The sequence below is a fragment of the Microtus pennsylvanicus genome, chromosome 4 (assembly GCF_037038515.1).
Source record: "Microtus pennsylvanicus isolate mMicPen1 chromosome 4, mMicPen1.hap1, whole genome shotgun sequence".
NCBI classification, from domain to species: domain Eukaryota; kingdom Metazoa; phylum Chordata; class Mammalia; order Rodentia; family Cricetidae; genus Microtus; species Microtus pennsylvanicus.
In genome coordinates, this window is record NC_134582.1 from 37,629,107 (window position 1) to 37,773,285 (window position 144,179).

The following is a 144,179-nucleotide window of genomic DNA, read 5'->3' on the forward strand; positions in this document are numbered from 1 at the left end:
GTTGCACAAGTTTGCATTCCCACCAGCAATGGGTGAGTGTCCCCCTTTCTCCACAACCTCTCCAGCAAAGGCTATCATTGGTGTTTTTTATTTTAGCCATTCTGACAGGTGTAAGATGGTATCTTAAAGTTGTCTTGATTTGCATTTCCCTGATCGCTAGGGAAGTTGAGCATGACCTTAAGTGTCTTTTGGCCATTTGAAGTTCTTCTGTTGAGAATTCTCTGTTCAACTCAGTACCCCATTTTATAATTGGATTGATTAGCCTTTTACGGTCTAGTTTCTTGATTTCTTTATATATTTTGGAGACCAGACCTTTGTCAGTTGCGGGGTTGGTGAAAATCTTCTCCCAGTAAGTGGGTTGCCTTTTTGTCTTAGTGACAGTGTCCGTTGCTTTACAGAAGCTTCTCAGCCTCAGGAGGTCCCATTTATTCAATGATGCCCTTAGTGTCTGTGCTGCTGGGGTTATACACAGGAAGTGGTCTCCTGTGCCCATGTGTTGTAGAGTACTTCCCACTTCCTCTTCTATCAGGTTCAGTGTGTTCGGACTGATATTGAGGTCTTTAATCCATTTGGACTTGAGTTTTGTGCATGGTGATAGATATGGATCTATTTTCATTCTTTTACAGATTGACATCCAGTTTTGCCAGCACAATTTGTTGAAAATGCTGTCTTTTTTCCATTGTATACTTTTAGCTCCTTTATCGAAAATCAGGTGCTCATAGGTTTGTGGGTTAAAGTCAGGGTCTTCTATTCGATTCCATTGGTCGACTTCTCTGTTTTTATGCCAATACCATGCTGTTTTCAATACTGTAGCTCTATAATAGAGTTTGAAGTCAGGGATGGTAATGCCTCCAGACAATCCTTTATTGTATAAGATTGTTCTGGCTATCCTGGGTTTTTTGTTCCTCCATATAAAGTTGATTATTGTCTTCTCCAGATCTGTGAAGAATTTTGATGGGATTTTGATGGGGATTGCATTGAATCTATAGATTGCTTTTGGTAGAATTGCCATTTTTACTATGTTGATCCTTCCAATCCAAGAGCAAGGGAGGTCCTTCCATTTTCTGGTGTCTTCTTCAATTTCTTTCTTCAAAGACTTATAGTTCTTGTCGAATAGGTCTTTCACTTCCTTGGTCAGGGTTACCCCTAGATATTTTATGCTATTTGTGGCTATTGTGAAAGGTGATGCTTCTCTTATTTCCCTCTCTGTTTCCTTATCCTTAGTGTAAAGGAAGGCAACTGATTTTTTGGAGTTGATCTTGTATCCTGACACATTACTAAAGGTGTTTATCAGCTGTAGGAGTTCTTTGGTAGAATTTTTGGGGTCACTTATGTATACTATCATATCATCTGCAAATAATGAAAGCTTAACTTCTTCCTTTCCAATACAAATCCCCTTGATCTCCTTATGTTGTCTTATTGCTATTGCTAGAACTTCAAGCACTATATTGAAGAGGTATGGAGAGAGTGGACATCCTTGTCGTGTTCCTGATTTTAGTGGGATGGCTTTGAGTTTTTCTCCGTTCAATTTAATGTTAGCTGTTGGCTTGCTGTAAATAGCTTTTATTATATTTAGGTAGGATCCTTGTATCCCTATTCTCTCCAAGACCTTTATCATGAAGGGGTGTTGAACTTTGTCGAATGCTTTTTCAGCATCTAATGAAATGATCATATGATTTTTTTCTTTCAGTTTATTTATATGGTGGATTACATTGATAGATTTTCGTATGTTGAACCAGCCCTGCATCTCTGGGATGAAGCCTACTTGATCATAATGGATAATTTTTCTAATGTGTTGTTGGATTCGGTTTGCCAGTATTTTGTTGAGGATTTTTGCGTCGATGTTCATGAGTGAGATTGGCCTGTAATTCTCCTTCCTGGTTGAGTCTTTGTGTGGTTTTGGTATCAAAGTAACTGTAGCTTCATAGAAGGAGTTTGGTAATGACCCTTCTGTTTCTATATTGTGGAATACATTAAGGAGTATAGGTATTAACTCTTCTTGGAAGTTCTGGTAGAATTCCGCATTGAAACCATCTGGTCCTGGGCTTTTTTTGGTAGGGAGGTTTTTGATAACCTCTTCTAATTCTTCGCGACTAACAGGACTGTTTAGATTGTTCACCTGGTCCTGGTTTAACTTTGGTATATGGTATTTATCTAAAAAAGTGTCCATTTCTTTTATATTTTCCAGTTTTGTGTTATACAGGCTTTTGTAGTAAGATCTAATGATTCTCTGAATTTCCTCTGTGTCTGTGGTTATGTCCCCCTTTTCATTTCTGATCTTATTTATTTGTGTGTTCTCTCTCTGTCGTTTAATTAGTTTGGATAGGGGTTTGTCGATCTTGTTGACTTTCTCCAAGAACCAGCTTTTTGTTTCATTGATTCTTTGGACTGTTTTCTGTGTTTCTATTTTGTTGATTTCGGCCCTCAGTTTTATTATTTCCAATCTTCTACTTCTCCTGGGCGCGTCTGCTTCTTTTTTTTCTAGAGCTTTCAGGTGTGTTGTTAAGTCCCCAATGTATGCATTTTCCGTTTTCTTTAAGTGGGCACTTAGTGCTATGAACTTTCCTCTTAGCACTGCTTTCATTGTGTCCCATAGGTTTGAGTATGTTGTCTCTTTATTTTCATTAAATTCAAGGAAGACTTTAATTTCTTTCTTAATTTCTTCCTTGACCCAGGTGTGGTTCAGTAGTTGACAGTTCAGTTTCCATGAGTTTGTCGGCTTTCTGTGGGTAGCATTGTTGTTGCCTTCTAACTTTAATCCATGGTGATCAGATAGGACACAGGTGGACACTGATATTTTTTTGTATCTGTGGAGGTTTCCTTTGTTTCCAAGTATGTGGTCAATTTTTGAGAAGGTTCCATGAGCTGCAGAGAAGAAGGTATATTCTTTCCTATTTGGGTGTAATGTTCTATAGATGTCTGTTAAGTCCATTTGCTTCATTACCTCCAATAATTCTCTTAATTCTCTATTAGGTTTCTGTCTGATTGACCTGTCCCTTGTAGAGAGAGGTGTGTTGAAGTCTCCTACTACTAGTGTGTGTGGTTTGATGTCTGCTTTGAGTTCTAGTAATATTTCTTTTACATAAGTGGGTGCTTTTATATTGGGGGCGTAGATATTCAGAATTGAGACTTCATCCTGACAAATTGTTCCTGTTATGAGTATAAAGTGACCATCTCGGTCTCTTCTGATTGATTTTAGTTTGAAGTCAGTTTTGTTAGAAATTAATATGGCCACACCTGCTTTTTTCTTAGGACCATTTGCTTGAAACACCTTTTCCCAACCCTTTACTCTGAGTAGGTGCCTGTCTTTGTGGTTGAGATGTGTTTCTTGCAAACAGCAGAATGTTGGATCCTGTTTTCGTATCCAATCTTTTAGCCTGTGCCTTTTTATAGGTGAATTGAGCCCATTAATATTAAGTGATATTAATGACCAGTGGTTGTTTACTCCGGTTATTCTTATTGCTTTTGGTTGTAGAGATTGTGTGTCTCCCTTCTTTGAGATGTGCTGGTGAAGGGTCACTAGATGCCCGGGTTATTGTAGGCAGTGTTGGCAGTGTTGAATTCCTTGGGTTGTGATTTTCCTTCTATTACTTTCTGTAGGGCTGGATTTGTGGCTACGTATTGTTTAAATTTATTCTTATCCTGGAATGTCTTGATTTCTCCATTTATAGTGAACGAAAGCTTGGCTGGGTATAGTAGTCTGGGCTTGCATCCATGGTCTCTTAGCTTCTGCAGAACATCTATCCAGGACCTTCTGGCTTTCATAGTTTCCATAGAGAAGTCAGGTGTAAGTCTGATCGGTTTACCTTTATAAGTTACTTGCCCTTTTTCCTTTGCAGCTCTTAATATTCTTTCTTTAACCTGTATATTTTGTGTTTTGATTATTATATGGCGAGGAGATGTTTTTCTTTGATCCAGTCTGTTTGGTGTTCTGTATGCTTCTTGAATATTTAAGTGAATATCTTTCTTTAAGTTGGGAAAGTTTTCTTCCATAATTTTGTTGAATATATTTTCTGGGCCTTTGAGCTGTGACTCTTCTCCTTCATCTATACCTATTATTCTTAAGTTTGGTTTTTTTATTGTGTCCCATATTTCCTGAATGTTTTGTGTTGAGAATTTGTTGGTTTTGCTGTTTTCTTTGATCTGTTCGTTTATTTTCTCTATGGTGTCTTCAGCATCTGAGATTCTTTCTTCTATCTCTTGTATTCTATTGATTATGCTTGTTTCTGTAGACTCTGCTCGTTGACCTAGATTTTCCATATCCGGCTGGTCCTCAGTTTGTATTTTCTTCCTTGCCTTCATTTCAGTTTTCAATTCTTGAACTGTTTCCATTACCTGTTTGATCATTTTATCTTGGTTTCCCAGGGTATCATGTACATATTTACTCATTTCTTCAAACTTTTTGTTATACTTCTCATCCATTTCTATAAGGGCATTTTTTACATGTTGTTTAAGGGACTCTATTGCGTTCATAAAGTCAATTTTTTCCACTTCTTCTGTGTTAGATTGTTCAAATACCTCTGTTGTAAGATCCTTGGGTTCTGGTGTTTTCATGTTGTTTTTCAGATTATTGGGTGAGTTCTTGCCTTGGCGTCTGCCCATCTCCTCCTATTAATCCTATCTAATAGGTCTTTTAAAAACCGGATCAGGTTTCCCTGCTGGCCCAGGGCTCCGCTTACAGAATGCCCTCGCTCTGTTTCCTGGTTTCTGCCACAGGCCAAGAACCCTCTCACCCCTCCGAAGGGTCTTCCGGACAGGACCAGGCTCCCCATTTGCCAGTGACCTGGCCAAACAAAGGCCTACCTCTTTGATTTGATTGTAGTAGGGCGATCTGTTCTCCTTATTGCCCGCCTGACTCTGCTGCTTGCGTCTGCTGCCGCGCTGGTCTCCCAAAGCCTCGTCCTGAATGCAGTGTCGCTCCGCGGCGTCTGGCCGCCGGCGCTCCGCCGCGTCTGGCCGCCGGCGCTCCGCCTCTCTACCTGGTTCTTTTGAGTTTGCATCTCCTTAATAACTGGCAAGGGAGCACCCTTTCTAGTACATGTATTTGCCACTTGATCTATAATTTCAAATACCATTTTATATAAGTTGAAGGAAAATTGAGTTTATTGAACATTAAATAGGGAAGGAGGGAGAGGAGAAGTAAGGAAATGGTATAGAAGAGAGAGAGAGAGAGACAGAGAGACAGAGCGCTTGTGTTCTAACAATAGCCATTGGCAGCTTGTGACCTTGTTCAGATATGAGCCCATCTTACAAAACCTGTCCCAATTTAAAATTAGATTAACATAGGGCCAGTCCAAATGCATAGGCTGTAGGAACCAAAGCCTTCTGTTTAGCTCTGCTCTGCTCCTTTGTTGTGAATGTGTTTAATGTTACCATATGTTCTCCTCCCTTTGAGATGGGCACCTTGCCATGTGTATAGCGCTTTGAGACTATTAATTACCCTGTATGAAGTAAGCTTTTGTATGGTAAGTCTCTTCTCAGAGGGCTCCAGTTCTCCACAAGAACTGGGTTCTAGTTTTGTGAGGGTTTAAAGGGGCTGCTTCTTATTTTGAGGCATGCAGTGGCAGTACACATAACTTCAGTGAGATTTTATGATAACTCGGCTCTCTACAGGGGCTGGAGAATTTGAAGAAGGCATTAGTCATTGGTGATCCTGTTGGAAAACTTAAAACTACTACCTGACTCCAGCTCTACTTGGGTAGGTTTAGTATCTCTAGCATTTGTTGTTGTTTTGTTTTTGGCGTTGATTGCTAATGAAGATCCACAGGCTAGAAGATTGGAGCAGAGTATACCCTGCTCTAAGTAGGACAGTCAGCGGGTGGCTTTGTTCAGTCACTCACTTCTTCAATCATTCATTAGTTCATGCATGACTCCAGCTCATGTTTATGGAAAAACCGATGGTGCCGGGCACCCTGCTAAGAGCTCAGGTTCAGGACAGTTGCACTAAGGAAATGCAACCATTCCCTGCCTGGTTTCCTGCTGCTGAGTCTTTGAAGTCTATCAAACAGCCTCTTCCAAAGGAAGCAAACTTTCCTTAACAAACTAACTGATTAATCCAATGCCCTACCTTTCCCCTTTCCTGGGCACACACAAGCTGATAAGATTCTTGAGAAAGGGAAAGAGTTGGAGAAACACAAATGGCCTCAAGATAGGCACTTGAGGATCTGGAGCAGAAAGCAGAAGACACAGAACCAGTACTAGCCAAAAGTCAGGCCCGTTAGAGCCCTTATTGGCTTGAGACGTCTGGAGGCAGATGATGGCCGTGATTGGAGACACAGTGGATCTGGTGGTAATGGAGAAGGCAGATTCATTAGAACTCTAACTTCATATATCCAAAGATGTATTCCTTCAATCTTCTTCAGGTAATGACTTCTGCCACTGTCTCTAGGTGGCAGTGTTTCCCCTTTAACAATGTCTGGAAATTTCGACCACATAGCTCTAATACCATGAGGTAAATCTGAAAATTGGACATAAATCTTCAAAATAGGAGGCTAGCCAAAAGAAGTCCTACCACACACACTAAGTAACGTAGCTGTTTATCTTCTAATTTATGGCCTTGGCTTGCTACCTGCAACCTAAAAACCCAGTTGACCCTGTCCAGTTGCCCCATGTCAAAGAGCCTGTGAGCCTGTGTGTTGCTAACCCAAAGAACCAGAGACCAGAATACGTCCCTCTTGGAGAGTAGCAGAGAAGACAAGCTTAGGTTGAAGGAGTCAGAGGATCCTGTTTAGTAGGTTGGTCATGCAAACATAATAAAGCCAAGTTATTCTTCAAAGTACAAAACCTTAAATGATTAAAGATAGAGGTTCTTGTAAGAGAAACAAAAAGAGTTGGAAGCCAAAGGATGTGGCTGAGAACATGGGGCAGTGTGACTGAGGACATGGACAGTGACTGTGAGGACATGGACAGTGACTGTGAGGACATGGACAGTGACTGTGAGGACACGGACAGTGACTGAGGACACGGACAATGACTGAGGACATGGACAGTGACTGAGGACATGGACAGTGACTGAGGACATGGACAGTGACTGTGAGGACATGGACAGTGACTGTGAGGACATGGACGGTGACTGAGGACACGGACAGTGACTGAGGACATGGACAGTGACTGTGAGGACATGGACAGTGACTGAGGACATGGACAGTGACTGAGGACATGGACAGTGACTGTGAGGACATGGACAGTGACTGTGAGGACATGGACAGTGACTGAGGACATGGACAGTGACTGTGAGGACATGGACAGTGACTGAGGACATGGGCAGTGACTGAGGACATGGACAGTGACTGTGAGGACACGGACAGTGACTGAGGACATGGACAGTGACTGTGAGGACACGGACAGTGACTGAGGACATGGACAGTGACTGTGAGGACATGGACAGTGACTGAGGACATGGACAGTGACTGTGAGGACATGGACAGTGACTGAGGACATGGGCAGTGACTGTGAGGACATGGACAGTGACTGAGGACATCGACAGTGACTGAGGACATGGACAGTGACTGTGAGGACATGGACAGTGACTGAGGACATGGACAGTGACTGAGGACATGGACAGTGACTGAGGACATGGACAGTGTCTGAGGACATGGACAGTGTCTGAGGACATGGACAGTGACTGAGGACATGGACAGTGACTGTGAGGACATGGACAGTGACTGAGGACATGGGCAGTGACTGTGAGGACATGGACAGTGACTGTGAGGACATCGACAGTGACTGAGGACATGGACAGTGACTGTGAGGACATGGACAGTGACTGAGGACATCGACAGTGACTGAGGACATGGACAGTGACTGTGAGGACATGGACAGTGACTGTGAGGACATGGACAGTGACTGAGGACATGGACAGTGACTGAGGACACGGACAGTGACTGAGGACACGGACAGTGACTGAGGACATGGACAGTGTCTGAGGACATGGACAGTGTCTGAGGACATGGACAGTGACTGAGGACATGGACAGTGACTGTGAGGACATGGACAATGACTGAGGACATGGACAGTGACTGAGGACATGGACAGTGTCTGAGGACATCGACAGTGACTGAGGACATGGACAGTGACTGAGGACATGGACAGTGACTGTGAGGACGTGGACAGTGACTGAGGACACGGACAGTGACTGAGGACATGGACAGTGACTGTGAGGACATGGACAGTGACTGTGAGGACATGGACAATGACTGAGGACATGGACAGTGACTGTGAGGACATGGACAGTGACTGTGAGGACATGGACAGTGACTGAGGACATGGACAGTGACTGAGGACATGGACAGTGTCTGAGGACATGGACAGTGACTGTGAGGACATGGACAGTGACTGTGAGGACATGGACAGTGACTGAGGACATCGACAGTGACTGAGGACATGGACAGTGACTGTGAGGACACGGACAGTGACTGAGGACATGGACAGTGACTGAGGACATGGACAGTGACTGTGAGGAAATGGACAGTGACTGAGGACACGGACAGTGACTGAGGACATGGACAGTGACTGAGGACACGGACAGTGACTGAGGACATGGACAGTGACTGAGGACATGGACAGTGACTGAGGACACGGACAGTGACTGAGGACATGGACAGTGACTGTGAGGACATGGACAGTGACTGAGGACATGGACAGTGACTGTGAGGACATGGACAGTGACTGTGAGGACATGGACAGTGACTGAGGACATGGATAGTGACTGTGAGGACATGGACAGTGACTGAGGACATGGACAGTGACTGTGAGGACATGGACAGTGACTGAGGACATGGACAGTGACTGAGGACATGGACAGTGACTGAGGACATGGACAGTGACTGAGGACATGGACAGTGACTGAGGACATGGACAGTGACTGAGGACATGGATAGTGACTGTGAGGACATGGACAGTGACTGAGGACATGGACAGTGACTGAGGACATAGACATTGACTGTGAGGACATGGACAGTGACTGTGAGGACATGGACAGTGACTGAGGACATGGACAGTGACTGTGAGGACATGGACAGTGACTGTGAGGACATGGACAGTGACTGTGAGGACATGGACAGTGACTCAGGACACGGACAGTGACTGAGGACATGGACAGTGACTGAGGACACGGACAGTGACTGAGGACATGGACAGTGACTGAGGACATGGACAGTGACTGTGAGGACATGGACAGTGACTGTGAGGACATGGACAGTGACTGAGGACATGGACAGTGACTGAGGACATGGACAGTGACTGTGAGGAAATGGACAGTGACTGAGGACATGGACAGTGACTGAGGACACGGACAGTGACTGTGAGGACATGGACTGTGACTGAGGACATGGACAGTGACTGAGGACATGGACAGTGACTGAGGACATGGACAGTGACTGAGGACATGGACAGTGACTGAGGACATGGACAGTGACTGAGGACATGGATAGTGACTGTGAGGACATGGACAGTGACTGAGGACACGGACAGTGACTGAGGACATGGACAGTGACTGAGGACATGGACAGTGACTGAGGACATGGACAGTGACTGAGGACATGGACAGTGACTGTGAGGACATGGACAGTGACTGTGAGGACATGGACAGTGACTGTGAGGACATGGACAGTGACTGAGGACATGGACAGTGACTGAGGACATGGACAATGACTGAGGACATGGACAGTGACTGTGAGGACATGGACAGTGACTGTGAGGACATGGACAGTGACTGAGGACATGGACAGTGACTGTGAGGACATGGACAGTGTCTGAGGACACGGACAGTGACTGAGGACATGGACAGTGACTGAGGACATGGACAGTGACTGTGAGGACATGGACAGTGACTGAGGACATGGACAGTGACTGTGAGGACATGGACAGTGACTGTGAGGACATGGACAGTGACTGAGGACACGGACAGTGACTGAGGACATGGATAGTGACTGTGAGGACATGGACAGTGACTGAGGACATGGACAGTGACTGTGAGGACATGGACAGTGACTGTGAGGACATGGACAGTGACTGAGGACATGGACAGTGACTGAGGACATGGACAGTGACTGAGGACATGGACAGTGACTGAGGACATGGACAGTGACTGAGGACATGGACAGTGACTGTGAGGACATGGACAGTGACTGAGGACATAGACAGTGACTGTGAGGACATGGACAGTGACTGTGAGGACATGGACAGTGACTGAGGACATGGACAGTGACTGTGAGGACATGGACAGTGACTGTGAGGACATGGACAGTGACTGTGAGGACATGGACAGTGACTCAGGACATGGACAGTGACTGAGGACATGGACAGTGACTGAGGACATGGACAGTGACTGAGGACATGGACAGTGACTGAGGACATGGACAGTGACTGAGGACATGGACAGTGACTGAGGACACGGACAGTGACTGAGGACACGGACAGTGACTGAGGACATGGACAGTGACTGTGAGGACATGGACAGTGACTGTGAGGACATGGACAGTGACTGAGGACATGGACAGTGACTGAGGACATGGACAGTGACTGAGGACATGGATAGTGACTGAGGACATGGATAGTGACTGTGAGGACATGGACAGTGACTGAGGACACGGACAGTGACTGAGGACATGGACAGTGACTGAGGACATGGACAGTGACTGAGGACATGGACAGTGACTGAGGACATGGACAGTGACTGAGGACATGGACAGTGACTGAGGACATGGACAATGACTGAGGACATGGACAGTGACTGTGAGGACATGGACAGTGACTGAGGACATGGACAGTGACTGAGGACATGGACAGTGACTGAGGACATGGACAGTGACTGAGGACATGGATAGTGACTGTGAGGACATGGACAGTGACTGAGGACACGGACAGTGACTGAGGACATGGACAGTGACTGAGGACATGGACAGTGACTGAGGACATGGACAGTGACTGAGGACATGGACAGTGACTGAGGACATGGACAATGACTGAGGACATGGACAGTGACTGTGAGGACATGGACAGTGACTGTGAGGACATGGACAGTGACTGTGAGGACATGGACAGTGACTGAGGACATGGACAGTGACTGAGGACACGGACAGTGACTGTGAGGACACGGACAGTGACTGAGGACATGGACAGTGACTGAGGACATGGACAGGAGAGGATATGAAAACAGAGAGCCAGGGTCATCTAACTCCAACTGTAAAGGATTATGACTGAGAACAGTTAAGCATGGATTCTGATTTTGAGAAGAAACATACATAGAAGGAGACAGAGGGTGGGCAGAAGTTACCGTCGCTATGGCAGGGGAAGACCTTTGCCACAAGCACCCCGTTTGCTGAGCCATTGAAGCTGTATTCTGGGAACCGTGAAAACTGGGGAAATCTGGTTCTGAAGACCATGTAGACAATTAATGTGGTATTTGGCAAGAAGGCAAGGAGAAACATGGCGGTGACAATCAGCTCTCAGATACTATCCCGATATTCATATGCCTTATTCCACTTTCCTCCTCAATATAACCCACAAGTCAATTCAGTCTCTGCTGCAAGCTCTCATGGAAGACAGTGGTATGCGTATGGTTTTTTTCCCTTTCTCTTCTTTCTCTTTTTCTTTTAAAGCAGGAAAATGATTCTTTAAACCAAAAAAGGAATTTTGGTAAACATCCTTCCTTGGATGCTTGCTCCCTGAGGAAACTAACACAGGCCCAGAGGGCTCAGAGACAGAACAGGGAGCAACAGAACACCGGCCTCAGGCAGCACCTCCAGACAGTGCTGAATAAACAACCTCCAGAGGAGAGCAGTGCCTCCATGATGCATGCTGGGCATGACAAACCCAAGACAGTGGCAGAGACCTGGGGTCATGAAGAGATTTCCTAGGAAAAATTGCCACTTTTCCTAGGAGGTTGTAGGCAGATTAGAAGAGGGACTGTCCCTTCAGATCTGGAAACTCTATACAGAAAAAGTCTGAAGACTATAATTAGGACCCATAACTGACTTTTTATTAAAGAAAGACATGGAAATTTTCAACTGCTCCTAAAAACAGACACCAGTAGACCCATAACTCAGTTTCAAAGATGATGTGGCCAATTTTATTTCCTGTGCATCCCCCATTTCCCTTCAGCATTTTTGAAGTCCATCCTTGTTGTACTGCGTTTCTCTACAAAATACTTCAAAATCTATCTACCGAGTATCTAGTAATCATTCAACCTTCTAATTGTCTCATAAATGTCACTTATTCTTCCTTTTTAAAAAACTGAATTTAAATCAGATATACCCACTATGATTGTTTTCCATGTATTTAAACCTGCGGGTTTTCCCATCTTTTTCTTTTTCTTTTTATTTCCTTCAGTGAATTTGTGGAAGAAAAATAAAGGATATAAGGACCTCTCTGCAGCAGATTCATAGAGATCTTCAAATCTGTTTAATAAGCACACAACTACGTTGCCTTTTCGCCTTCACTGTAGTTTGATATAACCAGGGTACTGGCCTTTGGCATGGAGTATAAGAAGAAACACACATGCCTGCCCATAGAGACCCCCAGGAACCACCACCATTGCTTTTCTTTCCTAGTTGAATGCCGGAAGCATTTCTTTAACAAAAAAACTTTTATATAAATCTCATTGGTTAGCAGCGATGTTCAATTCTGGATATATGTTAGAAACCTCATGAAAGCTTTTAAAATAGATGGATGCCTGAATCCCACCCTGGGTCAATTTATTTTGTTTTATTGTTTTTAACTTTCTATTTTTTCTATCTATCTATCTATCTATCTATCTATCTATCTATCTATCTATCTATCTATCTATCTAACAATCTTTTCTTATTCTAAATACCAATCCCAGTTCCCACTCCTCCCCTCTCATGCTCCTCACCCCACCTTCTCCCCACCCTACCCCCATCCACTTCTCAGAGAGGATATGGTTTCCAATGGGGAGTCAACAAAGTCTGGCACATCACTTTGAGGCAGGACCAAGGCCCTGCCCCCTATATATAGACTGAACAAGGTATTCCTTCATAGGGAATGGGCTCCAGAAAGCCAATTCATGCACTAGGGATAAATCCTGGTCCTGCTTCTAGTGGTCCCACAGACAGCCCAAGCCTTACAACTGTCCTCCACATTCAGAGAGCCTAGTTTGGTCCTATGCAGGCTCCCCTGCTGTCAGTCAGGAGTCAGTGAGCTCCCACTAGCTGTGTCTGTGGGTATCCCCATCATGGTCTTGTTCATATTATCACTCCTCCCTTTCTTCAACTGGACTCTGGGAGTTTGGCCCAGTGCTTAGCTGTGGATCTCTGTATCTGCTTCCATCAGTTGATGGATAAAGAAGGTTCTATGAGAACAATTAAGGTAGTCATCAATCTGATTATAGGGGAAAGTCAGTTCAGGCACCCTCTCTTCAGTTGCTTAGGATCTTAGCTGGAGTCATCCTTATAGATTCCTGGGAATTTCTCTAGAGCCAGCCCCCCCCCCCCAACCTCAAGAGCCAGGTTTCTTGCTAGGCCCATAATGGCTCCTTCAATCAAGATATCTCTTTCCTTGCTCTCATCTCTGTCCTTTCTCCCACATCTCAGCTATCCCGTTTCATCATGTTCTCCTCTTCCCTCCCACTCTCCCCTTCCCCTCCTCTTTCACTCTGTCTCCCTCCCTCCTCCCACATTCCCAATTTTCTCAGGAGATCTTGTCTATTTCTCCTTCCCAGGGAGGTCCATGTATGTCTCTCTTAGGGTCGTCTTTGATACCTAGCTTCTCTGGGGTTATAATCTATAGGCTGGTTATCCTTTGCTTTATATCTGATTTTCACTTATGAGTGAGTACACACCATGTTTGTCTTTCTGGGTCTGGGTCACCTCACTCAGAATGTTTTTATTTTTTCTAGTTTCATCTGTTTTTCTGAAAATTTCAAGATGTCATTGTTAGAAATCTTATGAGAGCTTTTAAAATAGACGGATGCCTGGATCCCACCCTGTGCCAATCTAATCTGAACCACTGGAAGGGGGTTCAGAGCATTTAAAGCACAGAATTTTTTGAAAAACACGACATGTGATTCTAATCCATTAGCAGAGTCATGGTTAATTGTGGGGTCTATGAGGTTCAGTTTCCTCAGAGGAAGCCTTCCTGAGGTGCTGAGCTGAAAAGTCCCTGTAGGTGTTTTATTTTGCTGAACAAGGATGCCAAGCAGTAGAAGAGTATCTATCTGATTGGCCATCAGGGTTCTTGGAGATAGTGTCACAAAGTATGGTGCATGATCTTTTACCCTCCAGTTGCCTTTACAATACCGCTTTGGTGGCGCTTGTTGCCTGGTGTGCGGTCTTAAAGCCCTTCATTGTAATCTTCTCAGTACAAGAGTGGTTCTGCCCAGAATGGAGGGCATTCGAAAGGAGCACTCTGTGTCCCACTGACAGAACGGCAGACACACTGTGGTTTTCACTAAGTGTTTTTGATGAACGAGCAAGTAATGGAGCACAGCGGAAGATTATGGAAGTCGCTGTGCAGAGCAATTCTTTTAGGTAAGAGAATAAAGTGTAAAGAGAAATGAAATGAGGAACCAGCTACCTCAGAGGAAGCCAATGTGAGAGGGCTTCTTGTAGACTGGGCCTGGAGAGGAGGACTATCCAGGGGACAGCCAGGCCCACAGTTTTGTCAGAATCATAAATTACATGTAGTGTCCAATATTAAACAATTGCCCAAGTCCTACACGAATAGAGTAGGATGACCCAACTTGTGATCTAGTCCAGAAATTTTCAGGGTCATCTGTGAGTCCCTGGCAATCCCTAAGAAGTCCCCAGGAACTCTCCTACCATGTATTATCCGCCTTTTCCTTGTATTGATTGACATTTGCATTAGTGACACGAAGAATGATGGAGGACTTTGGCGCTTCAGTAGTTGACACCAAAGTAAACCAGGAGCTACCGTGCTCTTCTTGGCTGTCTTCAATCATTGTTCTATTGCAGCAAATAGACATCATTACCACGGCAACTCTTATAAAAGAAAACATTTCACTGGGGCTTGCTTATACTTTTAGAGCCCATTATTATCATGGTGGGAGCCTGGCAGCGTGCAGGCAAGCATGATGCTGGGAAGCAGGAAGTCGCAGAAGAAACACTGGGTCAGGCTTGAACTTTGGAGACCTAAAAGCCCACCCCCAGTGACACACTTTCCGCAACAAGGCCACACACACCTCTTGATCCTTCTAAGTAGTGCCACTCCTTGATGGCTAAGCGTTTAAATATATGGACCTATGGGGGCCATTTTTATCCAAACCACCACACTGGTCATATGCTTACAGCATTTTAAAAAATGACATTTTGTAACATTTTCTGGTATCTTCTTCAATTTCGTATTTAAAGATTTAAAGTTCTTATCATACAGGTCATTCACTTGTTTGGTTAGAGTTTCTCCAACATATTATTTCTTTCTTGGCCTACTTATCATTTGTATATAGGAGGGCTACTGGCTTTTTTTTTTGACTTAATCTTGTATCCCGCCACATTACTGGAGGTGTTTATCAGCTGTAGGAGTTCCCTGGTAGAATTATTGGGATCACTTATGTATACTATTTTATCATCTGGAAATAATGAAAGTTTGACTTCTTCCTTTCCACCTCATATCCCGTTGTTCTCCTTCTGTTATCCTAGTGCCTATGCTAGAACTTCAAGTACTTTATTGATTAGATATGGAGAGAGTGAACAGCCTTGCCTTGTTTCTGATTTTAGTGGAATCGCTTTGAGTTTCTCTACATTTAGTTTGATTTTGGCTATTGGCTTGCTGTAAATTATATTTATTATGTTTAGGTAGCTTGGTTTGTTTGAGGGGCCCCTGGCAGTGGGACTGGGATCTATCCCTGGTGCTTGAGCTGGGTTTTTGGAACCCATTTGCTATGGTGGGATGCCTTGCTCAGCCTTGATGCAGGGAGGAGGGGCTTGGTCCTCCTTAACTTAATGTACCAGGCTTTGTTGAGTCCCCTTGGGAGGCCTTATCCTTTCTGAGGAGTAGATGGGGTTGGGGTTGGGGAGAGGTAGGGGTGGAGCAGGAGGAGGGTTGAGAGGGGGAACTGTGGTTGGTATGTAATATGAATAAAAAATAAAATAAAACAATAGCAAATAACAAGTAAACACACACACACACACACACACAAAAGAAAGAAGAAAATAAAACAATACCCTGAGAAATTCTGACTGTCAATGACCAAAGTTGAACTTTCAAACACAGGTTAGAATCTTGGAAATCATGTATCCTTATTGTTTTGATGGATGCAGCCCACATAAATAAAAGGATTTGGGTTCTTTAATAATACTAATAGTGCAGAAGAGGTCGTGTGATCAAACAAGGGATTAAAGGCCATCGCCCCATCCCATTATCTCATTGTTCAGATGGAAGAAACTGAGGCAGAGAGGCCAGGCATTAAAATTACTGAAATAAGTTATTAATATTAGAAGTGAGACTACTTTATTTTTTCCCAGAAGAAAGCACATTTTGACAAACCCAGTAAGTCTTTCTTAGAAATGTTTCTGTTGGGTGTTCTCATGATTGTCAATGTAGCTGTTGTCAGTGAAATTCTAAGCTTGAATAATGTATAGCTTGGTACAACTTCCAGAAACAGGTGATGTACCTTGGGATGTCTAAACTCTAAAATCTTCAGATTGGTCTTAAGAATACATCAGTTTGGAAAAGTAAAGAAGAAAATACCATCTAGAAGGGGGGTGATAGCAACTGAAAAACTTAAAACTTCTGCTAGTTAGAGCTTGTTAGTGTCTAAGAAGCGATAAGAAGTCAGAATCCCAACTTTCAGCCTAGGTGAGTACAGAAAATAGTTTAGAAATGAAGTCTTTTTCATGATAAGCTGAAATGGGTGAGTACTGGGGTAGGGAGCTAGGTGCGTGGAGAGGATACATCACAGCCTGGGCTGACCAATGTAATACTGTGGGATGAATGATGCTGAGCTCAAGCCATGCAAAACTGGTAGGTCCTGGCAAAGAGAAACAGAAAGCTAAGTGCTTGAGGGAATGGCGAAAGAAGGGTGATGTAGGTTTCAAGTCAGTATTGCTGATGTGCGCCTACAGTGTATCGTTACCCAGACTCATCAATCATCTAAAATGACAGTGACCTAGATTTTCCTGATAGATCCTGAATAGAGGGTCCTGCACCCTATAGGTTCCCATTCTAGCCCACACTAGCCATGTTTCCTCCATTCACAGCTGAGGTCTTTGGGACTCCTGTCTACTTTAGGTCGCCCTCTATGTAGGGGTCCCCAGATTTCTCTATACAAACAACCTCCATTTTGTATCTAGTCCAGGTTTGTCCCCCTGAGAGTATATGGGCAGCAGTGTGACTTCTGAGCGTGAGACAGCTGCTAGGGGTTGGCTCCCTGAAGAGAGTGTGTATAGAGCTTGGCACATTGTCTGTACACTCAAGCACAGGAGGCTCCCTCACGGCATAGATGGGCCGAGGGTCATGAACTGGCTAACCACACACTGTCTTATCCCTCCAAAACTCTCAGAGGAGTCTGGGTTCTATGTATACATTTGACCTTCTCCCGTTTATTGCCTCATTCTGGTCAGGGCGAGAAGACAGAAGAACATAGCCATCTGGCAGCAGGATGACATGTGTACTCTTGTCTGGAGTTCTACGATGTTAAGGCAAAAGCTGTCCCAAACTCTTGACAGACATTGTGGCTAACCTCTAACACTGCCCTATTCAACATGAACCATGGCCTCTGTCCCCAGTCACTTCTTATCTAGGAAATGAAATTACAGGGGCATAACCTGGTTTTGCCTTGTGAACTCTTAGAGAAATAAACATGTTTGTATCTAGGCATTACATTAAAGAAATCTGTGAGCCATTAAAGTAGTCAAAGGGGTCAATTAGCTTCTCCCTGTTGGGGAAAGAGCTGGACTTCGAGCACAGCTTGTGAACTGTGCTAGGAGCCACTGGGCACAGAGTGGATATCCTCTTCGTATTCAGGGTGACTGCATGCTGCTGTGGTTGGAATTGCTCCTCTCCTTCACTCTGAAGACAGGCTACCCCAGGGGATAGCCTCTGACTCATCTGCAATTTCCAGGGAGGCAACCCCTGCTATATCAGTTTCAGATGCAGAGGAATAACCCAGAAAAGCTGAGTTCTTCAACCAGCATGCTGGGCGCACTCCATACATTGGAGACAAGCCTGCTGACTCACTCTCCTAAAGGCAGATGGCCCGATTAACAGTCAGAACAGTAGCTGCTGCTGGGAGCACGGAGATGGCCTTCTAAATCCCTGCAAGTTACTCACAAAGATGGCTGCCATTGTGCTTCTACGGTGTCTCTAAGTACTTGTCATTATTTGCTCCCTGAGACGTAAATGTAGACAGTGCTGCTCTGAGCCAATACTGCTCTAAGTACTTTAACCTGCTAGTGCATATAATCATCATGTAAACCTGTATCATAAGCAAAATAATAAATTCTCTTTTATAGCCAAGGAATCCAGGCCATGCAGTACTTAGGAAGATGCTTAAGTGTATACAACTGGATTGTAGCGACCTGGGGACGTGAGCTTGGACCATTGGCCTCTAGGTTTCAGATCCTGTCTGACTTGCTCTTTTTGAAAGCTGGTTAGTGCAGACTTTGCTGTCCCATTTCATTGATGAGGAACGTGGAGTCAAGGCTTCCAGGTTTGCCAGCTTTCCAAGGTGAGCATGTTGGCTCAGGCATGCAACTGGTGAGAGCGAGGAATCACTTTACTAAATGGATTGCACTGCTGAGTAGCTCTGGATCCTTTTCTGAAAATTCCAAATGCACAGGAGTTTGTCAAGCATTGAAAGGATCGACACCGGAAAGGCCAGGCTTGCCCTTGACATTTCCTTCCTAAGGTCCGACTAGACGGAAAAAGTTGAGATCATTTCTCAAATGTTTTGAGTCCTGTGACCAGGCAGGATGGAGATTTGCAAGGAACGGTATTACCCCTGTTCCCTGCTGATCTTGGGGACTTTGGGGAACAGGGTTAACAAAGCCCCAGACAAAGCAAGGCTACATGAGATAAAGAATTTATTGCAGAGTGGAAAGATCACAGGATTTAGACTGGCATCCCTGACTTAGGCCACCTCCATCATTTACTTCACCACGGAGTCTCCATTTCTTCTGTGCCGGTGGGGGGTTCACAGTGAAGGTGGACACAGAGCAAGATACCCCAATGCATCCTAGGTCCCTTTGTGTTTCTTGTCTAGAGTCTGATGTGAGTTTTGGAGAGACCTTCCAAAATCTCCCTCTGCAGGTATTTGGCTAGTAGAGAGGGTGCCCTGCCAGCTCTCCATCCCCTGGTCTCCGGAAAGCAAAGACCTCCCTGGCAAAGCCCGCTGAGCCTACTGACGCAATGGCTCTGGATGAAGGCCCAGCTCTGCCTGGCCCTTAGCCTGGGTTGCTTTAAGCCAAAACACAGGAGCCAAGAGCTTGCCTGGGGATGTCCAGAGGCTTGTGGTCACCTCTCTTCTTCAGAGCGTTCTTCTCCACACTCCAGGGGACACTGAGACATTTACAGATGCAAAATGGGACAATTTATGCCACGTTTCTCCTCCCTTTTTCTCAATGGTTTAATAATGTGTTATGATGTAAAAAAAACCAAAAAGGATAAACAACCGTTCCTGAGTAGCATCAGACTGGGCAACTGGTCCCTTGGGTTAGGGTTGCACAGGGCTAGGGAGTTAGAACTTCTCAGGTGTTTTGTTTATTCTTTAGAGGGGAAATAGGGGCTCTGGGGTCTAATACTTCCAAAGCATCTTTGTTGGCTTCCTGGCTCAGAGGTTCTGGAGGGACCTGGAGCATATGCTCCGTATTGATTCACATTTACATACTTTTCTGTATCCATTTTCTCACCTCATTAGGGCTTGGAAGGAGAAGTGGACCTGAGTGTGTCAACAGCATGTGCTTTCCTGAGCCCTGTGGAGAATTGTCCCACACGGTAAATGAAACAGTTGCGAGGGCTGGCCAGGAACCTGCAGGGGCGCGGGCGTCTCCGGGCCGAGGCCCAGCAATGCCTGGCCGTTTTCAGAGGGTCCAGCTGTGCCAAGTCACATGTCTCCTCCTTAAGGGAGCATCCCAGGCCAGGCGGCTCTGTGATTGATGAGCCTGCCCGAACTCCAAGCGCCTCACAGGGCTTTGGCTCCCCACATGCCTGCCCTCCTTGAGACAAGAAGCAAATGGTTAAAGTAAATCATATCCTTCCTTCTTTGTTGGGGGGAAAGGCTAAAATTGGCTATCCTTTGAAAGAGGGCATGGTCAGTAAACTATCATTTATTTCTTAATGAAAACAACACAGGGGGACCTCTATGGTCAAGGCTGATCAAGAAGTGTCTGGCGTGGTGTGGTGAGGGGTGAGTGAGACCCGACTCGCTCGGGAGTCACCTTCAGGCAGGTCTCAGATCTATGCGTATGCTAATATGCTGGATTACTATTGTGTGGATCGGAAAGTGGCCCAGGTTTCACTCCATATCAACCGGCAGCCCCGAGGACTGTCTCAAACATCTGTAGCCAACGGATCCTCAGGGGCCTCTTTCTCATTTCTCCCCTGAGATGTCTTTTCACCTCCTTAGTGGACTTGACCCTGTCACTCATGCGTCCAGATGACTCCTCTGAGGCTCAGTTTCTTCATCTGTTAAGAAGGTGGTATCCTGCTGATCGGGTTGAGACACGAGGGTACTGGACAGCAAGATGACCCAATATTAACTGCCATGTACCTTATGTTGATAGAGTGTCGCGTGAAGTAGAATGGTGTAATTTCAACACAACTAAAGCTATTTTTTTTCCTTGACTCTAAAAAGCTTATCTTTTTTCTTTGAGTCTTTTTTTTTTTAGATATAATCTTTTCTCATTCCACACAGCTATCCCGATTCTTACTCCCTTCTTCCCCCCTCCCCAGCGCATCCACTATCCACTCCCCAGAAAAAGCAAAATCCTCCATGGGGAGTCTGGTACATCACTTTGAGATAGGAACAAGGTCCTCTTTCCCATATCTAGGCTGAGCGAGGTATCCCTCCAAAGAGAATGTGCTCCAAGACACCCTATCAAGCACTAGGGATTATTGATTACCCATTGATTTGGTAATCTGATAGTTCTGGGCTGGCTGTGGACAAGGTATGTTGAGACCAAATGTCCTATGGAACAAGAGAGAAATGGTTGGTGTTTTCTTTCCGAGCATGTCCGAAGTATAGGAATTAAGCAAATTCAGTAATTACTGGGGAAGGCCATGAAACAAGCATCTCTTACCAACCTGCCTCTCTGGGTGTAAAGAGAGCAGAGGGAAATTCCAGGCAGGATGTAAGGGAGCCACAGAGAAAATTCGCGGTGAGAGGTTAGATCATCCAACCACGGTGCTGTGGCATGACTCAGGACGTGGGAACATCACTTTATCGGTTCGAAGTTGCCAGGACCTTCCCCCCAGCGTTCTGAGAAAGGCTTCTCAGGGTTTGTGTTCATCAGCTCTGAATTAAGTGGCTCACAGTGCTATTTGCTTTAGGGAAACTTGAAAAGGGCTCATTAGGCCCTGGAACATGCAGTACAGAGAGGGGAGTGGATTAGAAAGTGAAATCAGGCATCAGGACCACAGTTCACCCTCATGGAAAGGAGCCTCCTGCCAACCATTCACAGGCGCTCTCCTTTCAAACATCCCCTCATTACCATTTGAAAACATGTGCTTGTTCAGCTGCTCTTGGAGTCTGCAGCTTGGCAGAGCAAATGGATAGGATTAGCCCTATGTCCTAGTTCGAGGGCAAGGCATGTTGGGTCGTTGACAACTCAGAACCTGGGAGTGTTGACATGGGTAGGGAATCTGGAAGCTCTTAACACAAGGCCTTCAATGAGAAAGGGGTTTGGCAAGGAGGGTGCCAGGTGATGGCTGAGAATCAGGACCAGCCTGGTCGTGGCAGCTGTTCCCTGACAGAAGGATCATTCTGCCATCGTTCTAAAAGAAGACTGTGGAAGGCGACTTAGATGCAGAGCACCCAAACCCAGATATACAGTCTGTGTTCGGAGTTGTACTCAAGTACCAGACAGGGCAGCTGGCTGAACAAAAGGCACTTGGGCCTGCAGCCTGCTGAAATCTGAAGGCCGCAGAAGCCCTTAGTTCAGAGCCATGTAGGAGCCTGGCCTTTGACTCATTATACACGAAGTAGAGGAAGGGTTGTAGCACACTGAAGGGCTGGTTCAGTTGGGCCATACTGGGAGGCTGCTAGTTACAGTTCAAATCCCTCCAGGCTAGTCCTAGCAATTTAGTGATGACATCAGGAATTGGGAATGCCTGTACTGTAAGGATGGAGATTTCAGTATATGACATTAACAAAAACTTGGAAGATAGAGACCAAGATTTTGGGGATAATATGGTCCCATTGACTATTTGATGACAATCAGTGATAGACAGACAAAGCAGAGGAGGTATCACCTTTAAAGTGGGTTTCTGTACTTTGAACACTCTTTAGCTAAAATAAGATACATAAGGCTCCAAAGACCAAGCTTTCCTTATTCCAACCTTGGTCATTTCCCTGTGTTTACTAGCAGGAGGCTACATTTTAAAGTCACAAGTACATACAACACAACTGGTGGGTTCAAAAGGGATTTAACTAAGGCATCAGTGACATGCTTCTAATGGATAGGATGTGGTTTTCTCAAGTGCCATTGCTTCGAGGAGGTAGAATCAGTGTGCGCGGTATCCAAAGACGGCTATCGCTGGGGAAGAGGTGAGGCAGGAGCTGAGCTGGGTATAGCACATAGGTGACAGAAACAAAATGAATTTTTAGGAGATAACAGGGAACCCAGAGCCAGTGGACAAGTGAATCTTGTTTAAGAAGTTTTGGAGTTCTTAACAGCATCTTATACATGAAAATAACAAGCACCCCAGATCAATTCCCTGAATGAGACCCACACCAACACTTGAACAGTATATGTAGTCTTTGGTACTTGCTGCCAGTAACTAACATGATCTATGAGTAATATTGAACTCCCAGTGATTTTAATAATCCCTGAGGAATTCTCTGGACCAAAGGTAGCATGTCATTCTCCTGTCAAGAACACGGGTTCCTGTTAGGTTGCTATGCTAGTCTTTGGATTATATTCAAGGCACAACATTTAGTGGTACACTTCTCTTTATAATTAGCTAGGTGATTAGTGAAATTGCTTGGTGATTTTGTTCCTTCAATTTAATACACATTCACAGGGAGTCTGAAGGTGACACACTGCTTAGTGAGCGGAGGCGCATTTGCAGTTGGGTCATAACATTTTCACAAAATGAAGAGAAATGGAAATATTCTCCAGAGATCATCATCAATTATGGCTGTATAAATATGCCACAAAATTACAATGGCTGGTCTATTTATGCGGAGGGATGTTTGTGACAACAGCGGCTCTTTGAAAGTGCAGTGATCTGGAGAAGGGTCGGTGCCTCCCATTTCTAAACATTGCTCTAAAATAAGATTCTAGAGAACAAAAGAAGATTTGAGTGACACCATTTTATATAGTTGACTTTTCAAAGGGGCATATGTGTGTGTGTGTGTGCATCAATATATGTATCTATATATGTTCTCATACATATATATACACACATATATGTATATGTGTGCATCAATACATGCATATATATATATGTTCTTTATTATTACAAGTTACCTGTATCCTTCTCTTCAAGCACACATCCATATATGAAGCTGTTTGCTTAGTAAATGCCAGCCAGACTGTAGCTGATCGTCTAAGTCAAAGCTCTGACTGGGGCTGGGAGTGTAGTGGAGTGGGAGAATGTCCTCTACATGCTCAAAGTGGAGAAGGCTTGGTCCCCAGAAGTAGGCACTATTTTGTGAGGTGGTTAAAATGAGGAGCCCCCAGGCACTGAAGGACAAATTTAGTCCTCTGCTCCTTGGTCTCCTTTGCTGCTTTCTGGCCTCTGTGAGGTAAGCAGCTTTGCTTCTCCACACCGCTCTGTATGGTGAGTGGGAGGTGGCCCTATGTTAGCACTCCCTGCCCTAGCCTTCAGCTCTCTCTGCAGCAAAGGCAGGAGAAATGCAGAAGCTTCTGAGCTCCATTTATGAGTCAGTCTTTGGCATCTCACAAGCAGGAGAACCCTGGAAGTTTTTCTTCTAGTCTGGTAGTTCCTGGTTTTAGCATGCAGGCCCCTCAGGTTGTTGCATCTGCATTAATAGCCTCTAAACAGCAAGGGACACAATGCAAAGGACAGAACTGTGTAAAGTGTGAGATGGTATTTGTAAACCATGTATCTAATGAGTGATTAACATAAAAGATACATTGCCTTAGTTTGATTTCCATTGCTGAGATAAAGACCATGACCAAAAGTAACTTGGGAAGGAAAGGTCTTACTTCAACCTGGCCTTGACATATCTGTGGGGCATTTTCTTAGCTGAGATTGCCTCTTCTTAATGAATTCATCTTGTATCAAGTTGACAAAAGAGCAACTAACACATATGTTAATAATGCAAGATAATGCAATAGCAAGGAAAGCAGAGGACCTGATTTATAAAGATATAAAGTACTTGAACAGTCACTTCATAAAGAATACATTCCAAAGTGTATGCAAAAACCTGCTATCATGAATCATAAAACAATGAAAACTGAAACCTCAGTGTGGCATTGATTCGTAAGTTACTTCTACTGTTCACGGGACTAAATACTTATTGGGGATAACAACGGAAGAAGGGTCATTCTCACTCACGAATTAAGAAGGTCCAGAATGGTGGGAAATAGATGGTAGCAGAGCTTGTTATCTTGATGGTCAGGGAATCGAGAGAGATTGGCCAGAAAGTGGCCACTGTTAGTGTCCCATATCATCTAGCTAAGCCCTACATCCCAGAGGTTCCATGACCTTCCAGGACAGTACCAAATCACCTTTAGGTTCAGCTGTAAAGCACAAGCCTATAGGGAATGTTGCACACTTAAACCCATCAGAGAAGTTGTTATTAAACAGAGTAAGAACAGCCGCTATTCTATTGTGAACCGTTGGTAGGAAGAATGTAAGTAGCATCATTATGGAAACCAATTGGAGGGCCCTCAAAAGAGCAAGGCTAGAATCATTGTAGGATTCACAAGTCCACTTCTTAATGTATTTCCAGAGCATGACATTGTCTCAGGACATATTTTCACTCCCTTGTTTATTGTGGAATTACCTACAATAGCTTAGATATGAAATCAAATGAAGTGTCCATAGGTTGCATTGCATTGGTTTTCTATTACATATACATACTACACATATGAGATATATATATATATATATATTCTATTATATATCTGTGTGGCTATAGTTCATAGTGCATTATATATTTAAACTTTACCAATAGATTAGATTTCAAGTAGTCTCATCACCATGCCTAAAGCAATAACTGTGCAAAGTAGTAGATATATTAACTATCCTGATAGCAGTGATTAATTGAGCATATATATCAAAATATCACAGTGTACACTTTATTTACTATTTGTCAATTATATCTCAATTACATGGGGAAAATACCGCAATGACATTGTGGCTGAAGGCCAGAGTTCCAGTTACTGAAGAGTGGTTCCTCCATTAGATGTTGTATTTCAAGTGCTTCTTGAAGTTCACCGTGTGATGTGCCATGCAGCGGTTCAGCTGACAAGAAGCTTGAAAGACACTGGTTTTGTCAAGTCTGATTTCTATGTGCATGTGTGCAGTGACTCCCCAAGCTGGTGGCTTTAGTTGGAAGACATATTTGTGAATTCCTTAGGCCATCTCCTCCTAATGTTAGAAATAGTACTTCAGTTTGAAGGAGTTACCTGCGCTGATGGATCCAAAGGTTCTTGTGAGGTTATGGTTGCTGGCACCATGATGATTCAAGGTCAGGAGCACGGCACTGTAGGCAGAAGCAGCAGGAGACTTCCCAGCTCAGTGTTCTCCGTTACACGGTTGCGGCCGTTCTTCATTTGTTATTCACAGATCTTACCTTCCTGTGGTGCAACTACAGCAGTCTAAGAAAAGCCATTTATGTTAAAGGTGACATTGCTCTCTCTCTCGGAGCATGCACTTGCCAAGGAATTCATTAGCCAGACAGGTGTTGATGTCACTGTCAAATCGCAATTGCTAATTTTTTTTGTTTCTACTTATGGGAATAACAAGCTATTAGACATTAATAAGCAGCAAGGAACTTTCTATGACCCCTCTCTAAATATAGGTGACCTGAAAGAAACAGCAGCCATTATTACAAGGGCAACGTACTAGCATGACATCCTTACCACAAATTTCAAATGACACAAGTTCATAAGTAACCTGGGATTCATATGCTGAGGAGATTAGTTGAAAACACTTTACTGAATGTATAAAATCAGTTCAGGAGGCATCTGGGGTCGCTCGTGATAAGAAAAACCATCAAATAACACATGAAGGATTTCAATGTTGCTTTCCCACCACATACAGATGGTTCAGAAGGCAATAAAAAATGCGGGGGGGGGGGGGCAAGAGGGTTAAATTAGCATAGAAGCCTGAGTTTATCTGTAGAGGGGTAAGTTTCAGGGCTGCTGTTCAGAGATGCTTGGCTTTGCTGGGCTAGTTATGCAGGCAAGACAAAACAAAACAATAAATCAAAGATATTTCCGTGCTTAAGACAAACTGGAGGTGACAGCCACTGTGGGGGAGACATAAGAGGTATAATTTGGAAGGAAAACTGTTTGTAACTTTAAATGGTACAAAAACTCTGAATGAGAAAAATGGTCAGAAACGAAGGGAGACAGCTCACGGTGGAGGGAAGGAGGTCTGAGTACAACACTCCATACGTGGGTGAGTCACAGGCCCTCCTGGGATGGCTGTCCATGTTTCCCGGATTGGATTTTATTCCCAGCTGTCTTGTCCATGCCCCACAGAAAATACATTAAAACAGGAAGGAGAGCTCCACGTTTCAGGCCAAGCTAGAACTCGTGATTGCCATTTAAAACATAGAGACAGGACATTTGAGGTTGAAGCAGGGTCAGGACAATACTCCTTAAGAGTTAGATTGGAAGGCTAGAAGACACAGGGAAAGGATATTTAGGAAGAACAGCTCACCCTGATTCCATCAGGGTGTTGTGCAGCTGCAGGGTCCTGAGGGTATGGATGATCCTAGGGAGATCCAGCTAGAGTCCCAGGTTAGACGTAAGGGATCTCAGCAGTATGTTACAGTGTTATGGTGGATGCCTCATTTCCCTTGGTCACTGTAGGTAGAGATTTGGAAATTAGCTTGGCAGTATAAAGAGTTCCCATCAAAACTTCACGTAGTACTAGAGAAAAATCCGAGGGCTCAGTTCTGTGTTCTGGTTAGATGCCAAGCCTGGCTGTTTGGAAGGCCTCTTAGGGAAAAGGAGGGAGGATTCCTTACAATAGACGATGATTCCAAACATTGACCTGACTCTTCAGAGATGATTGGACAGTTGGAGTTGCAGAGCATCCCCCAGGGCTTCAGATAGCTCTTTCTCTGTGAGTCAGGGCTGAGAACAGCTTCTGGTTTTGCTTAGTACTCTGAGCGAATTCCCGGAGTTGGATCTCCATACTTCAGTTGGCAGCTGGAGCAATCAAAAGTGTTCTGCAAGTACACTCCATAGTTACGTAAAGGCTCAAGGAATTAAAATCAATGTCAGAAAACCTGTTTAAGATGGCATTTCAGTGGCCAGATGCCCAGTGGCTGAATGCATTCATGCTTCATTTGGATACCTCCTACCTCTATGATCATGGGCATGGAGTGATTTTGTGACCCTCAATGTCTTAGTTTCTCCATCTGTAGAGGCTCATGTTGCTGGATTCTGGAGCTGGTTAAATGAGCTTGTGCTTATGAGATGCTAAACATTGTGCAGAACTCATTGTGCAGAACTGAATCGGCGAGGCTGTTGTGACTTCTGATGAGTGATAGGGCTGGGTTGTCTCTGATGATTCCCTTGAGGCTCTCAGCCTTGGGGTGCAGTGACTCATCAGCCAGTAGCCTAGGCTTTTGAAATATGGGAAGACAATATTCCCAGAACCAAAAGAAGCCAGCAGACTGAAATCCTCAGAAGGAATAAAGAACCTGGAAGAAAAAAGGTGGGTGTGGCCACATCTCTATGGTAATGGGATCTTCAAGCATCTGTGCGGCTCTGAACATTGGAATTAAAGCCCCCAGTACTGTAATAATATAAGTACCAGGGTGATGATCTTGGAAAACAAAATATGGCAATATTTAGGAACAGCCCAGGGCTTGGTTGTCGGGGCAGTGTTCCCAGAGACTCCTGCTGTAGGCATTCTCATCTTGCTTCCTCTTTATCTCACTGGTGACTCATCCTTTGCCTTTTCCTCTTCCCAGAATTCTCCTTGTCTGGTCACTTCGTCTATACTTACTGCCTGGCTACTGACCAATCAGTGTTTTATTAAACTAATACAAGTGATAAATCTTTACAGTGTACAAAAGTATTATCCCACATCACAATGGTGCTGGACGATAGCCTAGGAGTAAAGTGCTTACTTAATGTATATGATGGCCTTAATGTACATGATGCAACTCCCAGCATTGAAAACCAAAGCAAAACTCAAAATCTGTCTGTAATAGCATACCAATAAAAATTTCTGAAAATTATAAACTGGAATTTTAATATATAACTCCTTTCATTTCTGGATATGAAACAGTTCTTTGGTTACTTTGCTATTTAAAAAAATCAAATGACAAGTAAAAACTTTAAAAAGCAAAATTTTAAGCTTCTTCTTTATTTAGACCCATTTGTTGTAGTATCCTTTTTATTAGACACCTATGTGACAATTTCAGTGGTGTCAGATTGAATGGCTTTTAGCATGAATGATTACTGAATACAAGAGCTTGCCTTGAGTCTCAGAAGAGACTTTGGACTTTTAAGCAGTGTTAAGGCTATGAAAGACTATAGGGATATTTGAAGTTGGACTATACTTATTTTGCATTATAATATGACTACAAGCCTATGGGGGCCAGATAGTGAAATAAGGTAATCTGCATGAGAATGGCCCCATAGGCTTATATGTAAGAACACTTGGTCTTCAGTTGGTGGAACTGTTTGGGAAGGATTAGAAGCTGTGTGCCTTGGTGGAGTTGGGTTTTGAGGCTTCAAAAGGCTCATATAATTTCCAATGTCTCTCTTATTGCCTTTTGGTTATAGATCAAGTTGTGAACTCTTCGCCATTCTTTTGCCTCACCATCACGGACTACAACCCTCTGAAATTGTAAGTCCAAATTAAAATAAGTCAAAATTAAGTTGCCTTGGTCATGTTGTTTTGGCATTGCAGTAAAAAAGTAGCTAAGGCAGTATCTCCCCTATTGAGTGGCCATTGGTGTTGGTTGTCATCTGGGAGGCTAAATGAGGACTGTCAGTGAAAACATTTAAGTAGGACCTCTTTACATGGACTGGCCATCATTTCAACATGGTTGCATTATTTTAGGACAGCTGTTCTGAGACAGAAACTACATGGTTATTAGGTTCTAGCCTCAGAAGTTTATATAGCTCCAATTCTGTCATAGTCAGAATAGTTGGGACAGTCACTCTCACCCCAATTCAAGTGCAAAATAATTTATAGATCCCAACTCATCTTTTTCTGTATTCTTTCTATCTTTAGTTTTTTTTTTAGATGTGTTTTTCTGTGTAGTCCTGGATGTCCAGGGACTTGCTTTGTAGAGCAGGCTGACCTCAACCACATAAGATTTACCTGTCTCTGCCTCCCTAAGTTATGGGATGAAAATCATGTGCCACTACTCCCAGCAAGATCCCACTTCTTGATGAAAGGGAGCGTTATTCACATGTAAGAACATGGCAGGTGGGATAGACAGGTACATTTGTGTTTGGGAGATACACTGATTTAGGCCATTCCATAATCACAAGTTCATATTCCTTGCACGTGTAAAGCAATTCATTCTGTCTCCCTGAACCCTTGAGTATTATCTCGTTATTACTGTAGGCTCAAGACTGAGGCTAGAGCACAAACGCTGGCATCCAGCCTCTGAGACTCTTTTGCCATAAGCCCTGTTTTCTGGTAGTCAAGCCCTTGAGACATTTTCCATGTCAGATCAGGGCTGACTTCAATGAACAGAAGAGTGCGGCAAGACTGGCAGTGGGTAACTTCCAAGAACAGATTGGAGAAGGCACCAGAGCTTCTGCGAGGTCTCCTCATGCTCTCTCTGGAGAAATCTAATCACTATGCCACTTGCATATAGCACCATGAGATAGTCTACAGAAGTGACTCTCAACCTGTGGGTCTCGACCCCAGCTCTTAGGTCACAGGTGTCACCTAAGACCATCAGAAAACAGATATTCACATTATGATTCATAACAGTAGCAAAATTACAGTTATGAATTAGCAATGAAAATAATTTTATGATTGTGGTCACCAAAACATGAAGAGCTGTATTAAAGGACCACAGCATTAGAAAGGTTGAGAACCACTGGTCTACACAAAGAGAAACTGAGGCTTTCTGAGGTGGGCTAGCCTGTCAATGGCCACCTCGGAAGTGAATTATATGTGACACTACCCCCTGTGGAATGGGCTCACCTATGCAAATCATCAATAAATGAAACAGACTACTGGTTAATCAGGTAGGGGTGTTTTCTCAATTGAAGCTCTTTCTTCCAAAATAACTCCAGGTTGTGTCAAGTTGAGAGAAAAACTAGCCAGCATACCTGCCAACAAGAAACACATTAGAAATACAGAGATTTAAATAGATTAAGAGAAAAGACAAGATTTTCATGCTAGCACAACATTGGAATGACTTTACTTAAATATCAGATGAGCAATACTGGATTTTAGAGCAAATAATATTATTATCATCAGAGAAGGTTGTTTTGTAAAGGATCATCCCTTAAAGATGATGGAGCCAGTCATCAAGAGGAAAAAAATTAACCTATTGTATATAATGGGAAATACAGAGGTTCCAAGTGTGTCTCTTTTAAGCAGCTCAGAGCTATTATAAAGGACTCAGTTATCCCATTATTTTGCCCTGCTGTACTTTGAACATCCTCAGACTGGCTTATCTTATGAATAAAGATGCCTGCTGCCGTTCTAGCCATTACATACCAATGGCCTATGGAGGGAAATAAATCTTTTCCTCCAATTGCCTCCGGTGAACTTCTTCAGTGCCATTTATCAATAGCAGATCAGATCACATGTTCACTTTAAAACTGATTGTTTCAGGTCAGAGGTCAGCAAACTCTCTCCAAAGAGGCAGATGGTAAATATTGCAGTTTTGCAAGCCACATGTTCCCTGAGACAGCTAGCCACTTCTGCTATTGCGGCAGGAAACTATCCATAGACATTATGTAAATGGTGACATGTTTATTAGCACTTTTTAATTCACAAAACTGTTATTTACCTAGATCTCACACATCGACCTCCCTTTCCTGATACCTGACTCAGAATATTCCACTGAAGTGGGTTTGCCTTCCCTGAGGGTTGAATGCTACGCAGCTTATTCTATCTAAGCAACAAGCTGGGGTGGGGGACGGTAGTGAGTGAGCAAGCCACAGCATCTATCTGTCACACACCCATCCTCAAAGCCTCCGTGGTGCCTCATAGGTATCAGGTGGCCAGCCACTCTTGGGTGAACAACTAGTGGATGATGTTTGTATTAATAATATGCTGTAGACTGTCCTAAGCTTTGATAGTTTGAGGCTCAGGGAAGTTTTTTTTTATTCCCACCAGTTCTCCTCTCTTTGTCCCTGAGATAAAATTTATTGTCCTTTATAGATCTTGCATATTCCAGCACACAGGTAAGTGGGTGAGCTCCAGGGAAGCCAGGAGACCGTGGAGTCAGAGTAGCATCCTGTATCCTCAGGCATCTGTGTCTTCCTCTACTCCATAACATCAAAGCTTGCCAGCAACAGCAGCAACACAAATAATAAATTAAAGGAAAGCAACCATCCCTAACCCCGCAGCTGAAAGGCTGAACTGCAATGTTACCGAGAAAGGGAAAGGAAGGTCTGTTTTTTTTTTTATAACCTAGAGTTACACTTCTTCCCTCCGTTAGTGAGCGCAGTCCTGTTATTTCTGCAAATGTGTTCTTTCTGAACTAAGTGTACACATGCTGTGAAAATATGTGGGTGCACCTCCCAGGGTGATTCATTTCCCCAAAAGCATCTAGCAAATGAAGGAGGCAGGCACCCGAGTTAATTGCAGGGCTGGGGCACCCCTTCATGCAGTATGGCAGAAGACTAAAACATCTGAGGCAGGAGGGCACCTTTTTCAAGAAGTAAGAAACCTGCTGTCAACTTCTAAGGGATGCTTTATTAGTAGGGCAGATGCTGGGAGAGCAACCCTGGGGTCAGTTGTGAAGATCGTGCTTATTCGGGTAAGCGCTCTCGGCTGCCATGCTTTCTAGTTTAGCATAGAGAGAAGGAAAGATCTCAAACACACTGGCTATGTAGTGTAGCTCCAGCGCTTCCACAGTTGTCACCCAGGCATTTGGAGGAAGACAAAGCTAAGATGGGAGAACACAGTGGCCTCCGGGCTCTGGCCATCTGGATTCAAGTCTGGGCTCTATTAGGCTAGAGCTTGCTGGATGACTGTGGGATGAGTAAATTCTCTCTTTTCATCTTTTTTTATATATTTATTTATTATTTATACAATATTCTGTCTGTCTGTATGCCTGCAGTCCAGAAGAGGGCACCAGACCTCATTACAGATGGTTGTGAGCCACCATGTTGTTGCTGGGAATTGAACTTAGGACCTTTGGAAGAGCAGGCAATGCTCTTAACCTCTGAGCCATCTCTCCAGCCCCTCTATTTTTATCTTTAAGGCGGGAATGGTAATGACTTGCACCTCACCGGGTTGTTAAGATTAAAAGGCTCTGTCCTAGCGAAGTGATGGGCACAGGTACAATCCTTACAAAGAAAGAGGTGCGAGTGGGAGGTGTGGACCAGGTTGAGCTAGGAAAGGTATTCTGGGGACATGTGTCCCATCCTGACTCTTCATGGCAGGCTTCTGGGAAACATGGGATTCTCTTATAGAGTAAAACCTAAGCATATTTCCTGGAAAGCTTGCTCAGGAGGAAAGAGGTATGAGCAGCTCACCTCCCTGTGGTCCGTGGTCCATGAAGTCCACAGAACCAAGATCCCAGGGTAGCCAAGGTAGAGTCACTGTGACTGACTGAACCAAGTCTCTGTGTTAGGCTTTGTAAAGATTTTGTTTGTTTCTTAATCTTCCTTCTCAAAGTTGGGCCTGCTCAAGGAAAGCAGATCTACCAGAGTCTGTGTTCCCCTCTGGTGTAAATACTGGTTTTCACAGACAATAAGACAAAGTGTGAGTCAATCTGGTGCAAGTTTAGGGGAAAACACAAGCCTTATTGTGAAACACTCACACAAAGTTAAATCCTATGAATATGGTAGATAATATTCAAACTGGGCTCTAGAGTCCTTTAATTCCAACCTATTTACTTAAAGCACACTCATTTACTAAAATACGTAAATGTTTGGTTTCTTGAACACATGGTTTTCTTCTGACCGGAATGGCTATTTCAGCTACTTTTGATATGTAGGCTTTAAATATTTATCAAAACCTGAGTTTTGAAGACAAGCCACGTCTTTCAGATTTTTCTGTCTGGGGTTTTGTTTTTGTGTTTTCAGTTTCTGGAGTCAGTTCACTCTAGTCCCCAGTAGCCACGGTAGAGTGGTTCATGGTCCTCCAGTCTTAGCATGTTTCTATCATAGCCAAATAACATGTAAATTATATACAAATAGTAGAAATTTATCCCTCATAGTTCCGGAGCCTAGGAAGTCCAAAAGCAAGGCAGAGGCAGTTTTGGAATCTAGGAAAGACTGTGTCTTTGTGTGCACTGAAGTACTTCATTGCTGATCTTGACATGGTATACAGGTCAAGACATGTGGTTCCCTTTGGCCCCTTATTCAGGGCATGAAACAGGAGCGTGAGGATGGAATGCTAGTGACAGTCACTTTGCCAAAGGCTCTCTTAACTGTATCACACAGTATTTAGTTACAACACATGGGCTTTGAGGAGCACATACGTTAAAAACACAGCCTCTGCCTTTCTCGGACAAAAGTCTTGATGGAGGAGTTCCAGGTGGGTCCTGGAACCACAGCTGTTCTCCTCATCATGTTCTAGAAGCTCCCTTGGCTCATTCTTTCCTTTCGTTTCTGGCCGGTGGTGGAAGTCTGAGGTAAATTTAATAGATGAATTTCTATCCCTTCAAATACGGGTTAACGAGGAGGACTTGTCCTGTGCGTTACAGGCAGAAAAGTGAGATTAGGTCTTCAGAATAACGTGCCTGACAGTCCCAGCTAAACCTCACATTTACTGAAGTCAAGGTCACTTCCTGTCTCTTAGTTTTGAGACCATTTTGTAACGAGAGCAATTTTAACACTTCCACGGTGGATTTGTTGAACAGATCAAGCTAAAGCATTCTAGATGGAACTCCTTGTTAGTGTTTTAGTCACGCTGGCTTCTGTGTCTTAATGATAACCTAAAGCACCAGCTACTTAGATGGTTCTTTTTACAGGAAGAGACTTTCCTCCCATGGGGTTAGGTTCTCTGCTGCCAAAAAAAAAAAAAAAAAAAAAAGGGTAGCCTCTCCTGCTATCACCGCTTGGTTCTTAGGTGAAAGTGTAGAAACACAACTTTCTCTCATTTCTCTTCACTCTACTTTATGCCCCCACCCCCAGCTTTGTGATTGTGATCTGTCTGCCCCTGCCACTTCCAAGCTGGCATAGCAGAACTGAAATGGCGGCTATCCTCCCTTGCTCCTTTCTTAGAGGGGCTGTGACTAGCTGGAGGTCAACTGAATCCAGGATTGAGCTCTATTTTAGGCAATTTCTCTATTTCTTGTTGCTCCTGATCTATCAGCGACATTCTGTTCAATCTGCACACGCAGCTGTGTAGAACAGGAAATTACAAAATGAACACAAATCAGGACCATCAGGCCCGTTGCTAATTTATGCTTGTGGGCTTCATTTCCTCTGCTGGAGCTCAGGACTGGAATTGATGGATGCCTCCCAGAGGTCCTGGTCCATTACCAGACCAATACTATGCCACCTCTCCAAGGAAATGCTTGATCTTTGATATACTTTAGTTCTCTCTTGATTTTCATTATCGGTTCTTGTTTGTGGATGTTGTAATAACCCAGGCTTCTCAGATTTTGAATAAGAAAAAAATTGGATGGATTTATCCATTCAATCACGTAGTCAGTAAAAATGCATTGAGATCTGGACCCTCTATAATATATGAAGAATAGAAATATGATTGTAAATTGAGTCAACTAATCCATAGCAGTTTTTGCTTTGCCAAGCACTGTTCTTAGTACTTTGTATGTATTCATTCATTGAAATCACAGTACAACCTTAAGGGGCACATATAATTTTATCTATTCTTTAAAAATAGGCGCATTTTTAAGAAGCATACCCAATACCACAGAACTGGTTCACCTTTTAAAATTATTATCTAAAAAAGTAAACTAAATGGAAAATCCCCACTATCTATGTTGGCTCATGAATTCTGGTTAAATAACACCGTGATGTGGTTTGGGCCTAGGTCTGTGCCTCAGGGGAGTGGATATTTACACCAGTGTTCATCTGGAGTTCATTAGCGCCTAGGAAGAAAGGCGATTCTTGGATCTGGAAGAAGGGTCATTGCTCTTTTTCTGCGGGCCTCATTCTTAGGGGCGTTCAGATTTGTAAATGCCTGGATACAAATCATGACACTTTACCAGGTAGATCCACTGTGTTCCCTGTCATAGGCATCCCGAGACAACGGACCTGTGGCTTCCAAAAGAGTTGTTCTAAGGATAAGGATAATGATGACGGTAATATTTATCTGATACTTCTCCAGCCAAGACTACTCTGTGCATTGAATACCTAAGATCCGATCTTAGGTCTGATGAGTTGCAGTGTTTGAGTTCAACAGATGAGAAAGGGATTGGCGGAGATGTGAATACTTTTTTCCATGATTATTGTGATAAAGAACATTTCCCAGTTGACTATGGGAAAGTCCTGTGAAGGATGACCAAGTCTGTGACTGCAGTGGTGACCAGAAATACTGTGGACATTACATCAGCTGTGGGGGGAGGGACAAACTATGCGGCATGAGAAATACTGATAAATTATGCAGACGAAGCAGGAGGGGGACAATGTGTGTGTGTTTTAAAGGTTTTTTCATCTTAGATTGAAAGTAGTGGGGTGTCTTCCTTCTAAATAAAAAGAGGGGCAAGTTGAGTTATAAGCATGGTGGGAGGGAATGCTGGGAAGTACTTCAAGTCTGTGTAAGGAAAGGCAAGTGGGTCATTTCAGTGACTGAAGCAAAGCAAAGAGTGGCAGGAAACAGAGAATGAGGTCAGAGAGCTTGGGGGCAGAGCCTGGCTGGATGTAGAGATTATGGTATCCACTTTGTCCTAAGTGATGTGAAAAGCATATGGGGAGCCTTGAGGTGACATTATTTGGCCTGCCCTTTGGGCAGGATCTTGTTGATGCTGCACTGAAGGTCAGGGGGAAGCAGGTAGAAAATTCTTAGAGTTGATAAGTGGTCAAAACAAATTCTTGTTGCTGATACTGCTCACAAGTTCAAGTCCAATAAATTCATGGACGGGAGGGTCTTGACGTGTTAAGTCCCTCGGAACAGTGGAAAGCATGGTGTCCCTTTGGTAGGGAATGCCTGGGATGCACAGCTCTCAGGAAGGAGGGCCAATATCATCTGCTGAAGCATCTTTCCTTCCCCGTGGGACCAGCGACCATTCTGAAATTTCATGAACCTCTTTGATTTCATCATCTAAAAGTTCATGGTGAGTGTGATGGCTATTCGTGGTTGTCAACTGGACAACATCTGGAATGAACTAAAATCTCAACATCTGGGTACACCTGTTAGTGAATTTTTTTCTTAATTAAGTCATTTAAAGTGGAAAGGCCAACTTTAAATCTGGATCTTTTGAGGTGGGAAGTTCACCTTTAATCTGGGCCACACCTTCTGTTGGCAGCCTGTGTAAAGACCTGGGAGAGGAGGCTTGCTCTTTCTGTCAGTTCGCTCTCGCTCTCACTGGCAAGTCCATTCCCTCACTGGCCTATGTCTTTGGAATTTTGGCATATACTGGACTAGCTGAGACATCCAGCCTTATAGACTGAACAACTTCCTTGGTAGACAGGCATCTTTAGACTTGCTAGACCCACAGCCTGTAAGCCATTCTTAAAAATCCCCTTTCTCTATATTTGTAGATTCATTCTGTAAGTTCCTTTGGACTAACTAGACAACAGCCTGTGAGCCATTGCTATAAATCAACTTTCTCTCTCTCTATAGATTCATCTATAGGTTTCGTTCCTCTAGAAAACCCCGACTGAAACAGTATATATACAACAGTATATATAGCCTGGGCTGCTGAGAGACACTGGGTAGAGACTGCTAATAGTTCTGGCCTTAGAGTTTGCACTCCCTTCCACCTTTGGATCTGCTGCAAACAACCTCGCAAAGGGCAACCTCCATGCAATGATGTTTGTCTGCTGGAATGAACTTGACTGTGGTTGTGGGGAGCACAGGAAAGAATAAGGTAGGACCCTACTACCAAGGATAACACTCCTTACTTGGATCTGATCAATTTAACTACTTTGGAAGCCCAGAAAAATTCTTGCATATTCAGCCAGAAGAGTTATTAGTCAGTCCACAGAGGGGAAATATTAATTATGTGGATTTTTGAGGCCGCTAATTAGGATGTGTTATGGGCATCACTGTAGCTGTGGGCAGAGGAAGTCTCTATATGATTAAAGAGCTTGAAAATATCTCCAAGTCAAAAGATATTTTCTGAAGATTGATGTAAGGTGTAGATTTTGAAGCACAAAATCAGTCAAGGCCTAATTTCTGTAGTGCCATTATAGCTGAGTGCGTACTTTGTTTATGAGATTCAAATCTCAGGGATGCTGCTTTTATTAGCAAGGCCTTACAAATTGTGCTTAGGGGAGATGTATTTTGGTAACAGGAGACTGTTAAGGGCTTCTAAATGGTGAATCATGGGTTTAAGGTAGGGTGCTGCGTCAGGGTGAGGTGTCTTAAAATGAGACTCTTCCCAGCAGGAGGCAGCTAGGTACTTGGTGATGGACATTTAATGGACCTAGATTACTAGCAGAAGAGAAGCATCTACGAAAGATGAGCTTCATTTGCTTAATTTTCCATTAACCAGACCTGGTTAACGAGTGTAGCTTGTTTGAGAGAAACTCTGAACTGTAGCTTAGATCACTGGTCCAGCAAAAGCCTAGAGAAAGGAGACCGGGGAATTTGTCAGAGACGTGTCATTTCTGGGTTTTACAATGAATTTCAGAGGGCCAGTGGACATGTGATGCTGTGGGAACTATTAGGAGGTTAAGCCAGGGGACAATTTACCTAATGACCTTGAGACAAAGGCTAAACTTGTCTGTGCCATTTATAGAAGCCCATGAACTATGACGTTATTTGTCCCTAGTAAGAGAGCAAAGGAAGATTTTTTGGGAAAAAAAAATCAGGGACAGGATGCTTCTTTTTAACAATATATTTCTCTTGTCCGTGTGTGTTGTTCATTAAATTGCTAAAAGGCATGGGAAGGGCGGATAATAATCACCTATGGACCAGTCCTCCTAGCAGTGATGTGTGTGCATGTGTGCACACCAACGAGGAGATTTTTCTAGGTAGCCTGCAGGAAGGAGAAACACAGGTGGAAGACATAAACATTGTCCCGTGATGCTTTGCAACGTGAATGTTGAGACCGAGACCAGGTGCTGGATGGAGAGCCAAGTCCCTCCCACTGCATTGCTAAATCTAGGTGGCAGTAGAGCAGGGGTGGGCATCTAGTCTCTGAAGAAATCTCGACAGTCCCAGTTTGCTTCAGCAGTCCCAAATGCCAGTGGTATTTTAGCTTGCTAGTTCAGACTGAGAAGTTTTAAATTTTAGCTTGGCTAAAATTTTCCATGTGGAATTAGTAAATGTGTTGGAGAGACCCCGGATCTGCTTTGCCTAACATGGTATACTTTAGATTTAGGTGTCTTTTAACAGCTAATTTAAATGAATTAAGATTTAAAAACTCCAATTCCTGGGTCGCTGTAGTCATATTACAAGTGGTCACATGTACCTAGGGGCTCTTGTACTGGATAACACAGAGAACATCTGTACCATCTCAGAAGCTGCTGTTGGCTGGAGTGGATCTCCATCATGAAGCCAGACATGACTTCTTTTTTATCACCAAGGGGAAGACTTACATCAGTGGAGATTAGACCAGAGGGAATGGATTAGGCACCGACAGGCCCTTCCTGATACCAAGTTATTGCAGCTTGAGCTGAAGAAGCGAATGATTGCTCGGGGTTGTTTCCCCCGCTTAGGAAACCATAAGGTGATGTGGGAGTGTCATATATCAATCTGTTGATTTCATTGATTAAGCAATAAAGAAACTGCCTGGCCCTGATAGGTTAAAACATAGGTGGGAGAAGTAAACAGAACGGAAGGCTGGGAGAAAGAAGCTGAGTCAGGGAGTTGCCATGATTCTCCCACTCCAGGCAGACACAGGTTATGATCTCTCCTGGTAAGCCTGCTCTTGGGCTACATAGATTATTAGAAATGGGTTAGATCAATATGTAAGAGCTAGCCAATAAGAGGCTAGAGCTCATGGGCCAAGCAGTGTTTAAAAGAATACAGTTTCCGTGTAATTATTTCGGGGCATAAGCTAGCCATGTGGGCGGCCGGATGCCAGGGATGCAGCCCCCTGCTCCTAATTCAACAATAAGGCTTGGTTGTTGTCTTTGCTTTCTTTTGAGGTCTGGTTTTGTGCGAGATATAAGTGTGTAGGATTTTATATCCATCTTGCCGTAGGTTCCCAAACTGGATTGCAACTTCCTAGGCCACAAGGGAAATGCATGTGGTTATGTTGTCATAAAAATGAAAGAAACTGAATGCGATCTGGCATGCTGTAGCGAGAGTATCATTCGGGGTTTTGTGTTAGCTAAGAATGTGTTTGGATATGTTGGGTTCACCGTGCAAACTTGACACTACAGTCTGAATCATGGTTAGGCTATGTTTTCAGTCACAGTCCAGCTGGCCTTGGTGAGCTCCCAATAGATCAGCTCCACTGTCTCAGTGGGTGGATGCACCCCTCGTGGTCTCGACTTCTTTGCTCTTGTTCTCCCTCCTTCTGCTCCTCATTGGGACCTTGGGAGCTCATTCCAGTGCTCCAGTGTGGGTCTCTGTCTCTATCTCCATCCATCACCAGATGAAGGAAGGTTCTATGATGATATGCAAGATATTCGTCAGTATTTCTATAGGATAGGGTCATTTCAGGTTCCCTATCCTCAGCTGCCCAAGGAATTAACTGGGGACCTCGGCTTGGGCACCTGGGAGCCCCTCTAGGGTCAGGTCTCTTGCCAAACCTAAAGTGGCTCCCTTAACTAAGAATTGTGCTTCCGTGCTCCCCTATCCAACCTTCCTTTATCCCAATCCTCCTTTTTCCCCAAGTTCCCCCTTCCTCCCCTTCTCCCTTTTCTCTCCCCATCTCCCCTTACCCCCATCCCACCCCACCCCCAAGATCTCAATTTTCTCCCCAGCAACTTTGTCTACTTCCCATAGCCAAGAGGATAACTATATGTTTTTCTTTTGGTTCACCTTCTTACTTAGCTTCTTTAGGATCACCAATTGTAGGCTCCGTGTCCCTTATTTATGGCTAGAAACCAATTATGAGGGAGTACATCCCATATTCATCTTTTTGGGTCTGGGTTACCTCACTCAGGATAGTATTTTCTGGACTCTCCGAACATGGCGAACAATGAGAGCTGATGAGACGCCAAGGACAATGGCAAGGGGTTTTGATCCTACTTAATGTGCTGGCTTTGTGGGAGCCTAGCCAGTTTGGATGTTCACCTTCCTAGATATGGATGGAGGGGGGAGGACCTAGGACTTACCACAGGGCAGGGAACCCTGACTGCTCTTTGGACTGGAGAGGGAGGGGGAAAGGAGTAGGGGGAGGGGGAGAAGGGTGGGAGGAGGGGGAGAAGGGTGGGAGGAGGGTGAGGGAAATGGGAGGCTGGGAGGAGGTGGAAACTTGTTTTTTCTTTCTCATTTTCTCAATAAAAAAAGATTTAAAAAAAAAAACATGGTTAGGCTATGTTTGAAAGCTGACTCTGGAGTTGAAAAATTGTGGAAATGAACTGTCTTGGACCCTGAAGCAAATAGCAAAGAAATGCTTAAAAGCTTGTTTAGTGTTTTATACCAGAAACCACTGACTAGGCCTTACTCAGAAGTTGCTCATAGACACAAAACAGGGCACTTTGCTTCCCCCAGAGAAGACCTGTGTAAGCCTGCAGTGTTATACGAGGCCAGTGGAGATGGGGTCCCCTATTACCTGAGAGCAAATGCAAGACACCTTATGCCTGTGAACTAGGACCCAGTGTTGAGTGCTTTATTTCCGCTTGTTTGAAGCAGCTTCAACAGAAGTCACTTGTTCCATATCCATAGATTCTGCTAAGCCAGGTGATTTGGGCATTGAACTTGTGTGTGTAGTCTCCTTTGATTGATCAGCATATTCTCATTATGTATAGTTAGGCCTGCGTAGGGTGTAGTGAGCATTTAGTATTTCTATGCAAAGGGCCTCATTTCCTTGGTTCTAAGTAGTGCAGCAACTTGCTTTCTAGAGTTTGCCTTTCACTTCCTAACTACTGGGTTCTCTGCTTCTCAGCCTTCTGCTTGGCTTGATGGGCAGGGGGGCAGGGAATTACCAAAACCTAATAGCTACTCTGCTTTCTTTCTGACCCCAGCCCTGCACAAGCGAGAAGAGACACGGAGAATGCGATTTTCACTGCGTCTCATTGTCAACCGCCCTAGAGAATTCCTAAGAAGACTCAACTCTTACCTTCACCCCCAAACCCTCTTCTTTTGGTTACTTGCCAACCCACTGATGTCTGTTTAGGCTACTAGAATACACTCTAATGGCCAGAGCCACATGCAGCCATCTGCTGAACCCGACATAATAAAAACTTAGTATAACCCTCTAGGTGGTTCCTAGCACAGCATTCCAGATCAGCAACACCAGCCCTATTAGAAGCTGACTTTGCAGGCTTCACTCTGACTTGTTGAATTAGAAGCTCGTGGGATGCAACCTGGCTGTGTGTTTTACAGTCTAAAGGGTGTTCGCGTATGCTTAAGGTTCTGAGAACCTCAGGTTTAATGAGTTTTTAAATTAGGAGAATTAAGGTTTAAAAAAATTAAAAAAATGTATTTTTTAATTTTACATGTATGAGTATTTTGTCTGCACATACGTATGTGCACCACATGCCTGCCTAGTACCTGTGAAGGCCAGAAGAGGACATCAGATCCCTAAGAACTGGAAGTCCAGACAGTAGTGAGCCTTTATGTGAGTGCTGAGAACTGAACCTGAATTGTTTGCAAGGGCAGCAGGTACTCTTAACTGATGAGCCACCCCTCCAGTCCCCATTATAGGAGGTCTCTGATTTAGCTTTGCTCCCAAACAATAGATAAGAAAAAATAAAAATTTATACACACACACACACACATTGAGGTATGAGTCAGAGAACCATCTGGTGGAAGCTCTTGTCTGATGGTCTTAGAAGACCTTACTTTACGAGATGTGATCTTCTGTGAAAAAAGAAACTATAAAGGTGAGGATTGTGCGTGATTCATACTGAAAAATAAAATCATTAAGGCCATTTATAGAATATATGTCTCGGTATAAGGGCGTTATACATTTGACACAGTCATTCTACTTGCAAAAATGTACCCTAGGTAAATGGTCAGGATGCTGCTATTGCTGTCATTACAGCAATAACTTCACATGTGTTGTGATTTCTAAATGTTCAACTACGTAGAACACATAAAATGAAATTATGATCTCAGATCCTTATGGGTCATCATCTAGCTAGTGAGATAATTCTTGAACTTTAAGTGGAAATTAATGGAAAGTTTAATGTTTTAGATTGAGTGAGCAAAAGCAGTTTCAAAACATCACACATGAAATTTGTGTAAATGCCCTAAGAAGAAAAAGCATGGATTTTTCAATCCCTTTCTGGAATTATGGAACAGAGTTGATTTCTTTACCTCTTTCTGGGAGTTTGTATTTGTGTACAATGACTAGATATTTACATTAGAATATTTAAATGTGGGCAAATATTAAAAATTAAGAGCAATAAACTTACCCTTGGCTCTCCTTGATGACAAACTGTTAGGCTCATGTGTGCCCATTCCTTTCTAGCTTTATTCTGTTATGTCTGTATGTATTTTTGTATGATAAGATTGGCCAATCATACTTGAGTAGTTTTTCAAGAGTCATACTTCAAACCTCGGTTCCATTCATAATGTTCTTTCTCTCAAACTGATGTTTCTAGTTTTCAATTTCTTTTGTTAACCAATTATCTTTAAGAGGTGGGACCAAGTTAGGGTGTGACCTGCTGGGACCTGGGGAAAAAGGGGCGCATGATGCTCCTTCTCTCTGTGGTTCTCTTGGTGCACAGCTGATCTTGAACTTCTCATTCTGGTTTTGTGAGTTTTCCCCTTATAATAAATAAAAATATAATTGTCTATCTTTTTGCTAGCCTGGTTAGTTCCTGAATCGAGTTAGCATCTTACAATTCTAGTTTTCAATTTCTTTTGTTGTGATTTCAAAAATGCTGAAGAATGTTTAGTGCTCTGAAAGTTTATTTTTCAAAGGCCGTTCTCACTCCGCCCAGCATGTTGGCACATGCCTGGGAACCCAGAATTTGGGAGAGTGGGTGAGGAATATCGGACAGTTAAGGCCAGCCTCGGCTACAGAAGGAAACTCCCTTTGAGAAAAAAATAATTCTACACCTATTGAATGCAAGTGTTTTTAGAGAAGACCCGGGAGGGAGAGAACAGATGGGAATTAGTGAAGCTGACTTTCTCGCTAGAAGTTAGAAGATGATGGCAGGACAGAAGGGGAAGGAAGAGCAGAGGGGGAGCCGAAAACCCAGGGGAGATTGCTGAGGCCTGCAACACAAAGGCAGGAGTGGAGGCTCAGAGCTGCAAAACATAAAGACCAGCCAGGTTTCAAGAGCCAGGCAAGTCACTGCCTCTCTTGCAGACACTTAAGTCAGTTGCTTTGATTGCTCCCTGCCCCATCTTGAGTGAGATATATACCACAGAAAAGGTGGAATTCAACTCCTGGTTCTCAATATTAGATGCAGATTTCAACCATATCAAGTCTGGTGTGGTCTTTTCAGGTCTTGTGAAGGCAGCCATATTGCTGTGAGTTCATGGATGTAGGCTTTGTCGCGTCCAGGGGACATCAGCTTGCAGCAGGTGTTCTGGTTCTCTGCTAATCTTTCTGCTCCTTCTGTCAAGATGTTTCCTGAGCTTAGGTGCAGGGCTGTGCTGTGGGTGACCCATAGGGGTTGGGCACCTACTGTCTCTCATCCTCTGGATTTGACCAGCAGTGGTTCTCTCTCTTAGTCTCTGACCACTGTGACAAGACGCTTCTTTGATGGGAAGTAAGGGCTGTACCTACCTCAGGAATGAGGATGAGCATTTAGAAGGCAGTATTTTTCTGGATGAAAGTTTTGATTATATATGATTTTTTTGTACCTCCTCATGAACTAAAAAATGAGGGATAAATCTGTCACTGCCAACCTTCAAGTCTCCTCTCACTTAAGGCTAAGATTTGTTTCCTCACAGCCCTGTGTGTCTTCCCTTAGTGTTTCAAAGTTTCACTCTAGAACCAGATTTCTCTTGCAAATTTCCCTATCATATCCGTGTATTCTACCTTTTTATAGACACTATAAATTAATCAGTTCTTACAGTTTGCTAACTGTTCACCATTTTTATGCAGAAACTCAAGGATCTATTTATGTCATAACCCAGCACATTACTGAATGGTGCTGCAATTTCTTTTCATTCACTCGATGTTCTGGGGATTTGTGGATGTGAAGCCGTATTGAAAACACCGAGTAACCTTCTCTAGTTTCATGTTTATCTCTTATTTCTTTCTCACCACTGGCTTAATTGATGAGCATGTCCCAAATCGTATTTAATATGAATGATGCCAATCTGTATCCTCCTCTTTAAAAAGTGGCTGAAACCGTGGCTAGTGTTCCCAAGGAGTGTGATGGTAAATTAGAGCGAGCATGTGTGGGCCAGTGCTGGCCCCCATACCCTTGCTTCTCTCCCACTGTGTTATTTCAGCATCGTCTCACTCCTTACAAAACGATTGCACCAACTCCAGTCTCCCTTACTTCTTTTTGAACTTCTTTGACTAAATCCAGATGATTATGACCCTTCAGACTACTTAGTATGACTTTCAGGTGTTTTATTTATTAATTTATTTTTATTTTATTTTATTATTTTTTTTTTTTTTGGTTTTTGGTTTTCTGTTCCTCCTGGCCCTTTTGATAATTGAACCTTCATAGATTTTCTCATTCCTGATTCATAAACACACCAGCCAGAACCCAGCATCTTAAATCGTCGCATTCTCTGAATACTTTTTTTCAAGATTCTAATGACTGATCCATTTTTGTTATCAATTGTCTCTATACTTGGAAAGTGCCACAGACACCCTTTCATAAGATTAGACTCAGCCACCATTTCTTCCACACCAGCCTAAATTCTGCCTACAGTGTTTCCGGCCTTCCCACTTTTAAGGGTAACAGTGCCTTCTTGGTTGACTAATAGTGTGCTCACTGGTGTCTTAATGTAGCCTATGTTCTTATTAACGAAACTTAGTAAAGAACAGACTCTTCGTGGGCAGAGATTTTTTTTTCTCTGAGTGCTTGGGTTGGTCTGGCATGTATTCGTATCTTCTGGAATGTTGGCTAAATGAAAAGGCGGCCTTCTCTTCAAAGTGACATTTATTGAGAATTTCAAGCTGACCGATTAGCGGAACTGAGACAAACTGTAATCTTTGTAGTCATAACCTGTCTACTTAGGCCTGGGATCTATAAAAGAGCCAAATGCACCTACCTGCTTGCCCAGAGTTGTGATATTTTGTTTGTGTTTTAACAAATAAAGCTTGCTTGAAGGTCAGAGTGCAGAGCTAAGCCACTAGAGGCCAGGTGGTGGTGGTGGCCCACACCTTTCATCTCAGTACTTAGGAGTTCCACACCTTATTCCCAGCACTAGGGAGGTAGACGTAGGAAGGGATATGGCTGAGTGGAGAGAGAAATAAAAGGAGGGAGGAGTCAAGAGCTCACCGTAGGAGCACGAGCAAGGAACTCAGGACCGCGAGGGGTGCACCCACACACTGAGACAATGGGGATGTTCTATCGGGAACTCACCAAGGCCAGCTGGCCTGGGTCTGAAAAAGCATGGGATAAATCCGGACTGGCTGAATATAGCGGACAATGAGGAATACTGAGAACTCAAGAACAATCGCAGAGGGTTTTTGATCCTACTGCACGTACTGGCTTTGGGGGAGCCTAGACAGTTTAGATGCTCACCTTAGGAGACCTGGATAGAGGTGGGCAGTCCTTGGGCTTCCCACAGGTCAGGGAACCCTGATTGCTCTTCGAGCAGATTAGGGAGGGTGACTTGATCGGGGGAGGGGGAGGGAAATGGGAGGCGGTTGCGGGGAGGAGGCAGAAATCCTTAATAAATAAATTAAAAAAAAAAAAAAGAGTATGCTTATATTGTATGGATACATCTATCATATCACAATGTACATTTCTACCTCTGGTCCTATTTATGTAATAACATTGTTTACATTTGATAAGTAATGACATTGTTTACAAGTGAAGATCATTGTCTTCATACATTGCACAATTGTTTATTCCCTTAGTTTTCAAATTAGATAGGTATTGAGAATTACATGTTTGTCATATTATTTTTAGGTTAATTAGGTTTTTTAGATACATAGAGATTATTTTCAGTATAGATAGTATAATCTTCAGCCTCTTTGAAGAGCTGTAGAAAATGGCCTTTAATCTAACCTAGAATTATGTGCCATTGAGACACAATTTACTCCTGGCAACACCACTCTACTCCCGAGAGAACGTTGAGCACCAAAGACACTCCACTGGGAGCTTGTCTTCCTGGCAGAACTGGCCTTTGGGTTAAGAAAAACCCATACCTCAACTACTGACTAAGATATAAACAGGATTGTCTTATCTTGCCAAGACAGGGTAGGATAATCCTAAGAAAGTTCCTTGCATTTGAGAATGGTATGTCAGTTATGTTAGGCCTTAGCCAAAGTTGGTTGACTCAACATTGCAAACGAGATTTTGGGTGATTGCCCAGGCAGTCAGTTGTCTCTGTCATTTGTTGCACATTTTGGATATCTCTTTTTTGTTAAGTAATATTTACTCCCTTCTCAGATCTTTGATGGAGTTGAAGATTATTTAATTGTAGTTACTCTTTAGCAAAACTTTTGCTCTCAATATTGTTTGTTATATTTATCATTTGTTATTATTGTTATAGTTATATTTGGTTTAGTTGTGTCTTATTTAGACAAAAGGGGGGAGATAAAGGGGTTAAATCAGCTCCCTTTAGAGGGCGGGGTTTGCCTCAGGCGAATCCCTGCCAATAAAGTGTGCGCGGAGTGGCGGCTCGGCCCCCTTTTGTTCCTCGCTACCTGTGCTACGCTGGAACTTTGGTTCAGTAAGTTTAACAATAAACTGGTAAATATTCTTTGAAAAAAAAAAAAAAAAAAAAAGAGCTCACCGTAGTCTGAGGTTTGGTGGAGACAGTTGCTGTCTGGAGATGCAGTCTGAGGACAGGATCATTTCCTTCTGTCTGAGCACTGGTAGAGGTAAAAGAACTTTCTAGAGGCTGGTGCTCGGCTTCTCTGATCTTCAGCATTAATCCCTACATTTGACCCTGGGATTTTATTATTAATATCAATTAGAATTCGTGGTATGCAAAGTGAAGAGACTTGAACCCTTACCGGACCATAGCAAGCACTTAGACTCCAAACTACTGGGCCATCCTTGTTTTCCGGCAATCTTGTCTGAGTTTGACCTGAAGGTATCATATCCCCAATCACATCCCCATGTCTCATGCCCAATATATCCAAATTTTCCTTTAATTTCACTTCATTTAAATGTGTTTATTTCCTCAGAGGCTCTGCATGCCTCTATGACTACTTCTCTATTTCCTTTGTCCCAGGTGTGAATCCTCTCTCCTGCCTGAAGAACCACCTGCCTAATGAGTAACTGGATCCTTGGTGGAGCCTAGTCAGATCGTGTGGGGCTGGGGATACACCCGAGTAATACATTTAAGAGATTGTATTTTACCTTAAACTTCTTTTTTCTATCATAATTATCTAGGAGGACATGAAAAACCAAAGTAGAGATAATGAACGTAGGGCTTCAAGGGAGTAATTTGTTTATGATATAACATGGACAATTTTTTATGCCAGAGGCTAGATGATAATGTATCATTTGCTCCTGGCTTGATTCCATAAGGTTCTGTGGTGATGGTGATTAGCTCAGGAACACCAGCTACCATTTGTCCTGTTGAGAACTCTTTGGAGGGTGTTCTGAGGATGGAGCTTGGAAATTCATTGAAACCTGTTTTTCTGTGATGAGTACCATGGGGTATTTAGACTTTGACAACACTTAATAGTACATGAGAACTGTTAATGGGTATAGTGACCGGAGGCTCAACATTGACAATCAAAAGCCCAAGATGAAGAACAAGAAGACCCTTTGCGCAGCAAGTGCCTTAGGAAAAGAAGGGAGGCAAAACTCACTACTATCAGAGAAGAGTTAAATGATTGTTCAGTTGGTTTTGTTGGGTCTTATTTTAGGAATAAATGGTTTCTCTCTTTTTCTTTGTTTTTTAATTTTGCCAGTCAACACATAGGATAATCATTTAGGAGCAAAAGTATCCTAACATTGGTTGAAAAGGTGTCCAATCATGATACCATTTGTATTGACTGATTTCTTTTTTCCTTAGAAATATGATTAACCCTCTTCATAGACAAACTGATCCTCAGAGGGAATGAATGACTTGGAGAAGCCACTCAGCAGGCGACAAAACCCAGCACTGGCCTGGGAAACTTCTGCCTGTGGTTGTATTTCTTGTTATTCTGACCTTGCGTTGGGATCATGGCTTGGGGATTAAGAACTGAGAGCCTGGGGGAGCAAACATGAGCTCTGTGGGTGGACTTGCAAAGGAAGAGGGGATGCAGTCATGAAGAAGGGACAGGTAATTCGAACCCAGGCTTTTAGTTGAGTAGGAGTGGGAGCTGGAAGTCCCATGAACAGGAGGTTAGTTTAGATTACTGCGTTAATAACTCTGGGACTTTTGTTACCTCATCCAGTGTCCTGCACCAAAGAAGATGACAAGATGACCCGTGGATATAAATGATTGTCATAATGGAGAAAAAATGAGATGTGTCGATCAAAAGACTAGCACAAAGGGGGGCACTGGATTAGTCTCTAAGGGGCAGGCTGCTTAGTCTCACGCTATAAAAACAATGAAAGGCTGTTCCTAAATCCGGGGGGACTGAGAATTCTCTGCTGATGAGAGAACAGGAGACCTGGATGTGGGTTTCCATCCACAGGGCTGGCTTAATCACCACAGACAGACTGATGCACCAGGAAAGGGGATGGAAATGTGGGAAGAGGAATGGAAGAGATTTATACATATTTTGTTATGAAATCTGTTTCTTTGGCTTTTGAAGTTAATCTTGTGAAAGTTTGAGAAGTCCCACACTCCCATCTTTATGAGAACTTTTCAATATTATTCACTTCAGGGGCTCTCATTTCCTCTGATGTCAAGATTCTGTGGTTTTACAAGTGGAGATTGGCATTAGATGTATGGGGACTTATCTAGGTCATGTTTCACAATTAATGTATTCTACCCTCAGGATATTAGTAGCTTCTTTTTACTTATAATCAGATTTTTTTATTATTCTTAATGACCTTTTAACCTATTTTCACACAAAGTAAAACTTCTCCTCTGAGAATGACAATCTTTCATTAGTCTCAGCCATTAAAGCTTTTAATACAGAGATATATTTTTTTGTGGGGGTTTAGAGACACTATCTTATAAAAGTCCCTTGTATTTGGAGAAATATGTTACTTGGCCCATTTTCAAGTAATGAGAACTCTAAATAGAGCTGCACTTTTTTTCCCTTCTAATTTGCTGCTTAAAAAATTAGAAAGCTTGCTTAGATATGAAAAATGGAAATGGAAATAAAAATAGGAATGAAAATGAGTCCCAGATTTAGCAAAGATGACATCCCTTTTTAATGTTGCCAACCCAAGCCACCCTATACCAGCGCTTCTGTGTTATATGTTTTTAATGGAAAGCAGCTGGCTTGGAGGGCCTTGTTTACAATGGATCTATGTCATAGCTCTTCATTGTCACTATAAATAATGTCATCGTACTCTCCCAACCAGAAGTCTAAATGCTAATACCACCCATCTCTACCAGATGAGGTTATAGTCTCTTTAGCCCAGCATATTCATTATCACCCTGTGCTGTCCCCATTTTTAGGGTAATGATGACCCTGTATCACAACACCGATCACAGCTGGTGCTGTTCTCAGCTGAGGCTGTTGACCAGCGGGCACGCCACCACCGGGCTACTCTGGTCTTAGTTATATAGTGTCGGATGTCTCTTCCTTTTAGTCTCTTTCTTCCAAGCCATTTTCACTGTCTTCAGTTTGGAGCTGTGACTGTGGGAAGAAGGCCAGCACAAGGAATCCTCACGTTAGCACCAAACTCAGTCAACCAGCGGGCTTGGCAGTTTGACTAGGTGAGGATCACGGATAGAAATTTAGTGTGGTTCCTGATCTTAGTAGTGAATTGAAGGACAGGGAGAAACCGTGAGATGGGATTGGAAATTGTGTTTTCTTGGAAAATCTGGGCTGGACAGAACAAAAGAGATCACCTTGGATACCTTGTGTTCTTTCTCCTTGGATTCTGGATACTTAGAGACTCCAAAGCCCCTCTGTGCAGGTGTGTTTTTCCCGGCAAAGCATTTTTCCATTGTTTAAGACTCACATGATGAATCACATATACAAAAGAAGAGGAGCCATAAAAAAAAGTATGAGCTACATCAGAAGGGAAGGGAGGAGGGAGGAGGGAGAGAAGGGGAGGGAGAGGAGAGGAGGAAGGGAGGAAGGAGAAGGGAGAAGGGAGGGGAGGGAACGGAGAGAAAAGGAGGAAGGGGAAGGGAGGAAGAAAGACTGAACTAGAGAGGAGAAATCCAGGGCCAGCAGTGGGGAAGATCTGCAGACTAATGGAAAGAAAGAAGAAAGCTGAGATTAAACTGATAGTTGGGTGTAGCCCTGTGTACATGTGAAGACAGACTCTGCAGTTCTTAGACTAAGTTTTGAAGTCAGGGAGTAGGAGTGGGTCCCTAAACATGCTGGGAGGACTGGTGTTTTCCCCAGCTCCAAGCCTCTTCCTATTACCCTGTCAGTAGAATGAGTAAGGAGCTGGTGTTGGGGTTCAGGGGGGTACCTGCTGAGAGCTCCTCTGGGTCCCTGTGCTCTTGAACAAAGAATGAAGCAAGGAAAAGCTGGGGAATTATTGACATAATACATCCCTCGGAGGGTAGGGCCATGGGATATACATCCCCAGTGGGGAGGGCAGTGGGAAGTATATTCCCCGGTGGGAAGGGCAGTGGGAAGTATATTCCCCGGTGGGGAGGGCAGTGGGATTTACTAAGGAGTGTAGCACAATTAAGAAATTCTTTGAGACAAATATTGGGGTTCAAGACCAGAAAATCAAAACAGTCAACCACTGGCTCTTCCAAAATGAAAATCCTACTTCCAGGAATCCTCTGCGATTGTGTCTAAGAGCTGTCTCTTCTCATCTTACATTCCTCTCTAGGGCTGGGATTAAAGGCATACACCACTACTGCCAAGTTTCTATGGCAAACTAGCGTGGCTACTGTGATTAAAGGTGTGTGTCACCCTACCTGGTGTGTAATGCTGATCAGTGTGGCTGTTTTACTCTCTGACCTTCAGACAAGCTTTATTTATTAAAATACAAATGAAATATCACTACATTTCTCCTTTCTGTCTAAAATAAAAAGGCTTTAACTAATATAAGAAAAATTATAAGAACAATGGCTATATACAATCTATACAGGCAATAAATACATCAACAATGTCTAGTCCATTTGCATTTAACAAATTCAGAGAAAATACTCCAAAGGAGAGAGTTTGGCAGCCAAACTCTGGTGTCTGGTGTAGAGTAGGGCTTTGCCTTAGTGTGGACTGTTTCCCCACTCTTTGTGTAATGACACAATGTGAGCTTCTCTCCCTCTTCCACATGAAGTTCTGCATACGCCTTCTGGGTCACATGTCCCTTAACACTTTAGGTCTTCACCCAGGGGTACATGCTCTAGGATTACAATGTCGCAGGTTGCACTGGTGACCTTCAACTTTGCTAAGCTGGTTTACTCGTAAGCTAATTCTTAAGGTCTTCCTAGCTGCATTCTCTGTCTCCTTTTCACATCTCACCTTTGCCAGGTGGTTAGTTATCAGTGCACCCATGACTGTCCCTGTGACTCAAGAAGGTCTACCTGCAGCATTCTAACACAGACACCGGCTCACAACCCTTGATTGAAGAAGATCACTGGCTCCACGGAGGACCTAACCCCTGAGGTTACAACAACTGTAACATGTAGATTTTAGCTTTCCAAGACACAGGAGCTGGGAGTAGATCATGCTTGTGGGACACCGTAGTAAGTTTCATAAGTACTGCTATTCAGAGAGCTCGGTAATAGAAATAAGATTATCCAAATTTAAATAGTGAACCCCCAAACCCCACTCTTAAATACCTAATTCATGCCACAAAATGATAAAAATATTCAGCAGAAGACATTTCCAGGACCAGTACAAGAAGGCATAGATGTGAAAAAGCATGAAGATCCCTCTCCCTCGAACTTTGACAGTCTATCAAAGAGCTTCCAAAGCAAATCTAAAGGCAAAAAGTACTCCAAGGAATACACCACATCCTACACAAATCAGACAGAGGTTCAGAGCCTGGTTGACTGGATAGACTGAACCCTAGCTGAGCAAAGGGCATAAAAGACTCTTCTCCCAGACATGACAAACCAAAGAGACTCCCATATCATCAAGTGGAAATAGACACTGTTAAGACAGAAAAAAAAACACAGAGGGGAAAGAATTGGACTGACATTAGACTTCCCCAAGGAAGCATTACCGGAAGATAGGGAGTTTTGAAGCTGTACTGCCGTGTTTAGCGAAACTGATTCACTTATGAGAACAAAATGTTTCTCACACATATAAAAAGATAAAGTCTATTCTTGAAACCTCTGTAAAAAAGATCAAAACACCATGCATTCCAGAAAAATAAAAGGTATGCCCAAAGAAAACAATACAAAAAATTATGAAGAATTTCTTCCCCCAAAGATAGGATTTCTTTGTGTAGCTCTGACTGTCCTAAAACTGTCTCCGTAGTCCAGGCTTACCTTGAACTCAGAGACTCTCCTGCCTCTGCCTCCCAAGTGCTTGGACTAAAGGTGTGCACTACCACACTTGGCTATGGCCTATAGTTTGAGTTCTAGGACAGCAAGAGTCACAAAGTGAGACCCCCATCTTTAACCCTTCCGCCTCAAATACAGAACTACTAGAGAACCCACAAATAATTGTTCATTCGTGGAAAAAATTCTGTATTACTTTCATGCAGAATTGAAAGGAATTAAAGGGAATGTGAAGTGACATTTACTTCTTTTTCAGGAAGACCAGCTGATATTAACTAATGCTAATGTGGTTAAGAAAAGTACAGACATTGATCTGCCAGTAGGATGCTTGATCTCAGAGTTTCTGAACCAAACTGAACAAGAGGCAAGGGAGAATGAAACAAATCATGGAAAATAGAAGATAAATATTTGGTAAATGTTAAACCCCCCCATTCAGGATAGAATTTCCAAGGTTAAATTAAAGGAACCCAGATCCAGGCTGTTCAGGAAGCATCAAAAGCCAAATGAAGCTAGAAAACTGGGAAGCAAACTATGAAAAGTAGGTTGGCATTTACCCTTCAACAAAAAACAGGCAGAACAAACTCTCAAGCAAAAATAAAATCATGGTGCCAAGCATAAAAGACACACACTGACCAGGCCGCCCATTATGCAACATAGTAAAGGGCTGTGTTTCAGCTGTGTGACACTTGAGGGTAGGGTGGAAACTTCGAGAGTTGGATGCTGTGGTCCCTATTCTTCCTTGTGACGTTTACAAGAAGAAATAGCAAGAAACAAACACAAGTAGGTTTATCACAAGATCTATGCAACCTCTGAGTGGACATCAGACTGTTACCTATTAAGTCATACCTTTATGACTTTCCACATGGGGACTTATGAAGACTCGAGAGTTATAGATGTAACAGTGAATTTCATGTATTGTCAGCAAGGCCTGTACCCAACAGAAAAGGACAGTTTATGAGATAAAGACACTTGAGATTTGATGATCTCACTGACATTGCTCTCACAACCCTTCCACTTTGAATGAAGCTCTATATAGCGGGATGACTTACAGACCTCTCACAGAGGAGGCTGTCTCAACTTTATTTTTAAATCCTGAACCAGCGAGACGATGCTTGCTGCCATACCTGACTGCTAGAGTTCAATTCCTTGGGCCCACATGGTGGAAGGAGAAAACTGCTAAGAGTTTGTCCTCAGGCCTCCAAACAGACTGGTTGTGGCATAAGGACACATAGACACAGAAAGACAGAGAGACAGACACACACACAGAAACACGCATGCACACAGACACAGAAGGACACAGAGACAGACACACAAACAGACACAGACTCACAAAACAGAAACACACATAGATACAGAAAGATACAGACACACATACACAGACATACACAGACTCACAGATACACAGACTCACAGACATACACACACACACATAGACAGACAGACATGCATGCACACACAAGGACAGACATGTGCACGTGTGCACACACAAACACATTTACTTGCTTCTACAGACCAAAAAATGAAGGGAGACTAATGAAACATCTTAGTCACAATGAGAATTGTGAGCATTAGCATGGATTCTTTCACAGTTTTGCCAAATTTTTCTGCTTAGCCCAAGGTTTTGGAGGAAAAGTATAATGGTCCCATCCCACCCCTGCCACCGTGGGCTGCTAAGTCATCATTGAGCACTCCTCGGAGAGAGCATTTGATCTGGGAAGGGAAGAAGCGAAATGGAGGAAGCTGCAGTCCCATGGGAGCGATTTTCTGATATCTTGATTCATGCAAGAAGTGAAAGCGATGGGTATCTAATTTACCCCCTCATCTATACCATAGAGTGGAGAACATATGAGAATATTTAATGAGTGAATTCATTTTTTGCAGTGCTCAGTTGATGAGAACAACATTGGAACACGACCGAATGCTGGTGTATAAGATGGTGCTTTAAGCGTAAGTGATGGGGTGTCAGGTGGAAGCTGCGCTCAGTTTGGCACACATCATTAAACAGTGCCTGATAGGAGCAGATGTTCAATATTTCACAGTGAGGAGGTGGTTCAAGATATTCTATCGTAACATAACATGATGAAATGGTATAATTTGCCATGAAAATAAAATAAGCTATCTGTCTCAGATGTGGCACTTTGTGTCTGTTGTGAACTGTGTAGCTGATAAGTTTAGATTTCTGTCTGTGGTGGAAAACAAAGATGATTCTGAAGGCTGTAAATGCTCCCAGTGTATATATTGGTTGCTGTCATGATATATTTATCCAGTGGCATAGGTAGGCAGCGTCTTTAATTATGTAGCAATGTCTTAAATCATATCCTTTAAGGTTTGTATTTCCTTATATTTACCACGACATCCTTTAAAACTTCCTCGTTTTGTTCATTACCTATGCTGGGATGTCTCATTATTAAAGCTCCTCATCCTGGCCAAGGTGCAGAGGACAAGAGACTGCACAATGCCCAGCTGGATGTGGAACGCATATCCCCTACTCCTCCCTCCCAGGGCTTGGTGGAAGGGGGCCAGAAAGAATATAGAATCCCGAGTTGATAGATAATTACAAGGAAGCAGAGTCTTTGGATACTGCACGGCAACCGTACATGTGAGTCTATAGCAGTGTCAACAGCATGCACAAGACCTGTGTGGGTCCAAGTCAGGCCAAATACCAGCCTGGAGAGGCAGTCGGGCAGGTCGTATTCCTACCTGACCGCTATTGGCAGTTCTCAGCTTCTGGGAAAGGAAGGATTACTTTTCTCTAGGTTTCTGTAAGTTCCTTGTAAGTCGTTCACAGTCCTGTGGAAGACCACACATCCAAGAACATCTGGGCAGCACAAATTTGCCTTAATGAAGAAATAAAATAAAATAAGAAGACTTGGGAGGATGAAGGGTAAATACGATCAAAACACGCAGCATGAAATCCTCAAAGAACTAATTGTAGGAGGAGGGCCCGCTTGTTCGTCCCGCTGCCTGGCTAGCTTAGCCCTGAAATAACCACACAGAAACTGTATTAATTAAATCACTTCTTGGCCCATTAGCTCTAACTTCTTATTGGCTAATTCTTACATCTTAGTTTATCCCATTTCTATTAATCTGCGTATCTCCACGTGGCAGTAGTTTATTGGCTAAGTTTCTTATCTTATCTGTCTCAGGTGAAGGATCCATATTGTCTCTCCAACTCTGCTTTCTTCCTCCCAGAATTCAGTTCCCTCTTCTCTGCCTACCTAAGTTCTGCTCTATCAACAAGCCAGGGCAGTTTCTTTATTCATTAACTAATGAAAGCTGCACATGGACAGAAGGACCTCCCACACCAACTAATAAAAATATAAAAACAAAACAAATTTATCCTTAGCATGCATTTTTCCAACGGTGCTCTTGTCAGATATTTTTAACAACAGCATTCATTATTATGTCAGTTTCTCATTTTTTTGTGGTCTGTACTCACTAAAATTACCTAGTGTAAATTTGTCTTCTCATAATTTGATAAAAAAATAAGAACAGAATTGCATAAAACTCATTTCCTCAGCACAGCAGAGAATTCAAGAATTGTTCAAATTCTAGATTACCAGCAAGTAGAAAAACATGGACACTAAATGTTATTTAGTGATGTCTTCCAGGCTCCTAGCTATAAGACTTTCTTTATGGATAATAGATTCTGTTATGTTTTGTTTTCATTTTAATTTGATTATTCAAATTTTAAAATTTCCCTATGACTTTTTAAAAGACCATTGATCATTCAAAAGTGATCAATTTTCATGGGCTTCTATAATTTTTAGGGGGAGGAGTTATCTTGCTATTGGTCAGTTTTATCCTATTATAAATGGCAGAATATGAGGCGTTATATTAATTATTTTATATTTTCCAAAACTTGTCCTAAACTATCTATATTTGAGAAAATTCCACGGATTGCTGAAATTCTATCTACATTCAGTAGATGTTAGTTAGAATATCCTATATTTTAAGATTCATTGGATCTGTCGCATCACTTAATTCTCACATTTACTGATTTTCAGGGGAGATTTGACTGACTGTTCTATTCATAAAAATGGTGTGTGAAGTCACTCACTTCTGTTGGATAGCTTTAGATCCTATGTCCAATAGTGTTTATCATACGAAGCTGGATACAACACTTAGTTGTCTGTGCGCATGTTTACAATTGTTAAATCCATACAAAAACTCTCCCTTTTTCAGCACCAAGTCACTGAGGCAATTCTCAAATTGCCACAAGGAATGAAATAACAAAGATCAGAACTAAATGACATTGATATTAAAAAGCTAACTCATAGAGTACAGTTGATTTTTTGAGAGGTTAAATATGCCTGACAGGCCTTTACCCAAACCAACCAAAAAGAAGGAAGAGAAGACTCAAATGAATGAATTAAGACTGGAAAGCAGGCATCATAATGGGTGTCAGTGGAATCCAGAGGAACATTTAAACGTGTTTTGAGGGTTTATATTCCAATCAAGTACAAAACTTAGAAGAAATAGATACATTTCTAAACATACGATCTGCTCAAATTGAACAAAAATGCTATTTAAAAGTCTTAAACAGTTAGGTAATAATAAATGAGATTGAAGCAGCAATCAAAGTTTCCTAAAAAAGAAAATCTCAGGTCTAGGTGGTGGAAGTCACTATAGAATGCTATTAGACCTTTGAGAAGTAAGTAACACCAATTTTCCTCAAGCTATTCCACAAACTAGGAAGGGAAAGGTCCCTTACTCCGTGAATCCTCATTAGCCCCAAACTAAAGTCAGGTGGACACAATATCAATACAAAGGAAATCCATAGGCTAATATCCATGATTAACATAAATGTCAAAATGCTTACTAAAATCCTTGCAAAAATTCAACAAAAAAAGTGGTAGTTGAGCATGTATAAAGGTTGAAGTTCACCTGGCTGAGTTGGTTATCTTTCCATCACGTGGGCCCCCGTATCAAACTCGGGTGGTTAGGCTTGGTGGTAGGTGCCTTTCCCAAATGAGCCAGCTCATCAGTCCAATATAAGTTGTTTGGAGAGAGAGCATAAACACACCAGCGACAGCAACTACACAACCAAAGAACTTTGTTATCCAAATGCAAAGAGAAGCTGCTGACAGAGATTAGGAGTTTGGGAATTCTGAAGCAAAGCCTCATCTACACACATTAAGATAGATAGGCTAGTCAGTCCAACAGGAAAGCAAAGCTTTAGTTAAAATTAATTACTATCATAAAGTTTCAAATTCTTAAGCCTGACTTCCTGTTTGTACCTGCCCGAGAAGTAGCAACAGGGTTAGTCAAACATGTAGCTGTCCTTACTGGAGCCTTTTTTATATTGTCTCTTCTTGTTCTGCTGGTTACAGTTTGCCTTTCTGAGGAAATCCATGGTAGTTCCTCAGTTTCTCTATAAATAGGGCTCGGGGGAAAATTCTACAATAAAGTCAATCTCCTTGAAAAGTAAGGAGTAAAGTTTAGCCGAGGGTTGTGTTCGTCATTGCCAGTCATCGTCTGCCTGACGTGGGAAGCACATAATGTTTCTGCCATGTTTCCATCTGTAAAGTTGGGGGAGCAATATTTCCCTCATTGAGAAACTAAACAAAAGCCTGTATTTGAAGAGCCCTTTTCTGAATCCTGTGTCTCTTCCAGGTTAGATAGCAGCGCTCACTGTATCTGTCTCAGTATGAGACTCTGTTACCTTAGCCAAGTTTGTTCACCGTTTACCATTTAGCATTATTTTAAGAGTTTATACTGTACCCATGGCTTCTAGAAAACAAATGGGATTGAATTTTATTTTTAAATTGATTATGATACTTCTGTTCTAATTAGTTTCAAGTACTAATATTGGGCCTACTATGTGGTCCTTTACAATTTTTGTTAGTTCAATATTCTGTCAGTTTTCTAGTGACTTGGAAGTGATGGCTCTTTCTAAATATTTATACATTTTTTTGTTTTAAAATGCAATAAAATCAAATGTATCACTCCTATAATAGTAAGAATAGGATATTAGCAATTAAAATTGTGAAACAGAGTTAGCAACCCCCCACTTTTCTTATAATCTGTATTTTAGGATGGGGTTATTCTTTTTTTGTCTCATAACGTTTTTAAAATTTATTTTTATTTCTTCAAAATTTATTTATTTAACATTTCCACCTCCTCCCATCCTCCCTTTTCCCTCCCACTCCCCCCTCTCCCTTTCCCCACTCTCCCTCCCCCTCACTCTCCAGTCCTAAGAGAAGTCAGGGTGCCCTGCCTTGTGGGAAGTCCAAGGTCCCCCCTCCATCCAGGTCTAGAAAGGTGAGCATCCAAACAGACTAGGCTCCCAAAAAGCCAGCGCATACAGTAGAATCAAAATCCAGTGTCATTATCATTGGCTTCTCAGTCCGCCCTCATTGTCAGTCACATTCAGAGAGCCCGGTTTGATCACATGCTCATTCAGACCCAGTCCAGCCGGCCTTGGTGAGCTCCCATAGAATGGGGTTATTTTTTCTGAATTATTTTACCCTAGGCTCCTTTGAAAAGTTACTTTGTGTATATTGTTTACTATTGCAACTACAGAATCGTAAGTTGTTCTGTTTAGTGCTCTTTGAAAGTAGTTGTATAATTTTATAACGTGTGTTTTAAGTTTTCCAATCTAATGTAACATGGCTACATTAATTAGAGTAATTTGCGCATGTGTGTGTTGAGAGAATATGTATTCTGTACAATTTTGAGTACTTGATTAATTTTTTATCGCTTACCCACCCTGAGAATCTGCTTGCCTTGAAATATCTCTTTGGCCCTGTCAGCCATTCTGTATCAGATCTGAGAAATTCTCCATTGCCCTGTTTTTCTTGTCTCTGGTTTTCCTGATATTTGACATTTCGATAGTACATGTGGTTAACAGTAACAAATAATACCACATGGGGCTAGAAAACCATTCCAAATTATTGAACAATTGGGAGAAAAATCTCATTTAAAAAATTGTTTTCAGGTATAAATTTCTTTACAGCTTCTTTTTTTTTTTGTTCTCCATCTTGTCTTATACTGGGAATACTAAAGGAAAGAAAAGACTTTCCAGACTCTACCAGGGCTTGCTTACTTATTCATTTATTAGCTTATTTATTTTTACCTCTTAATAAGATTTATTTATGTTATGTGTCTGAGTGATTTGTGAGAATGTATGCATGTTCACAAGTGTGCCTGGTGCCCGCAGAAGTCTAAAGAGGGCATCAGACCCCCTGAAACGGAAACTCCAGAAGGTTGTGAGTCACCATGTGGGTGCTGGAACCCTGGAGACCAACCCTGCATCCTCTGTAGAGCAACAAGTGCTCTTAACCATAGAGCCATATTTTTTGTTTCTTTGTTTGCTTTTTGAGAGACAGGGTTTCTTTGTCTGTCTCTCAAAAATCTGATTGTCTTGGAAATTGCTTTGTAAACCAGATGATCTCGAACTCACAGAGATCTGCTTGCCGCCTCTGCCTCCTGAGTGCTGGGATTAAAGGTGTGTGCTGCCTCCGCCCACCTAATGCTTTATCTTTTATAAATCTGGTTTACAGCTGACACATTGGAGATGTTACTATCATTACTCCAGCAGAGGGTACCATTAAATAATCAGCCAATCAGAGGCACAGCTTTGGGAGAGGCTGAGAACCCCTCTCTCTCCCAGGACAGTCCTGCTGTTTGCATTCTGGATGGTGCCTGGGGAGTTTCCCAGAGGGGAGCTCAGGATGAGCATTAATTAGCTGCTTTTCTGCTGCTGCAGTGGAAGGGGAGGCTTTCCTGTTAGCATGCAAATGCTTTGCCTGCTGGTAGTTGGGACTTGTGGCTCAGAGGGTGCAGTTTGGATCCCATCAGTCCAGGTGGGAAAAAGAGACCGAGCATGCCTTCGAGGAAGGAGGTCAAAGGAGATAACTGGAAATTGGAAAATGCATGCCCAGTGATTGCTCTGCAAACATTTAGGAGGCACAGTTACACACAGTGAACTCCTCACTCTCTCTTCATGTAGAACTTGTTTTTTTCAGTTGTTGTCATTTTGTCAGCATTCTGAAAATGTCTTTCATAGGAAATCCTATCTCTTCCAGTAAAGCTTGTTTCTTAATGCCTTCATTGTCTTCCAATGGTGCATTCTGCTTATTTCTAACCCTTTGCGGCTTGCGTCTCTTCTGGGTTTCTCTCTCTCAGTTAGAGTTAGCTTTGTTATGATGTGACACTCCTGAAATTTTTACCATCTTCCATCGGAGTGCTAGTCTTTCTGTTGGGGAATGTTCGTTCACATTGGTTCTTCCTCAAGAAGCAGGGGCCGGTACATGGAAGCTGCGTTGATGATCAGCGTTCTGGGAAGGCTCACCTTGTCCCTCTGACCTTGTCATTTGTGAATTAATGCAGGACAGAGATGCTTCCCGCCTCATGTCAAATTCCTGATAACTTCCTAGTGCGATTCTGTTATAAGGGGAACAATTGTGTCCGTTCTGCTTCCTGATTCCTGTGGATATTCAGCTGAGAGCTGTCTGTCAGTGTGAGCACACACCATTGTCCCCAGACAGATGAGTGGACAACACACCCTCTTTCTGAAACTATTTAATTCTCAGCACTTCTTCAGATTCCGTGTTCCCTCTTTGCTTTTTATGTCTAAAATCAGATGTGTGCCTTTCTAGAGGAAATAGAGTATGCACCTAAATGTCATGGACTGGACACTGGTCAAGGCGAGAGGGACCTCCGACTCTATGAAAAAGCCATCTGACACAGGGGTACGGCTACTTCATAATTTATGGCAGTGAAGTCCTCTGCTGTGTTCCTGGTCAGGATCGGCAATGGTGTTGGGCCGAAGTCTCCTCCGTCTCCTTTTCTGGCTCTCCTCTTTCAGAATCATTTCCCTTTTCTTAGTCAAAATTCCTCTGGGTGACTTGTGAGCAGCTGTTTAATATCGCCCGTGCTGTTCTACTTTGCATTTCCCTGGCTTTTATGAATATTTTAATAAATGGATGAAGGGATAAAAAGCAGGTTTGGGGTTTCTTTTTATTTACTTTTTCCATCTCTGCTTTTTAAGTCAAGGAGTCTGACACATTGGAAAGTTCCTGGCTCTGCAGCACATGGTTATTTATTTTTGACTTTGGCACCACAACATAAGTCTGCACCATGTGCCAGATTCACGCGAAGCGCTGGGAAATGCTTACAGGCATCAGACAGTCTCTTCAGGGTCTTGCACCGTGGCCTGCTCTCACACAGGCTGCCTGTGGAGGATCTCACACAAATCAGTGACTCTTTCTCACAAGCAAAGGCTCAATGACACTGAGTTTACATTGCAAACTTGGTGAAGAAATAGCCATTGGGCAGAAGACTTGATTTTTAGCTCTGAAGAGCAGTGACTGCACAAATTGCCTTTAGAAGTCAGAAAAATGGGATGTGGTGGTACATAGTGTATGAGTCGGGGTCCCGTGAGTCTGACGTTCACACGGCTCCTTGTTCTCAGCAGTGTTCCATTCAGCACAGAATCAGGAGATGACTTCCGCATATTAGTTAGCCCTTTATTTATTTCTTTTAAACTTCCAGTTCCCTGTGTCATAAATTCATTTAGTTTGTTTTGATCACAGAAAGTTTGTATCTCCTTCCATTGTAATAGATAGTTCTGCTAGGTATAGTGGCCTGGGTCGACAGTTGCAATATTTGTGGATCTGGCTTTCAGGTACTTTGTGTTGATCTTTGATTAGAGAGATTGGGTTGATTCCATTTCAGTGACAACTTCAAAGTATGTAAATATGGTCCTGGTATCACCTGAACATAGACAGGGGAGCTAAGGGCTCTGAGAGGACTTCCTGATGAGTATGTGGGTGTGAATCCTGGCTGGGCCTGAACCTGGAGGGATGGCACGGGGGAGAGTCAGGTTGATTTACTTGGCTGCCACACACATGCTTGAGATTTATCTGTGTCTAGTGTGTGCCTGTATACAGACAGGGTTCTGGGAACGACACCTGCTTGTGCCACACTTGGGTGATGCCTTCAGCTTTATAATTTTTTTATAGTTTTATTTTGGCATCATAGTAGTGGTGACATCAAAGAAATATCTGTACCCTGCTTCAATATTATCAGACAATGTAACAATGTGTAGAGCTGACATTTTGTCATCCTTAAATTCCTGATAGAATTTTTCAGTGAGTACGGCGTTTCTTTGGAGCGCTCTTTATCACGTTCTGAGTGCTCAAGGTTATTCCTGGCCTTTCTTCTTTATCCCACTCTCTGTTGGTTCAGTGCATTAATTTTTTGGCCATTTGTAATATCTCCTAGTAACGAAGCTATATAGATATTAAACATTGTAAGATTACTCCTTCTGATTGGAGTACAGCATCTCATATATCCAAATAATTAAGTAAGGTTATGTTGGAGAATCACCCAGTGTGATGGTGGGACAGCGATGCCAGATGACAACAAACAAGCCTGGAAACAGATAGAAGAGGAGCTAGGGAAATAGAATATTTTCACTATTATGTGATCTCCCAGGAGATGTTTTATTCTCAGGTGAAGAGGGTGTCTTTAGGTAAATTTATTATCTTCAGATAAATGTAATGCCCTATAAATGGGACTCAAATGAGGTAAGCCCTGCAGTTGCTTTGGCTTTCTGTCATTCTACAAACTTGCCAACATGCAGTGCTACTGTATTGCTTTCTCTGACCTGCAGACCGTTGATAATCTGAATAGCCTGTTGGGCAGTGAAACAATGAAAGAAAATTTAGGTCTTGCAGTCAGAACAAAAATGAGGTCAGAGGCCAAGAGAGAAGCAAGAAGAAGCTGATGAGAATGACATGTTGATCGCACAGCATATTGTTGTTGACTGGGAAGGGAGGGGGCAGTTCTGAGGCCTGGATGAGAATGGCCAGTGGAACAGGACAAGAGCCACAGACCCCAGACCTGGAGACAATTGATGCTAGGGAAAGTATAAGATATGAACAAATATATTCACTGGGTTTGGCAAAAAGGGAGAACATGGTAATTCTGTGTAGTTTCTGGGCCATTATGTAGAAGCATAGTTTGAAGGAGTTAAGGAGAGAGGCAGTGAGCTGTTTTGTAAGACCACAACCTGAAGTAGCTTTAGAGGTACCCTTTACCATGAATAGAGCAGGGAAGAGCTGGCTATTATAGCCACAGCTGGTTAGCATGCTATAACGGTGACAATGACCATAGTCTTAGAAATTAGATAACTGTCTCTTCTTCCCATTGGGTGGAATAAAGGAGAAGTGGAGAGAAAGGGGTAAGAGGTTATCATACCTGGAAATAATAGGAATTATTAAGGTAGACAATAAGGCCCTGTCTGGGAAGGTCTGTTATTTCTAATAGTTTTTATCCAAGTAAACACGCCAGTTTCTTAATCTAACGCTTACCTTTAGTAAATAATTGATTTGTTTGTACTTTCTGGATAATTATTTTTCTGGAGAGAAACATGATATTCTCTGGAACAAACATTGCCACACATTAGGCTTGTGGGTAATTTGTCATCTTTATTATCTCACAGTTGGTGCCAAACTAAAACCTCATCTCCTGAGAGATGAGAACATTTTAGCGCCAAATGATAGCGGTGTTTTCATTTTCTTCAAATGTCTTCCTTCAGCACATTTTTTTCTTTATTTTTTACATTTGTTTTCAGTGAATTTTAGCGTCAGGGAATAAAGTATTCGAATTCTTATTGTGTACTTACTTTTTTTTTTCCCAAAGAAGAAAGAATTTAAAGAAGAATTTTATTCTTTCTTTTTTTGAGTCTTTCGTGTGTGTGTGTGTGTGTGTGTGTGTGTGTGTGTGTGTGTGACAGTAGCTGACAGCAGGTGGCGGTTACAGAAATCTAGTAGTGGCAACGCCCAGAGAGTAGGCAGGGGGTCCCAAAGTCATGGCAGGTAACCTGACATCTTTTCTTTGCAGAAGAGAGTGGCATGACATCTTAATTGTGAATCCCTATGCTGTGACATGGAGATATTACAATAATATTAAAGGCACAGATGCCTTCCTACAGGCTAAACAAACAAGCAAACATCATCCCCCCCCCTTTGGCCCCACAACATTTCTGATCCCATTTATTTCAAGTTCTTTTGTAATCTTGACTTCTTGTATTGCCAGTCTCTTAAGTATCTTCTGTCTTACTTTGTTTTTCAGCATTCTATGTGTAAATATTGCTCTTCATGGATTGTAAATTTCTATTAAACTCTGTGCTTGAAGGATTTTTATGACATTGCAAACAAATATTGAGCTCTACACTAATTGATTTGAAGAAATGGAAACTAAAAGTGTGGCCTGGGAGATGACTCTGCTTGTAAGACACTGTGCCACAGGTGTGATGACCTGAGTTTGAAACTTGGATCCCAGGCTAGAAGGAGGGACTTGACTCCCCCAAATGATCCTGTGATCTCTACATTCACGGTAGCCCACACCTCCACACACATTAACATGCACACAGGCACAAATATAACATTTTTAAAATTAGTTAATCAAGAGCTGGAGGTGGTGTCTTACACCTTTAATCTCAGCACTCAGGAGGCAGAGGCAGGCCTATCTCTGAGTTCATGGCCAGCCTGGTCTATGGAACAAGTTGCCGGACAGCCAAGACTACACAGAGAAACCCTGTCTCAATAAACCAAGAAAAATGTAAATCAGTCAATATATTTTACTTTAAATTTTTGTTAAAATTAAGTTTATTGGGGCTGGAGAGATGGCTTGGGGATTAAGAGCACTGACTGCTTTTCCAAAGGACCTGGGTTTGATTCCAACTACCCACATGGCAGCTCACAACTGTCTGTATTGCAGTTCCAGGGTATCCAATGCCCTCTTTTTGCCTGTGTGGGCACTGGGCACACAAGTGGTGCACATACATACATATAGGCAAAATGCATAACCATATAAAATACATTAAAATTCAATGTATTTAACCAACAGCATACACACTGTACATTAATGGAATGTCTATCCTGTGGTACTGCAACACATGAGCATATCATGTAAGTCTCCATCAGGTTAACCTAGCTGTGCCCTCAAACTTTCATCACTGTTTTTGTGGTGAAAACTGTTCAAGTGCTTGAATAGCATATGTTGGGTTCTTATGGAATGAAAAAATATTTCTTGCCACTTAAGTATCCAAAATTTTAAGTTTGGATATTCACTACCACCAAAATAAGTGAAAGATTTGAAACTGGGAAAAATAAAGGTGCTTTATACTCTCTGTGCTAACTCATGTGTCCTTTTGCCTGCACTGGGCTCTTCCTCATCAACTAATATTAGCCTCTCTTGGTCTCCTTTCTAAATGGTAGATCCACACTTACAGCTGTTTATACACACATGCATGTGCGTGCACACACACATACACACAGACTAAGATATGAGGGAGAACATGAATTTGTGATTTTCTTTCTTTCTGAGTTGAATTTTGGTCCATTCATTTCCATGAAAATTTTATGATGTTATCTTTTCTTTATAGCTGAATAATATCTGATTTTATACATATATCCCATTTTGATCATCCACTCATCTGTTGATGGAAATCTAGACTGGTTTTCTTTCCTTGCTATTGAAAACAGAACAAGATAGATGTGCAAATATCACTGTGGTAGTATATGGAGTCTTCAAGGTATATGCCCAGAAGTGGAATAGCTCAGTCATATATTAGTCCCATTTCTAATGTTTTGAGGCTCTTCCAAGCTAATTTCCATAATGGCTATATTGATTTGCACCCCCACTAATGTGAAAAGAGGTTGGACATTCCCCGTATCCCCTCCATTTTTGTTGTCAGATTTCATGACGATAACATTTCTGACTGGGGTTAGTTGGTGTTTCGTAGTATTGTCGACCTTCACTCCCATGAGGAGTAGAGATGTTGAAGAGTTCATTAACAAGGTATTGGCTGTTGCTTTTCTTCTCTTGAAAACTGTTCATCTCGTTAGCCCATGTGCTTATTGCTCTTTATGGTTTCCATGGTTTTTAATCTTGGCAGCTTCCTTTTTGTAAATTCTAGATGTTAGCCCCTGTCTAAAGTATAGCAGGCAAAGATGTTTTCTCATTCTATGGACTCTGTGATCTAAAGATGGTTTATTTGGCTGTAGAAACTTGTAATTTAATGTAGTTCTGTTGGTTGATATTTGAGACTGCTCTCTGTGCTATTAGAATTCTGTTCAGAAAGTTCTTGTTTATCAAATGTCTTGAGAATTATTTTCTAATTTTCCTTTCGAAGTTCCATCCTTTCTGGTTGTAAATTAAGGTCTTTGGCTTACTTTGAGCTTATTTTATTTTTTGAACAATATGGACCTAATTTTATTCTTCTGCTGATGTATGCCCAGTTTTGACAGTACCATTTATTGAATAGGTTACCCCTTTTTTCCACTGCATGTTTTTTTTGCCATGTTTGTTAAAACTTGGGTAGCCCTGGTTTTGTAAATTTATATCCAAGTGCTCTACTTTGTTACGTTGCTCTGATTATCTGATTTTATGCCACCTCCAGGCAATCTGTGTCACTATAGCTCCACAGTATAATTTGAAGTTGGGTATTGTGTTCTTAATCTTAGGATTGCTTTGTCTATTCATTGTCTTTGGTGGTTCCATGTACAAATTAAAAAACCTTTTTGAAAGACTAGATATGAAGTTAGAACTGTTAGTTCACAGTTTTTAGTTGAGAAAAACACAATTTCCATTTGTAATTCTTTAATTACTTGTCTATACCCAAATTATTTGTTTCCTGACTAAAAATTTAAGAACTTATACTTATCAGTCCAGTGAATTATCTTGTGGTTTTCTACTTTTAAACACATTTTGCTACTAAGTGAAATATTTTTGAAAGCCAGTGTCTCTTATTTTCTCTATTGACTATCAAGCTGCTTACTTGCAACATGCGGTTTTTTTTTTTCTGAAGTGATTCTCTCAGCAGTATGCAAAGGTCTCTGTTCTTTGTGGAAAAAAAAGATTAAGATAAATGTGAAGAATTTTTAAATGTTCATAAAATAAAACAGTATAGCAAATATCCATTGGCATTTTGCTCAGTTTTACCAGTTGCCAACTTTTGCCCATTTGCTGTACATATTGAAACATTGCATATTATGTCATTTCACTTCTGAGTGCGTCAGTACCCATTTCTAACAAAGTGAATCACCACACAACTATAATCTTGTTATAGGTCCTAATTGCTTAGTATCGCATGATTCCTACCTCATAGCAAGATTTATCCAGTTATCACGATTGGTAATTTTATAGTTGGTTTAATTAGAACAAATAAGTTCATAGTAATTTGGCTAGTACTATTTTCTATTTCAGTGCTGAGAAGTCCTTTCTTCCATCTCTCTTCTCCTGCTTTGCCTGCTGTAGGTTACTAGTAACACAAACCACGTTAGTTCTTACAGATCTTGCCCTCTGGATTTGTGGGCTTCTGATTTAACTTGCTTTTATACTATGATCCTTTAGTAAGTGGAAGATTCCTACAAGCTTGATGGAATTCTGACGCCTATTTTAACAATAATATCTCAGGACTCTATGCTTCATGTTATATAGTAGCATATATCATAGCATGTCTGCTTGGTTTTTGCTTTGCCTTTCATTTTTAAGCATGCTAAGATTAGTGAGGTTTCAGATAGTCACAACTATGGAGTTCCCAAGCCATCAGAAACAGTCCAGTACTCTCCGAAGAAATTTCTGAAGCTATACCTCAGGGCATATTGGCAAAAAGAAACATTGCAGAGTTTTCAAATTTTTCAGCACCAGTTAGGTTCCAGTGTCCCAGTGAGGTGAAGTGTTCATGTGTGTATCTTCCTTCACCGCACTGCTGTTTGTTGAGTTCCCATGGGTACACATCAGAAGCCTTTATGCTGGAAGTAGTATAAGCCCAAACCACATTTGATATACCTAACCCACCAAACATTAGCCCTCAGTTAATGTGCCTTAAATATTCTTAAAACACAATAGCCTATAGTGAAAAAGCCTTTTTCATAATAAACTATTGAGTGTATCATATAAGTCACTGCCTATAATACTCAGAGTAAAAAGCAGAAGAACTATAGAAGTACCTATCATTGACTTCTGCAGTTGAGACACTCTGGGCCCAGCCAATGCTTTACACACCACACTCAGCACCTTCACAGTGTTGTACCCCTCTTGCTGGGTTGGGAAAAGATCAAAATGTAAGGTGTTCTTTTTTTTGTTGATTGCATACTGCTTTTGCTTAGCTGTAAAATCAAACCATCATAAGTCAGGAACCATCTGTCTACCCCAGCTTGACAACATCCACTTACTTATATGATTGCTGTTGTTTCCCACTAGACTGTGATGTTGGGAGAAAACAGTTCGCTGGTTTCAAGACAGTTAAATCTAAATTCAATGCAGATAGAACTTCTTTGAAGGCCACTGAGGGTATCTCCCAGGACTTAAAAGAAAAGTTGAAGAACTTTTGGTTGTTCTAAGGATTGCAATAGCCAACAATCTCTGTCTTTTCATGCTGCCACTGATTGACATCCTGTTTCTCTCCGATACTTTCCTTGGTGGTGGTCATGGCAAATGACAGGTGGTGGTCAAGGCAAATGTATCATTTAGCAACAAAACTCTGATGGTCCTGACCAAAGGCATGTGCTCATTTCAAGGGAAGCTATTGTCTTCAAGGTTAAGTTTTGTTCCTGTGTTTGGAGAGGTAGTGATGGGGCCCTACCTTTCTAGATGACTAGGATATGAATGAGGCTCTTCCCTTTTAAACAAGGGAGTGCTGTTCTCTGAAGAAGGGAAACTGCTTCCTGCCTCTATAAAATACTGTGCCAGTTCAACATTTATGTTGCCAGTACCCAAGACAACATTTGTAGAAAGCAGATGCCTAACAAAATACTGAGACCACATCAGTGCAATGAATTGCTTGCTTCCCCATGATTCATTTGGTTTTTAGTAGGAATTTATTTTGACAAGAACATACTCCATAAAGTCATGCTGACTTTTACTGGCTGTTTGGGTTATCCAGACCTTGCAACGTTCTCCTTATAATTGCTGTATTTATACTTAAAAACCAAATAAAAAACATGGCCATTATAAAATTTCTAAATAATAGTTAAACCTTTAGACTAACATAAGAATTCCTCCAGTAATAAAAACGGTGAAATGTTAGGACCTCCCAATGACAACCCATCTCCATGTGTTTCCAGGTGCCAGGTCCTGCCCTCCTGGCTATCTTGTCCATCTTCTGTGTTTAAGTATAAGGCACAGTATGCATGAAGACCAAGCAGAACAAATCTTTCAACTTCTTCTCAAAGTGATGCTTTCCTATATATAAATATTCACGATCCTGGATTAATAAGTTGCCATTATGGTTTTTTGAACTGGCATATAACTGATCACAGACCAGTATTCTATCACATAGAATACTGATCACAATAACTGATCACAGACCAGTATTCTATCTCCCCAACAATGGCGTCAGGCTGGTGCTCAGTTCCCCAAATAAGGACAGTTAATACACCTACAGACTTACCCTAGTCACTGTGGGAATAATTCTTCCTCTGTCTTCTTGGACTCACACCAATGACAATCTGGAACTATGAGTTTCATTCTGTTGGAAGGTAGCAACTGTGCTTGTTAATATGCCCTGACCTTGCTTGTTGCTATGGGTTTATTAAGATAACTTAAAACTGTGGGACTCTCTGGGGACAACTAGAGCTTCCTCTCAATAGTAGAAACATGTCATTTTTCATTTCCTGAGTTCATCTATCTTAAACAAGGTGTGACATTTTGTTATTTCTAAATATATGGATGATTTTTACAAAAGGTTTTGTCCCGTCTGTTTTGGACCATTGTTCTTTAGTTTTTAAAGATCTATTTTTTTATCCTTGTAATCCTCAGGAAAAACATATATGGAATAATCTTTTAAAACCTTAGTAAGTACTTGAATATCTTTGCCATTTTCTTCTCTTAATCAGTTTTGATACATGTCATCAAAGAGAATTTCACATTTAAAGGGTAATGAGGCATTGGATTTATTGTCCCCTTCTTCCTCATCATGGCAAACGCTCATCAAGTTGATAATGAAATCTGCGGCAGCATCATGGTGTTTGATGACTTTGGAGGCAGGAGAATTTGGAAGCCTACACTCAGTTCATTTAACTTGTGCCCGCGCCATCTGCTTATCTGCGTTACTCAGCCAGCCAGCCTGTTTCTTTCTCCTAGAGTCTACAGAGATGATTAACCTGGTTGAAGATTCCTGGCAGCCTCAATTCACTTCCTGAAACTTCCATATCCTCCAGAATTCTCTGGAGCTTAGCAGGGTGTTTGGAAAGGCAAAGAGAGTCTTTTGGCTTAGAGGCGAGTAGACACAAATCTCTACTGCTGCACACCATTGAGAAGCATGGGCTGGGGGTTCTAAGCTCATAAAACATAAAGTCAAGTCACCATGGAAAATACAGAGGACATGGAAAGGGCATCCTGGTCTTGCCCCACAAATTTCTTAAGCAATAATCAGCTTCCCCATGTTTATAATCTGCTTACAGGCTTCATGTTATCCAAACCACTTTGAGAATAAGGCAGATGCTTCCCTCCATTCTGACTCTCATCAGTAGAAACCGGAGTGATCGATTAGACTCTGTTAGATGGTGGAGTCAGGGTTTGGGGATGTGCCCTGGGATAGCATTCTCTTAAAATGTATGCTATTGCCAGGGCGGGAGTGGCAATTCAACCTGAGAAACACTGAATCTTTTCTGAGTGGTCGCCGCGTTTCTGGTGCTGTTTTTGCACTGGGAATATGCTCTCTCTTCTCCATCACAGGTGTCCTTTCAACCACTCCTTAAACTTTGGACTATGCCACCGCCAATGCCACTCTGGGTCCCCCAGTCAGAAGGGAGGATCAGAGTAAAAACTAATCATAGCGAGGGGGCCTGTGAATTAGAGAACAAGCTGCTTTCTTACTGTCAAGAGCACACACACACGAGTGTCTCCTATGTGCGTTTGTGATGTTGACACGGAGTGCTCTACCATAGCACACTCACAGTAATTTCTGGAAACAGTCTAAACCCCATGGCAATAACCATGTGACCTTGTGTACAGACGGACAACATTTCTGATGTGAGGCATTAGGGTTACTTCTTTATTGACAACTGTGCAGAAAAGGTTTGTTTCCCTCCCTCCCCAGGAAAGTTCTAATGTAAAGAAAGAAGAATGAGAAAGAGGGTGTCTTCTTTCTTTCTCTTTCTTGTTTTATTTTTAAGTTTAGAAGACAGGTCAGAAATTATGATGTTCAGTAACCACAACACAGAAGGTGGATTTAGGATAAAAGCCAAGACATATATCTAGAATGAAGGCACAGTTTGGCTCATGCGTACCAATTGGTTGATTAAATGCTGTTTTCCACACCATTTTCTGAGTTGGCCTTTATGAAAATTGGGAAGCTAGTCATGCTTGCTATGACATCCCCACCTTGCCCTTTTGCTACTCTGTCTCTTTCTCTTCCGGGCTGTTCTCCCAGGGGCACAGACTCCTACTCCCTTAGCTTGCTCTGTTCACAAAGGTCTTAACCTCTCACTCAGCTCAACCCTGTGGCCTGTTCTAAACTCATCACTTTATTCCATCACTGTCTAGTAGCTAATGAGTAGCTAGACAACATGCACGGCTAGTTCCCCTCGTGTGAAGGGATCCAAGATTTTCTAGGTTTGAGACACTGAATGAGGACACAAATGGTCAAATGTTGTCATTCTCTTTCCTTCTTGATCTACAATATTTGGTCCCAAGTTTGAAAATCAGTCAAGGTCCTTTTACTCTTTCCTTTTGCTTCCCAAGGCATGGTCTTCTTTATTAGCGTCATCACCATCCACAGAGCTTATTAGAAAGAAAGTATCTGAGGCCTATCCCAGACCTCCTGAATTAAAACCTGTCTTTAACTAAAATACCCAAGTCATTATTAGCCATACTAAAGCTCAAGAAATAGCAATCCATTCTATGCCAAGTTCTGCCCAAAGTAGATGCTGTATTATCTCGGGTATAGAGCAAAAATGCCGGAAAAGAGACCTTGACCCAGATGAGGATATGGGAAATATATGAAACACTGCTTCCCAGAATTTTGTGCACATAAAAATACTCTTCAGGGGTCACTAAACTGTGGGTGGTGGAGCTGTACCTTCAGAGTTTCTGAGCCTGTAGGTCAGGGTGGAGTCTAAGAATGTTCATTCCTGAAAAGCTCCTGAGTGATGCTGGTCCTGCTGCTGGGACTCTGGCACACACTTTGGTGACCACAGGCACTGAGGAAGAGGGAGGAGTGTAAAGGAAGTTGATGCATGTTCACTGATGCTCTTTATTGCTGGGAACTCTGCGAGACCCTTACACATTGAGTGAGAGCATTCTTGTTAGCAACACTGTTCATCATACAATGACTTTGTACTGGTCACATGGCTTCTCCAGAATGCCTTCTGCGCCTGTCGAAATGCAGGCTGGGCTTGGTGCTGTCTGTCATTGGTTTCTGTGATTCTGTGCCTCTGCCTGTTTAGTGACTCATGGAGATCCAAGTCAAATAATTCCTATTAGGGGATCTCAGAGTCAGAGGATGGACGGCGCATGTACCATGATGGAAGTTGGGAAATATTTGGAAATGAATTATTGATTATTTTCTCTTGAAGTTGGCCACTGTTGTGTCTGTGAAGTGGAGCTTCTAAAATTCTCCCTCTGCCTGTGGATTGCAGACCTTCACAGTCCAGCTTTTCTTCAGTGTGGCGTGTCCCAGAAGTGAAGCAGAGAAGACTTCATATGTTCAGAATCCATCCCCATGGTTTCTGTCTTCTGAATTTCTACAAAATGGAACAGGCATGCAGATCCCAATACCCACAGAGCACAGGACGACTGCATTTTCTTAGACTGTCCACTCAGGAGCTTGGTCTTTCTTTTGCTTATGTTTGGCAGCATGACATGAAAAACTGAACCTGTGTTCTAATGATATTCACTTGTGCCGTATGAGCAAATGGAGCAGAGATCAGAATGTATGAGACCTGGTCGATTTTGATCACTGGTGTCAAGGCTCATACATGTTTAAACACATTCACCATATCAACCTGAAATGTTACCAGCTCTGTTGTTAAGGAGATAACCCTTCAAAGAAAGGAGACCTGTAGGGTTAGGTTAAGCCTTCTAGAGTCTGTAGCCCAAGTGGGTGGAGTGATGTCAGAATGTACTGACAGGAGGGGATGGCTCTGGGCGTCTTGATCCAAATGAGGCCAAGATAGCAAACAAGGTCAGTGATGGGAATAGTGGGCAGGGAACAAATGAGAGTTGTGCAATTTCCTTGTTTGCAGAGATATAATATAGTGTAGGTTTCTCAGAGCTGCCCTCCTGGTAGGAGTGTCCTGCTTGGATCTTCTCTTTTTTCCTTTTCTTTTGATAAAATATTCAGTTCTGAAAGAGTTTCTTTGGAAGGCTTTGAAAAATTGAATCAAGATTCCCCTCCCCAAGGATCCTGGGAAATCATTTTAAAACATTTCAAAGCAGTGAGGTGATGACCTTCCTCAGTATCTAGACTGGGCCGGCAGTTGCTACCTTCTGAGACACAGCAGGAAACAGAAGCTGGGAATGAAGTAAGATAACTAGTCCGGGTGTTCCCCTGAGCTCCCAGAACTAACACGTTCCCTGCTTTCTACCCATACTTTACTTCTTAATTAAAAATAATGATCAGCCACCTTATCTTTTTGGTATCAATATCTCCTAATCTAGAAGGACTTTTATCCTTTCATGGCATTGTCTACAAGATGTAATATACTACTATCGTGTATCTAAGAGAATTCTGGTGGAAGTTGCTTTACCTAACACTTGGCAGCTTTATGGAACTGATCATTCTGAATGTCCATCCTGAATAGGACTTAGTCTGATTAAATTAATTTGGCAAGAGGAAAAGATTTAGACTCCAGAACCTCCGGTGGTGTAAAGTCTGGAGGGCAAAGGCTGTCCTAGTGGATCGTAAAATTTCATAATTCAAGTTAGCATCATTGTGTTGTTCTTTACTGTTGAGAAGTAAGCGTTAGGCATAAGGACTTAAATGTTATGTGTCTCTCACAGGCTCATGTGCTAAAATCTTCATCTGCAGTTCCTGGTCCTTTTTCTCAGAATTTAGAAACATTAGGCTATATGACTTAGCTAGAGGAAGTGGCTCACTGTGGCTGTTTCTTCTAAGGTTGACCTTGGACTCTGAACCCTTCCTCCTGCTCTATGCTTGCTCTCCGAGGTCAAGTACATCCTACGTCGTGTGTTCCCTCAACCATGATGCTCATGATGCTCTACTCGGTCCCACTGGAGCCAAGCTGCAGACGGCACACTCAGGAACAATGGTCCACAGTAACTCATTCTGCTTTTAAATTGCTGTTTTTCCCTGTGGTGTTTTATTTTGTTGTTTTATCTGAGACGAGTCTAGTTTACTCTTTGACTGTGAACTTGCTAGGTGTGCCTTCATTTACCTAGTGCTGGCATTTCAGCTGTGCAGCATCACACCCAGGCTACATGGTCATGGGAATTAAACCCAGGGCTTTGCACCTGCTAGGACGGAGCTCTACCAACTGTGCTATATCCTAATGCTTCAGTATTTTGGTCACAACTGTGTAAATTAATGCAAAATCTAATCAATACACTGGGGATTTAAGGTGAGTTTGTAGTATGACATGCATTGTATCATCTGACTTTTGATCAACTGGATAAGTATGTTGAATATACGAAGTAGGAATACAAATGATGTCCATATATATTTTTGAAAGCTTGAAAGAAATGAAGTTAAAAAGCATTCTTACATATAAAGGAAAGAAAAAGAGTCATCATTTCATAGTTTCCACAATTTGGTTGTGTTTTTTTTTTTTTTTTTTTGGTTTGAAAAGAGGTTTTTCATTCTGCAGCTGGAGCTGCCCTGGAACTTGGTGTAGATTCAGGCTCTTCAGTACCCCTGCGTCACCCTCCCAACTGCTGGAATCACGAGCATGAGCCACCACATCTGGCTCAATATTTTCTGATATTTTTCTTGGCCACATTGTAACATCTGTATTACATTTTTCAAGGCTTGTGGCAAGTAGTTTTGTGGCTAGAGATGCTCTAATTGTTAGAGGTGGACACTCACCCAAAGCCCCAGTCTCCAGTAGGTAACACTATTGTCTTGAAAATGTGTTACAAAGTTTTGTAGCTTTGTTGGTGTCTCTTCATGAAACAACTTCATACCACCCTGACAGTGGAATGACAGCGTAGTAACGTAGCCATTGCAGTAAAACTGCTCTTTTTGAGATTCAGATGTACCAGACACGACCTCAGTTTTATTGTAAGGCAAGGAAAAGAGGTGGCAGGTATTGGAGCAGCGGTCTGAATGCTTTGTTTTATAGACAAGTTGGCTGTGCTCATGAGGGAGCAGAGTTGAGCTTTCAAAACTTGTATTTTTTTTTAATCTCTAACTTTAAGCACAGACACTGGCAATATATACCTTGTTTTTGAAGGTTCATATTCAGTCCTTTTGAAAGTATCTTAGACTTCTTTGTTCTTCTGCATCCCATTTTTTTTAACCTTTTCTATTGCTTCTGCTTTGCCCTTGTTGATGGGTGAACAAGGCTCAGTTTTGGACCCTGTGTTTTCTCCGTTCTTCACATGGATGTTGCCAATGTGTTCTCCTGGCTCCAGTCATCAGCCAGAATCTCTCTGCCGAGGGTCCCAAGGTTATTCATCCAACCAGGATCCACACAGATGATGCAGGTTGAATGTGAAATATTCCCGAGAGGATCTTTGGACACTTGGTCTCCAGCTGGTGGTCCAGCATCTTTGGAAAGCTGCGAAGCCTTTGGGAGCTGGAGAGTTGCTGGCAGAAGTGGGTGATTTGAGAGGGATCTTGAGGTTTTATAGCCCAGCTCCACTAGTTTCATCCTCTGTTTCCTGATGAAAGCAACAAGAGCAGTTGGCTTCCTGGTCCTGATGGCACCTCTTCCCCACCATGATGGATTGTATCTCCCTGGAACTGTAAGCCAAAATTAACCATTCCTTCTTTACTGTCAGGTGTTTGGTTATGGCAATGAAAAAAATACAGCGGGCATCTTAGTATAAGATTTTACCCTAACATGAGGTTCTGTTCCAAGCATGGGGGGAATGACAGTGTCCCCTTTGTCTAGACATGGAGCGTATATCTCAAGAAACAGATTGAAAGTAGACCAGATACAATTAAATCATATAATAAAGTGATCAGGGGATTCTGAGGACAAGAGATAACAAGCACTATTTCTATAGGTCAGTCATTGAAATCTCTAAAGAAGCAATATTTGTGCTGAATGTATCTTGTCTTCAAGCTGTAATAGTTTGCCCCATCATGATCCATTCTATTTTTGAGACATTCCTGAGGTTCTTACGTGATGTATTGCATTTTCCTGGTGCCTCAGAAGAAAATTATACTCACCAGGCAAACATAAATATGCAAACAGTATAGAGATTCAGGCAGAAACCACAGCGTGGGTGGTAAATCACCAACAACGGGGCTCTGCTTCAACTCCTAACTGTTCTCCAGCTGTTTTAGGGGTGTTATTCTACTTCTTCAGACAACACTGTGAGTTTCATTCTCCAAGGAGATATAATTCGGGAAAAATTTTACAGAGAATTCACAAAGGTAATCTAGAGAGTCTCTAAACATTAACCTAACATCATTCATTATTACTTTACAAAACCATAATCCATTTGTGAAAATGTGGAGATCTACATGAGTATAATACTATTATACAACCTCAGCAGTGTGCTAGGACATTAGTAGTATTCCCACCAGGGTTATTTTTCCTAGCCCAAGATTCAATACCCTGGTGCCTGCATTGTGACTGGTCATCTTCTCAGACCTTGCTCCTCATCGCCTGCTCCACTTTGAGGAGTCTTGGTCATATGTTTCATAGGCTGCCTTTCCATCTGAGATCTCTTGATTCCTTTCTTTTGTGGTTAGAGTGGAATGACAGCGTCTGTTAGGAATGGACGTGAAGAGCTTTTTTCATATGATTTTGGGGATGTACAGTACTCACCATCACCACTGGCAACATTAACCTTGATAGGCAGCTGTGGTAGAACAGACCATGTTCTCCACTGTAAAGGTAACTTCTTTACTTTTACCAAGTCCAGCGTCACTAAGCCTGGTCCATGCTCAATGAGGACGAGAAGATGAAGATGAGATGAGAAGGTTAGAAATATATGTCCCTTAAGGGTATTTTCTGATATGTACTACTTTAAAGTGTCCTTTGGGAATCCTTTGCCTTTTGTGCTCCTCTTTATTGTCATAGATTCGTATCATCATGCACTTATCCATATTTTTATACCATGTTGTTACTCTGTCATGGTCGCTCCTCATTGCTTTAGCCATAACTGTGGCTTCATGAATAGTTTACTGTATATTGTACTTAATGTGTTAGCGATCCTCTTTGTTGTCTCTGCCACATATGGTTGTATCACTGAGAACTTGTGTGTTTATTTGATATGGTGTTACTACTGTGTGTGACAGTGGCTTTGGCCACTGGGGACTTCTCTCATGTTGATTCCTGTTATTCTCTGCAACACAGGTCCTAGCCTTTTCATTGTTTGAATACTTGTTCCTCCAGGCTCAAACTGGATTTCCCGTCTGAGACCCAGAATTGACCATTTCTCCAAAGATCTCTAGTCATTTTGTTGAAAAATCCTACCTAAAAACTAAGCTCTGAAAACTACTTATGCAGCATCTGATTTTAGTCATAACATTATTGCCCATCTAACTTTTTTCTCTTTTTAAAATTAATCTTTTGTTTTTGAGTATTATAATAGAGTTACCACATTTCTCCTTTCCCTGTATCCCTTTAAACTCTCCCTTGAAACTAACTTACTTTCTCTCAAACTCATGGACTCTTTTTATTTAATTATTTCATAACACAACACACACATACACACACACTCCTAAATGCATAAACATATTTTGTTCAGTTCATGTAATATTACTTGTAGGTAGACTTTCAGGGCTGATCATTTGCTGTTGTTTAACCAATTGGAGTGCTCCTCCCTGGAGAAGACAATTTCCCCACTCTCGGCTTTCCTCAGTTGCCTATAGTTCTTTATGCAGTGCTGATTCCTCCTGGCTTTTCCCCTGTCACTTTGGTGTGTCTATTAGTATTATCCTATTCAGCTCATGTTTATCGCCTCCCTAAATGCCTAAAGGTGGAATTGACATCTTAAAGAGAACGAAACATTTAAAGATTAAAATAACTCCAAGTCTTCTAAAAATATTGTACCCATTTATGTGACTAACAGTGGTAAATCAGCAGTTGGTAGTTTTGAACTTAAGCCAAAGACACTTCATTTCTCAACCCAATATGCACCTTGGGTCATCTTTGCTACTGACACACTCAGCTCACCAAGCTATAGTCACCCCCAACCTAGACCAATGCAATGAACTCATAATTAAACTCTTCTTTATCTATACACCATGTTTACAAAAGTGAAGTCAGAATAATGTCTCCACAATATGTGCCAATGGGATCATGTTCTACTCTGGCAGCCTAGCTCTAAGATCTTCCAAGCATGTTTGTACTTAGGAGAAAATGTAAAATCTTAGATATACAGCCACGGAGTGCGTGGAACTTCGTTGTCATCAGTGGTTCTTCCTTCTGGTTCCCTCACTCAGCATGCTGTGCAAACACTGGCCTTTTTCTTGTTCAATATCCTATTCTTGGTCATTCTTCCGGGCTTTCATGTGATTTTTTTCTACTGCCTGGATGTGTGGGGAGTATGGGAGAAAGAGTTTGATTGGCTCACTCTTTTGCCCAGGCTTGCCCCAAACTCACAGACAATCCTTCGACTCCAACTCCTTAGCATCCCCTTTCCCCAAATGCCCAGCGTAGAGGCGTGAACTACATGCTCAGGACCATTCTGGTGTCTTAGTTCTTGATTTAAGTATAAACTCCTTGAGTTCTCATGTAAGTTAATTTCATTTGAAATCGTCTCAGAGTTTCCTGTGCAGTATTTTTAAAATACTTCTTAACGGTTCAAATTATGTAATTATTTCTGTGGTGTTTACCTCTCCAAAAGATTTAAACTGATGGTAACAGGGGCAATGATCAATTGGGTTCAACTCCTGGTGAGTGGTACTTAGAAGCTGTCATTATTTGTTGAAAGAATATGTGAGTGGTTATCTTGAATTCACTGAGAAAAACTTAATTACTGGAGAAAAATCAGTATTTTGTTTTGTTTTGTGGAATTTTTTGATTGTTTTTAATGAGCTATATATTTTTCTTCACTCCCCTCCCTTCTTCCTCTTTCCTTTTTACCCTTTCCCATGATCCTAATGCTCCCAATTTGCTCAGGAAATTTTGTCTTTTTCTACTTCCCATGTAGATTAGATCCATGTATGTCTCTCTTAGGGTACTCATTGTTGTCTCTGGGATTGTGAACTGCAGGCTGATTTTTCTTTGCTTTATGTCTAAAAGTCACTTATGAGTGAGTATATATTTGTCTTTCTGGGTCTGGGTTACTTCACTCAATATGATGAGAAAAACCAAATTTAAGGTACAATAATGCCCTGGTACTTTATGTTTAAAATATTGTAGATAGATAAATTTGAGCTATGAAATGTTCTATCCATACCTCAATGAGAAAATGTTTTTTTGGGAAGAAATCATGTCATAGATAAAGGTTGGGGCATATTTAATGCTTCTCACTTACATTGCCAATTCACTCTTTAGAAAGATGCTAATTTACACTTGGCAGTCTATGAGCATATTCATTTTGCCTCAGTGGCAGATTGTGTCTTGTGAGGGTGGCCAAAACAGTATTTTCCACTTCATGTTGGCTCCATCAATGTAACCATAGCATTCCTGTCTTTGGTGGGTGGGGTGTATTGGAACCTGGATTGGTTTGTGAGTTAGTTCAGCTGACTTGATGACTCCTGAGCCCCATGTGTTACACTTCCCACCTGCCTCTTTTGAGACCTTCGTCTTTGGAAAATAGGGTCTCTATATAGCAAGAGAGTTCCTGGCCTTTCACACCAGGTAATATCCACAGCAAGTATATACCACTGGTTGTGAAGGTGAGGCCATCTCTGGGGCTTCCTGTCCCTACCTTGGAGGCATATTGAACTTCTGAGTTGGAGGATCCAGAAACTACTGGGAAACAGGAACACGTTTAAATCTTTTTCAGAATTCTACTTCTTTAGAACCTGTGATCAGTTTTTTGGGGGTAATTTGTGATGAAGAGTGGGAATTGGAAAAATATCAGTAATATCTCACTGCTTTTTCTCAGAAGAAAATGTTTCTTTGGTTTGTATTTTTTGAACTTTTTTAAGATGTGCATTAGCTTTCCAATTACTATATCTTCAACCAAGCTTTCTAGCAGAACTCTTTATAGCTTACCTTTCATAAGTATTCCTTATGTACCAAGGATACTTGTTTTTCATGAGTTCCAAATATTTTCTTGTGATTTTTCACCATTTATGATGCTATTTTCTTGTATTTACAGAGAAATTGAATGTTTTAGTTTGGTTCTAAGTTCTCATGACAGTTAGTGTTAGTTGTCAACTTGACAGAATCCAGAATAACCAGGGAAATTTGTTTCTGAGTATAGCAGGACATTGTATTGACTGAATTAAGTGAGGTAGGAAGATACATCCACTGTGGGTGGTGCTTTCCCTGCCTGGGATCTGGGGCTATATGAGGGGGGGGGGATCTAAGAAAGATCATGCATTCGTCAATCTGCCTTCTGAGTGTGGATGCAGTGACCAGCTGCTTCAAGCTCGGAGTGCCTTGGACCCCATATGGGTCTTACCCTTGAACTTGGAGCCAGAATGAACCCTTCCACCTTCTGTAGGGGTACTACAGCAACACAAATAGAAATCAAGTTATACCTCATGATCTCTCCATAAGAACTAGAGATCATAGACATCTGCAGGGAAATAATATTTAGTATTTGCTGGGCACATCAACACCACTGCTCACATAAGTTCATAATATCTGTGATGTCATGTTCAAGATCCTTGGAGGATCAAGTCAGCCCAAATCTCAGGATGTAAGTGTGTGTGTGTGTGGTCTGATAAAGTCCAACCCCTTGCTGAGGAATTACTAGCAATTGATGGTTCCTGGCACAGGAAGAGTTGGGTATTCTCACGAATGTGTTCCTGGAAAGGCTATGTATTCTTCAGGAGAGGATCCTGCACACAATCCCAGGCAGCAGCACTAAGTGGGCTCAGTGGGTTGAAAAACAAGGCCCATGAAGTTGGGAAGGAAAAGTGGTGGAGGAATAGGCAGAAAGGATTGGGATAGTGTTGATTAAAATGCATTATATGCATGCATGACATTCTTATTAAAAAAACTTAAAAATAAACAACCACTTCATAATTTAGTAAAAAATAGGAATAAGCTATAAAGGTATGATAAGTAAAATAACAATAGTTATGAAAACATGTGATAGCATACATGTATGTCGGTGAGGTATCGCTGTTAATTTACTTTTCCATGATGTGAGAGAAAATTTGGATTAAGAATGATAAAATCAATATTGCAAAAATTTTAAAAACAGACAATTCTGAATATAAAATAATAACTAAAATTTTAAGAGAGACACTGAAAATGGCAAAAAAAGTATTTTAGAAACCTATAAAAGAACATGCTGCAGGTCTAGGTTGTCATAGATAAAGCCATGGTAGGTCATGGAGAGACTATAATAAAAATTTAGGAAAGACTGCGATGAAAAACATGGCTTTGAGTAGGTGGGAAGACAGAGATATGTACTTTGACTCTGACTTTAAAACGTGTGAGTGTAATTGACATTGCATTGTGGTGGCTGACATGGAATGTCAGTCTAAGAGGCCTGTGAGTTTGTGTCCTTTATATCAGGTTCAAGTCAAGCTTTTTAAGACTGGTGTTTTCTTGAGTTTTAGCTGACTACCTACTGTCAGTTTTACTAACTTAAACCAATCATAGATACTGCGGCACAATGATCTTGTACTCTGTAAAAGTTTGTCACTTGTATTGGTTTAATAAAATGCTGATTGACCAGTAGCCAGGCAGGAAGTATAGGCAGGCAACCAGAAAAGGAGAATTCTGGGAATAGCAAAGGTTCAGTCTGTGTTTATCACCCAGATGCAGAGGAAGCAGGATGGGAATGCCTCACTAATAAAAGGTACCAAGCCACGTGGCTAACACAGACAAGAATTGTGGGTTAATTTAAGATGCAAGAGTTAGTTAATAAGAAGCCTGGGCTAATAGGCCAACAAGTTTATAATTAATGTAGGCCTCTATGGGTTTCTTTGAGACTGAATGGCTTTGGGATCAGGTGGGACAGAAACCTCTGTCAACTCATGGAAGAACAAAGCTGCTATTTGACAGCAAGTAGCACACTGAGGCAAACAGTTGCAACTGTATGCACTTCTACTCAGTAGGAAAAAAAATCCACCCAGTGTGATTGTTTGGCATATTATATGTTACACTATGGGCAATAAACATTTGTGTGAATTTGAAATATTTTTATAATACAATGTAATACTGGTTGATTTACTGATATTTTGGAAACTCTAAGTAATTTTTTTTTTGTTTAAAGACATTAAATATCTAGTACTTTAAGCAACAGACACCAAAATCCCCAATGCTTTAAATTTAACATAGGAATTACACCTACCCATTACAACTTCTTTTAAATGAACTTTTCTCGGCATCACTGCTAGCCAGCTCTGGATGTGAAGTGGCCTTCCTTACATGTTGATTTGTAGTTGCCTATGGCTAGTGATGTGAGCATTTTCTTTGGTTATTTCTGTATTTGCTTTGGAGGAAAAACATGTCTATCAAGAATTTGAGCTGTTTAAAACTTTTAGATTTCTTGCTTTTATGTTGAATTGTGAAGTTGACTATAGGCTGAAACAGAAATATATTTAAATGTTAAAAATATAATATATGAGATGTTTAACAAAGATGGGCAGAAATATGATATTAAAGGCATCTAGATTGAGCAGAAAGCAGAGCATATTGATTTTCAGATAGTATAAATTGCATAATAAAATTTTAAGGGATACTAAAACACTAGAACTAATAAAAAAATCTCAGGGAGTTGAGAAGGTATAAGATAAATATTTAAACATCAAATATTTTCCTATGCAAAGTGAAATTGGCACAATAGTTCAATTTATAATGCCATTGAAAATGATAAAATTTTAACAGAGGTTTAACAAAAGTGAAACCTACATTGTAACAACTGCAAAATATGGAAATAAATTAATGAATATCAAAAAAAATGAAAAGACATCTTGTCATCGTTTGGAAGTTTTAATGTTATTAAGATCAGGGCCGAGTACCCATGGTGAGCCAGGTCAGAGGCCCCGGGGGAGAACATGCTACTTTTGCTCTGCTAATGGACATAGCATTAAACCAAATCCTGATGCCTTATATTTATATCCATAGATCAGTGCTTCTCTCAACTCTTACCAGAGAAACATCTTTTCAGGAGATAGTGGTTAACACAGTTCCATCATTGGTGGACATGCAGAGAAAAGGAGGTTGTGGGATGCTTAGCCATAAATGGGATATCTGTACCACATTCTCTCCTCTCAAGGCTCAGAGATCATTTTGTAAGAACCAGAGGTGGTAGATAACTACATGGAAAGTGTTTTCCAGACCCAGCGGGGCACCTGTGCATAAGAACGCAGTGGCGGTATGCTCCAAGATCTGCTCAGACTCAAGCCAGATACCATCTCATGATGCAAGAGAAAAATGTCAGATCCCTGTCTCTGAAAACATGCACAAAAGTTAGCATGGAGTTAGTTGTGCATGTAAATATGTAGGGTAAAAGTATAAACCCTAATGAGGAGATTGAGTATAAATATTAATGACTGGCTTGCTGAGCATGAGACGTTTATACAAGAACAATGTCTTATTATTGTCAGATAATGATAGTCTCTCTCAAACTTGACATGGGCAAGTTATCAACAATTTGACTATAAGGTTATAGGAAATCAAATATCGCATATTGCTACACATAGAAACATTTGATCATTTACAGGCAAGCAGGCAAAATATTTCATATAGTATCTTATGCATATTTGTTAACGTCTCATTTATCTGTCCCACTATGTATTTGATGAGCAACATAAACACAGCCATCACTAAAGAGTGTTCTACAGACAGTGGTCAACTGCTTTGGAAATATTAAGGAAACACATGTTTGAACCACATTAGTTGGACACTGAATGACTTTAGGATCAAACTTTAGAATTCCAATGGTATAAGGGTCTCAATTCATTAGATTTTTATAATCTTGCAAGAAAAATTTCTTAAAATATTTAGCCCCATCCGAAGTCTTAGTGTCTCCTCTTTCTACAACAGAGATGCAATTTTTAAGATTGATTATGCTAATTAGGCAAACCTCTGATGTGCATCAAGCAGTGGCTAGAAAGCTGCATACTTACAGTAATGACTAGGGACTAAGGCCTTCCGGGTTCAACACATCTGTCTTTGATGTGGAATATAGGTTTGATTATGACCACTAGGCATCATTAGATTCTTCCTATAGATGAGCTTTTGTTGGGTGTTGGTCAAGTGGAGATGAATGACAGCCATGTTTTCAATTATACCATTGACTACAGAAGAGACAGATATGGAAACATTTACAGGACTGTAATTGCCAAGCAAGAACAAGCTATGTCTAGGTAGCCAGAGGAATCAAACACACTACAGTGGAGATTGTACCAGGAAGCCTTCTAAGAAGAAGAGACCCATTTCAGAGTCTGGCCAAAAGGAAAATATTGTCCAGGTAAAATGTCAGCCCAGAGAAGACAGGGAGACATGAGACAGAATGTGTTAAAGAACAAACCCATTTAGTATAACTGCTGGTTATGGGCACTTCAGTGTTTGCGGGAGACATCGCAGGAAGTAATGGTTAGGTTGGAAATGGTGTTATGACTTCACTAAAGAGATGTTCATTTAGACAGTTACTTATTTCATGCAAATGCCAAGGATATCCTTAGATTTGTTGGCATTATATAGTTTTATTTCAAAAGCCAGGATACAAAATAACGACCAAATTTTATTGAAGGAAATTCAAAGTTGCTGGCTGTGTCTATTCAATGGGAAAATCTAGGTGTAGGTGGGACACGGAAGCAGCTGGCTCCAGAGGACTCTCAGAACTCTGCTCTAGCCTCCCCTGTCTGGGTGGGCAGAGTTTGTTAGTTTTCTATTTCTATAGATGCTCATCTTCCTGCTCCTTTGACTTTTCTTCCATTACCTGCATGTCAGGCCCAGTGGTCTACTTTGCCACATTGACTATGTGTCTCCATTGCGATTCTATTGCTATGAAGAGATAGTGTGACCAAGACAACTCATCAAACAGAGCATTAAATTGGCAGCTTGCTTATAACTTCAGAGGGTGATTCCATGACTGTAATTGAACACACATGTATATGTAGAGGAGTGTGGTGGCCGGCAGCCAGGGCACTGGTTCAGTAGCTGAGAGCTTACAGTTGCTTCACAAGTAGGAGGCAGAGAGAGCGAGACATATGGTATGGTCATATGAAATCTGAACGGCCACTACCAATGACACAATTTCATAAATAGTTCCACCAATTGGGAATCAAACATTCAAATATATGAGACTGCAGAGGCCGTTTTCATTCAAACCATCACAACATGAGACGGGTAAAGTCAGAAAGACAGATTCTTTGGGTATTAACAGAAATCTTTGGAAAAATACTGTGTTCCTTGGAGATATAGCAAAGCTGTTCTAAATGTAGTTTTAATGAAAAGAAGGACAAGAGAAGTCTTAGTTAACATATGTGTTGATTTTAATATATAATTCCTAGAAAGAATATATCAAACAAAAGACTAATTGTGACATTGAGAAATTGTGGATCTTGTCTAAGGAGATGTGCTGGGTCAATCAGGTCTTTAAAACTCAGCTCAAACTGGGCTCACACTACCAGTATAAGTGTTTTCACATATTAAGGCTAATCCCCAGCAATCAAGCTAACTCTGTCTGTTGGTCATATTATCTCTGTTCTATACAAGACACCTGTAGAATCACCCTCTCTTCTTCCTGGGTTGCCTCAAGTTGAACATCTGGCTTCTCAGGGCGGATACAGCACAAGTCAGAGGAAAGTGTTCTGATCAGGCATCCCCTCTCTCTCTGGCTGTAGGGAAAGTGATCAAACCGCCACAGGTACAACCACAGGGACTGAAGCCTGAAGCCCTGAGAAGACTATATGAAGAAGACAGAAAATCCTCTCAGCCCTGCCCATGTAGGGCTGAATGGAGAGACAGGTATGGAAGCCGAGAGGCGGTCATTTTTAGATTGCTTTCTGTTCCCAGACATTTTCATATGATGAATTTAAAAACTAGCCAGGAAAAGAAGAAAAAGAACGGAAACTCTCAGGTTCTGAGACATAAAAAGAAAGAAAGGATGTTCTTCTGTTCTTGCCGTCTTGCTGCGGAATCCTGCGGGCTGATTTGTAATTTGCAGAAGGGATTTCTGCTAGGTTTTTCAGAGGGAATTTCTCAAGCTTTCTTGTACATATGTGTGATATGGCAACTTATACTTTAGCGAGTACACTGGCTCAAATGCGGTTTCTGTGGGAGTGCAGGAATATAAGGACCACTGTGGGCAGGCTGATAGTTGTTAAGATAACTGACAGATTTTTTTTTTAAACTGCCATGAAGTGAAGGACAATTGAGTTAATATTGTGTCTAAAAGCATTTCTTGGGAGGATTTGTTTATTTCTAAATCATAGGATTTGACCCACACAATAACAGAAACCTGGATAGTTAATTGCCAGAATTTATAAATAACTCATCAAGTGTCCTCTATTATGTTGTTACTTTATAGACGAATTTAAATAGAAGTTGTTAGGTTCTATTCCTTTTAGTTATGGGGGTATGGAAAGGGGGAACAGATGATGCACTACCTGACTGGAAAGAGTCTCCATTACAGAAGCAGTCAAGACTGGGATTGTCATGGTAAGAAAGAATTGAAGTGACACAAAAGATGTGAAATGAAACTTTGTAGCCCTTCTCTAAAAGCTAGAGACAGAGACGATTTCTGGAGAGTCCATAGCCTAAGGGTAGCCAGTCACCAGCAGAAGTGAGGTCTTTTTCTAGCAGCAGAGAGTGATGACCTGGATAGTAGGGAGATGCCAGGGTCGGAAGGACCATCAAGCTCAGACTTAACTGTGGAAAGACATTGGTATTCTTGAAGGTTGTGAACAGAAACCCAGTAGGAGCATGCCTGTGGTAACACACTCTCCTTTCAACCTGCCAGTGGACTGTTTCTGATTTCCGGGTGATGGATTATCACACACAAGGATAATCCAGTGTCTTCTGCTTCTTCATACATCTCCATCCTGGCATGGTTTATGTGTCTCACCTGAAGCTCTCTATTCCTGTGTACCTTATAATTTTCTCTCCTCTGGCAAGGATGCTTCTAAGTGGAATTGTTAGATAATAAGTTATGTTTTAGTTTGGTAGGACACAGCATACAAAGTGGTTAATGGGCCAAGTTCAGGATTCTTGATATATATTTCATTTAGAGCCAGGACTAAAAGACTCTCACTTTTGAAAGAAAAATGAAATGAACTAAAGCAGAATGTTTAGATTAGAAATATCAGTACAAATTACTCAAACCACCAGTATCATTTACTAAGATAATGTATAGCCTGGAAGGTGACCATGTCTTAAGTCTGAAAGGCTCTGTCATTGGTTTTAAACCAGGACCACAGATTTCCCCAGTGTCATTTCTTGTCTTTGTATCTCCTAACTCAGTTGCATGACTCTGGGGGAGGTAGCTCCGTTGAGTGGCAAGGCTTTAGAGTTGGCTTTATCCTAGCTCTTTCAATGTACACACCCTTTGCCTTTTTCTGATGGAAGTGAAGGCAGCTAATGTGGATTTGGACTTAATTCATCGCAGTGCTGAAATTTTCAGCAGTTGCAAACAGCTAGTTCTGTAACAGCCACTAACCCGTCAGCCTCTCTCTTGAGCTCCTGTGTTCACAGCGAGGAATGGGCAGGGTGACGACATTCTTCCAGTGGACTCCTCCATCAACCAGGAATCAAAGAGATCTGGTTCCTCTATTCGAGCTTGAGATGATAATCCCCTTCTTAATGCCGTAGATCTTTATTAGGTGTCATGTGGGCATGAATATTGTGTCACACTGGATGCAGGGTAAATGGTTTCCTCCGTGACAGCATCCTCTGTAGGTACTGTGGCCGGAGACTTATTTTTACTTCACTGAGATAACTCATTAAAAATTATTTAGTTGGCGCCTCCCACCTCCATGATCCAAGGATGAGCTAATAAGCCATAGTTTTCATCTTTGAATACAATAGTGTGTTTCTGTCAAAGAAAAGATTCATGCCACCAAGCTTAACAGGGATTCATTTGACCTTTGAGTCCTTCAGGAGTAATTTACTCAATTAACAGCTCTGGTTAATTGCTTATTTGTTGGAATCCTAGAAAGAAAATTTGAATGTGTTAGCAATTTAACTTCTTAGAAGAATAAATAAATTAAATACATCTTACTTTAACGATATCATTATTGCTATGTTATGAAAGTTAGTTCAAGGAGTTGAAAGAACCATGTGGAATACTGAATAATAGCTGTACATGCCATTTCTTTAGGTATAAATATTGCTTCCACAAAATAACTAGTAATAATTGCATGCAGTTGTAATGATAAATATACTAAAATTAAATGACTATGTTATGTTGAGTAGATTATTTCCATTAAATTTAATGAAACTTAATTAAGTCAGTGGGTATCCTTTAAAATCTATCAGGGTGCATTTGTTATGAGAAGACTATTTATTGCTTGCAGTATATGTGTGCGTGTAAATGAAGCATTGTTACAAAATAAACATATTAAAAAATTGACATAATAAAATTAACTCATGATATCCATCTTTCCCTTTTAATTGCATTCTAAATATTTTACAGGATTTTCATGTTAGTAAACTAAATAGTTATTAAGAAGTTTCTAACTTGATTTCAGGAGTTGTGGGAATTTGCCTGGACCATTCTCTTCTTTAAAGTTTGTTTTTGTCAATCTCAAATTCAGTCATTCTCCCAATAATCTGGGAGTGTAACAGTGAAGAAGTTATGGTCTTCATTCTCAAAGAGACAATATGGCTGGAGGGTTAGACATACCATTCCTTAATCACCAAGATGGTGGATGAGTAATGAAGACTCCAGATGACATAGGGTATTAGGGGGCCATGCGGTAACCAATAAGGACCACTTCCACTTTGGGTCACTAGGAAAGGGTTCTTTGGCACAGGGATACCTGAATTGAGATGAAAATGGCAGGGGGAACAAGTTCATGAGGAGCAGTGGAAGAAGCATTGGCATGGGGGCAAAATTTGCTTGTTCAGCATACAAAAGTGGTCCATGTGTTAGTGGAGAGTGTGGAAGGGACCAGATATGGCAGAAGATGTTCAAGTCAGAGAAAGGACAGCATCTGACCCTATGGAAGCTGCAGGCAATGCTGAAGAGTTTAGGCTTGATTCTATGCCTAGTGAGTAGCCATCAGGTTTGGAATACATGAGCACCAGCTGATTCCTGTTTTATGAAGAATACTTTCTCTGCTTTGTTAGGGAACACATGGTAGCTGCTAAGAAGGCTTGTGTACCTTAATACCAATAACAGAGTTGAAATCTGATTGATAAGTTTTTTATTTTCAAATACCCAGATCCTCTTCCAAGTATGTGCTACTCAAACTAACATGGATAGCAGTATGAATTCTTCGAAGATCTTAATATATCTTAAAGTCTTCTAATGGATGACACACACCCCCAGCTATGAGTCCCCTCTGTAAATTCCTTCCTGTGAAACAATGTATTTAAATGTCTTCTGAAAGAAAGCTAACTACATTTGTTGTGTATCCAGATAGTAGTGATTTTTATTTATTATAAAATGAAACACAAGAAAAAAACAAGTTTGTTAAAAAAAAACCTTCTGATGCGTAGATTGATTTATTCTGTTAATGTATTAGCCACTACTAAGTTTTTATGTGTGATAATATAGAAATATTGTTTTAAGGATTAAAGCATTGCACTGATGATTTCATCATTTCTGTTATCCAATCATTTTACAAGCCATTTTCATAACATCCCATATTTTGAAAATATAAAAAAGTCAGACAAGGAAGGCTTCAAGATTTTATGATGAAATAAAAGAATTTTTGTGGTATCCCTCATCCTTTATAAATACTAGCTAAAATGTGTCTCAAAAAAATAAAAATACAAAACAGACAGAAAAAAAAATCCACCTTGAGGGGATAGGAAGGGAGATACCTATAACCCCTATAAATGATATGCTAAACAGTGAGATGTAAAATATTGTTAGTTCAATACCACAAAGTAATAATAAAACCAGGGGACAGTGACCAGCACCTCATACTCTGCTTGGGTCTGCTGAATCCAACACAGGTTAGAATAGGGAAGTTATGGTCAAGTGCATCTAAAGAGGACAGCCACAAAGCAGATCCAATCAGTTTCATCGTACAGAAAATTACCACCACAAATTGTCAGATGAACAGACTTTTCATGAAAGGAAGCTAGAGAGATTTTTAAATGAAGTGTTCTTGTCTTTCAGAAATTGTGTGAGCCCAGTAAGATTGTATCTGCCAGGTGGCTTCCATCTGTGGGCGGCCAGTCTATGATCCCAGCTCAAATGCAGGTGTCATGATTTTTAAAGGTCTAGCTAGTGATTCTTTCGCTTGATATGCAGGAGGGGAAGCAAAGGGTCCCTACAGATGCATAATTCCATAGCATGACAAGGGGCTTTGGTATGCAGATATACAGTATACAAGTAGAGTTGCTCATGATGAGTCTTGTGGACAAGGGGAGTGTATGAAGTGAGCAGGGTGAGTAACAAGTAAGCATCACTTGTTGAGTTTTGGGAACTTCAAGGACTCCAGTGGGAGTGTCCAAGGAACTCCAAAATCAGCATTGCAGGCTGGGATCGATGTGCTACAAATATAGTTTATGGTACATTTAATTTAGTTGAGTGTTGGAGACACACTCAACTTGAAACAGGGCCTACTTTGGTTCATTTCCTCCCCATTCTTGTTTTTGAGCAAAGCTGGTCCATGCAAGCTGCTGCAGACCTGATGAGCTGAAGAGATGTAGCACAACATCCCTGTCCAGGCATAACAAACAGGATCAAATAAATCAGCAAAGGTGCGGTGTAGCTCCCGGAAGTAGGAGAAAAGAAGCAAATGAGAGAGTGTGCATGTCTTCATCATATCTTACAGTGGGAAAATACCAAAGTTAAAGATGTCGCCATTGTTTCAAAGATGAATACTCTTCAAAACAAAGCTAAAAGAATAAATGGAAAAACACTTAAGAAAAAATAACAGGATTGTGATTGGGGTTGTGTAGTTTCTTCAAAAATTGATATCCGCAGTGACCTGGTGGTTATATCCTCATGATTACTCTTCCTCTTAGCTCAGTATGGCATCCTTTTCCAGAGACAACACTCTTCACAGTCACCTCAGTCACCTGACACATCCACCTTGTACACATCCAACTTTCTACTTTTGAGTTCCCAAGGCGGCAGTTGAGAATCTACAGGCTATTTCAACAGTACCACCTCTTGGGAGTTAAGCTAAATTAACTTCCTGTCTTATGTCAAACTCATCTACTTTCTTAGAAAAGAAAAGCAAACGATTATGTTCTCTCTCCTTTCTATAGTAAACAGGAAATTTTAACTTTAAATATTCACCATTTATGAAAACAAAACTTAATGGCTACAACCCCAAAACACTTGTGTCACCTCTGTCTCCAGATCTCAGGCTCCTGCATCTTCTCTTTCTCACTGTTACTATCTTCTTCAACTTCTTCATTCCTTAATATTTTCCAGATTATTCTCACTTCCTATCATATCACTTTTACAAGAGCTAATGATATTCTCTGTATCATTATATCCAGATTTTTTTAAAGACAGGATTCCATATAACTCAGACTAGCTTTAGATTCTCTATGTAGACTGAGGCTGGTCTTGAACATCTGGTCTACCTGCATTCACCTACCAAACGCTTGGATTTTAGAAGTGTACTTTCTATAATCTGGTTTCTGCAGTATTGACAATCAAACCCAGGCTTTCTGCATTCTAGGCAAGTACTCTGTGAGCTGAGCTACATCCCTAGCCTATCTAGATAACATTTTCCACTCAACTTGCTCTTGCAGTTGCATTCAATGCTCTGTTGGTGAAACTATGCAGCATACTGGCCTCTCCTCTGCTTCCATCCCTCATTTTTCCCTGACAAATACTAACACCTTAGTCATTGTGAGTGAGCTGAGGCTGCCCTCAGATCCCTTATACACACATCATGTAATTTCATTTTTGTCTTGCCTTGGGTGATTCTGTTTATTTGTTCCCAGCATGTGCCCTTTTAAACTATTCTTCTTTTGACTAAGACATATTTTCTCAGACCACCTGTGAAGAAAGACCAGTTGTTTGTTAAATTTCTGATCAACCATAGACTAATACTTTTATTGGTATAATAAAAATGAAATACTAGAAAAATAAAAGAAATAAAAGAGACATAAAATACAGCCTTGCCTTATGTAAAATTCAAGATCTATAAAATTTATCTGTCAAATTGCTCTATAAAGTTTTGCTTTGTAATGCTCACACTGTCATTGTCCTTAGACTGCTGCAATATGGCAATTAGAAACAGAGATATTTCTAAACTTATAAAAGTAGGAAGATCCATGTTTACTATGACTACTGTCCCCTTTATATTATTTTCCATCAGATCACAACAAATCCTTCCCTTATTCCCTTAGCTCACCAGATCTATTATTTATCCTCATAGCCCATGTGTCTCTCAACTGTAGTAATTTTATTATTTAGAGCAGGGCTTGAATTGAGGGTCTTGCAATTCTAGCAAGCATTCTATCTCCAAATGCCATCCCCAGACCTGGACTCTTTTAAATGATATTTACATCACTGACATTTCCATCCTCCAGCTAGAGACTTAAAATGTAAACTGGTTTCTTATTTTACCATGTGCTATAGTATTTCAGTGTCTGGTACAATGATGGAAAATAAGTAAGATGACTTACTTATTGTCTGCAGAGAATAACCATATACAGTGTGTTAGATGAACACAGATAACTTGGGGCAAATAGATATTTCAAAAAATAGCCACAGGGGATTTTCCTGAGGCAAATCAATAAGGTCATGGAGACTTGCATGATTGAGATTGAGTTTTTTTGCTAAATATCCTCTGACAATGATCCAACAGTGCACTATTCTTATAAAAATCCCAAGTTTCCATTATTATTGGTTGTTTTGTTTGTACAAAGTATGTATTTGTGAATATAGAATGTGTATTTCATTATTTTAAAATTACACATACCATTACTTTGGATTGTTGGGTGTATTATTAGCTTATTGAACTGAATTCTACTTGAACTTAAAAGGAATTACTTTTAAAAGAATGTTTTCATAGAATTTTATGTTGTGATAGCAGCAATACTTTTTAAAAAAATGAAGTTTGGAGTACATAATAATAAAATAATCATTTTTCCCCTAAAAAAAAATAGCCACAGATAGTGGAAAGCTGTGTTTTTGGTGGGCGTGCTGGGGTTTTCACAGAAGTACAGGATTTATTTGAGGATGGGAGGTACTTTGGAGTACCTAGAGCATGAAATGCTGGCATAGGAAATTGACTGGCATAAATATGAGAAGGTGGACTGTGTGAGGTGGCAAAGCTCTCAGCTGTCAGAATAAGGAGTTTAGATTTTCATCTCTAGGTTTGAAGTTATTCCTTCCTATCAAGTGATAGCAAGTCATTCAATACGTTTTAGTAATAAAGTGATATAATTAGACTTGACTTTTCTAAGATAACATTTAAAGCATCAGTGTGGGAGGTTTTTGCAACCTTCTATTTCATGAGTACATGAATGGCCATGAATGTGGAGAGAGGGAGCTCCATGGGGATGTATCATGGAGAGAACCATTTCTGGGTGAAGATACTCTGTCCGGGAGGTCTGAACATGAAAAGGCATTGATTATACATTTCTGTGGGTTGACAGCTTCTTGAGCTCCTACTTTGTGGTTCCAGCTCTCTGACAATAGACAAGAGTTCTTGGAGTCAACCATTCTTATGCGATGAAACTAGTATCGCTAATGTTCTACCATCTGACTCTTAGTGTGTTAGAAACACACTTTATGCACAGAAGAAACATATTTATCAAGGACCACTTCCTCCAGATAACAATAGGCATTAACAGACTCACTTTTTGCCTGGTTATATTTAATCTTCCCATTAGACTGAAGTATTTCTTTGTAGAGCCGACTTTGTGGACATAAATTCCTTAACTGTATTTTTATGATTAAAAGATTCTATTTTCCTTTCATTACAAATGATAGTTTGGCTGGGTATAGTAGTTTGTTCTGGCATCTGTGATATGGTTTTTTTTAAAACTTGTAGAAGTTCAGGGTATCAAAGTTTCCATCGAAAAATTGGGTGTTATCCTGATGGGCTGGCTTGCCTTTGTATGTCATTTGATCTTTTGTTCAGCTTTCAATATCTTTTTTTTGTATTGAACATTTAGTGTTTTGATTATTATGTGACACAGGGAGTTTCTTTTGTGACCTGTCTTTATACCTTTTGTATTTTAATAGCCATCTCTACCCTTAGATTTTAAGTTTTCTTCTATTATTTTGTTAAACATTTAGGTTTTTTGGGGGCCTTTAACCTGGGTTTCTTTTCTCTCCTGTGTATCTATTATTTGTAGATTTGTTCTAGATTTCATGTATGCTTTGTTCCTGGATTCTTTTTTAGTTAACATTTTCCTTTAACTAGGTGTTTATTTCCTCAACCTTTTCTTTGAGATTTGATAGTCTATTCTCTCTTCCACTGATCCAATCTATTTGAGATACTTCTTTTTGAGTTTTTTGTTTGAATTTTTGAGATTTTTTAATTTTAAGTTTATTTCTTTTATGCTTTTCTTCAAATATTTTATCTCTTTATTAAATCTGACTCCATTTTTATATTTTGAATTGTTTTTAATATTTTATTTAAGTCTGTAGTTTAAGAGCCCTCATTCAGGTATTTGTTCAATATCTTCTTTGAGTTTCTTGAATGTATTTTTAAAGATGTATTTATTTCTATTTTATGTATATGGGTGTTTTGTCTGGATGTATGTATTTCCACTGCATGCATGCTTGGTACCCTTGAAGGCCAGAAGAGGGTGCTGGGTTTCCTGAAACTGCAGTTACAGATGCTTGTTAGCTGCCATGTTGCTGCTGGGAACAGAACCTGGGTTCTTTGCAAGAGCAGTGTATGCTCTCAAGCACAAAGTCATCTCTCCATCACCATCTTCAAACACACTTACAATTGTTTTTGAAATCTTCGTTCTGTGTATTAGGAGAGTTGCTTTTGTTACAGAACATTGCAGGGCTCTGTGTGTTAATTTCGTCAGGAAACATATTGTCCTGGGTATTTATGTTGTTTGCATGTTTGTGCTGGGATCTAAGCATCTGGAGTTAGTCATTGCTAGTGTTCCATGGTGTAAACATTTGGTCTCACCTTTTTTGAATGGGTGTTTGGATCCTTGTTTGACTCAACTAGTCATGTTGTAAAACAGTTGACTGGTGCTTGGTGTTCAGTCTTACTCCCTCTCTCCCTCCTGCCCTCCCCTGTGTTGGTGTGGGAATGAGGTATCAGAGTGATCTCAGGTCTGCTAAGGATAGGTCTAACAACTGAGCTCAGGAGTAGACCTTCTCTAGTCTTAGAAGATTCTCTCATCTTCAGACGTTTATAGAAGCCATGGTCCTACATGCGGTTCTTCGATAGCAGCTGCTGGTGTCAGAGTGGGAATAGGTAATGTTTTGTGTGGGTAGCAGGTAGGGTGCACATTGTCCTCAGTTGAAGGTGGGTGGTGTAGGAGCTAGAAGGGGTTTCTTACCTTGGGTCAGAGGACACTCTGTGACCCCAGGACATCATGATGAATGGAGTAGTAGACTGGTTCTGGACAGTCCTACCAGGAGTTCAAGGTTAGACACTCCAACGTGTCTGAGGATGTAGTGGGGTGGATGGCTGATAGGCAGGCAGGCAGGCAGGCAGGCAGGCAGGCAGGCAGGCAGGCAGACAGACAAGGAGAATGGGCCTGGGCTTCTAACTTGCATTTGCGGTAGAGAGCTCCTGGTTGTGGTGATGGAAGGGAATGAAGAGCTTTGTTGAGATTCTTATGGCATATACTTGGTCACTATAATTTAAGTGTGCAATTATGACCTTCATAGATATTCACTGTAAGTAACAGGAAATCCTTTGGTATAATCTATTCTTCAAAAAAAATCAGTATACTCTAGCTCTCATAATAACCCCACTTCTAAGAGCTGGAAAAATGTGAAGAAACAAATAATATGTCATCCCTTGCTTCAGAAGAGGTCATCCTGGCTCACTGGACAGAAACAGTCAAGACAGGATGTGTTAGTTTAGTTAGGCTGTGAGGAATTCCCTCAGCGTTGTCTAAATGATTTTGACAGCTACCCGATGTAGCTCTCTCGGGGTAGAACCTGAGTTTCTAAACAAAGTAGTCAGATACCAAGACCAGGAGCTAAAACTTTGGAGAAGTGAGGAGCTGAGCCCAGTAGTCCTTAGGAAAAAGTGGTTTCCTTTCTCATTCCTTAGTTTTGCCACCTGGATTTCTGTTTTTTTGGGAAGAAGCTTAAATATCGGTGTTTTTCATGTTTCTACCTTGGTGAACCTTTTAGCACACCATATTTTCTTTATAATTGCCTTGTTTTGACTTCCAACTAGAGACTGGTTCTGAACAAGTAAACAAAGCAGGTTCCTCTAGCTTTGAGAGGCAGCATAGCTTTGGCTTCTCAAAGCAGGAGATACAGCCAGTTGAGTACTGTGTGCTTGGCTGGGGATGCTAAATCGTGTCTAGGAAAACTCAAGGGTGGGCTGTGTTCTTACCCTTCTCTCCATCTCGCTGAAGCATTTATGCTGAGCAATGGATGAGTTTGTTTCAGCTGTGTGGGATTTTGGGAGGGGAGGCAGTGTACACAAGGCACAATGAGACGGTCACAGTGACCCGTGTCTATATGCAGAGAATTTTCCTGACTCACCCAGCTAATCAGACTTAAATTTTCTTGCTATTAATGTTCTACTCCATGCTCAGGTTTAGACAAGAAATATCATCGACAATATAGACTCAGAAGAAGAGTCAGTGTTCTGATCTTAGAATAGTCTGTTCAAAACATAAAAAAATTAAATATTCCTATCAGGGAAGACTGAAAGTCAATTTTTCATCCTTAATCATTTTCCTTCAGTGCCTGAAACTTAGTTCTGCATATAATGCAAAGTAAGCAGCCTCTCTTATGGCCTCGTGGCACTTGGGTGTTGCTATTCGGATGCTCTGATCATGTTACAGGCTGTACTTTCGCTTCCAGTTTTGGTCCTTTGAGGGCAGAGGCTGCTTCCTATTCATTGTTATATCCTTGGTTTTTTTTCCAAGAGCCAGAATTTGCATTTTGTGGTTGTGGAATTAGTTTAATGAACCAGACAGCTCTTGAAAACTCAGCAAAGGATCTCACAACAGAGATTGTACTGCAATGACTCTGTGGCCTCCTTGTGGGAGGAATCATTCCAATATAATCTGGAAGGTTACCCCAGCATTCTGATAGTTCATCCTAAGCTGAAATGAGTTATTTCTAAATGCCGTGTTTCTTCTGAAACATCTGTGAACCACTCTACTCATTAAGAGCTCTCTGGTGGTCTCTGTCTAGCCGGCGCACTCCTGAGCTCTTGGCATCTTGTTTGAAGAATTGAGCAAGCGCATGTATAGCAAAGTCGCCAAGGATTTTATTCAGAAGCAAAGCAGAAACACAGAATGGACACCCTGCAGGGGACCAGTGGGTCCTGAATGAGGATTGTTTAAGAGCCCCTGAGCACTGCCTGGAAGTGTCCTTTTGTGGGTCCATGAGAAAAAGGACTTGGTTGTGAGAGGTAGAGTGTGGGTAGTTTTCTGGCTTGATTCACAGGCTTGGGCTATGTAAGCCTTTGCTGGCTGTGAATATTCTTTCCCATGATGCATCTGACTTTACTCAAGTGCGTACCCAATTATGCAGAAGCATAAGACAGAAGTAGGATATTTTTCTTTTCTGTCTTTTTTTTATTGTCTTGAGTATTTTTCTTATTCACTCAGTGGATAGTTTTCCTTTCTGAGCATGTACCCTCAAACCAGACCAGACTGGATTTGTCCACTGTGCTTTATTCCAAGATATGTTTCAGGATGAGTTTGTTCACAAAAGGAAATTACTAAGGGTTTCCAGGTAACCATAGATGGGAATAGTCTATTTGCTTTGTTTGAAGAGGGCAGTGCAAGCAAGGTGAAATTGGTGGGGGTCCCAGGTTGCCAAGTGCTTAGTTGGAAAAGAAGCATATGTGTAGCTCAAGCCAACCAGGGCCCTCGGTGTCTAAGCTATCTCTACTCTTGCTGCCTCAGAACATATATTGGTATCAACAGTAATGGGGATTTTTATGCCTTGAAAAGAATGAGTCTATAGAAACTTTATGGCTGGCCTGATAAATTCGCTAATAATGGGATCCAGAACTACATGAAACAAGTAATATCTGCCTGATCCTCTCTGCGCCAGCATGCGATGTGACTGATGGTCGTGCACAATCATGTTAATCTTCATTCCTCGGAGTATTTGTGTGACAATTTTATTAGTGCTAGCTTTGCTCAATAGAGCATATTCCCGAGGGAACAGAAATGATGTTAGCTACTTGCTTATACAAACCTTGCAGGTTGTGGTCATCCGGTAGCTGCAGGAGAAGAGAAGAAGGAAGGGGATATGTGAGAATGTATCGGCACAAATCTTGGTTTATGTTCATTCGCTGCTCCTTTTTCAAATCCAACCACTTGACCTCCACCTCAATTGCGGAATCCTGTAAGTCTTATTCATGCTTAGAAAGAGGTTTTTTCCCCCTCCTCTCATTGTTTATCCACCAGGTACATATGTCACGTGAGCATAGACTCCTCTGTCCCCTATAATTTTCCATAGTTTCACTTTTAGATCATGGTCAACAATAGTCTAAAAATATGAAATGGAAAATTCCAGAAGAGAATAGCTTGTAAGTTTTTTTTTTACTTTTAAAATCACTTGGTATGTTTAATTTGTGAAGCGAAGTTCATCATAGGTATGTATGTATAGGAAAAAGAACAGTGTATACCTGGTTGAGTGCTATTTTCAGCCTCAGGAATGTACTGGGGAACTTGGAGCAGATGTCCGGAGGGTAAAAGAGACAGATGTTACTCCCCAGTGAGCTGATCTTGGCTCTTGCCAGATTTTTGACCCTCCATTATCAACTAATGCCCGATTCTGCCTTGTGATAAGTCTGGGCTCTGATCCAAACTAGTAGCAATCTCATTATGCTCCAATTGCTCAGGACGGTGCATTGTAGGCTTCTAGTAAAGTCTCATGATTTAGCCCCATGGTGTGTGGAAGGGGAATGTCTCCTCGTGTTTCCTGAAAGAGGCAAGATATTCTTTTCAAGGACAGCTTAATTTGATGAAATCCTCCACCTGGACCTTGGCTTACTACAAGGTAGAGTTGGCCTGGCAGCACAGGGGACTTCTTCTTTATTGAAGATTTATAAGATGTAGCTTTGAAGCTTATGATCCTAAATTTGAGCTGTTAAAATGTTAACTTTGTTATGGATTCAAGGATGAAGAGTCCCATACCATAGCCTCTTTGCTTTTAGTGGTATCTTTGATAAATATGTGCATGTTCTCTAGAAAAATGGATAGCCAGCACTGAGTCTCTCATATGCAAGAACGTCTCCTAAAACTGCATTGGAGACAAGGTTTGGGTTGGTGCTCAATCGCATTGCTATTTCTTTTTCTGAGGTTTGAACATTGTCAGGCCCACATTGCTAGTGTGAAATTAGTCACACATCTACCGTTGGTCAGAACTGTGATTCAGCATCATAGAAAAGAGAAAAATGAAAACAAATGGCCAAAGAAGTGCCATAGCCCCAGGACATTGTGATGTTCTGAAAAACTGTATCAGTGACTCATCTTCCCTTTGTAAGAATTAAATAGAATAGGAAATAAAAAGGAATGGAGGAAGTGCTCAAACTAAAGCCAGTAAAAATCTGAGGCAAAGAGAATAAACTACTCTTTTTGCAACATGATTTATTATATTATCCTCATTGTTATTGTGTGTATATGTGTACATGACATGGACCAGGGCATGTATCACCGTGTGTGACAATCAGAGAACAACCTGATAGAGTCTGCTCTCTCCTTTCTCCTTTATATAAGTTCCAGGGATCAAATCAGCTTGTCAGGCTTACACAGTAAGTGCCTTTACCAACTGAATAGTCATATATATATATATATATATATATATATATATATATATATATATATATATTTAATGCAGCTCTAGCTGTTCCAAGCAGAAGGAAAATCTGCCTGCCAGTGTCTGATACCATGTGTCACTAGGAAGGGATATGGAAACAATCTTCAGCTGTTTTACTGCGATGAAACTCTAAGGAGCAGATCAGTAGATCTCTTAGGGAGGCGAAAGAGTTCATTGCTCATGGTCCATAATCAGTTAAATCTGAAATCACATCCTTTCTTGATCACATCTGGATGATCCCCATCCCTACTGCAACTCAGAAATACTGAGTTTGCTTGTCTCTTGTTATAGGAGATCTAGTGGTCAACTTGCAAATGGCACAATATTCATTCCAACTGAAAAGCAGCACCTTGCGCATGTGAAGAAAGTAGATAGCCCGTGCAAAGGCTCAAATACCTTGTGCACCATGAGGATAAGAATTGATAATAATTTGTGAGAAGAAATGGAAGATTTAACCTAATATAATGACTGCAAAGTGTATGGAAAGGATGAAGTCCAACAAAGATGATTCAGAAAGTAATTCATGCTTTTGAATGCCAGTAGTAGGCATTTGCTTCTGATGTTTCACCTCCATGGAATATTCTCAATAACTCAGTGGAAAAGCACACCATAGTAACAGACAGTGGAAGGCACTCCCTTACTTTTCAGTAAGCTGACTCAGAGAAGTGAAAAGTTGTCATTGCCCTACGTCTCAAGTCAGATCCCAAGGCCAAACCTCTGAACCAAGCCCACTTCTCTTTCTTTTGTATCATCTTTTCCTTGCAGAGCTCGTGGTTGCTCTGCTACCACGTCCTTTTGGGCCCATTGCTGATAATCTTCCTATCCCCTTTGAACCAAGCTCAGGACAGGCAGAGAGCTAGAGTTGGGAGGGCTTCTGTAGAGGTCAATGGAAGCCGGTCCTCGGCCAGAAGGAGATGCTCGGGATGGTGTGTGACTGCTTCTCAGTTGCCTCTGTGATGACGTGGCAATGACGAAGGAGGCTTCCATTCATTGAGGACACAGGTGCGGAGGATAATCTCCAGTGAGCCAATCTCTAACACACAGCAGGAAACCACTTCTGAAATGATACTGAGCAAAACACTGGAGCACAGTAAAACACGCCAGCATTTCTGGGCGTTTCTTATAAAGAAAAACAGATAAGGAAAAAGAGTGCAGATAAACTCTCCCAAGTTTGTATCCCCACTAGACAGCCTGTCACATAGAAATTCCCACAAGGGTAGCATCAATCTTACTTATTCCCTGTGATTTGAGACCACTGAGAGGTGAGTGGAACCACTTATAATTGGGTTTTCAGGGGGCATCAGTTTTTGATGGACACACAGAGAGTCAGGACATTCTTTCTGAATCTTTAGTTTCAAAATTTGTGATATTAAAGGATGACTAAAACCAAACGCTCTCATTTGGCATGATTTCTTCAGTGAGATTGAAGGACTAGCAACTTGCTTCTCTTTGCCTTGTCAGGGGAAAGAATGAGCGTCTGCTCTGCAAGGCAGTAATTTATGAATTTCTCAGAAAGTCCTGGTAATTACATAGGTCCTCACACTAGATTCCCGTGAACTCCTGACCATCCATGTGCACTCTCTAAAACAGAGAAGCGTTCAGAACAGAAAGGCACAGAGAAAGACAAGGAACTGTGACGGAGCATGCTTCCCACTCCTATCACATTCTCTGTATTTATTTCACTTTTATTTAAAGTAAATGAAGCATGACAGATACAGAAGCCCTCAGCTCCTCTTAGCTATATGAAATCCACTTTCCTTTTCTTTAGCAGATCAATTTAGAATTTAATTTCCCAGCGATTAATTTTTAATGAAGATATTAGATGAATTACACTTAGAGAATTGGGTCATAAGGATTCATCTCTAATCTATTTATCTACTTATTGTCTACCTATCATATCCTATCTATCAAATATCTAATCTATCATCTATCTACCTGTATGTCTATTTCTCTCTATATCATCTATCTATCTATCATCTATCTATTTATCTATTATCCACCTATCATGTGTGTAAAAGTAGATTCTTAAGAAGTGGATGTACCCCTGTAGTTGCCATTCTGGTCAAGGTAAAGATTTTCCTAGTCATTTAGAAGCTCACTGAAATCATGTTCACTATTACTACCATTTCTGAAAAACTCCACTCAACTCTACTGTAGTTGATTATTTTTGCCTGGTTTTGAGTTTTATAAAAGAATCACGAACTCTTTTGTTGTAGATTTCCAACACACAACATTATGCTTGTGAAATTAATGCAACATGTTTATTCGTAGTGAATTCTTTTCATTGTTGTACGGTGGATATTGGCCTGCTTCTCTACTTAAAGGCAATTAGGATGTCTGGTCTCTTAAGAACACTGCTTCCTACAGCAAAGTTTGAACTAGAGTGAGTGCGGGGAGATGGGTGAGGTGTGAAACTTAAGGTGGTCTTGGCTGTCAGAAGGGTATAAAAACATTCCTTATTGAAGGGCATCTACCTAAATATCCACTCCAGTGCCTCTTCCTGTGAGTAGTAGTGCTGGCAGAGAACACCCCTTGCTTGTCGGTGTCTTCAGTTCTCAGCTTGGAGTTGAGTTGGCAGATCATGGAGTCTGTGAATTTAGGTGCTTAAGTCACAGTTGTCCAAAGTGATTAGACTCATCGCACATTCCTCAATGTTTGAGAATTCCAAATGGGTTGCACCTTTGTTATGTTTGGTTTTGTAGGTAGTTTATTGTAATTTAATGGTCATTTGCATAATATCATCCTTGGAATATCTAAGTCTTTCAGGTCCCAGTATTATTAGTTGGAGTATCTGTTTTGCTTTGTTTCTCTCTTGTTGACCTAATAGGAATGCTCACATGTTAATGTTTTCTTCCTTTTGTGGGTAGCCTTTTAATTTTCTAATAGCTTGTTTTTCCACCCTTTAAAATTTATTAACATAGATTATTTATGAAAATAATGAGTTTGTTATGACATTTTATGTATACATAAAACACTCCTCCACTGCTGGTGGGAGTGCAAATTTCTACAATGCTTTGGAAATCAGTATGGTGATTTCTCATAAAATTAGGAAACAATTTACCTCAAGACCCAGCAATACTGCTGTTGGGTATATACCCAAAGGATGTTCAATCATACCACAAGGACATGTGTTCAACATGTTCATAGCAGCATTATTTGTAATAGCTAGAACATGGAAACAATCTAGATGCTCCTCAACCAAAGAATTAATAAAGAAAATGTGGTACATTTACACAATGGTATAGTACACAGCAGTAAAATTAATGAGATCTTGAAATTTGCAGGCAAATAGATGGATCTAGAAAACATCATATTGAGTGTGGTAACCCAGACCCAGACAGACAAATATGTACTCACTCATAAGTGGCTTTTAGACATACAGCAAAGAAAAACCAGTCTACAGTCACAACCTCAGAGAAACTAGACAACAATGAGGACCCCAAGAGAGACATACATGGAGCTACAAAGGAAGGAGAAAAAGAAAAGATCTCCTGAGTAAATTGGGAGTGTGGGAGTCATGGGAGAGGGTAAAAGCAGGAGGAGGAAGAAGGGAAGGGAGTGGAGAAGAAGATATAGCTCAATAAAAATATAAAAATGTCTCACACATATGAGTGGGAGGTCAGTTTTAAAAATGACCAAGAATTTTAGGCTAGACCCATAACTCAGTTATCACACATGTAGGTAGTATATATCAACCTCCTGTGCCCAAAACCTAGCATAATTTACCTAAAAGATATTGTGATTTACCTTTGAAGTGGATAATTCTCAGTATGCAAACATTCTACAGTGCTATAAGATTTTACCCAATATAAATTAGTTAAATATATTTTGTTGTTTCTGTTTGAATATACTCTGGAAAAGAGATATTAATTATTCCCACAGAAAACATTTATATAAATTGAAAATTTTATGTTGCATTTTTTGTCGTACATGATATTCCTTAATACTCTTCATTTGGCTATCTTTGATTCCTAAAGATGTTTTGATAGTTAATCAACCCTATTCCTGATGGATCTTATGTAGAAGCATTAAAAAGTTCTGCTTGGACACTATGCCACATCCTTGGACTAGCAAGATGGCTTAGTTGGTAAAGGCCCTTGCTGCCAAGCCTGATGGAACTTATATTCAATTCCTAGAATCCACATGGTAAAAAAAGAGAACTGACTCCCACCAATTGTCCACTAGTCTCCACATAATGCTCTGCTAAACTAATAAAAATAACATAATAAATATTAAAAATAAAAGGGAAGTTATTGGAAATAACGATTCCTGTGTTTGATGAGGAAAAAGTACACTTTCTATATCAGTCTTCAGTACAGAATTGTATATGAATCAGATTAGTAAATTGGAAGGCCATTCAAAATACTTGAAATTAAAAAAATATTTCATTAATTCTTTAAGAGTTTTATACAATGTATTTTAATAGTATTCAGCCATGTAACAAAGCCCACCAAGACCCTCCTCAGCTTCTCTACTCAACCAAATTTGTGTGCTCTAATTACAAAGAAGACTCAAGAGCATCTATCTGCACATACAAACTCACAGCAGTCCTACCAACAAGTACAAGATCCAAACAAACTCAAGACAAACAAAAATCTTAACAAGGAAGGAAGAGGGGGCCATGGATTCTACCCCCAGCTGAGGAGTCAATGGTAATTAATAGTTCCTGGGAGAGGGGAATTCAGTTTTCTTCACAGTGGGTCAACCATGCTTCAGGGCAAGGTCACATACACAAGAATATTTGGGCAACACACTGGAATTTTTTAAACTTTATAATCTTTTTTTTAAATTTTTTTATTGATAAAAGGAGGATAAAGAAAAGAAAAAAAAACAAATTTCCACCTCCTCCCACCAGCCTCCCATTTCCCTCCCCCTCCTCCCACTCTTCTCCCCCTCCTCCCACTCTTCTCCCCTTCCTCCCACCCCTCTCCCCTTCCCCCCACTCCTCTCCCCCTCCCTTTCCAGTCCAAAGAGCTGTCAGGGTTCCCTGCCCTGTGGTAAGTCCTAGGTCCTCCCCCCTCCATCCATATCTAGGAAGGTGAACATCCAGACTGGCTAGGCTCCCACCAAGCCAGCACATTGCGTAGGATCGAAACCGCGTGCCATTGTCCTTGGCGTCTCATCAGCCCTCATTGTTCGCCATGTTCCGAGAGTCCAGTTTTATCCCATGCTTTTTCTGGTAACAGTCCAGCTGGCCTTGGTGAGCTCCCAGTAGATCATCTCCACTGTCTCAGTGGGTGGGTGCACTCCTCGTGGTCCCGACATCTTTGCTCATGTTCTCACTCCTTCTGCTCCTCATTGGGAGATGCTCTATCACATGTCAAAAGCATTTGTTCAACTATGTTCATAGCAGTATTATTTGTAATAGCCAGAACCTGGAAACAACCTAGATGCCCTTCAATGGAAGAATGGATGAAGAAAGTATGGAATATATACACACTAGAGTACTACGCTGCGGTAAAAAACAATGACTTCTCGAATTTTGCATGCAAATGGATGGAAATAGAAAACACTATCCTGAGTGAGGTATCCCAGACCCAAAAAGATGAACATGGGATGTACTCACTCATAATTGGTTTCTAGCCATAAATAGGGTTCACGGAGTCTACAATAGGCGAATCTAAAGAAGCTAAGTAAGAAGGTGAACCCAAGGAAAAACATATAGTTATCCTCTTGGATAAGGGAAGTAGACAAAATTGCCGGGGAGAAAAGTGGGATCTTGGGGGTGGGGTGGGATGGGGGTTAGGGGAGATGGGGAGAGAAAAGGTAGAAGGGAAGGAGGGGGGACTTGGGGAAACAGGAGGATCGGGATAAAGGAAGTTTGGATAGGGGAGCACAGAACCACAATTCTTAGTTAAGGGACCCACTTTAGGGTGGGCAGGAGACTTGACCCTAGAGGGGCTCCCAGGTGCCCAAGCTGAGGTCCCCAGTTAGTTCCCTGGGCAGCTGAGGATAGGGAACCTGAAATGACCCTACCCTAGAGCAATACTGACGAATATATTGCACATCATCCTAGAACTTGCATCTGGCGATGGATGGAGATAGAGACAGAGACCCACACTAAACTTTATAATCTTCAAGTAATTTAGTGAATGAACTGGATTGGAAACATTTTTGAGATAGAAGAGAACTCCATCTCATGAAACTAGAATGAAACAAGAACAAATGAACAAAGAAAGGTATGGTTTCCAGTTACAGCTTCATGGTATACTCTCGAAATTCAAAGAGAAGACCCTGGATATGTTCTGCTTCCACACTAACGCAGACAAATTCGCGTATGCTTAGATGCACTCTTCTCTTTCTCCTGTATCTCCTGGGGAATGTGTTTCTCAGCCAAGAAATGGACAGAGTAACTTTTGAGAGTTAACCATCTATTCATTTCAGAATGACTCTAGCTCTTCAGGGCATTTAAATTTGTTGTCTAGTTTTTTTTTTTTTTTTTATTGAATCAAGTCCCCTTAACTCCAAAACTTTGTCTTCCTTTTGAGGCAATAAAACTAAATTCTGGCATCTTGTTGTTCATAAGCTGTTGGAAACAAAACCCCAAATCATGAAGTGGCTGTACATTCCAAAAGCAATTTATTTCTGTGTATTTTTGGGGCAGGAATATTCTTGGAGCAAAGCGGAGTACATACTTTGGAGTTGGATATGAATTATTTGCTATAAATTATCACACACAATGGACAGAAGGAACCAGATGTTCAGTGCACTTGTTATTTTGGGCATCCTAAAAATGGTCTTTTGGAAAAAGCTATTATGAGTGGCATAAAAACATGCATCTTAGCTATTGAACTCACTGTTTGATTTTGTTATAATTTTGGATTGTAAAGTATTCTATATAAGTCATGTCTATTTTTTGTTTAATTACCACTTATTTCAATAATTATTTAATGTTTCTGGATAATTCCTTCAAGGGCATTCAATATTAATTTAGGTCAAGTGGTAGCTAAAAGCTCTTTATAGTCTTATGACTATTTTGTGACTTTCACATAAAAGAAAGCAAGATTCTTTACACATGTAAATGATAGTTGCTTTCTCTTTATACCATGTTGTTCTTTGCCCTTTGGGAATCGGAAGGGCAGTACATTCTACAAAGTATGTGTGTCTTGCTCAGTATATGTTTACTGCTTCAGAACAGTCAGTAAATCCAAGATTAAAACTTTTAAGACTCAAGGATGGAGATGTGAAGTCAGCATAGGGAGGTGTCTACCTCAGAGAGAATTTCAACATGGAATCTGGGGTTCCTATCTCTGGTTGTATATTCACTTTATGATGCTGGTTCATTGCATGAGTGAACAACTAGGATCATAATAAACTTCATTGTGGAAAGCACAATGTACGACAGAACTGGAAAAGTAGAAATAGTTGGATCCCTGGGGCTCTCCATCCATCCATCCAGCCCACCCTACTTGATGTGAAATCCAGGCTAATAAGAAGACCATGTCTCACAAACAAGGTAGACAGCTGAGGAACAGTGCCTAGGCTGTCCTCTGGCCTCGAAATGTGCATGCACTACCCATGCATATGAGCACCCCCCTCCCACACGCGTGGACACATGCACACACACACACACATACTTGAGGTAATATAGACATTATTTTCTGTGGGTACACTTACCTATTGATAGTGGGGCAAGTGTTAGGTTATACAGCTCAGAGAAGCTCAAAATAAAGGAGAAAATGTGCTCTGAAATTCAGCTGGAGACACCCTTATTAAGCAACTCAGTCTATCTCTATCATACGTAGAGTGGAGTGTACGGAAGTACAGCTTACAACAGAAGATTCCCTCATTCTCCGCATTCAGTGCTCCTAACGAAAGGAAAGCTTCAAGAGTGTAACTAGCACACAGTATATACCCAAGGGAAGCATGATATATTGATGCTAATCTGGCTCCTTAAAAATTGAAGACCCATTTTTGGATGCTCATGTATTTCTCGCCTCTCAGCTTTCATTATTCTACCTCATTTTAAAAACCAAGTGAGTACATGACTTACATTTCCAAAATGTTATTATATTGTAAAATTTTCTTCTACTCTGAGATTTACATAATACTGTTGGATTCATCCTGCATTGGTGGATCACATATAAGTAGGAATATAAGTAGGGTTTGGCAGACTCAAGCTTCCAATCTTAGCCTGGTTGCACTGCTGTTTATTCAGGGAATGCATTGTATGATATAGTTCCTTGGGGATCTCTATAAAATTCTGCAAGTTTTTTTTTAATTTTTAATTTCTTAAAGATACTGTTTTACAGTGATTTAGTGATCCTTCTAAATTAAAGGTTTTGCATCCATTGATCCTCAGCATGGAATACCCACACTGAAAAGGGGCCCTACCCTTATATGTCATTATTAGAGTCAAAACAGTTATTCTGTAAACTTTTTCCTAACATTATTCCTTTGGATGATTCAAATACCTTACCTATCATGTCTGTTTTTTTTCTATCATGTAAAATACAAAATGAGGCTCAAATTTTCAGACAAATTGAAAGCTTATCAACAGTTCTTTTGAGAATTAATGGTCTAAGATAAAATGTTTGCTTTAACTAGAAAGACAGTCTGCCTTTTTTTCTAGTCATGGATTTGGGCAGTATTTACAGTACTAAGAGTGAATTTTCTCCTGTCCAACATGCATCAAATCCAATCAAGAAAGTGATTGGTTACTTTCCCCAAAACAATTGCACAACTATTGTACCAGTAAGAAAATTTGCCTGGCAAGTCGGTATTAAGGGATGCAGGGTGCAGATTAGGTATGGCCATTGCCTTGCCTCTCCCAGAAGCCTGCACAGCACCTCCCAGCTTCCATAGTGGAAGAGATTTTTCAGTTCATGATTGATTTCTTCATGGCCTCTAACTAAAGGGTCTTCAGAAATAGGGTCTTATTTTGGTGAGCAATCAAGAACACTAGCAATAGATTATATTGTTTTGGGTGCTTCTGGGGTCTCCTTGACCAATAACTCATTGAGATCCATTACTGGCATTGAGGTTTTTATTTAATAATCCATTTCTTCTAACAGCAGCAGCATTATTCACACATATGGAATAACTCTACTCAAGTGCCTTTGAATTAACTTACAAGCTAGTGGGATTTCAGAAGCCTTCTTCACACAGTTGTTTTGGCTACCCCACCCCTTACACTTTCTTTCTGTTCCCCCACTTAGACATTTAGCTCCTAGCCCCGCCCCTTCTTTCACACTACTCTTTTTATCATATACTGTTTCACTTTGGCTTCAAGATCAAGTAATTTCACTTCCTTATTTCATTTTGGCAATTTGCTGTTCATCTAAAGAGTTTTCTTTTTTGATAAATGGGCATGGTTGTCAAACTCCATTCTAAATATGTAAGCTCAAATCCATATAGTTATGCTTCCTTCAGCCTTGGTCAGAGGAGATTCTTATTATTGCAATGGGTCATAGTTAATACAGAGACTCAGCTGTTCACAGTACTGAGAATGGGTCACTGTGAGTGCTGAGCCACAGATTGGAGCATCTATATTGGTACCCTGATGGTACAAGGCTCAAAGAACATGGAAGAGCAGGTGGAAACGATGAAAGAACTGGAGAGCAGGGGCAGTGCTGTGAAATGCTGTCCTCCGGACATGATGTGGCTACTGTACATACAAACCTGAAGTGACTGTAGCTATTTACACAAGACCTGCACACGAAAAGGAGGAGGGGCTCCTGATAGCTCACCTCTAGCTGAGGAGCTATTGGCAGCTGATGGATACTGAGCAAGGTAGAGTTATTTTTCCTTGGAGAAAGAGCCATTTGGCAGGTTTCCCATGCCTGAGCGGATCAACCCACACTCATCACACATGGACAGCCAAGGTTGGATTCATTGTTTGATTTTTTTTTAGGAGGACAATAAATTAGGAGGAGGATGTATCAGGGGTTGGGGGGAAAATGAGAAGGAGTAGGGGAAGATATGACCAAGATTCACTATATACATGTATGAAATTTTCAAAGAATAAAAAAATATGTAGTATGCATCAAGCTGCTGGTATCCAGTTAGCACAATGCAAGGTCAAGGGTCATTTAAAGGTAGTGCATGAAGCTACAGAGATGGATGAAGAAGACTGAGAACATAAACTGGAAGTTAGAGTTCTGTATAGTCTCAGAACCTCCGAGCACAGGAAGGTTTGTGAAATTGGGACTTAGAGCCTATGTAATTGTCTGTCTAACCTTGAAGTTGATCAAGTCCTTTCTCTTTGGCAAATCAGTGTTGACCTGAAGATACCTTATGTTGCACAAGAAGTAAGAAGCTTGCAAACTATTAAACAATGATCTTTTCCAGCTTTCTGCTTGTTTGTGTTGTTGCTTGGTTTTGTTTGTTTTGTTTTGTTTGCTTATTTTGAGATAGGGCTTCACTATGTAGCTAGGTTGTCTTGAAGTCTTAAAATTATAATCTATCTTCCTCGGCCTTTGGAGTGGTGAGATGATAAGCATGTGTCACCACACCTAGCTTACACAACCCTTTCATACCACTTTTAGATGAACACGGAGCTTCCATGGCTCCCAGGCAGCATTAATGCACCTGAGTGAGTTCTCATGCAGGGCTTCCTGAAAACCCAGGTGGTTTTGCTACATGCTTTGTTTTGTTTTGTTGAGAGGGGATCATGTGAAGGAGCCCATGCTGACCTCACACTGATAATCCTTTTACCTCCCTTCTCAAGTCCCAAGGCTACTGTCCTGCACTGCCACATGGGGTTCTGCTTCGTCTTGAGCTGTTAGGCACGAACTGCTTACTTTTAATTGCTATGATCTGTTGAACAATGACGGTTAGCTAGGCATCATTTTAAGTATGCATGTCTTATCTCACTTCTCCACGACACTGTGAGGGAAATATTGTAATTAAATTTTCTTTGCAGATGAAAACACAGACTTACAGAGATAAAGACAGAGAACTACATAAAATACAGTGAGGTCAGAAATATAAACTAAGCCTGACTCCATTGCCCTAGACCCTACTAGATATGCTCTACTGCTCCTCACTAGGGAATGCTTCTCATCTTGACTTATGCCAAGACACCCTTTAAAAAAAAGTCTCCAAACTCCAAAGATGGATTTAAATGGTTTTTAGACTACTATTACTTAAATGTGCACAACCATAAAACTAGAAATCAACTCTAGCCTATAATGTTTTAACCACCATAAAACTAATTACAAAGTTAATTTTAAAAACCACAAAATCAGTATAATTCAAGTAAACAATATTAGTTTAATCTCAGAGAACATTGAGGCAGAGTTTTCATGGCTGGGCATAATATATTTATATCTTTCTGGGTTATGTTGTATTTGTAACCAGGGGGTTCTCGTTATTTTGGATGTGCTAAGTTATCATTATTTTTGTTGACATTTTTCTTCTCAGTTATTAACTTTATCCATCACTACTTTATTTTGCAATGTTGATCAATTGCAGAGTAACTTCCAAATACTGTCATTTGCTGAGTATTTCCCATGAGGTCTGTACTAATGTGTTTCCTGATAATGAACTGTGGGGATTCATGCTGATGGAGAAGGTACTCCTGTGTCTGTAGGAGCTGGATGTTAGGATATTAGAGGGTAGTTCTGCAGTTCTTGCTTACTGAATGGGCAAGTCGTCTCATGATCATTTTTATTTCAGAATAGCCATGGTGGAGAGCCCACGTCCAGATGTAGGAACTAAAACCAAACCTTAAACATCTGTGGTTATACTGTGATTGTCTCTGTTTTTGCTGGTAAGAACCTAAGAGAAGTGCCCTGTGGGTCAGTTTATGACCTGGTATTGTCACACAGCTTACAGTGCCCCAGGAGGGAAAGAAAACTGGTTTTTATTTGAAAAATCTTAGTAAAGAGTGGTACAGTGGATCGTTAGAAAACATACAAAGATGTCACTAGACCTGGGGCAGAATTATTATCACACTCTAGGAAATCTCTCAGTATTTCTGTCTCTCTATATCTCTATCTCTAACACACACACACACACACAGAGAGAGAGAGAGAGAGAGAGAGAGAGAGAGAGAGAGAGAGAGAGAGAGTTAAGATCAGCTGTACCCCAAGTCAGAGTGAGCAAATTGCTTAGTCAGTTTTGAAGGAATTTTTCTACCCCAGTATAGCTCTGCCTCTCATTGCCCTCTAGTTGGAAGGTCAGAGTTCTTCCTCACCTTCTCTGGTCCAGCAGGTCTTACTTTCAATACAAACACCTGGGAAAGGTGAGGTGCTTCGGCCATTGTATTACGGGGTGAAGCATTTTATGTTATCGTTTGTTTCTGGTGAGAGAATCACAGGGAACTAAACTGGGGGTTTCTGAATAAGAACGGATAGGGGAGAGAAACATGAAGGCAGGGTTTCAGATTTTGCCTGAAATTCTCTCATGTAAGCAAGCTTTGAAATTTTGATAGTCTTGATCAGACTGAGATTCTGGCTCAAGCCTCTTCAGTGATTCTTCAATGGGAAGTAAGGAGCTAAGCTGCATGATCAGCCAGTGCCTCCTGAGACTCATGATCACCATACTGAGTCTTCAGGCTGGTATATGACAGTGTTTGATGACAAGAGGCAGGGCTATTCAGTTTCTCAGTGCTTCTGAACACTCCTAACTACCAGTGCATGAGGTCCACGGCAGTGGAAGTCATGGGGCATCAGTTACTGCTGGTCCTCTTTGAGAGTTCACATTGTTTCTTGTCCTTAACTACTCACTACAGGGGCAGGACTAACTCCCGAGTAGCCCCTGAAGCCTGTATTTTCTGTAACTCTATCTGGTCACTATTTCAGTATAGCAGTCCTAATTTTTACTTAAAAAGAGAAAAAAAATGCTGAGGTTATTTCTCTCTGGCTGTGAATTTCTAAAGATATTCTCCCTTAGCACCTGGGTTTGGATTCTGTCTTCATTTCTGTCATTCTTCTATAGATGGCCAACATCCCCTGCCCCATTTTCTAAAATCTGATGTTCCACTTCCCTGGTTTCTGGACACACCTTCCACTTTGTTTGGGCCCTTTTTTCTAGAGGCTGATTTCAGGTTCCACTTCCTGCTGTCTTGCAGTGTGTCTGCTCAGCAAATCCAGTGCATGAGATCACTATTTAGTTCCTTTTGCTAAGTGCTAAGCTCCAGTTGTTTTCTCATGCACCATTTTCTTTCTGTCATGGTTTGAGTTTGCTCCAAAAAAAAACTCTGCTGCTCTGCTGAAGGTTCATGTCTAACAAATCTGTCCCCAACTGCTGGCACCATTCTGGGAGATTGAGGAACCTTTAGGATATTGGCATCAGCCAGAGGAAGATGGTCAATGGGGGTAAATTTGGGGGTTATATTATCCAGAGCAGGTCTCTCTGTCTCTCTCTCTCTCCCTCCCTGTCCTTTTCCCCCTCTTCCCTTCTCCCTTTCCTTCCAGATTGTTCATTAAATGAATAGTTCCCTTACATCATTTCCTTCTCTCACCATGTTGTTCTCCCTGAACATAAGAGGCCACCTGACCATGGACAGAAGCCATGAAAGAACAGCATCCTTTGACATTGCTTCTGCAGGCATTTGGTCCCAGCAGAGGGGAAAGTGCTAGCACACACTTAGATCCCTGGATCTACTCACATCTATCTAGAGGACGAGGGTGACACTTTTCTGAGGGGGTAAATGTGCCCTTCATTCTGTCTCTGTCCATCGACCCGTCCTCCAGTCTCAGTTCCTTTTTAGCATACAACCTCCTCTAATTGATGTGACAGAAATGCAGGGGAAAAACTGGGGGAAAAATTATTTGCCAAAAAGAGACCACCATAATGAAAATAATGTGAGTTCAGAGTAGGGTAATTTACTCCACATGAGAAGCATTAAGTTAATAAGAAAAGCAAGGAAGTTCAAGCCAGGGGCTAGAGGACAGAGAGGACCAGAGAGATGAATGGAATACTGGGGGAAAAGATATATGTATAACTAAGGACTTTGAGAAGACTTCCTTCATGATGTTCCCTTATGCTACCTTCTCCAGAAACCCTCAATAAAGTTATTCTTGCTTTTCAGGGTCTCAAGAGGGAGATTCAGTTTTCTCTTGTGATTTTTTCTGCCCTAGGATGATGCAGGGAGCAGAAAGAACTAGTTTCATTTGGTATGCCTTTCTTGTTGTTTGTTCTTCTTTCCATGAAAGTAAATCTTGGTTGGCAGGTAGAATGCCTAGGAGAGAATAGGATGTAGGGGTCATTAAAATTGTTCAACATTGGCCCATGACACTTCACGCTGCTGAAAATGATGAATGCATTCCTATCTCATCCCAAGTCACATTTGGTAGTAGAAGGAGTTTCAGCTTTTGTCTTTCATCTACAAATCCTCATGATTTTGGTCAATGTAGGCTCAGACACTGTCCCTTCAATGCCCCAGGCCCCAGCCTTACTCTTCAAGTCACCTGGAACTCTAAGGATCTAAGGATATTAGCATTGTCCCCCAAGAGGGAGTTGTGACAGGCTTTATTCACATACACTACATTTCATGCAATTTTAGTTATAGAATCTGTGTTTTTCATAGGTCTCTAAGAACCAAGCATCTGGGAATAGAGTTCATTGAAGACAGTTTTTTTTCTGTTTGGAGCATGCAGAAGAGGCATGAGCTCCCTGAGCATCTGGAGTTGGAACAAGCATGGTATCAGGAGACCCATTGCTCTCCAGAGAGAACTCGCCCTGTGCAAGATCCTTTACCATCATTAGCTCTGAACAGCAAATGGGCCACAGAAGGGCTGCTTTCCTTGGAAGAAGTCTACAGAGGGCAACTGGCGTTTTAGCAACGGTTTCCAAAAATGTGTGTCTTGTAGCGATTAGATGATTAGACTCATTCTTGTGGTGCTAAACTTAGAAGTGGAAAAAGGAAACACACTCTTGAAAAATTTCTAAGGTTCAGAAAAGCTTCCTCAGAAGTCCATTTTCCATTTTAGTGAGGGGAAAAATACACCAGAAAGCATGCCAGTTAAAAAATTCATAAAGGCTGCATTACGCTCAGTGGAGACATTCTTCTCAAAAAGACAAGAGGTGGTACTTAGTGACAAAGTCATGAACATTAGGTACACCCTTTCCAAGAAAGCAGACCAAGCTTCTCCACAAATGGAAAGCATTTTGTGATTGGTTTTTTATAATACCTGTGTGAACACTATGGGTACCATTAATCCTTGTGTGATCAGAAGTAGGGTATTCAGATGGCAGGATAACCTTGGTCCATTAATTTACATTGATGCTGACTTCTGAACCTTCTGTAGATGTGCTGAGAATTCAGTTCCTAGGGCCTGTGGTCCACTTGAGTGAGCAGCTCTATCAGAATTTCCTGGCCTCTGATTCTCGAGGATTATGCAGAAATATGTTGGAATTCGTGAGTTTAAAACTTATACTATATGAAAAATAACTATATGTGTAACTAGCCAAAGTTGAGAGTAAGGCATTCTTCCTAATGTAAAAGACCAAATTTGGCACAAGCAGAGGATTAAGTACTAATTCTAAGACTTTCCCAGCCTGGTACTTGGCCTTTATCCTGTTTCATACATCTTACATGAGTCTTTCATGAATGGTCACAACATGGTCTTGGATATTGCAGATAAGTAAATACCTAGCAAATCCAATAACTGAACACACATTTATAGGTATTTTGTGGCATTGCCTTTCTGCAATCATTACTGCTATCTCGGGGATGGGCAGCCTCCAGCAGCACATGATGGGGGAGTGTCCTATATCAATCTGTTGATTTCATTGGTTAAGCAATAAAGAAACTGCTTGGCCCTCATAGGTTAAAACATAGGTGGGTGGAGTAAACAGAACAGAATGCTGAAAGAAAGAAGTTGAGTCAGTGAGTTGCCATGGTTCTCCCACTCCAGGCAGACGCAGGTTAAGATCATTCCTGGTAAGCCAGCTCATGGGCTACACAGATTATTAGAAATGGGCTAGTCCAGGTGCCGAGAAAAGGCTAGATATAATGGGCCAAGCGGTGTTTAAAAGAATACAGTTTCTGTGTAATTATTTCGGGGCATAAGCTAGAGCTAGCCATGTGGGCAGCCGGGTGCAGGGGAAGCAGCCCCACCGCTCTTATTACAACAAGCACAGGGGTTTTTTTTCCCCATTTTTTTTTATTGAGAAAAGAAAAAAAAAGAAAAAGTTTCCACCTCCCCCCAGCCTCCCATTTCCCTCCCCCCTCCTCCCACCCTTCTCCCTCTCCCCCCACTCCTCTCCCCCTCCCTCTCCAATCCAAAGAGCAGTCAGGGTTCCCTGCCTTGTGGAAAGTCCAAAGTCCTCCCCCCTCCGTCCATATCTAGGAAGGTGAACATCCAAACTGGCTAGGCTCCCACAAAGCCAGAACATGAAGTAGGATCAAAACCCCGAGCCATTGTCCTTGGCTTCTCATCAGCCCTCATTGTTCGCCATGCTCAGAGAGTCCAGTTTTATCCCATGCTTTTTCAGTCACAGTCCAGCTGGCCTTGGTGAGCTCCCAATAGATCAGCCCCACTGTCTCAGTGGGTGGGTGCACCCCTCGTGGTCTTGACTTCCTTGCTCATCTTCTCCCTCCTTCCACTCCTCATTGGGACCTTGGGAGCTCAGTCCAGTGCTCCAGTGTGGGTCTCTGTCTCTATCTCCATCCATCACCAGATGAAGGTTCTATGATGATATGCAAGAAATTTGTCAGTATTGCTCTAGGATAGGGTCATTTCAGGTTCCCTATCCTCAGCTGCCCAAGGAACTAACTGGGGACATTGCCTTGGGCTCCTGGGAGCCACTCTAGGTTCAAGTCTCTTGCCAACCCTAAGGTGGCTCCCTTAACTAAGAATTGAAGCAGAGGGTTTTGAAAGGAATCCAAGGCAGCAGAAGCTAAGACTTCTATCTGAGGGGGTTTAGGGGGAAAGGCATTCTCTTGATAGATTCTTTCTTTATTCTCTGCTCTCTCTCTCTGCTCTTTCTGTGTTCTTTATACTGTATACTTTTTTCCAACAGTTTATATACCTGACAAAATTTTTCAGTCATTATAGAGGTTATACAGTGGTTACATTCTGTTTTTTCAATGAATGATTAAAGCGAATACATAACAAACAGTAAGAAGCAGCATGTTTTCCATATCCCTTACTTGATCAAACATTTTAATTATTACAGGTGAAAAACAAATTATTCCCAAGAACCCATGTACATTCAGACCCAAGCAACTTGTTATAGATTAACTGTGTGGATAAGCAAGGTATTCGTCTCAATCAGGTCTTTCACTGGCAGGCTGCATTCTGTAGTTACTAAGAAAGGGTCAATTGCTTTATTACTTATATTGAAAGTTAATCTTACAACGGATCTTACAGGAATCTCAAGCCTAAACTTTTATATATGAAAAAAGAATCTGTCAGCTCTATTTTAAATCTTTAGGATACATGCCCACTCATCAATAGTTTTTTTTTATATCAGGATATTGAGGGCAGAAATGGGTATAAGGAATTAATCATCACCTTTATTCATCAACCAATCCTAGCAAGAAAGGTACATTAACCAATAATAATTGGGCTGCTTTGTTTTTCTTCCCTGACCTTAACAAGTTCAGGGAATTCAACTATGAGCATTTCTAAAACTTTAGATTGTCTTTTTGGATTTTTCACCTCAAAAATATTTAGCAAAGACATCTTAGTCTAACTTTGTTATTTTTCAAAGCTTTGTTTCAGCTGTGATGGACTTCAAAAACTGTGAACACATCTCCCATTGTTAAAGTTAAGAGAATTTAAACTAGCTGGGCTACTGGGACTCAGTTGTTAACAATTAACTTGAGCTACAATCTATGCAGCTCCTTAGGTGAAACTCACAGACCCTGGCCGTGTAGCATTTCCTTGAATCTATTTTTATTCATTGAAACCCTGTATAAGCTATCATTGTTATTATCCATTAGATAGTAGTACAGCTTGGAGAAGAATCATCTTCTTGACAATCCATAAATAAAAATGCCCAGCAGAACAGGATGTTTCCATGAGATAAACACACTACACGGAGGCAGGGAGATCTTCCCACACCCTTAGTTAGCAGCAGCGTACACATAAAGACATTCCAGCGTCTGTAGTCCTGTGTCCTCCCCTAAACTAGATTCACCCATCAGAGAGTTTTCTCCTGGTGGGTTGACACCTTGAACTGAAATTGCCACTTGCTGCTCCTCTGACATGGCCACCAGCAGATTACTAAAGATTTAAGACTTAGGAAGTAGAAAAGATATAGGCAAAGCCATATGAAGAACTGGCAACCTGGGCTAGAGTTTTGGGTGGAGTCTGTTTAGAGGAGTCCATTTTGTCCTCTGTATTAAATGCTTAATGCCACTTGAGATCTGAAATTGATTTACACCAAGGGCCCTTTTGAATTGCTTTTAAGTATGGTACATAATTAGAACTCAAGGAAGCTCTGAAGAAACATCTTCTGACTGATTGTTACCATCCCTCCAACAAGAAGAGCTATCTGGTAGGTGATGATTTTGTTTTTGAAGAGCCTTATCGTTTGGGCTATTACCATCATAATCATTTGGTGATTGCACTTACAAAGCAGTATACACACACCCTTTGCAATCTGCCTCTTAAGAGACCTTTCTCGAAAGCAATTCTGAAGTGTTTTTATAGCTCGGATTTTAAAGTACGACAGCAAGAACGGCTGCACTCTTCTCCTTTTCTTCTATCCTAAGTTAAATATCCTCGTAGAGAAGATAATCACATTAGCTTCAGAAGGCATTAATATTTTATCTCAAGAGCATAAGCTCATATCTACATTGAAGATACTTACTCCTTGTGAAAAGCACAACAGTGTTGAGATGTGGCTATAAACTAGAAATATCTTTTGATTATTAGCTTTCTCTTTCTCTGAAATGTGGCCCCACCTAACCCCAAGACACCTGAATGCTTTTATATGGATGCCTTCTCCTTTCTTAGGATTTTATGTAGGAATGTTTTAAGAGTTCATATAATGCTAACTTTTGCTGCCCCTTGTACATATAACATATACTCTATAGATTGCTTTGCTCCATAGGTTCATAAAGACTGGCACTGTTGGGAGGTGTGGCTTATTAGAGGAGGTGTGGTGTTGTTGGAGAAAGTGTGTCACCGTATATAGACTTTGAGGTCTCAGAAGCTCAGGCCAGACCTGTGCATCTCAGTCTCTTCCTGGTTTCTGTGGATCAGATGTAGAACTCTCAGCTCCTTCTCCAGCACCATGTCTGTCTGCACTCTACTGTATTTCCCTTCATGCTGATATTGGACTAAACCTCTGAAACTGTAAGCCAGCCAGTATTAGTCAGGGTTCTCTAGAGTCACAGAACTTACAGAATGAATCTCTTTTTCTCTCTCTCCTTCCATATACATATTTTATTATAAATATATATAACTAGTAATATATTATTTTATTGGAATGACTTAGAGGCTAAAGTACACATGCCTAGTTGTGATGAAAAGTCCAAGAGTTAGTAGTCTCTCAGTCTCACAAGGTTGGGTGTCTCAACTGGTTTTCTGTATGTGCTGGAGTCCCGAAGAAGTAGGTTTCAATGTCAGTGAAGGGATGGATGTGCTGACAAGGCAAGGGCAAGCAGGCAAAGAACAAACCGCCCCTTACTTCAATTGTCTTTATATTGACTTCCAGCAGAAGATATGACCCAGATTAAAGGTGTTCCTTCCCATCTCAAGATATCAAATAAAGGTGTGTGTCATTGTGCCTCAGGATCCAGATCAAAAGCCTCTGTCTCTCAGCATCAAGAACCAGATTATAAATATGCCCTCCATTTCCAGATTGTAGTTCATTCCAGATATAGTTACGGTGACAACCAACAGCAGCTATCACACAGCCTCAATTCAATATTTTTCTTTATAAGAGTTGCTGTTGTCATGGTGTTTCTTCATAGCAATAGAAACCCTAACTAAAATAGAAATTGATACCAAGGGGGTATATAGCTGTGATAGACCATGGTTTCATTTGGAGGAATGTGGACCTTGGGATTTGGGGTTAGGAAAGTACTACAATGCTCTCAGCTTTGCTTAATGGGCTATAGTAGTAGGAACATGGAAGACAGTGGTGCTGAGGGTAATAGAACTCGGAGGGCCTAGCTCAAAGGTTTTAAAGGAGAAGAACATTAATTTGTGGCTTAGAGATTACTGCTCCTGTGATATTTTCATGAAGAATGTGACTGCTTTTACCTTTGTCTGAAAAGTCTGCCTAAGGCTAAATTGAAGAGTTTTGGATTAATTGCATTGGCAGAGGAACTGCAAAGCAGCCTAGTATGGGCTCTGCCGTGTGCTTATTAGTATTCATACTTACACAGATGTATAATGAAAAGGAGCAAGATGAGCAAGGAAAAATACAAAATGTCCCATTTTAGGAGAAAAGGAACACCAGGAAGAGTAAGCAGACTGAAGAGAAACATGATGCTAAGTGGAATAAAGGGAGTGGTGACATCAGAGCAAGACCCCACCCAGCTCAGCTTCCAGTTTGTAGAAATGAATTAGAGAAAGGTGAAAAGGAATTAAAGAAGAGCTTAGGGCCAGGAGTGGTGATGCACACCTTTAATCCCAGCACTTAGAAGGCAGAAGCTGGAGGATCTATGAGTTCCAGGCCAGCCTGGTCTACACATCAAATTTATGCCAGCCAAGTTCAGGCAGTGAAGGACAGAAAGCTGGTAAAGGTGTAATTGAATGAGGGAACCATGTTCCAGCCCCAACAAGCAATAAAACTTGGCAGCTTCAGCCAAGTGGCTCTGGTTTTAGAGTCAAGGAGAGAAGAAAGGGGCTATGGAATCTCCCTCCACAGTTAAGGAAAGTCTCTGAGTCAAGGGAGGCCACCGTGTGAAACCTAGATTGCCTTGGAGGCCCCACAATGTTGGAGATGGCCAGAGCCTTGGGATAGCTGCCTGGAAGAGCTACTAGCAGGGAGTGGAATCAGCCCAAGAGAAAGAAGTATGTTGTAGTCAACATAGCTGAAAGGAATTGGGGACATGAAGGTCACTTTGACATCAGACATGCAGATACAGATTTTGGAGTTTTCCCAGGTGGCTTTTGGTCTTTCTTTGATTCAGTATGTCCTCTCTGAGCTCCCTTTCCATGCTTTTGGAATGGTAACATATGTTCTGGGTCATTGCATGTGATCTGATTTTTCATTTTGGCATTTAGAGGGAATTGTCGTTAAGGTTGCATGAATCTCAGAAGAGACTTGAACTTTGGACTTTTAAAGAAGTTTGAGACTATTATTGACTACGGCAACTTTTGAAGTTGGATTAGATGCATTTTGCACTATGATATAGTTGTTAGTCTGTGGGTGCCAGAGAGTGAAATGTAGTTTGAATGAAAATGGCTCTATGGGCTCATAGGGAATGGCACTAAAGGGAGGTGTGGCCTTGTTAGGGTAGGTAGGGTGTTATTGGAGGACATTTGTCACTGGTGATGGGCTCTGTGGTATTAGATCTCAAGGCAGGCCTATGGTGTCTCAGTCTCTTCCTGCTGCCTGAGATTGAGATGTAGAACTCTCAGCTTTCTCCAGCACCATGCCTGCCTGGCTGCCACTATGCTTCCTACCATGAAGATAATGAACTAAACCTCTGAAACTGTAAGATAGTTCAAATTAAGTGTTTACCTTTGTAAGAGTTCCCATGTCCATCATGGAATTCCATGGCAGCAACAGAAACCCTAACTAAGACAACTCTTCACCCCCAAACTATCTCTCCATCCCTGCACTGTTATAACATGTTAAGAGAATGCATCCTATGCCAAACCTTTGGGATATATTAGGAAACACAAAGAAGCAAGGCTTCTACCAGACAGTCTGTATTCTAATAACATTTATAATAAATGGTTACAATAATAAATAAGTGAGATAAATTAGATAATTGCAAGAGACAGTAGAAAATAAAACAGAGGAGCTCCTATGAAAACATGGCAGTGCGATATGAATAAACAGCAAAAGTTGACAGAGTAAATCTGCATCTAGAGAATTCAGGAGAGAAGAGGCAGCATGGAGGGGCACCCAGGGTGGGAAATATTTTCTAGGTTGCATTTATTGAGAAAGCTGCTGCTGAACATGGGAAGGATAAGATGAAATGATGACTTAGAAAAAAGAGGTTGCTAGGTCACACTGGATTTATGGGCTGCGATAAGGATTTAAGTGTATTCTAAAAGCAGTAGGAATCTGGCAGGAGGGTGCAGCAAGGGCATTGTGGTAAGTTCAAAAGTGAAGGCTTACACTCCTTAGCAGTAGCTCTGTGTTAGTTCTGTTCTCCCCGTGTGTTAGAGCTTCATGCTGTGCATTTGGGAGTTTGTAGTGGGAGGCTCCTTGTTTGTTTTCTGGCTGCCCAGGCCCAAAATAATCACACAGAAACTATATTAATTGCAAAACTGTTTGGTCAACAGCTTAAGCGTATTTTTATTATTCAAGAACTGGGTGAGCCTGATGTCTGCCTGCATTACTGCAAATAAAAAACCACAGTTGCCTTTTAACGTGGGCAGAAAAGTAATACCACAATCACACCAGATCCTCATTCCTGGTACTAGTATAGGACCTTATTTGATGAAAAGCATTTTTGAAGATGAGAGTAAGAATCTTGAGATGGGGAGATGATCTTGGATCACCAGAATAAACTCTGGTTGTCATCCAAAGTATTCTTACATGTGAGAGGCTGAGGCAGCTGGAGATACCGATGGCAGGAATGGTATGGTTAGAGGAAACATGTTTTCCTCTAGAGGAGAGAGAGAGAGAGAGAGAGAGAGAGAGAGAGAGAGAGAGAGAGAGAGAGAGAGAGAGAGAACGAGAGAGAGAGAGAGAGAGAACGAGAGAGAGAGAGAACGAGAGAGAGAGAGAGAGAGAGAGAGAGAAAGAGAATGAGAGAGAGAGAGAGAGAGAGAGAGAGAGAGAGAGAGAGAGAGAGAGAGAGCTCTGCTTTGCAATTTTTGTAAATACACTGATTTTGTTCAGTGACAATCTCTTTGGATATCTAACTTCAAGATTAGTGAGAGAATATGATTGTATTTTCACAAATCAGTACTTTTAACTTATTACAATAGACCCAGAAAACTGATACAGTTTTAAAGTAGGAGAAAGTGATGTAATGCATGGGAAAAATCAGGTCCATTGATGAATATGTACACACTTTTGAGAAGCAGATGAAAAGTTCTGAGTACTGTTGAGAAAAGACTTTTAATGCATTGTGTACATACTTATTAGAAAGCAAGTAAGTACTAAAGCTTCATGTTAATGAGCTGTATAGCTTAAGTGAATTGGATTTAAAGGCATAAAATCAGAGACTTTAAAGGCAATAATGCTGACTGTCAAAGTTTTATGGAAAGATGGGAGAAGGTAAATTGGATAGTTGTGTATCTTCACAAATCAAAACGAGGTGGGTAAAAGCACAGTGGACACTTGGGAGGCAGAGACAGGCAGATTTCTGTGTTCCAGGACAACAAACAGAGAACAGAGTTACACAGAGAAATCCTGTCTTGAAAAACCAAAAAAAAAAAAAAACAACACAGTTGAATTTGACCAGCTGTTGTCTGAATCACTCCCACTTGCTTATAAAATAGACTTCTGTGCCTTTGAAAATGACAGTAAAAACACACATACACATGCATACAGACATTGTAAATGGAGTCAGAGCTTCCTCCATGGTGGGAATAGTAGGGTATGGTTTGGGGAGGAAGAGTCTATCAAGTTATAATTGTAGATAAGACAATCCATGTGGGATGTATGACTTTTATTTTCCCCCAAGGATTATGGTCAAAGTACTCTTACTGTTCATACTTTATCTTATTTTAACTCTTTCTTATCTTTTTTTATTTGGTTTTATTTTTAATTTTCAAGACACGGTTTTTCTGCATAACAACCCAGGCTGTCCTGGAACTAGTTCTTGTAGACCAGACTGCCCTGAACTCACAGAGATCTGCCTGTTTCTGCCTCCTGAGCACTGGGATTAACGTCATGAGCCACCACCACCCACCTCATCTTTCTTATCCCTACCTACTGGAGGAATTAGGGATAATTGAAGAGATCTTCAGTTTAAATTGACCCCATATGAATGTTTCAGCATCTACTGCAAGTCAATTAACAGATAATGGGTTCAAAATAATTTACCAGATTCCTGGAATCTACTACTACCCTAAACAGCAGTGGATTGCCTCTTCAGCCCTTGAAGTCTATTTGAGATCTCTACACTGGGTCTAGTAGACAGCCAGACTCTTAAGAATTTTAAGTAGAATTACATAAGCCGGTGTGAATTCCTAACCAAACAACGATTTAAATGTGCACTAGGGCTAAAGATGAAATGCAGGAAACCAACGTAGCTAAAATACTCAGGAAATCATATGTTTCTAGGGTAAGACAGACAGACAGCTGAGGAGAGCAACTGCTCAAGAGAACACTTAGTAAAGGACATCCTGGGGACAAGAGCCAAGTTTTGCTGCTTCCGTATGGTCCCCAAGCAATTTTTAAAAATGCATTTTCAGGTGCTTGAGAAAAAAGAAACAGTATTGCTGTGCCATATTAAAATGATACAAGATTCAAATATAGGTGCAACTGTGCTTGGAACCCATGTGTGTTTTCTGTGATGGCTACACACCACAATGACAGGGTTGCATGCTAAAGGGAGAGATCATGCGTCTCCAAAACCAAAAATGCTTGCTAGCCTTTTTCTGGAAGTAAGTCAGAAAGGTGATCACTGGAAATGCATAAACCTCAAGTGAAGTGATTAAAGCACACATTTACAAATGGAAAATCCTATAATAAATAATTTCAGAGGTAAAGGAGGCTGTGGAAAACAATACTGTTTCAACTTGTCAGCCAAATTAACCTTTTGAAATTAGTTATTTTCTTCTATTATAATTATTTTCACCATTTTAGATAATTACTAGAGTCTAAATCAATAGTATATATAAAGCCTTTTATATATATGATATATATCATATATATTATAAAGATCCTGTTTACCAATCCTTGAGATGGTCATTGCTACCAGTTTTTCTTGTGTTTCTTTGTACATTTTAAAGTTTTTATGTTTCTGTCATGACTGAAATGCTTTTCTATTTGGTGTGGAATTCTAAGATCAAAAGCACTATGTTTTAGAAAGAGACAAATATCTTCCTTCAGTTTGTCAGACAGAAATTTTCTTTTTCAGTATGCTTAGTTTTTAAGAATTTTAAACTAATAAAACCACCAATCTGTTTTCCATCTTTATTATTTTCATTGTAAGAATATTAAATAAATGGAAACAAAATAACATTGCAATTGTCCTTTTTGTTTACATGGCAAAACACCCTTGGGATTAATCTGGGTTGTTTTCAATTCAATAATTTATTTTTATTGAAGAAAAGTCCGTGGTGTGGATGCACTGCCATTTGTTCGCCCTTCAAAGACATGAGTGGTTCCCAGGTTGAGCCGTTATGAATATAGCTGTGAAGAGCTTTTCTGTGAATGCGTGTTTCTCCGAAGATCATTATTTTTCAGGCATACATTCTCAGGAGTGCAATTGTTATGCTTGAATATGGTCTGCTCAGTTTTGTGAGAAACCACCATGTTTTTCTCCAGAGTGGATTCTTACAAAACTACTTTGCCATCTACATTCCCACCAACGACATAAACATGTCTTTTCATATCCCTGGGATCACTGGCAATATTACTGTGTTTTATTTGAGCTATTCTCATAGGTGCACATTCACATCTTATTTGAATTGTAGTTTGAGTTTCTCTAATGGCTACCAGTCTCAAAATTCTTCTTGTATGCTAGTCTGTATGTTTTCTTTAATGAACGATGTATTCATTTTTCACCTCTTTTCTAACTTGGTCACTGTTTCCTTTTGGAGTTGTGAGTCCTTTTTCCTTTCTATGGACAAGTCTTTTTTTGTTGTTCTATTGTTTGTTCCTACTGTCCACAGCCTTCCCTTCTCTTTGCAGTCTTTTTTTTTTTTTGGTTTTTCGCTGGTCTCGAACTCACAGAGATCCGCCTGCCTCTGCCTCCCAAGTGCTGGGATTAAAGGCGTGTGCCACCACCGCCCGGCTCTTCGCAGTCTTTTTTTTATGTAAAAATGTGACTTTAATAGTTATGCAGGCCAGCTTGTTAGAGAAGCTGACCAAGATACATTGAGGAGATACAAGTGGCCATCTAGAGTTTCTATACTGCATTCTTTTTGCAGAATATTTATTAAGGTTGCTTAATATACAATTTTCATTAGACATTTTGGAAGTCCTTTATTGTAAAGATAATCTTTTTGTCTGGCTACAAACAGCAGCCACAGCGGTCATTCTGGACCTCCATGCTGGATGAAGTCCATTTCTTCTTGAGTTATAGGTTTCCTTCTGTATTTCTGAGGTAATGTTTTTAGTATTTCTGCAGTGTCTGGTGGCCCCGGATGCATTGGCAGATCTGGGGATGTGCTTCCTTTAGAGTGCTGTGAAGTTACAGAAGAGTGGGAGGGCAGCCCAGCAGGTCTCAAATGTCTGAGGCACTGAGTTTAGGATTGTCTCTTCTGTCAGGGAACCTTGTTAATGGAGCATGTGGCTTCACTACCTGCACGACCCTGCTGGCGGAAGCCATCTTGCTGCCCATTGTGACCCCTCTTTGCAGTCTTTTTAACAACAACTTCGGCATTCTGATGAGGTCTAATTGATGATTTCCTATTTATGGATTGTATCTTTTGTTTCAAATGACTAGTCATATATTGTCAACAGTTCCTTTTACTTTTCTTTGAAAAAGTTAATAGTGTCAGGTTTTATAATTAAATTTATTGCTCAACCTGGGTTAACTTCTGTTCAAGAACCCTGCCCACTCAACTTCGTGTCTTCCTCTCTTTTTATAACCCTTCCAATGCAGCTAGCGCTGCTCATATACTCTTGGATATATTGCCTTTCGCTGAAGTGTGGTTGACTTTCCATGGGCCACACCTTTAAAGAAAACCAACTCTCCTTCTCTCGGTACCAGTCGACTGCCAATGTCTCCTTAGTAAGGACTGGTGACCATATCTCCTCTCCATGCTGGGGCTTTGCTTGGCTTGAGGTCTATTTTTGAGAATTTCATACATGTATATGATAAAATACGGTCCTATTTTCCCTTATTCTGCTCTCCAACTCTCCAAATATAGCTCGCAATACCCTCTTCTGGCAATTTAATATGCTGCTTTGATAACTCATTAGATTCGAGTTAGCGCTGCTCATGTGTGCATGGGGTGGAGACTTCCTCTGAAACCTGGGTAACTTATCAGTGGCCACATCCTAAGACAGAATGATTTTTCCTTTCTCCAGCAGTAGTCCCCTGCCAATTGTTCCTCGGTATGGGATGCAGCTGGAGGTCATCTCCCCTATGTGTGCTGGAAGTGTGGTTAGCTTGGTCTTGTGTAGGTCTTGTGCAAGTAACCACAGTTGATCTGAGTTCCTGATTGTGATAGCTAGGTCATAGCAGAAAATAATGTTTTTCTTGATAGTGCTCCTCCCTACTCTCTAGCTCTTACATTCTTTTTTTTCTTTCTCCTATGATGTTCCCTTAGCCTTGGTAATGAGGAATTATTATATATATGCCAGTTAGGGCTGAACACTCAGCCTCTTACTCTCAGCATTTGATCAGTTATCTATCTCTTCTTTGACTGCTCTCAACTGCAATTAAAAAGCTTTTCTTGCCGTTGGTAAGATCAGCCCAGACTATCCTGGGGCCTTTCATGTTCCCAGTCTTGGGCTTTTGACATGAAATTCCTTCCTATGGAGCAGGCTTCAAAATCTATCAGAAAGCAGTTAGTTATTCCATAACAGTTGTGCCACTATTACGCCAACAGGTACATTTTACCTACCTAGTTGGTATTTAGCATTCAGGGTCCAGAACTGAGTAAAATCACTGATGTCTTCCCCACCCCCACCCCCCCAACAGCTTCTACCACTAGGCACTGAAAGCTGGCCAGCAGTGAGGGAGTTTCCTGATTAGTTTGACATTGATTTCCTATCACAGTCAAAGTGTGTGGTGTCTTCAGCAATACGGCATTACCATTTAGTTAAGGTACATCACCAAGGCAATGACAATGGCCATATTGGGAGTTTTTGTTTACTTTTGTCTTAGCTTCCATTCTTTCTCCCAAATCTTAAGATTTATGTCCAGCCCTGATCTTCATTGGCACAACTAATGTTTTCCTACTGAACCCGAAGTAAGCATAGGAGACGGCTGTTTGCAAAGTGATGTGAGAGCCTAAGAAGGAAATGACCATGCAGGTCTTAGCCTGCTAGCAACATAGGATAATGAAAGCTGATTACTATGGACCTGAACCTGCTGGTAAGTTGGGATAGTAAAAACTGGCTACTACGAGCACCGTCTAGCCCCTTGAGTCAATATGGTAAGAAATTAAAAAGAGAGGAATCTTTTAGAAGCCAAGATTCCAAAACACTCTTGGATAGAGAGTGTGATGGGGGGGTGGGGCTCTTCCTTCCATCCTCAAAGACTGCAGAGCATCATGACTCTTAAGAACAGAGAAGTATAAGGAGACAAAAAAGCTGTTTGTGTAGGGAAGATTGTAGCCACATGGAAAGGGAAAGATGATATATTAAGAATAGGCGAGCCCTGTGAATAAAAGTGGATTCCAGTCTGCAAAACTAGACACTCATAAATTTCTACATCTGTCTAAGTGATAGATTGACTATAGGCAAGCCTACAAACTGGAGGCTCGGGACATATTTTATTTAGCTCTCACCCTGCTTTTCTCTTTCCTTTATTTTTCTTTAAAAAGAAAAATATTTCCTTTTTCCTTCAGAAGAGTCAAACCCCAACGTAAATACTGAGTTGTTCAAATCGAGGAATGCTTGTGTCAGACGTCATTTCTCTACAGCCTGCTCCATCCCAGTGACAGGAACGCATCACCTCTGTGCCGTCTCACCCTTTTTCCCTGGCTCCAGGAACTGATTTCTATTCCAAGCTGCTTTCAGTGCACTAGCTGGAGAATACATTCTTTCTCTATCCCTACTTAAAACAAAGGTCATAACAATTGCATTTAAAATAAGGAGAGGTGAAAAAGGGAGCATTTGGACACAGTCTTCTAAAAGCTCCTCAGTTTGCATTCTTCCCCAAAGTGACCGGGGTTACAAATGTGAGGTGCCGTGTCATAAATTTTCATGTGGGGGCTGGGGATCTGAACTCAGGTCCTCATGCTTACACAGCCAATACTTTACCTACTGATCCATCTCAACATCCCTAGAACATTTTTCGTTGTTTATCTCAAGTGACAATTTCAAACACTTCTTCCGTTGAGTCTATATTATTCTTATTTAAATAACTCTTAATTGCTAATGCTGAGGATGTATTTCTTTTCTCATTCATTACCTGTCTTACTCTGAGCAGCTTTTTCCTGGATTGTTTTCCTCTCTTGACTCTGGGGTGTTGGTCTTCCTCAGACAGCTTTTTCCTGGATTGTTTTCCTCTCTTGACTCTGGGGTGTTGGTCTTCCTCAGACATCGGTCCTTGGTGTTCCTTCTCTGGCTCTGCAGTCTTCTCACAACATGGTTCCTCTAGGGAGGGGCCCAACCACAGCTCTAAACTCTCTGACTTAAAGACACACAAATGGTATTTTATCATGTTCTCTCATTGCCAGTGTGGAAATATTCTTCATCTTCTTTTTCTCTTACCTTCTACCTTCTTTATCTGCTACATCCATCAGTCAATAACAGCTGCCACTTCTGTGTCCTGCATGCCTCAAATGCCCCTTCTCATTATTCCCTTTGCATCTGCCTGGCTCACAGTCCCATTGCTTCTAGCCTGTGGTATTATTTCACCTCCTGACAGGCCACCTTCTCTCTGGTCTCTTCATGTGTTTGTTTCAAAAATGTAAAAGCTAATTGTTTACTAGACAAGGTCAGATTGATGCCATATATATGTCATATATTTACATATTGTTTATATTTATATTATATATTAATATTTATATACATATATATAATTATATAATGTTTTTGTACCAGTTCTTCAGGTACCATAAAAAGATAGTATTCCCCTTTGGCATTATACTTAATTTGCTAAGCATACCTTTTTAGGTAAGTGGCAGCTTGGGAAGTGTCCAATTCTATACTAATGGATCATTGATCTAGTGAATTCCTCTAAAAAGATGTGCCATCGTGAATTTGTTTCCCTTGTAGTAGCCATCTAGTCCATTCTCTCCTATTAGTGCTCATTTCCCACACAGCCGGGGCATTAGCCAACCTCAACTCTAAGGCCATGGCCTGGCTATAATTGAAAAAAGCCATATCTGATGTTTCTCTTTATATTTTCAAATGGTTAGTATAACAGTGAAGAGGCCTAGGTCAATATTCAGGCTTACAGTTAGATGATTTTTTTTTCTAGAAAAATATTTAATTTCAGATATAGTGAGGCCCACAGATCAGGGAAGACATAGCTCCTGTTTCTGTACTGTTCAGTATCACTTCCAACAGGCAGGAGGAGGAAGGTGCCAATTTTTAGGGGGCCTTGGGTAATATTTTTATTCACTCTTCTTTGGAAAAGCCTTTTGATGGTAGAGACGGAAGACTCCCCGTTAATTCAGTGGGCCCGAGGACCACTTTTCTAGGCACAGGCCTCCTCACTGCTTTCCAAGACTCTTTGCTATGTAAGGCAATTTCATGGCAAGTTGAGGTTTTGTTGCTGGTCTTAGAAGTCACGAGTCACCTGCTTTTCTCATTTATTTGGATTTTTAAAAAGATAAAAAAATCAGACAATGTAACAGGAAAAGTACACGAAGGCTCACTACACATTATGCTGGTTCATGGAGGTCCCAGCGTCCCTCTAAACTGTCACTCTTAGAAAGTGTGATGCTTCCCTCTGACCTTCCGAGATTTCCTCTTCGTATCTGCTGAAGAATTGCCTCATCTAAAACTCTGTGTAACATTCCATTGTTACCTCATTTGCCCAGGATTTGGTTCTTCAAGGAGGTAAAAAAAGGTTATGGGGAACATTGCTGGTGAGTCAAGGGAACGGTGCACACATTTAACACCCTGATCTAGAGTCACTTAATTTAAGCTTTCATTTGTTCAAATGCATAAGGACGTTCATTAAGTTTCGTGAGGTGCTTTGGATTTCGCTGGAGGTTTAATTTCCTTGTCTGGAGATGTCACACTGAATACCATCTTGCCGACTGTTGTGACAGCTTGATGACCAGAACTAATGTGTATGGAGGCCTTGGTGGAGAACGAGACACAAGAGTGGTGGTTCTGGCTTCGGCTGTTGCCGTCTTTGCAGTGTTTATAGCCTGCAACTGCAATTTCTTGCACAAAATAATCATTCGACAGTTTAGAATGGAACAAAGCACGCTATTTTGTCTTCCTTAGTCATATGGCCACGGCATTTGTAGGAGAAAGGAAGATGAAGATGTGCTTGTTACTCTTGAGCATTTCTTCCTTGTTCTTTAAGGTAAAAGTTCCTCTCGTTTTCTTTCTAGCAATAAATGGCAGTAAGTGATCTGTGTTTAAGAGTTCAGCTTTAATGTTTTTTTTTTGTCTTTTCTGTGGAAGATGTCCCATTGGTTTTCATAGCTAAGCTAATATTTATTTAAAGAAATAAAAAATAAAATTAATTTTATGGTCTTTTTTGGCCTTGTTTTAGTTATGTTTCTCCTTTCAGGTTCTGATGCCGGAGGGTACTAAGTAGTGCCTGTGTGTATGTGTGTGTGTGGGGGGGGTGACATGTGTTGGGGGGGTTATACATGTGAAGTGGGCTTCTATCAAGTTCACATCTTGCCCTGATCTGGTTAAACAATCTCATTAAGGAAGAAAAGCAGGAGATCATTGAGAGTTGAGAAGAAAGAATGGAGACTTTATTTGTGATATTTATGACTGGGGTCTGTTGGAGAGTGTGTGTAGTGACAGACTAACCCCGTATATAAGCCAGAACAGGCTCCATTAGAAGGTATTATGTTTACTCAGCATTGCAATTACTGAAGACTATGTAGACTGTAGCAGTGTGTGTGTGCGTGTGTGAGTGCGTGTGTGTGTGCGCGCATGTGCGTATGACAGTCTTTCTGATTGTTTCCTCCCTCGTGTTCATTTTTCCAAACACTTGCCACGGCCTGGAAAATAGAGGTTACCCTTGTCATCTATAAATACCTTGCTTCTCAGTCCATTGAGTACTGCGTATGCTCGCCCCTCTCAGTTTACTCAAAGTCTAAATATAGAGCCTGAAAGGTTCTCCATTGGGATTATTTCCCTCATGGCTGGATCCAGGACAGGTACAACCTTGCATTCTTTTCCTCTCTGTGGGTTTGTGTGACTGCAATTAAAACATGCAGTCTTTTGTTTTTTAATTAAAAAACCCCAAATTGTAGAACTGTTTTACTTAGAACAGTTTATTGAGCTTCTACTTTGTAAAGTATCAGCATTACTTGGAAATGTTTTTCCATTCATAAACACACATTGGGTTTGAATGAACGTTGTCACTTGGTGATGCAGATCTAAGAATGGAGGTGGAAAGATGCTTTTAGAAAACACATTTCCACATGAAACATTTCCGTTTCCTTTTGTCTGAAAATTCTCTAATACCTATTTGAGGACACGGAGGCCATTGTGTCTCTTTTTGACATGAAAAATGGTCTTGGCCCGGAAAGCATCAGTATTTAGAACAGGGAATTTAATGAAACACAATACAATGTCATACATTTTGAACCCAAGCAACACAGAATAATTTATACATGGAACTGTTGATAGATTCTCCAGCAATTTAGTCAACTACAAAGACATAACTCTTTCTCAAGGATACAAGCTTCTCTGTGGAAAGGAAAAAGTCTAATGTCTGACTTTTGAGAAAAAAAATAAGGTGGGGTGTTATTCCATAGTTTACAATTTAGTGGCTGCATTTTTGTATTTTTATTGAGTATAAGCTGCCCTTTCTCAAGTCTGCTCCTATATTAGACTCAATAGTCTGTACTTTAGCTTAAGTTGTCTGTTCTACTCAATTCTGAGAATTTTAAAATCCTGCTTTTTCACTTTTCTCAGTGGCCTTTGTTACTGATTGAATTTTTATTGCTGTTTACTGAATATTTTTCTTAATCTCTTAGGAACCAATTTTTCTTGCCTGCTATTTCAAGCCTAATCAGTCAATCTTGCTTTAACCTATTGTTATCTCAAAGACATCTTTGCTGTGTCTTTACTGTGGGGGCACTGTCACTACCTTGGTAAGCCCTGTTTTGTTTTTTCCCAGATAAAAACTATTGGCACCCTTTCTCCAGCACATTCAACAGCACTTTCTTGCATACCTTCCCTCCTTACTGTTGAATCTGCCCTTAGTACAACATTTAAGCTCCACTTAGACATTATTCTCATAACATGTCATTACGGGACTTCAGTTACTATTCTAGAAGCTTCCTCTCTGCAGATAATCAGAATGAAGTGAATTATTTGCAGAGCAATTGCATGGATCATTGTGATCATTCAGACACATGACACATGATAAGGGACTCTCTTCCATATAGAATACATTAATAAGCCTCAGGTCAAACTCTTTGTCATTATCAGAAGGGTGCAACTGTCCCTAAGATTAAAATCCATTCTTGTAATAATTAGTGACATTATTTATAACCAAACTCAATGAAACAAGCCAAACATAGTCACGATCATGGTACTATATTTTGGCTTATGAAGTATTCACACAAAAATTCACAACGCCAACTGTTACATATTAGAGCTTTTCTGTATTTGTGATCATTTTAATAACCTTAGGGAAGGAAAGTTTTTTGAAAGATAAAACTTATAATGGAAGAAATGATAAATTTCATCAATATAAATTTCAGTCTTCTTAGCCTTTTACTTATGAGGTAGGTGTACCAGGAAGGGAGAATCCTATTAGGGTAAGGAAAAAGAAAAATTCTCATTGTGATCTTTTTTTCCTTTATTGTTTGGAAGCATAAGTAGAATAAAAAGGAGGAAGATTGAGATTATATGGCATTTGAATTCACATTGTTCAAAAGTTGTAATTTATAACCAAGTTTAAAGATTAATCAAAGTTTTATAAATAAGTTTAAAAATTACGAAGTAATTTCCCTATTTTTCTTTTTCTTTCCTTCTTTTCTTATTTCCCTCCCTCCCTCCCTCCCTCCCTCCCTCCCTCCCTCCCTCCCTTCCTTCCTTTATTTTTGTTGTGTTTTTCAGATAGGGTTTGTGTAGCTTTGGAGCCTGTCCTGGAACACGCTCTGTAGCCCAGCCTGGCCTCAAACTCACAGAGATCAGCTTCCATCTGCCTCCTGAGTGCTGGGATTAAAGGCGTGCAGCATCACTGCCCGGCTCCTTATTTTCCTCAACAATTTCTTTTTATAGAAAAAAAGTGTGAGGTAGCTTTATGAAACACATTGTTCAAATCTGGGGGTGAAAGAGGAGTGTTGCTTTAGCTGGGTGATTCCAAGCATTCTGGTCCTAAATGAACATAGGCCAATTACCATTTTAATGCTTGGGTGAAATTTCCCTTAGAGAGGAAATATTGTTTCTGGGGACAATCTCAATTTTGTCAGTTATGTTGAAGTTTCTCCTTCTCAGTGAGCTGGTAATATATTTAGATTTCAGAATGGGAGCCTTCTTTCCTTTCCCATATTCCCTTAGTTTTCTCTCTTTCTCGTGACTCATGCGTAAAATGACCCAAGTCAAACTTTACTCTCTGAAAACAGTAAGTGATCTCAGGGTCAAAGTGTTCCTGTACAAGAGTTTATTAACTCATGTGAGTTTCTTCATAATTGCCTACCTTTATTATGTGGGGGAATGAAGTTTATAAAGCCCGTATTAGAAGTTGGGTTCTTAGCTCAATTTAAATGAGGAGGAGTCTAACCCTCTGGAGTTACTTTTCCATCTCTGCCTCCCAAGTGCTAGGATTAAAGGCATGCACCTCAACTGTCAGGCTCGGTGTTTCCAACAGGAGTTGTAGGTGGCCTCTCCATAAACGTCCCTACCTGATCATTCCTTCCAGGTTCCTTAATACACCAAGGGCATGCAGACCTGGATAGTTGTCTGGGGCTGACCATGAAAGAAGACATTATACAGTGTAAATTTGGCAGAAGTCAGCAAAGAGGACCCTGCGATTCTGAAGGGGATAAGCTTTTGGTAATCCTTTGCCCATTTTGGTAACACCGTCCTTTTGAAAGCTCTGGCATAAGACTTCAGGAATAGCCAGGAATTGCGCCTCTTGCGGAAGAAAGCAGGACTGGCCGGAAGATCCAATCTTCCCTCTGAAACCCACAGAGTATTTTCTGGACCCCTCTCTGCTGCTTCCTGGGGAAAACATGCTTTGTTTAACTCCGAAAGGTGGCAGTTTTTTCCTGAAACTTTCATATATTCTGTGAAGACGAACTATCGATTTTCATCCTAGGAAAACTAATATGAGGTAAACCTCCTTCCTATTTTGCCCAGGCTACGGAGCTCATGTATAGTAATCTTTATCAGCTGTGTTCCTTCTTATGGCCATTTCTATTAAGCCTGAGCAAAGCCTCTGTCGGGCTCTAATGAGGCACAGAGCGGAAGAACTGCTGTCCTCTTCCCCACAGCGACGTGTGCTTTGATCTCCAGCTTGCACATACTTGAGACTCAAGAAATACTTTTTGTGACTTCTCAGACTTAAACTCTAAGAAATCAGCTTGCTGGAAAGTCAAACATGACCAGGCAGTTGGGAATAATCGGGATACAAACATGGATAGAATTTCCCCTTCCCATCTTGATTTTTCTTCTCCAGTTCTTAGAGGTGAAGTCCAAACTCCCTGCTCATTTCTGGCAAAGATCAGTTAGAGGTAAGGGTCTTGGTTTTCAAATTAATAGGAAAATAAATAATAAAATGGTGGAAGAATAAGAGGCATTGAGGAACACGTCTATGTGATCAATCTTTGAACCAGAATAATTACATACTAGTCAAAATACCTGTCATTTGGAATGTGGGAGGATCCTAGCAATATTTATTACTCCTGAGATTTTGTATACCCTCAAGAGACAAAGACCAACAAAACATCCTATTCTCTCAAATAAACACCCCTGTTTTCAAGACATTAAGCTAAATATATCTAGACAGAAAGAAGAGAGAGCAGAAACGGGGATACACATATTTGTAACTTGCGTATCTGATAAGGAATTTTTGCTATAGTTTGGGACCTTAGTCCCCCACAAAGATCAATGTGGCCAGTGCTTGGGCCTCAAAGGAGCACTGTTGGGAGTGCTGAAGTCTACTAGAGCTAGAGCCTGGTGGAAGGTCATTAGGTCATCGGGTACTTGCCGCTTGCACTTAAGGAGGAATGGGAAGCTCTGTGACCTTTCTTTTCTTCCTCCTGATAAAGTGTGGTTTTACTTCTCTGTGTGCTCCCAGCATGCTGTTATGCTCCATCATCGGTGCAAAACACCGAAGCTTACTTAGCAGGCACGAGAAGTTCCCAAACCATGGACTTTGGCAAGAATCCTCTCTTCATCCTTGATCATCTGACTTATAATGGTGACAGAGGACTAGCAAATTTGACTGTTATCCAAAATGCAGAAAGAGCTCTTACATCTCAACAATAAGAACATGAGCAGTGCAATTAAATGAGGAAAAGATTCAAACAGGTATCTTAGCAAAGAAAACATGCAAATGGTTAATAAACTTAAAAATATACTCGATATTCTGTGTGATTAGGGAAATGTGAATTAAAGAAAAAAGCTTATTATTTGTATTGGAATGATCAAATTAGAAACACCAACCACATGCTCAAGGACATGGAGCAGCAGGGGCTCTCAATGACTACTGTTAGAGGTAAAGTGGTGTAGAGGAACATATTTTAACAGGTTCTTGAAAAAGTAAGTTATCATTGAATCTAGCAAGAACTGTTCTTCATATTTACCAGAGTTAAAAGCTTGTGTCCTAACAAACACCTACAGATACCTGTACACAAATGCTGGCTGTGCACAGATGCTGGCTGCACACAGATGATGCTGGCTGTGCACAGATACTGGCTGCACACAGATGATGCTGGCTGTACACAGATGATGTTGGCTGTACACAGATGATGCTGGCTGCACACAGATGCTGGCTGCACACAGATGCTGGCTGCACACAGATGCTGGCTGCACACAGATGCTGGCTGCACACAGATGCTGGCTGCACACAGATGATGCTGGCTGCACACAGATGATGTTGGCTGCACACAGATGCTGGCTGTACACAGATGATGCTGGCTGCACACAGATGCTGGCTGCACACAGATGATGCTGGCTGCACACAGATGATGCTGGCTGCACACAGATGATGTTGGCTGCACACAGATGATGCTGGCTGCACACAGATGATGTTGGCTGCACACAGATGATGCTGGCTGTACACAGATGATGCTGGCTGCACACAGATGCTGGCTGCACACAGATGCTGGCTGCACACAGATGCTGGCTGCACACAGATGATGCTGGCTGTACACAGATGATGCTGGCTGCACACAGATGCTGGCTGCACACAGATGATGTTGGCTGCACACAGATGCTGGCTGCACACAGATGCTGGCTGCACACAGATGCTGGCTGCACACAGATGATGCTGGCTGCACACAGATGATGCTGGCTGCACACAGATGATGCTGGCTGCACACAGATGATGCTGGCTGTACACAGATGCTGGCTGTACACAGATGCTGGCTGTACACAGATGATGCTGGCTGCACACAGATGCTGGCTGCACACAGATGATGCTGGCTGCACACAGACGATGCTGGCTGCACACAGATGATGCTGGCTGCACACAGATGATGCTGGCTGCACACAGATGCTGGCTGCACACAGATGATGCTGGCTGCACACAGACGATGCTGGCTGCACACAGATGATGCTGGCTGCACACAGATGATGCTGGCTGCACACAGATGATGCTGGCTGTACACAGATGCTGGCTGTACACAGATGCTGGCTGTACACAGATGATGTTGGCTGCACACAGATGCTGGCTGCACACAGATGATGCTGGCTGCACACAGATGATGTTGGCTGCACACAGATGCTGGCTGCACACAGATGATGCTGGCTGCACACAGATGCTGGCTGCACACAGATGATGCTGGCTGCACACAGATGATGCTGGCTGCACACAGATGATGTTGGCTGCACACAGATGATGTTGGCTGCACACAGATGATGTTGGCTGTACACAGATGATGCTGGCTGTACACAGATGATGCTGGCTGCACACAGATGCTGGCTGTACACAGATGATGTTGGCTGCACACAGATGATGTTGGCTGCACACAGATGCTGGCTGCACACAGATGCTGGCTGCACACAGATGATGCTGGCTGCACACAGATGATGCTGGCTGCACACAGATGATGCTGGCTGTACACAGATGATGCTGGCTGCACACAGATGATGTTGGCTGCACACAGATGATGTTGGCTGCACACAGATGATGTTGGCTGCACACAGATGATGCTGGCTGCACACAGATGATGCTGGCTGCACACAGATGATGCTGGCTGCACACAGATGCTGGCTGCACACAGATGATGCTGGCTGCACACAGATGCTGGCTGCACACAGATGATGCTGGCTGCACACAGATGATGCTGGCTGCACACAGATGCTGGCTGCACACAGATGCTGGCTGTACACAGATGATGCTGGCTGCACACAGATGCTGGCTGCACACAGATGCTGGCTGCACACAGATGCTGGCTGCACACAGATGATGCTGGCTGCACACAGATGATGATGGCTGCACACAGATGCTGGCTGCACACAGATGATGCTGGCTGCACACAGATGATGCTGGCTGCACACAGATGCTGGCTGCACACAGATGATCTGGCTGTACACAGATGCTGGCTGCACACAGATGATGCTGGCTGCACACAGATGATGCTGGCTGCACACAGATGATGCTGGCTGCACACAGATGATGTTGGCTGCACACAGATGCTGGCTGTACACAGATGATGTTGGCTGCACACAGATGATGCTGGCTGTACACAGATGCTGGCTGCACACAGATGATGCTGGCTGCACACAGATGATGCTGGCTGTACACAGATGCTGGCTGCACACAGATGATGCTGGCTGTACACAGATGCTGGCTGCACACAGATGATGCTGGCTGTACACAGATGCTGGCTGCACACAGATGATGCTGGCTGCACACAGATGATGCTGGCTGCACACAGATGATGCTGGCTGTACACAGATGCTGGCTGCACACAGATGATGTTGGCTGCACACAGATGCTGGCTGCACACAGATGATGCTGGCTGCACACAGATGCTGGCTGCACACAGATGATGCTGGCTGCACACAGATGCTGGCTGTACACAGATGCTGGCTGCATAGATGCAGGTAGAAGCTCTATTCATAATCGATCAACTTTGGATGCACGTGAGATGCCTGTTAGTCAGCAAAGAGGTAAACTGTGGTTTATCTTGGTGATGTCCTGCTTTTCAGCACCAAGAAGGAAAGCACTATTAAGCTATGACAAGAGTGATTTTAAGTGCATATTAATAAAGTAAAGAAATCAACCAGAGAAGATAAATATTGTATTGTTTCACACACACACACACTGCCTTGTAGAAAAGGTAAAACTGTGAAAGAAGTGAAAAGATTATCTACTGGCAGGGAAGCATCAGGGCGGAAGGAAGAGATTGATTGAACACTAAGGATTTTTAGGGCAGTTAATGTTAGAGATAGATGGTGTCACAACATTCTCTAGACCCACAAAATGTGTAACACCAGGAATTCATACATAAATTACAAAATTATATGATAAGTCTGTGTCCATTGTAGTTTCATTGGCTAGACCAAAGGCACTCATGTGGTGACAGAGAAAAGCAGGAAGGCCATGGGAACTGTCTGTAGTTTTAGCTCAGTTTTGTTGTGAACCTAAAGCAGATCTGAACAAAATCTATTTTATAGAAGATCCTAATATGTAGGACTTGGCCATATTGGTTTATTAGTTTTAATTTTTAATGAAGGAAAGCAATGATTAAGATTGTGGTGATCATTAGAAACTTGGTTTGTGTCTTTGTCTCAAATTGGTTTCATTTTAAGGCTCCGTGCAAACTAAAAGGTAAGTGCAGCTCAGTAAGTGGGCAAGAGCCGCGATGGGCACTCTCTGCATGGCAAGCAGGAAAAGCTCTTCTCCCCTGCGGCATTTGAAGAGACTCTTCTCCACTCCCTTCCATCTTTAAATGTGACTGCATTTGTTATTCTCCTTCATTTCTTCACATTTCCACCATGTATTTTTTATGAAGACAGTAGTGCCAAGAGCAGAGACATTAATCTATTGGTAGTCAGACCAGGGACAATTAATTAAAGCTTTTAAGTTAGGATCAGTTTCTCAAAACCTCTACCCTCGATGATGGGCTCTTTATTTCACTGAGGTGCCCAAGGTCTAGATCTACCTATTAAAAAAGACAGAAGAAAAGTACAGGGCTGGGAGATGGCTCAGGAGTTAATAGCACTTGCTGTCCTTGCAGAGGACCTCGGTTCTATTCCCAGCTCTCTCTTAAGATGGCTAACAACTGCCTATAACCTATAACTCCAGTTCTGGGGGATCTAATACCCTATTTTGACCTTTCAGGGTACCAGGCATTCATGTCAACATATACCAGACACTCAACACACACACACACACACACACACACACACCTAGCTTCATAATTAGATCATCCATGTATGGGGGATAATTCCACATGAAGACCCACAAGCATTTTCTTGAGAGTTCTTTCCGCTAATCAAATGCCTGCTAGTAAATATTTTTAATACCTTGGAGGAAGCGGCATCCTCTTATTGAGTTTGATAACCCTCTTCCCAGATAGTGGTCAAGTTAGCAACCTAATATTTTCTATTCTGACCCCAAGATGAGCTGTATTTGCTGTCCTTTTCTAATTGTCCTACCTGTCATGCTTGTCCTACTTGAGGCTGGGGTCTTAGAGGGTTCATCCCACATGCATTCAGAGTTATTCTGGTTGGAAAACAGAGAGACGGCATACCCTGCGAGGATTAGATCCTGTGGGATTTAGATCCTGTGGTACATTTTTTAACTCCAGCATAACAGGACTAAAATAGGTTTAGAGAAATTCTAGTCGCTAGGGGTGTATAGGCTTTAACCAGATTCTGAAGGAGGTATTCTTTCCATGAGAAATCCTGACTTTTGAGTGATTCTAGAGAAGATACTTAACAGACAACTTTCTAAAATTTAACCTCTTAGGTTTTGTTTATCACAGCTGAGTCCTCTTTAGTCTCTCCCACTAAGGGTCTAGAGGTTTTGGAGCCCACTTCCTCTTGGTCCACATTCATATGGTGCCACTTTTATTACACTAACCATCATGTATTCCCTCGAATGGCGCAAGATACTACATTAGTAAAAATGACCAAATCTGCGTATTAAAGTAAATCTTCAGAAAATCTTGGGCCAATATCTTTCTTACTTTGTTGTCTTTGCTCATCTGTACCAGGATATATTGCAGCTGGTTACAGGATAAAAGAAAAGTTGAAAAAATGGGTGGAACTGCTAACCTAGCTAGCTACCCAAAGGGGAAAATGCCCAAAAATGTCTGCCTGCATAGCACAATAGATATGTTCGTATTTTTATTATTTGACTCTCGACGAGTAAATAAATGGGTTTTGTTTAGGTTTATGATTCTTGCTCATGGTTCTGGCCTTAGGATGCAATCACCTCTGATGGCTCTTCTTCTGGCAGAGTCGAAAGGTAATACAGGACCTCACAGAGCAGATGTAGGAAGTGTGTGTGTGTGTGTGCATTTGCATGCACATACGTGTATGTGTGTGTGTGTTCTGTCCTTGTCATCCCCTATAGTGAATAATGGGGATTCTATCCTGATGGACCTTTCCTATCCCTAATCATTTTCCAAAGTTTTACCTACAAATACTGTAATTGGATTAAGTTCCAACTTATTTAGCACCTACAATGGGGATTAGACTCACATTTACCCAGCAGTCCAGTTCTACATCACTGATTAAAAGAATTGCCTCAGTGTGCAAAAACAACATTGCAGGTATTTTAAAAGCAGGTGTTTTAGTTTTCAAAAGAAGCCATCACTTAAATCTTGCTGAAGCCTTATCTCCTATGTGAATTGATTCCTAGTGGAATCGGATAGTTTGAAGGGAAATTTAAAAAAATATTAAAACAATTATAATTTGTATGATTTAAAAAATATTAAAAGAGTGTTATTATGAATCCCGAGTGAAGGGATGTGACATTTTAAGGCAAAAAAGACATGGTTTTGCTAATACTGAGTCTAAATGACCTACATTATTTTTTTCACTTTTTGTACCAGGAATTCTCAATCTTTTATATATTTAACTAAGTCTCTTGAATTTTGAATCTAACATTTTGAGACCTTGGAAAGAATAAATATGACAATAAATCACCCTATTTTGTTGTTGTTTTGTTTTTATTGATTCCTGGCAATATTCTCATACAGGGTAACTGGAAGAAAGGAACCCACACTTTTACTGTTCAAGAGTACTTGCTCTTAGTCACCCAGGGAAATCTTTCTCTTTCCTTCTTCTTGATATGCATGCTTCTGATGGAAATAAATAAATGAATTATGTATTAGGATTGGGGCCCTATTGGAAAAAAATGCTTCTATGTGGAACAGTATGAGAAAAACTACTTTTCATTTCTAAGGTCTAGAGTATTGATGCTTTCAAAATGCCTGACTTAGATAGTGCTCTGGAAAAGCTTTTTGAACCCCCTTTTAAGGAATGTTCATATCCTCTCTCTCCTCGCTCCCACAGGCTATCTT

At 41.3% G+C, this 144,179-nt stretch overlaps 1 pseudogene; it reads right to left on the bottom strand.

The window, feature by feature from the left end:
• Positions 1-127,666: 127,666 nt before the first annotated feature.
• Positions 127,667-128,041, bottom strand: LOC142848656 (alpha-ketoglutarate dehydrogenase component 4 pseudogene; annotated as a pseudogene).
• Between the last annotated feature and the right edge of the window lie 16,138 nt (positions 128,042-144,179).